The 121150-nt window shown below is 48.1% G+C and overlaps 2 protein-coding genes across 2 annotated transcripts in view; both read left to right on the top strand.

The window, feature by feature from the left end:
* The first annotated feature begins 5009 nt into the window (after positions 1-5009).
* POC1A (POC1 centriolar protein A) lies at positions 5010-67188 on the top strand. Its single transcript, XM_062610306.1, has 11 exons — positions 5010-5137; positions 7226-7310; positions 10224-10395; positions 12051-12230; positions 12995-13102; positions 14454-14569; positions 21264-21397; positions 30382-30450; positions 35075-35185; positions 54500-54640; positions 66910-67188. Exons 1-11 carry the CDS (start codon positions 5120-5122, stop codon positions 67006-67008), a joined length of 1233 nt encoding a protein of 410 aa, XP_062466290.1. The 5' UTR covers positions 5010-5119; the 3' UTR covers positions 67009-67188.
* Positions 67189-114029: 46841 nt separating this feature from the next.
* DUSP7 (dual specificity phosphatase 7) overlaps positions 114030-121150 on the top strand; it is an 8157-nt gene continuing 1036 nt past the window's right edge. The window contains exons 1-3 of the mRNA XM_062610303.1: positions 114030-114685; positions 116941-117369; positions 119777-121150. The exon at positions 119777-121150 is cut by the window's right edge and continues 1036 nt beyond it. Coding sequence (XP_062466287.1) covers positions 114274-114685; positions 116941-117369; positions 119777-120084 — 1149 coding nt within the window. The 5' untranslated portion in view covers positions 114030-114273 and the 3' untranslated portion in view covers positions 120085-121150. The remainder of the gene's footprint in view (positions 114686-116940; positions 117370-119776) is intronic.

Genomic DNA, 121150 nt, shown 5'->3' with positions numbered 1-121150 from the left:
ACTTTGCAGATGCCCAGAAAGCTGCTGGTGGGATTCTGGCTGGATTTAGCTTGCCAGGACTTCTCACTACTGGATTGTTCTCCTCTTTTAGGAAACTGTAGGCATGTATGAGCTCCCTTCCCTCCACTTCTCTTGGATGGCTGAAGAACTGTATGGTTTCACACAGGCTGTGTATTCCTCTGGTGTTCCAGGATATGTACCAGTGTCATTATGTCTGTCCCCTTGTCACCCTTCCCCTCACCGCTTCAGCTATACGGATGATCAGTGAAACCAGTACAAACACCTGCAAAGCCAAGGCAGCAAATAAAACATGGCATTGCAATGACCAGGGCTCTTTCTGGCTCAGTGCCTAGGAAATGCTTCAGATCTGACAAACAGATTTTCTCTTTGTGGCCCCAGCAGCTCCAGTGCCGGGGTTCTGCCAACCCTTTGCTTTCCCCCAGCCCCGTCAGCTTTTTCCAGTCGTTGCTATTATCAGCTGATGTCACCTTCCTCCCTTTTTCAAGGCTCTGATAATGAACATCTAGGACAGCCAGGTGACCTTTGACTGAGCTTCCTTTTTAAACTCATGTGGCTTTTGCTCCATTGCCTAGTTGTTACCCAGCAGTTAAGATCTGTTCTGATAGCAGCAGAGTCTGCTCCCCTTTCCTTTCCCCTCTTACTCACACAGGATCAAAGCTCTCTCTCTCTGAATTTGCTTGAACAAATTTCCATTTAGGTCAGTGACAGATTTACTTGACGAAAAGATTTTTTCCCTATCTTTTTCTTATCTCTGTAAGAAAGGATAACAAGCACAAAGGCAGGCGGGAGAAAAAAACTTGTGTACTATAAATAAAAGAGTTTGGCACAGATGGGAAGACAAAGTCATTAGTAAGAGACAAAATCACTGTGGCAGCAAACTACATCTTCAGCTGATGTAAAGCAGCATCTCCCCATGGAAGTCATGGGACCGCGTAGCTGCCATCAGCTGAGCTCCTTGGTGGACCTGGTGCCCTCTGCAGTGCCTAAACTGCAGCTACCTCCTTCCACAGCAGCAACGAGGACAATGTAGTCCAGAGACGTGCTCTGGTCTATGTTGATCTTCACCTGCAACTTCTGGCTTCTTGCAGCTGTCTGTGTAGGCTTTCTAATCCCTGCTGTGTTCTCTGGATGCAAAGTGGCAATAACAGGGTGGCTGTCCCATTCCAGCCATTTGGGGTGATTATGCCAAAGTATTGCAGGGCTGGTTGCTCAAGGCCTCTGCCTCCCTCTCTAGGGCGTACTGGGATGGTACACAAAATAGCTGTAGAACACCCATGCTGGGATCATGGTGGTCATGGAGACAGGGTGACCTTCTTCAGAGAGTGCTGCTAGTGATGGGAGACCTGGGTGCAGTTGCTGGCTCCGTCTTAGTTTGTGCGCATTGCCTTGAGCAAGCCCACATCTCTTGCTGCTTCCTCTGTAGATGACAAATACTTCGTCCTACCACTGGTTTTGCTGAGCACCTCGGCTTTTTCTGGAACACAGCCTTACTGTGGCTTTCTGAAGCCTGGTACCTCGTGCCCCTGGTGGTATTTCTTAAAACTGCAGAATTCTGGACAGAAACCCGTGTGCTCAGCAGTTTAAAGATTAACAACACATGTGAGAACTGGGGTTTGCGATACACAAGTGGGAAACACTCAGTTTACTTGCTAGATCACTCTAGCAAGAAGCTCAGGGCTTTCTGAATTGGGCCTGAAGTCAAAGGTTAGCTGTAATTTCACGCAAGGACAACCCACCTGAATTGTGGGTGGGTCTAATGCTGTGCACTAGCTTTGGTGCTGCTCAGCATGACTGAGTGCTGCCTTGCAGTGCAGGAACTGCAGGGCTGGCAATGCAAGGCTCTGTTATTATAACAGAGGTGGCAGGTGCTGGAGCTTTTTGGCCTCTTCCTGATTCACGGTCAAACAAATGACCCCAGGGGAGGAGTTGCTGAGAATTACTATATAATGTCCAGGAGTTGTAGAATCATGGAATACCAGGTCAGAAGGGATCAAAAGGATCATCTGGGCCAACCTGCCTTAGCAAAGCATGACCTAGGCTAGGCATCCCAGCGGCCTGTCCAGCCAGATCTTAAGAGTGTCCATTTCTGGAGAGTTCACCACTTCCCCGGGGAGATTATCCCAATGACTGATTGTTCTCATTGTGAAGAGCTTTTCCTCTAGTGTCCAAGTGGAGTACTTGTGCTCATCACACCACGTCTTTTCCATGTGACTCCTTGTAAAAAGGGAGCCTCTATTTTCTTCGTGGCCACTCTTTAAAATACTGGGACATGGTGGCAACGTCTCCCCTGACCTTTCTTTTCTCAAGGCTGAACAAACTCAGCTCTCTCAGCCTCTCCTCAGCAGGCTTCCCAGTCCTTGGATCATCTCTGTGGCCCTTCTCTGGACCCTCTCCAGCCTGTTCACATCTTGTGCAGTGGGGACAAAACTGAACACCATATTCCAGGTGTGACCCGACAAGCACCGAGTGGGATGATGACTTCATCTCTGCTGGTGATGCCCTCGTTTAATGTAACTCAGCACCCTGCTGGGTTGCTTTGCCACAGCAGCACACCGCTCACTCACACTGAGCAGCCCGGTTTGGCACGATTCATCTTTAATGAGATCATGCTGTGTTTGATCGATTCTCCTGCTCATTTCCGTATCTTCAGAGCACTGAAGGCTGGAGGAGGCCTCAGCCTGCCCCCAGGTGGTCATCCGAAGGAAAGCAGGAGCCACGCTCCCGGCGCGGCTGGCTCTGCCATGCTGCCTGCGGCACAGTGCCAACACGTGCCCCCAGGTCCTCCCCGGCGGGGGCGCTGGGAGGGGGCTGGCTTACCAGGAGGGATGGGAAAATCCCGTCCTGGCCAAACCCGGCCAGGCAATGCCATAAAGCCATTCGGATGCTGGGACGGAGCCTGGCCTGCGCTGCCCCGGCGGAACTGGGCTCTCTCAGGACCCCGTCCTCTCCAGCCGAGGACCTGATGTGTGCCTGTTGCTCCTGAGGGCCCCTCTTCCTCCAAAGAACTTGGCGTGAAAGTTCTTCTAATTCTGTTGGCCTTTGCTCGGGCCTGCTGCAGGTGTGAACGTCCTGCCCGCGGGCTGCTGGTGTTAGGCAGTGGCACCCCCAGGCTGAGGACTTGGCAAGGGAAGCAGCCACCCGTGGCTGCTGCTGGTGCATCACCTGGAAGGTGGGCTGGGGGCTTTTTTGGGTGGTGGAATCCTTTGATAAAAACAAATGTTCCCATTTCCTGCTTTAATAAGTGCGATCGCCACCACAACAGCTTTCTGTCTTTGTGTTTCTCTAAAATGGGTTGTAACCTGGCTTCTGCAGCATCTCGGGCATGTTTAGCGTCTTCTTTGTGTTCTGGTTTATTTCTGTGCAGAGGAATTAAAAATACCAAAACTAACTGTCAAATGCCAGAGAATTTAATGAGAAACAGTTTGGGCAATGCTGAAAACTGCTTCAGATGTAGATCCAAGATCCGTAGCTATGTGGGCAGAAAGGCCATGTCTGAGGGAGGAACATGGCTTTTCATACCCAGAACTCAAAGGGCAGGAGGTAATGGACAGCTGCTTATGCATGTGTGAGGTGCCCCAGCCAAATCATTGCACCCCAGATTTGCCTTTACATTGGGATCTTACACCTTTCAGGTGTTCAGGTACAACACGATTTCGCTGATCACCGTACCACAGGAAGACTTGGCAAAGCAACTCTTATTTCTGCAGCGTCCCTTCTGCTTGTTTATTGATCCAACCGCCCCTGGAGTTTGTCTGGCTGGAGTGCTTTGCACATGATGCTGGGAGGGTTTCAATGGTGTATCAGAGGCACCTCAACACTGCTGTTCTCTTTGGGGTGCCCTTCATCCCTCACAGACCACGCTAAGCTTCTGCTGTCCTTTGTTTTACTCAAGTACAAACAAGATGGAAGTTTCTCATAACATTTCATCTCCTCTTTACTTACATTCATAGAATCATAGAACAGTCAGGGTTGGAAAGGACCTTAAGATCATCCAGTTCCAACCCCCCTGCCTTGGGCAGGGACACCTCACACTAAACCATCTCACCCAAGGCTCTGTCCAACCTGGCCTTGAACACTGCCAGGGATGGAGCATTCACAACCTCCCTGGGCAACCCATTCCAGTGCCTCACCACCCTCACAGGAAAGAATTTCCTCCTTAGATCCAATCTAAACTTCCCCTGTTTAAGTTTGAACCCGTTACCCCTTGTCCTGTCACTACAGTCCCTAATGAAGAGTCCCTCCCCAGCATCCCTATAGGCCCCCTTCAGATACTGGAAGCTGCTATGAGGTCTCCACGCAGCCTTCTCTTCTCCAGGCTGAACAGCTCCAACTTTCTCAGCCTGTCTCCATACAGGAGGTGCTCCAGCCCCTGATCATCCTCGTGGCCTCCTCTGGACTTGTTCCAACAGTTCCATGTCCTTTTTATGTTGAGGACACCAGAACTGCACACAATGCTCCAGGTGAGGTCTCACAGGAGCAGAGCAGAGGGGCAGGATCACCTCCTTCGCCCTGCTGGTCACGCTCCTTTTGATGCAGCCCAGGATACGGTTGCTTTCTGGGCTGCGAGCTCACACTGAAGCCGGCTCATGTTCATTTTCTCATCAACCAACACCCCCAAGTCCTTCTCCTTGGGCTGCTCTGAATCTCTTCTCTGCCCAACCTGTAGCTGTGCCTGGGATTGCTCCCACCCAGGTGTAGGACCTTGCACTTGGCATGGTTAAACCTCATGAGGTTGGCATCAGCCCACCTCACAAGCGTATAACGTTAACTAATACACATTAACAAAGCCAAAGCACTGTAAGGACTGCTGTAACAGCGAAGAGACTCCCGTAACAGCACTGGGCACCCTCAGACAAGGCCGGATGTGTTCAGAGGACCCGACTCTCCCGGCCGTTCCTGTCAGGCCTGTTTCGACCCGGCCCGCTGTGTGTTGGCACGCTGCGGCTGCTGCCCCTGCGGGACCGGGGAGCCGGACCCCTAACGGCGCCGCCCCGGCCGGAAGTGCCGCAGCTCTCCTCTTCCGGCTCCTGCGAGGGCGGAACCGTTGCTGCGGGCCGCGGGAGGCGCGGGAACTGAAGTGCGGCGCGCGGGAGCTGCCATGGCCGCCGGCTGCGGGGTGAGGGATGAGTGCTGCGGGGGGGAGCGGGGCTCCGGCCTCTGGGGACGGGTGGTGCGGGGGGGTCCTGGCGCTGGGGACGGGTGGTGCGGGGGGTCCTGGCTCTGGGGACGGGTGGTGCGGGGGGTCCTGGCTCTGGGGCCGGGTGGTGCGGGGGGCTCCGGCCTCTGGGGACGGGTGGTGCGGGGGGTCGTGGCTCTGGGGACGGGTGGTGCGGGGGGGTCCTGGCGCTGGGGACGGGTGGTGCGGGGGGCGCTGGGCTCTGGGGACGGGTGGTGCGGGGGGTCCTGGCTCTGGGGATGGGTGGTGCGGGGGGAGCTGGGCTCTGGGGACGGGTGGTGCGGGGGGTCCTGGCTCTGGGGACGGGTGGTGCGGGGGGGAGCGGGGCTCCGGCCTCTGGGGACGGGTGGTGCGGGGGGTCCTGGCTCTGGGGACGGGTGGTGCGGGGGGTCCTGGCTCTGGGGCCGGGTGGTGCGGGGGGCGCTGGGCTCTGGGGACGGGTGGTGCGGGGGGTCGTGGCTCTGGGGACGGGTGGTGCGGGGGGGTCCTGGCGCTGGGGACGGGTGGTGCGGGGGGTCCTGGCTCTGGGGACGGGTGGTGCGGGGGGTCCTGGCTCTGGGGACGGGTGGTGCGGGGGGTCCTGGCGGGTGGTGCGGGGGGTCCTGGCTCTGGGGCCGGGTGGTGCGGGGGGTCCTGGCTCTGGGGACGGGTGGTGCGGGGGGTCGTGGCTCTGGGGACGGGTGGTGCGGGGGGGTCCTGGCGCTGGGGACGGGTGGTGCGGGGGGGTCCTGGCGCTGGGGACGGGTGGTGCGGGGGGTCCTGGCGCTGGGGACGGGTGGTGCGGGGGGGTCCTGGCTCTGGGGACGGGTGGTGCGGGGGGCGCTGGGCTCCGGGGTGGAGCTTTGGGTGAGGGAGAAGGCGGGCGTGGTGCTGGTGGTGCCGGCCCGTGCGGGGGAAGGCCTGGGGGAGCTCCGGGACTGGGGGTAGCGGGAAGCAGTGGTAGGTTTAGGGGAGGCTTTAGTGCTGCAGGCTCCGCAGTGCTGGAGCTGGGGGAGCTTAATGCTGCTGGGGCTTGGGGTGCTGCTGCAGCAGGATGGGTCTGTGTTTGGGGGGGGGGGATAGTGCGGGGGCTCCGGATGTGGGGAGGGCTGGTGGTGGGTGTTGTGGGAGGGTGTCAGCCCCCTTCTTCTGGAGCTGGGTGTGATGCAGAGGGTTGACCAATGTACAGGGGGGTTGTACAAGGGGGTTAGAGGAATTTACTGGCTACTTTACAACTTTTAACGAGTCGTGGAGTTTATCCGCGCATCAGGTGCTTGTTTGACGAGGCTGGAGTTGCAGTCAGCTCCTGGGGGGAGCAGGCTGTGGTGGGGACTGCCAGGGAAGCAGAGGCTGTGTGCATGAGAGCGGGGATTGAAGGCTGATGAGCCCATTCTGAAGTCTGGACAGTGTTCAGGTGTTACAGGCTGCTGTGGTGGTTCTCTGTGTGCTCTGTTTGGTTCGTTTGGTTTATTTTTTTCCCTTCTCCTTTTTTTTTTCTCTTCTCCCCTGACTTCAGGCTTTGTTTGGCCTTTGCAGCCAGGTGCTGGGTAGGGAAATGCTGTGTTTCCCAGCCCTAGGGAAGGGGTAGGGGCTCAGTCTGTTTTGCTGCAGTTCTGCTTCTACGTGTCTGTTTCAACAGGTGTGTTAAGTCTTGCAAATGTGTCCCTTCTGTGCTAACAGTGGCCTCCTGGCTACACCTGGGCTGAGATGAGCAGCTCTCAGTGAAGCTGAGCTTGACTGCTTGTTCAGGTGGTCACTGACACACAGCTGATCTGTTCCAAAGTCAGCTTTGGGATCTCTGTTCCAGCGGCATGTTGCTAAAATGCACGGATCGCTCATGCAAGTCACCGAAGGTCCAGGGGGGTTATCAGCTTGGACCATTTGCCTCTTCAAGTTTGTTGATACATGTGATGTGCATTTTGTGTTGCACAGTGTTCTTGTCTCTACCTGATGAGTATGTGGCCTGGCTCACTTGTCATAGAAGTAAAATAGTGTTATTGTGCAGAAGTGATTATTAATCTATAGTGCTTGAACATTATTGTCTTCTAGGAAGATCCGTCCCTGGAGAGACACTTCAAAGGCCACAGAGATGCTGTCACTAGCGTGGACTTCAGTCTCAATAAGAAACAATTGGGTAAATTGTCTCTGTGTTTTGATGGCCAGATGGTAAAGAGGTTCTCTCTTTTAGTTAAACAGAGGGAGCAGTGGAGGTACTGAGCTTTACAAGAGGAAAGAACTTGTTTTCATGACGAAGAGATTTTGGAGATTTTCAGGATGAACCTCTCTCTGTGTGCTTTGAAAATGAACCCTGTTGTTGAACCATAGGGTGGCAGATAGTGTGCATCCTGCTAGAGCTTTAGGGACATCTACCGTAACTTATCGTTTCCCATACCTGGCCTTACCATGCAGTAGGGCAGCTTAAGGCAAAATCTTACTTTTTCTTCTCCATCTTTCATTTCTCCCCATTAGACAGCTGTCTGTGGTCATGCCAAGGCCTGTGTCCTAGTTACTGTTCAGTAACCCACTGTGTGTGCATTGAGGTAGGAACCAGGAGGGGTTTTAGCTCTTGGTGAAGTTGCTGTGTGGCATGGTGGACTCACAGAGAAGATAAGGCAGAAATGATAGTTTTGAGGCATTGGGCACAGCAGGCATGAGTACATGGAAATGCAGCTGTCTGGTGGGTAATAATCCTGTTTTGGATCTTGCAACCTACACAATGCTCTGGAAGCTATAAGGAAGTGAAAAGGAATCAAACTTGTCTTGGATCCTTCCTCCCTGTTGCTGTTTTTACTGTCTGCTCTCTTTTCCTTTCCACTTCCTGTGTTTTTGAGTGCAGAGCAGGATCTGGCTCTGCTCTGCGTCCGTGATTCTGTTTGTGTACCCCTAAATCTTTATCCAGTCAGTGCAGATCTTTGTTTAGCAAGGGTGCTTTGAATGTAATTTAGTGTTACTTTTGAATGGCCTTCCAGAAGTAGTAAAGGGGCTTTTGTTGCCTCCATCTGGGTGGTGAAATAGATGTTCTTAATATTTTTGATAAATTACATCGGGTAAGAAAGGGAGCAAATTCTGAGGATTTTTATTTTTTAGGTACTGCTGGGTCAGACTTAGGAGATTTTGAAGTTGTTTTTCCCTGTTCCTGCCCTGCGAAATAAAACAACCAAACCTAGAGGACTTGGTCTTTGTTCCATTAGAGTGCTTGCCCAGCCCAGTAATTGTTATTGCAAACAAGTCGCATAGAAGCAGCATGATACTGAAGTGCTTTATTGAGATGTCAGAGCATTCTTTTCCTTGAATTTTTTAACATCAGTCTGGGGGAAGCTGTCCTCCTGCAACTTAGGATCCTTGCGAGACAATGACTTAGTGTAGTTGTGACTAACATTCAAACCTCTTGACACTGAACTGCAGCTCAATCTACTTTTACACAGTTGTCACCCCTTAAATTTCAATATTTGTAAGGAAACGTATAAAATACAAACCCAAACAGAAACAACTGAACTGACAAGTAAGGACTTTTTTCTCTTGGGGAACATGCCCATTCCAAAGAGGTTCATTCATTATGCATATATGAATCCCAAATCAATAACAGGAAGAGGGATGACAATTATTTTTTTGTGTTGAAATAACTGAAGTAGGACATTTCCAGCAAAATCTGTTTGGTGTTTTGCCATATCACCAATGAAGTGAAATATTCTTGTAATTATGGCCCTGCTATGTCAAAACCTACCATCAAACTGCTCTTTTTTTTTCTAGGAACATCATAAGCTTTCCCTGAAGATGTGCCCCACTTGGCACTTGGGTAGAGAAGTACAGAAGCAGCTTGGGTTTGTTGGCAGGCTAGGATGCATATATTCTGTGTTTGCCTGTGGAAAAATCTACAAAGTGTTCTGTTATTTAGGCATTAGAATTGATTTGAAGGAGTATTTGTTTGAGACTTTAAGTTACCGCAGGCATATGTTTACTCTTTTTCCAGTCACTAGGGTGATTTTTACTGCTCTGAGTTGGTGATGGGACCTGGGCAGGGGAGTTTTAGACTGAAGTGGAATTTACTCTTGTGTTTAGGAATCCTGTTGCCTGGTATTCTTGGCAGGGACTGATACAGCTCCTGTCAGATAGAGAGGGGGATGTAGCTTAAGTGACCCTTTGCTCTTGCTGCTGAGGGTGATCTTGAAAAAGCAGCATCTGTCTTGAGGATTGGCCACTTTCCTGTAAGTAAAGTGTTTGCCCTCTGGGGTCTCCCTCCAGCCCTTTCTCTTCCTTCCTGTCTTTGGAGCATGCCTTTGCCCTCTTGCACTCCGTTCTCAGAAGCCCGAGAGTAAAGGCAAGTTGTGGTTGTTGTTGTTCGGTTGTTTGTTTTTTCATTCCCACAAGTGAGTACAGAAGTAGGCATGAGTCAAAGAGTCAGTGTGAAGAGATGGAGGGACCGCATCTCCATCTGTAGTTCCTTAAAGCCATCAAGTCCTGCAGACCTTTCCTGGTAATAGCGAACTGAACACTGCTCTAGTTGTGTTGCAAGCTTGTGTTTTTCATATATATAAGAACTGCTGAGCTGAATGTGATCAACCTTTTGCAGTAAAGGAGCTGGATGGGAGGGTGATGTGGCTGAGTTGCCTTTCAGTCACCAACTTGCAGCACTTCTCTGCTTAATCTGTAGTATGTTACGTGATATTGAATCTGTTGCAGCTGATAGCTGTCCTTGCTTCCCAATTTAAAAAGTGATATGAACACCTTCGTTCACGACTTCCTCTGTGTTTCCTTAGTGTGTGTTTATGTGGAAGGAGTTTTGCAACTTGTGTGGCTTTTGCTTCTGCAGCTGTTGCATGACCTGACTCTTGGAAGTTGTCAGTCCAAGCCAATGCACGACTGACTTTGTTTGAATTAACAGTGAAATATACAATATGCAATACTTTGGTGAAGCTTTGAGGACAAGGTGCTTGAGATTCTAGAAGCTGTGATGGTGAACTGAGTATGAAATGTAGTTTCAGTGTAAGTGGAGGGGAATTAATGCAAGTTTGGTTTTGTGTGGCTTTGGTTTTACTTTGTATTTCAGCAAGTGGCTCAATGGATTCGTGCCTGATGATCTGGAATATGAGACCTCAGATGAGAGCCTATCGCTTTGTGGGCCACAAAGATGCAGTGATGTGTGTTCAGTTTTCACCTTCTGGTCACCTTGTGGCTTCAGGCTCTAGAGACAAAACAGTCCGTTTATGGGTTCCCAATGTGTAAGTATTTATTCTCTTCAATGTCTCTTGTGGTGTTTTAACTGTGGGTTGGGATTCCTCCTTGCTTCTTGATAGCAGTTCTCCAGCTATGGGACTGGGATCTGTTTGAGGGACAGAAAAAAACATTTTATGTGACAGCTGTTATAAAGGAGAGGTGCTTTGGTTTTGAAATTGCACTGGAAACAAAACTAAAATCCTTTGCAAAGCTTAGTATTAACTTCCTGTGCTGATTAAGAGGTCGCTCACGTAACTCATCAGTGGTGAACTGCTGGATTTTTCTCTTCCCTTTTCTCCCAGTTTATCTTTCCTCCTAGCAAATCCATCCTTTGCTTCTCTGGCAGTGTTAAGCAAGATGCTGAAACATAAATATAACAACAAAAAGTCCTCTTTGATCAACATCAGGTTTGAGACCTTCAGCTTACCAGTGTTGCACTTTCAGTAAAAGGGGAGGGAGAAGCAGCCCCATGGTCTATGGGTGAAGACACTGCTTCCAAAGAATCTGAAAACTTGTGGTGCCTTTCAAGGGTGTTATGTTACTGAAGGAGTTAACACCTTCCTGGCATGCGATTTCTGTCTTTGGGATTTGTTTATTTTGAGCCCTGCTGACAGAACTTTGTTGTTTTCTTCATGAGTGTTTGTCAGATTTGGGGATGTTCTGTGGTTTTGGACAGAAGGGAAACTTTTCTGAGAGGTAACCTTTACTGTTCCTTGCCTTCTGGCAGATAAAGGATTAAATTAAGCTAGGCAGCTGTGACCTTTTCTGAGGAGGGAGGGAATATTGCTGAAGGTATGTAGTATTTTGATTTCCTGGCCTTTACAGTTTTAATAGTCTCAGTATAAAGCCTGTTAAATCCTAAAGGAGAAGAGAGCAAACCACCATGTCTTTCTCTTGTTCTCTTCTGTCTGTGAATATGGAGCTCCTGGTAGTACAGTACATGCTGGAGACATATTTTAGACCAAGAATCCCATACAAAGAGACCTGTTGGATCTCTAAGCATGCCTTGCATTTATTTGTCAGAGGAATGCCTCTTGCATTCATTTGGAAATTATGGGTAAAAAGGAATAACTGTACGTTGTCTTTTGTCTTGCCTGGCTGGGTGAATGGTGGCTTGCTCAGAGTTGTACAACATCAGGCATGCTGAATTCAGTTGAGTTATTTCTTGTGTGGTGCTGCATCAAAAGTGCTGAGCTGGAGTATGGGCCAGTACAGGGACAGTTGTGAGGCAGTTGCCCACTTGGCTTCGTCTAGATGAACTCTGAAAACACTTACCTCCCTCTCACCTGCCTGCAGCAAAGAACCTGGTAACAGTACAGAATCTCAGCATCTTCTGTATTGGTATTTCCATAAATACTGTTTTAAATGGTTGAACAAATAAGCAATAGCTTTTTTTTTCCCTTTATAGGAAACATCGGGTTCCTGTTGGATTGGGCTCTGGTTTCTGGTTGAACTAGAACAGCTGGTTTTACTTATGTATCCTGTATAGCTCACAAAGCATCAGTTTGTTTGGGGTTGATCAGTGTTTAATTCCTAATGTAAGCACATGCAGTTCTTATAGAAGTGGTGGTTAATACAAACAGAAGCTTTGTGTTTTCAGGTACATAATATCTTTGCTCCCCTTCTGTGTGGTTTTAAAGTGTTCTTTCCTTCGCTGTAGCAAAGGAGAATCTACTGTGTTCAAGGCTCATACAGCAACTGTAAGAAGTGTTAATTTCTCCAGTGATGGCCAGTCCTTAGTTACAGCTTCCGATGACAAAACAGTCAAAGTGTGGACAGTTCACAGGCAGAAGTTTCTGTTCTCACTCAGTCAACACATAAACTGGGTTCGCTGTGCCAGGTGAGTACAGCTTTCTGACAGATGGGGATTTATTCCTCAAAGCAGAGACTGACTATAAACGTCTTCTCAACACATTTGTATTCAGGATGATTCAAGTGTCTCGTGAGTTTTTATGTATATATGCATCTAGGACAAACCCACAGCTTCTCTGTAGGGGAGAAGTTCATTATACTTCTTGAATGTAGCAGTGGCAGGTAGTACTATAGATGTCCGCAGCAGAGCAGAAAGCATGTTTTTCTGGTGTGGATGATGATGATCTCGAGTTAGGTACTTGAGTCCTGTTCCAGTAAAATGTATACCTCTGAAGACATACTGATCTGTCTTGTACAGGAAATACTGAGATAGGAGCTTAATACAGTCTTCTAAGGCACTTGAATGCTGAAGCTTCTCCTGCTGTAGCTGTTATCTTGAGAGTAATTGTATTGCTCTGAATGCTTGTGGCAAAGGTGGCAATTGTTTTGAATTAGGGTAGAGAAACAATTTGAGGTACACTTAAATTGAAACAAGTAGGACAGGAGAACTTAAATTGGACTCAAGACATTCCTGAGAGTTATTTTATGTGCTTGTGGCATTAGGGCTATATGAGGACTTATGGCCTGCTCTTTTCTTTTTTTCTTTCCTCAATTTACAGTGACTGGATTTTTAATCTTATTAATGCCAGTGTGACTTCATGGAGAGTGAGGTGTGTTTACCAGCATACCTTCACAGCTGACCAAATCCAGTTGACCACATGCATTTCTTAATCTCTGTAACTCTTATCTTAGATTCTCTCCTGATGGACGGTTGATAGTGTCAGCCAGCGATGATAAAACTGTCAAACTGTGGGACAAAACCAGCAGAGAATGTATACACTCCTTCTGTGAGCATGGGGGGTGAGTACCTGGCGATGCACGAGGACCAGCCTTCTGTGATCTCTGAAATGGGGCTGCCTGGTGAATGTACAGCTGGTTTGGTGACTGCAGTCAGAGCCCCTTGCCCTGGCAGACATTTCTGCCACTTAAAAAATATCATTAGCACCTACTACAGAAACAGCCAGTAGAGGATGAGATTCAAAAAGAGCTTCCAGGGTTGTTTTGACCCTTTAATGATTTCTCCAGATTAGAACCTTGAAGGTTATATTTCAGTAGCTGTTCAACATGTCAAGCCTTAGTTTCTTTATGGTTACTTATTTGTGGAGATCTTAACTTCTTTATTTCTTCTTCCAGCTATGTTGAGGTCTTTTATTTTGCTCTGAGTTGAAGTAACTTAAAAGAGCAAAAGTGTACTGAGCGATGTTACTTGAATGCTCGCATTTTTGAATAACAGGGTTATTCCAAAACCCACTTTGTATTCAGAAAAGCAGCTGTTGAATTGGAATTTGTTTTGGTTTTGTTTTTTTTTCCCCATGGAGAATATTGATCTCTGACAGAAGTTAATTCGTCCAGAATCACAAAACAAGCTCTTAGAGATCTGACACTGGAATCTTCCTAATTTCTTGCTGCACTGATTTTTGTTAAGTACAAAGTTGTGTTCTTTCCAGATGATATACAATGATGGTAAGACAAATTCAGACATTATTTTTCTAGTGCTCTTAAGAATCTGTTGAAATATCTCAACTTCCTCAGTGTTTGTTCTAAGAACACTCAAAGGAGAATTAATTCTATGCCATTCCTTGTGTGGATTGGGTGAGATGCTCTTCACTGAAGGTTCTGAAGGTTTTAGCGTACTTGTGTGTCCGAAATAAAAATGGATAGCATACAGGTCCAGAAAGGAATTTGATCTCAGCCTCGCTACCTTCCAAGTGATAAATTTATGTTTTTAGGCACACAGTCAGTAAGTTCCAGCTTAAAATCAGTTAAGCAAAGAAAACACGTGTTCAGTCTTGTACACACCGCTCTAGAAATCCTGTTAATTTAATAGAAAACATAATTTTTGCAAGCATTAAATGTACACTTGAAAATGTTGTTGTGACAGTTGGATCCAACAGATTTCAGGAGGCTTGTAGCTCCAGCTCCTACACCTATCATGCAAAACCTTGAAGATGGTCTGCTTAGATTTAATCCTGCAGTCTATTTTGAGTTATAAGGAAGGTCTTAAGTGAAATTCAGCAATATGAGTTTTCAGGTTATCTCCTCATTCCTGTAATGTTCAATGCATTATGATGTAGCTTCGCTTCTTAAAAAGACCTTTTTGAGCTTCAGCAAGAGTTGAATGTAAACAGCTGGATTTAACTGCAATTTACAGGTTTGTGAATCATGTGGATTTTCATCCCAGTGGTACCTGCATTGCTGCGGCTGGTACAGACAACACAGTGAAGGTGTGGGATGTTAGGATGAACAGACTTCTCCAACATTACCAAGGCAAGTTAAGATCACAGAGAAATTGGACCTTTCCACGTGTTGATGTGGATTGTTCTCAAGTCCAGGGACTGTTTCTCTATCACTTGCTGCCTTGCCAGAAAGGGACTGGGTTAGGTCTGCCAGTGGGACCTTTTTTACTCCCAAAATCGTGCTTTGCTTTGTGTTAGCTCCAAGACTGATTCTCACACATAGGTGAGAAACGCTTCTCTTCTGATTTCTCCTCCTCTGCCCGCCTTCAAAAAGCAGAAAGGTCAGATGCTGAAACTGTCCCCTGTTGCAGATGAGCACAGCTGTTATCTGCAATGTCTCTTGGCTTGTATTCACTGCTCTTGAGATGTGCAATAAAAAGGATGTGGCCTTTGTTTCTGAATAAGCCTATAGGAGGAGTCAGATGCATTCCAGCAAGCCAAAAGGATAAGGTCTTAATGAGAAAACTAGGAAAATTTAACAAAAGAGGAAAATCTGAATCAACCAGTTGCAATTCTTTACCATCATCCTGGTTTTTCCTCTAGTATCTGCTCTGTTTTCAGCTTCCAGAATTAGCTTTGACTTTGGCGTGACTTGCCCAGATGGGCTTGTTCTTGGAGTAGATTTTATATTTAGGAGTATAAACCTTTTCTTATTCTTTTTTCCTCCTTAGCTTCCAAATGTCATGTCCTCCCATTACCTGTTCTTGTCAAAGTGATCAGTGCGGCTCGTTGGTAGAACTGGATAGGAAAAGGTGCTTTCTCATCCATGCAAGCTTCTTTGAGTTTGGTAGTCCTGTTTTGTGCATATTAGTTTCTTGAGCCTAAACATGGCTTTTCTTTCCCTTACTGGTAAGAATTTTTGGGGCGGCTGTAGTATTTTAGAAATTTATACATTCTCAAGCGCTGTTTCCAGTATAGATAGCTTATTAAACTGAATTTTGCTAGCTTTTCATGAAGACCACTTCCTGCGGGCTAGTAAAGCAGATCAGAGGTACTGGGCTGGAGCTTTGTATATTGTTCTTTCTGCCCACTGCAGCAGATGCTGTCTGTTCCAGCTGAATGCCAGGCAGAAAAGGCAGAGTAGTAAGAGCTTGCAGTTAATTCCTGCAAACTTTGCAAGTTAAGACACAAATATTGAGTTCTAAATGAAAGCTGTTGGTCCTGCTGCCTTTATGTAACTAAAATTATTTTTTAAGGTGCTTTTGACTGTGTACCCCTTTATTCACAAGGCATTAAAAGAATTTGCAGGATCTCAATACAAGTTTCTGGTTTATCTTGATAAAGAAGAGCAGAGGAAAGGCAGTGATGTTTAAGGAGCAGAGTTCTTAGGTTTGTCTTCCTTCACAGCAACCTCCTATGAAAGACTAGAACCTCCTCTGGCAGGTAAGGGCAGTGGGGGTAACTCATCTCAAAGCAAATGCAGATTGTCTGCAGAGAAGCTATTAAGATTATGAAAAGCCCTTGGGTTCCATAAGAAAAGTAAATAAAAGCTCCCCAAAAAGGGGCTACCGTGGAGTAGAAACAGTCTGCAAACTTCAGAATGCTTTCATAGTTCTGCTGTTCTTTTGATCTTTGCATGTAGGTGGCATTACTGTTGTGATCATCTGATCTGACTATTAAGCACTGATGGTGACACTACTATGATTGGAACAGGCTTTTCTTTATTTCTAGCTTCAGCTTCCTGCTCCTGCAGTGTGTTTTATTCCTGGCTTGTGCGGTGATCCTCAAGTGTATTCTCGCTGTGTAGCCAAGTCGAGCACTCTCTGAACTCTTTATCTAATGTAATTTATGTTTCTTTAATTCCTTCAATTATTTTCATGGACTCAAAATCACTCCTAGTTCTCTGAGAGCCAACAAAATCTAATGGGAATCAGATCTTTTGGTGACTGTTGTTCCAATTCATCAGTATTGAACTGATACAATTAGTGATGAATACTGAATTGTCATTCTTTATGTAGTAAATACTGTGAACTTCTGACCCATATCAAAACTTGGGAATGCCTTCCTGAAGTCTTGTTGCTAAAATACGAGGTATGTTTAAATACTTAAACAGTGTCAGATTCTCTTTATCAGCTTTTCGCCAGTGGCATGATCTGCAGTGTGTGTTTCCAGCCGCAGTATAACTTGGCTCAAAAATCTCTCTTCCTGCTTTCCACTTACTGCTATTAAATTGTCAGAACCTAATGTGGTTTAGGTTTGACTGCCAGGCTTCTATTTTGCGTTTGGGAATTATATTTCCTCTGTATCCCACCCTCACTGAATGACATTTTAGTCCAACAGCCTTGCTATTGAAGAGATCTTTTCCTGTTACAAGTGTTATTTTTAAGAGCTCCTGTGTAAATCCTAATTCTGTGTTAAATTTTGGCTTTTATTACTATTTCTAGTTCAAAGAAACCTAAAATTGCAGTGGTAGCTGTATGCAGTCACTTTATGCACCTGTGGCTGCAAACTCATGTGTTTGTAACATTCTGTGGATGGGAGAAAAATCCTGCTCTTCTGAGGGTTTATGCACGTGCCTGTTGGCTAAACCAGGTTGAGTTTTGTGCTCTCGCAAGTGAAACTCCCATATCATTCCCACTAGAGGGCATCCCGTCCTTCAGTATGTGCTTATGCTGCCTGGTTTCAAGGGAATCCATTTTAAGGATTGAGTGGCATTGAGGAATTAAGAGCTAAGTAGTCCTGCCACAGGCTCTTGCGTGTTTCAAGTTGGGTTGTTTTCCAAAACTGATTAGTCTTTTAGAAGTGTTGCTCTTGCTGCCAGGACTTGTTCCCACTGTGACTTTCATAAATGAAAGTTGGAAATGGCAAACTGCAAAACTTTCTGGATCATGTGGGTGTTTTTTAGCAGAGTAAAGTATGCTCTGGTCATGGTAACTGTACAGGAGAAGAGGCAGATGTTTTTTTCAGTCCTCTACTTGGTGCTTTCTTGTACAGCGCATCATATAAAAAGGACATGGAACTGTTGGAACAAGTCCAGAGGAGGCCACAAGGATGATCAGGGGCTGGAGCACCTCCTGTATGAAGACAGGCTGAGGAAGTTGGGGCTGTTCAGCCTGGAGAAGAGAAGGCTGCGTGGAGACCTCATAGCAGCCTTCCAGTATCTGAAGGGGGCCTATAGGGATGCTGGGGAGGGACTCTTCATTAGGGACTGTAGTGACAGGACAAGGAGTAACGGGTTCAAACTGAACCAGGGGAAGTTTAGATTGGATCTAAGGAGGAAATTCTTTCCTGTGAGGGTGGTGAGGCACTGGAATGGGTTGCCCAGGGAGGTTGTGAATGCTCCATCCCTGGCAGTGTTCAAGGCCAGGTTGGACAGAGCCTTGGGTGAGATGGTTTAGTGTGAGGTGTCCCTGCCCATGGCAGGGGGGTTGGCACTGGATGATCTTAAGATCATTTCCAACCCTGACTATTCTATGATTCCCCTGCAAAAATGGCCAGTGTTTATTGCCTGGCATTTATTCCCTGTGCAAAGCTGGGGAGGGAGCACCTCTTGCAGGTCTATGGAAACAGCTCTAACCTTTTATTAATTGCTGTTTAAAAAGAAAAATTGGTGCTTTCCTGCAGTTCAGATGGGGCTTCGATGTCATTATCTGTTCACTAGGAACTGTGGCTGTGTCAAGTCCATCCTAACTTATCTTCTCACTGGTGGTTACTGTGTTGTTGCATTCAAAGTAGTGTTGTCAGACTTGAGACAGTTATGTTCAGTCCGTTTACAGGCTGGCATAACTCAGTTTTAGTCATTAACCCCCCAGTATAAGTCTCTTAACTGGCTGTTATATTTCTAGAGCTTGGCTGGCAGAAGGGTAGACTTGTAGCAGCAAGTCAGTGGGAGATGCCACCTTGTGCTGCACTGCATTTACTGTTTACAACATGAATCAAGTGAGGTTGCAGGATGTGTTGGCAAGTTTTTGGAGAGGTGTGTGAATGGTCATTTAGGAGGTTATGAGCTGGTTTGGCAGAAGAGAGATGAAGAAATGGCTTCCAACAGCCAAGAACTCCTTGGGCACAGAAGCTTCTACTGATTACATAGCTAGATGCTATGGCATTTCTTTTCATTATGAAAAGGTTTTTTTTTGGTAAAGCTGAAAATAGTTTATTCACTATCTGGAAGTTGGTTAGTTTTGTCTGTTTCTGATGTGATTCCTTTCAGGATTTGTCTTAGTTAACAACATATGTTTATATTTATCTGAATTTAGACACTAATGGAGTGAGGAATATTAAAAATCACTCAGAATACAATTTTCAAAGGACAAATGTAGTTAACATTCTTTCAAGAAGAAAAACTCCACATAGGCTTTTTCCCTTTCAATACATAGTGTAACACAGGGCTGGGGGTAGAGGAAGATCTAGCACCAACAAGAATAACTGTTCAGAAGTTACCTTTGTGAGTTAAGGCTTTCTTCTGTTTTCTTAATAGTCCAAGTCAAGAGTTACATTCTCAGAACCTGAGCTGAGGTATCTGATGCTCCTGAGAGTTTCAAAGGTTGATGCATTCTGGTTTACAGTTGAACTATTGAGGCTGTTTCACATCTCTGCTTCAAATCCACACCTGCAAAACAAATGTTTGGTTCTAGTATCCTTTAAAATTGTATTTTGAGGTCTTTTATGTGTCACAGAATGGATTGGATTTGAAAGGACCTTTAAGATCATCTAGTTCCAACCCATCTGACATGGGCAAAAACACCTTCCACTAGACCAGGTTTCTCAAAGCCCCATCCAGCCTGGCCTTGAACTTCCAGGGATGAGCAGCCACAACTTCTAAGGGCAACCTGTTCCAGCATCTCACCAGCTTCATAGTGAAGTATTTCTTCCTAATATCTAATCTAAATCCCTCTGGATGGCATTCCTTCCCTCCAGCTATCAACTGAACCACACAGCTTGGTGCCATCGGCAAACTTGCTGAGGGCGCACTCAATCCCACTGTCCATGTCAGCGACGAAGATGTTGAACAAGACCGGTCCCAACACTGATCCCTGAGGGACCCCACTCATTACTGGTCTCCAGCCGAACATGGAGCCATTGACCACAACTCTTTGTGTGCGGCCAGCTAGCCAGTTCTTTATCCACCAAGTGGTCCATCCATCAAATTAATGTCTCTCCGGTTTAGAGACAAGGAGTCATCCCACCATGTTTCTGCGATGCCTATTGTATCATACCCCCATAAATGTGCACACATCTCTAACTCCTCTTGTTTGTTCCCCATGCTACGGGCATTTGCATAGAGGCATCTGAGCCGAGCTCCAGCTGAAGCCGGCTCATTGGCTGGTGCGGCTGGGATATCTCTGCATTGCTCCAAGCATTTATTATAGGTGCTGGCAACTGACTGGGTGTGTTGGGATGGAGTGATGCCCCCCTCCCCCAACACATCTAGTTTAAAGCCTCCTTGACCAGTCTGGCAAGCCTCCTACCAAGACCTGGCCTACAAACTTGGGTGCCATGTTCAAGACGCCCAAACCCCTGACTACAGCACCATCGTTCTAACCTGGCCAGTCCTCCTAGCCTTTTTAAGGTCCTCCCCTGTATCCTGGAGAATTGATGAAAAGGCAATCTGAGCTCCAGAGCCCCTAACCACATCTCCCAGGGCTCTGTAGTCCTTCTTTATGTTCTCGAGGCTACTGCTGTCTATTAACATCTATTAATATCTAATTAACAACCATTAATATATATTAACATTTTAACATACGGTTTGGTTTTGAAGTGTACATTAGACACTTAAAGGAATATAATTCAGTTGGGGGGGGTGGGGTGGGGTGTATTAGGAGTAGTAGATTCAAGATACCAGAACATTTTGAGGGCATACAGTAGAACTGTAAGAATAATTGGATTGTTAAAACTCTTCAGGCGTGATCTTAATGTCACATAGGCTCAGAAAGCTCTACGTATGTAAAGTGCTACGTGTTTTTCATAAAACAAGCTACTGAACAGATTTATTTCAGTTTGGGGAGGGGAAAAAAAGAAAAGCCCTACAAGTAAATGTTTAATGTTACAGTGAGCTTAGGGGTAGTTTGACTCTCTTCATAGAGTATTTTCTTTAGCTCTTTTCAAAATAACTCTTGGGCTTCATCTTCACACAGAAAGGATTGCTTTAGACAATCAAGAGTGTGAACTTCCGGTTTTCATACTAGTTTTAAGTTTTTGGTGAGACAAATTGGATGTCTGAAGAAATAATGCTTATACTGGCCCATTCTCAAGTTGCAGGTTCTTTTTCCTGCTTTCTCTTAAATCCAGTCTTGGTTCAAGTTGAGTAGTAAGCCAAAAGAACCTGTGCAATGCCAACTTTGAGTATGCCTTTCGCTGTAATTTGTCTTCTCTGTAATGTACTACCATATAGATTTTATTCTAGGATGACGTGGGAGTGAAAACAGCAGCTCCACAGTAGTAAACCATGTCAATGCCCAGCTCTCTCACAGAATCATATAGCTCACTTGGGTATAGAGTTACATTTGGGGACTATGCTGGAAGCTTTTGTAGCCTTAAATCTCCCCGAATAATTGGCAAAGCTTCCTTTTTCCTTTCAATAAACTAATTCCTATTTTTACAAGAATTGAGTGCTGCCCTTGTTCTCTGGTGCTTTGAAGAGTTTCTGTGGAATGTTTCCCCCATGATAATTTTCCTGTTAAACTTTATAACAGAAAATTGAAATGTGGTTGTACTTTTATTTTTTTTTCCTTGGGCTTATGTAAACCAGTCTCAGTGACTATTATATATGTTTTTTCCACCCTCAGTGCACAGTGCTGTGGTAAACAGTCTTTCCTTTCACCCCTCTGGAAACTATCTGGTTACTGCTTCCAATGATTCAACCCTTAAAATTCTGGACTTGCTAGAAGGAAGACTTCTGTATACTCTTCATGGTCACCAGGTGAGGCAAAGCCTTGTATATAGTAATGTATGAACCCATCACAAACTGGGCAGAACTCTGTTTCAGCCTTTCATTCTTCATGGCCTTTCAGAATCTTTGGAAAACCTCCTTGCATAAAATTACGATGACTGTACTCCTGATAATCTTTGAGATCATCGCTGTTTTGAAAGGAAGGCCTGTGGGAAGGGAAGGAGGGAAGGCAGGAATGGAGGGAATGAGAAACAATAAAGGGAGCTCCAGTGTTGAGGATGCAAGTCTAAGACCTAAGGAGCATAGTCAGAGCTGTGCCTTAGACCCCAGACTTCGGGTCTGTCACGTGCTCTCTGTACTGCAGCTCTGACTGCTTCTCTAAAGTGGAGCAAATAACACTTGGCCTCTGACATGTTGTGAGGATAAATGCTATTCACCTCACAGGGGACTTAAGGACAGTAGTGGTAAAATGGAGGAAACCTTTTTTGGGATCGGATTTGGGAACATGTTTCTATTTTGTTAATGGACTGAATTAAATAACTGAAGCGTAAAAATGGTGCTGGTTGGTTAATTGTAACTGATTGGTCTATTAGTATTATGCTGCTGGATGTGTTACTTGTAAGGTTAATTATATGACTGCTTTGAGCTCTCTTTTTAAATGTTAAATGAAAATAAATAGACTAATTTCATTGTCAATAGTCAGTGGGGCTCAAGGGTGTGAAAAAGCAGACATGGTTTAAAGCTTCCCTTTCCAAAGGGAATGGAAATTAACCTGCTTGTCTATGTGAAAATGGGGACTGAATCTTAAGGCATCAAAACTACCTGGGGAAAATTGCAGCCTGAAGCTGTTGTGGGTGGTGGGGATGGTTCTGGGCAATAATGATAGTTGCGTAAGCTGCAAGCCTGATAATTCTGCCTTGTGGCTTTGTTTAGTGACTGCTTTGATGTCTAAAAAGCTGAGTTTGTTCTGTAGCGTCCCTTTTGCTGTGTATTGTTAAGCATTTCTTCTTTTTTGCAATATTAATGGAAAAATAGGACAACCTCATACTTACAGCTCTGCTTCATTGAAAGATGTGATTAATGCTGAAAAGTATAGGATCAAGATAACAAATGCTAATTATCCTAACACATAAACCTTGACTGCATAATGCTTGCTTACTTTGAAAACGGGACTAAGTGGATACTCAATCAGATGGGGACTGTAAAGCTTTTAACTTTGTCTTAATCTTGTTTTCCTCTGTCTTTTGTGTCAATTTGCCAAGGGAGTTCTTGGGGAAGTAAGAAAAGGGTAAGTGTGGAGGAGCAGGGATCTGTACACCTTTCACCCTTACATCGAGACGGGATGTGCCTTGTTATTGTTCAGCAGGAGCCTGAACTTGCTTTCTATTTTCCTTTCTTCTGAGCTGTAGGCTACACCTCACCGAGTGCAGTGGCATATAAAAAGGAGTTTAGCTTCAAATGAGAGTTCAAAACTGATTATGGTGATGGAGCTCTTCAGAATTAGACAGTGGAAAGTCCCTTTAGGCTGATGCAGTACTTCGGGCTTCTATAAAACAGTGGTTTATGTTCAGAAGCAGAGTTCAAGCTCCACATTTCCCCACCACCACTCTTTCAGATCAGTAAGATAAGGACTGCCACTCTCTCCTAGGCATCTAACTGGCACTGGGAGTGCTTTGTCAGTGGCACAGCTGTAGGGTAGTTGCCATTATGTGATTACACCTCCTTCAGTTTGGAAACATGTAGAAGCATAGAAGTGGCTGGTAGTGTTTTCTGCTTGTTTTTAAGTATTGCACCAAGATGGCAGTGGAACCAGTCCCAGCACAAGCCTGACTGGCATTCCCTCCGCTGCCATGTGCCGTACTGTTGTGGATTAGTTCTTTTAATGCCTGATTTAACAAATACCTTACTCTTCCACTAAAAGTGTATGATAACCTGTGCTTTGTTTGCAGTAAGCAGCTGGTAGTGACAATAGACCTTGCTTCCATCAGAAGCTGCTGGGATGGATTCTGGCACTGGCTGCTTCTGTAGCCTGCTCTGCTCATGGGCAAACCCAGGCTACTTAATGCTGAGGGCTTTTTTTCCCCCCTCTGTTCTCACTGTGATGGCTGCCAGTATCTCCAAGTGGCTAAAAATGAAGTGGGTGTGGATTTTTTTGGTCATGAAGATCTGCCTTTCTAAGTGAGAGGTACAGGTTAGTCACTAAGTGAACAGCCTGTTCTGAAGACATTCTTAAGTTGTGACTGTGTGGGTGAATATTCTGGTTGAGACTTTGTTCCTCCTCTGGCAGCTGACTGCTGTTATGTTGTTCTGGGAAGGCTACGAGTGGACACTTGAAGGAAAAAGACTTAAGGTCCTTTAGGCATACATTGACGCAACTGCTGGAGTGCCAGGAATTTGTTAGCAGCTGATTAGCTGTAGTTTATGTAAGGAGGATAGCCAAGTTTACATTGCTGTCTTTAATTGTAATGTAGCTGGCCCCCTTGTAGCAGAAGGACTGTTAGAGACAGGAGTTTGCAGCTTGGAGCTGACATTTTGCAGCTGCAAAGTATCATTCTGTATTGTGCTGCATATTTTAGTTCTGGAGTGCTTCAAGCTGTGAAGTACTCTTGCCTAATTCCATACAGATGAGACACAGGGTTGCTATGTAGGTCCACCTCTGTTACTGAATCATCATTGAGGAACAGAATGTTTTGGGACCTGTAAGTCACCTCTGAAGGGTTCCTAGAGGCAAGCAGGTACATACACAGGGCTCATCTGCCCTTTGGGTGGTTTGATGAGGGTGTTTCCAGAGTGATTCCTTGGTGGAATGGAAGTTCTCAGTAAATATTTAGAACACATCTGCATTGTTATGTTTATAAATAGGAAGACACAAAATGCTAAGTTACATTCCCCAAGCAACCTTGACTTGCACTGTGAAGTAACTGTACTCTACCTACCCGGGTGGCATAAGCGCACTCTGCTTTGCTGGCTGACTAAAGAGCAAGATCTGGGCAGGTGCACAGGAAGCAAATGTGCTCCTTTACACTCTGCTGCCAGCACTGCCTGGGTGGCATTAAACATCCCTGCAGGCCTAGTCCTCTTTGAAGGGTGTTGAGGACATCTCAGGGCTGCACAGAACTGGACCAACAAAGGCAGAGAATGGTGTATTGCAAGCAACAAGTAATTGACTTGAGAAGAGCATTTCTGAGTGTTCAAAGAAATGACTGCTCTCTTCTTTCCTTGTGTTTTTCTTTAACTGAAGCTGTCAGCAGTTTAAAAGCTACTGAAGATTCATTTATAAGGTGCCAAGGTAAATTTTCCCTGTTAGCTGCAGTCTTTACTCCGTGGTGAAGGAAGGTGCAGGTGTGACAGTCTTGCTCTGCATTTGACAGGATTTGTCAAAGTTCAGTGGACTGAGAATCCTTGTGATCTCCTTGTCAGAGGTTTTCTGCATGAAAACATCTCGTTGCCATCTCAGTCCCCTGTGGTTTTTTTCTCCTTGGTTCCTTTTCTCTCCTTTGTGTTATCACCCTCATTGTGCAGTTCCTAGGAATTTGACTGATTTAGCTAAACATTTTTCTTGTACTTGCTGTTGGAGATGTAGATTCTTTCCACAGTCCCTGTAGCTTTCCGCTCCATCCGTCCTTCAGGACAATACTCAGTTCTGTCCTGCACCTTTTGATGTGCAGTGCCTGTGCTGACACCTTTATCCTCATCTCCACATTGCCTTTAGGGTATTTGTGTTTAGTTCAACTATTTGTATCCTCCAGATATGCCTTGTTCCAGCTCTTGGTACTTCCCTCACTCTCTTACCTAGTTCTTCTCTCATATGTATTCATTTCTCCTAGGACTTAAAAAGTAGATAAAATCTACTTGATCCCACTTGTCTCTCCAGCTCCCTTCCTCTCTGCCTCTCCTTTCATTGTGCAGGCTGTGCGTCATTAAATACTCTCCTCTGGTTTATACCTGGACCCTCTCCAGCCTGGCACTTATTTCTTCTGTTGTGCTGAAGCCAGCATTAGCTCTGTTCCTAGCTGAAGCTTGTGAGGCTGGCCTCTCTTGACTTGAATTGACTGTTGGTGTTGGCCCTGCTGTCCTTGAAATTGTGTGTCTTCTGTGCTCCAGCAGTCCTCTGGGGGAGGAAACGGTGTTCAGGAGGGCTGTGATTGTCAGCTTATTACTTATAGCTGGTACGCATTCAGCTGCTACCTGCATGCAGGTATGCCTGCCTGCTCCAGGCATAGTTCCGTTTCTCCAAACTAAACTCTTGGCCTTTCTCTTAAGTGTTTATTTCAGAGATACCTATTTTTATCTCCGCCTTTGAAAGCTTTGTGTTCAGGGGTGCTATTCCTGCTGTCTCTTGTCATCTGTGTGTCAACTGTTAACTGATGCTGTTAGCATCCTGCCAGTCACACATTCAGTGTAGGAATCTGTGTCCTGGCTTGAGATCCCATCTCTCTGTAGGTGTTGAATGCGTTTGAGCCATTCAGAACAGTTCTGAATATCTTTTTTTTAAGGCCACACTTAATATTTGGTGTGAGTTGATCAACCTGTGAATTGCTAGGGCACTAAAAGCCTTGTGATCACTAGCCTCCTTCTGAAGGAAGTGGGAAAGCAAGAAGGTGTAAGTGCTATCTTAGGGTGTAAGTGCTATGCTTATCTATCTTAAGGAAGAAGTTCTTTACTGTACGGGTGGTGAGGCACTGGAATGGGTTGCCCAAGGAGGTTGTGAATGCTCCATTGCTGGTGGTGTTCGAGGCCAGGTTGGACAGAGCCTTGGGTGACATGGTTTAGTGTGAGGTGTTCCTGCCCGTGGCAGGGGGGTGGCACTGGATGATCTTAAGGTCCTTTCCAACACTGACTATTCTATGATTCTATCTCTGGGGGGTAGTCTGCACATAAATTAGATCGTGTAGCATCCTGTGCCCTCACCCTTCTTACCTATATATGCAGCTACAAGTGGGATGTTGCCTGGTGTTTCAGTTACCGTGGCATGGTGATCTGACCTTGTCCAAATCTTGTTCATTGGGAACACTGCTGCAAAGGACTACATTTGAGTTTGTTATTGTTCCTTCTGTCTGGTTTCCTCTTTGTTTCCAGTTTCTTTGCTGTATCCAGTGTGCAGGCAGTTTGTTCTTTCAGGGCTTCCTGGGTAATCTTCAGCTGGCCTGGTTCTCCTCTTTCACTAGAGGAGGTAAGTTGAATATTGATGAGTGGCAATATTCTTCACTCAGTTCTTCCAGAGGATAACTTTTTGCTCTTTTCTGTACTTCCTTCAAACCTTCTGCAGCTTTCTCCCATTATCACCAAATGATTATAATTTCAAACTCTATTTGAAAGGCACAAAAGCTCAACAGTCCTCATGTTGTTGGCCTGCTGAAGACTAAATAAGAAAGTTCCTGACTGCTGACGTAGTGTATCTCATTGTCCAGTCCCTTCTTTCTGCAGCTTGCTGTTTAATCTAAGGCAAGCAATTTAGGGATTGGTGCTATCAGTTTGTGTGCGGCACAGTGAGGATGCAGAACTGGAACTTCTGAACCCCCAGGGAACACTGATAGAAGAGCATTTGTATCCTGCCTCAGAAAAAGGAATAAGGTGATGCTTTAGAAGGTTGCTGGATACTATATGTCCTAGTTGCATGGAAAATAAGCAAAGAATTCTCCCTACAACTTGTATAGAAGAATATGCAACTGCTGCTTTTTGACCTTTGTAACGCAAACGGTAAGCTTAAAGGGAGGGAAAAACCTGAAGGAAGACTTGGATTCCTTTGTCTCCAAACATGTACTTCTGGTCCAGGACTGCGTCAAGAATCCGTTGGATGTCTGCTGTGCTTACCTGGAATAAACGGGAGTTAGGTTGTGTCTAATCACTGACAAGTGTAGCTCTGTTTTTGTTTTGTGTGTTTATATGAAGCTTGAGAGTATTTGGCAAACTGTGGTTTGTATGTTGCTATAGCAGACCTGTTACATCCGGGCAGAGTGCTGCGAGTGGATGTAGCAAAAATACTTTTCACTTAATTTATGTCAACAAATCTGTAGAGGATGTTGTGTCTGCAGACTTGTTTGTTCCCCTTCTTTCAATTTATAAAGGCACATTCAGCCTTTGATATAATTTTCTGTTTGGGAAAGAATGTGTTCTGTTGAGTTCCCCCCCCCATCTTCAGAATGCCAGGACTTTGGCGTTGGTTCATTGCCTGTTTTGACATGATTTGTACTGTGTTAAATTTTGTCTAAATATGCTGAAATATTTAGCCTGAAACAAAGAATCTGGTGAAACATTGCTCCCCTCCAGTATTCCTCACTTGTGCTTGTTCCTGAACACTTTGTCTTAATGTCTTGAAGGTTTGTTTCAGTTTTTTCTGCCCTCCCAACTCTGGCAGGTTTATTACAGAGTGCAGCTTCTGGATCCTCAGCTCTGACACCTTTAATATTCAGCACCATGCAGTTTCCTGTTTTAAGGAAGCTAAAACTCTTCACGCTGGCAGTGACCACATCAGGACTCTTGTTTTGCTGGCACAAGGTTCACGCCAGGCTGTGGGACACAGGTTGCAGTGAGAGCTGGGTGCTCATCCCGAATGCAGCCTTTGAGTATTTGTCTACCTTCAGGATTTATGCCCCTGAGCTCACTCTTACAGAGGAGGAAGGGACACCAAAAACAAACTGGATGTGAGATTTCCATGCTGTGCCCATTGGGAAGATGTGAGCTCCTAATAGAATAGTCTGTCCTTGCAACTTGATTCAGGGTGATGGGAAGCTTCCTGCTTACCTTTTGAGATATGTGATCTTACTTGAAATAGGATAACTGCTTATGTCAGGAGGGATATACCTGTGGGGGGGAGTTTCCTGGTGGTGGTGGTTATGGTGTGTGTTGTTTTCTGTTGTGGGGTTTTTTGTTTGTTGTGTGGGTTTTTTTTGCCTCACCCCTACCCCATCAGCCTGTGATTACTTCAGCTTGCTTTTCCCAGTTCACTTGGCCATAGGTATCTTCTGGAAATGCGCATTCCTCCCTCTGGCCATTTCAGCTTGGGCAAAGCTCGGACTTAGAGTCTGCAGGGTAGTGTGTTCAGTAGCTGACATAAAGCTCCACTATCTGGGTTCTCAGGTTTTTATTCTAAGCAGAACCGTTTGTCTCTTGTGCCTGTGCTTGAACACACGTAACAGTTTGCCAGGTCTGTTCAACTGCATCTCAGTGCCAGCCTCATCCTTCCCATGTGTGCCCTGCTGTCTGCTTTCTGAAAGGTTGGAAGCGTGTTAAAATAGATGCATGGTGTGAAATGCATTCTTTTACACTGCAGTGCTTTAGCAGTCAGCACCACGTAAAGTCTCCCAGAACTGACTTATTTTAAGACAGAGGCTTCTCCAAAATGTGAGCACCTGTGCTGCATGAACATGATCCTGGATGCACTGACTCAGACAGCTCTCCTGTAAAACAAGTAAGAGAAAAGCAGTTTAAGCCAGCCCTCTCTTCTTCAGTTAAAACCTTGTCCGCTAACACTGACCATTAGGCTGTAACTTCAGCATGGCAAATGATAGTATTGTAAGGAGTACCTGCCTGCTGCTTGTGATCTCCTGTGTTGCTGTGGGTCCCTGTTTGGTTTGAAGCCGCTGTCATTGCCTGGCCACATGCTCCACACATGAGGGGATGTGAAGCAGTGATTCTGTTTTGTTTCTGAAGCCTTTGGATGCTCCCCTGCATTGACTTTGTCCTGCTAGTTGGTATCCAAAGAGCATAGCTGCTTCCTGCAAAACTCTAGTAGAGAATACAGTAAATAGAAATTAATGTACAAAAGCTGCTCTGTCTGCCATTCAGTGACCTCTTCTTTTTTTACCAGTGCCCTTCAGGTAGCCTTGGCTTTTTCTTCTTCCTGTGCTGAAAACTCTGTGGGCTTCTTGACTGCCAAGTTTCAAATAAAATAAGTAATTGGGTTCTGCTTCGAATACTGAATCTTCTGCATTTGGTTATCCCGCTTGTACAGATTTCTTGACTTAAAATGCTTCTAACTTTGATCAAACTGATTGCTTTGGTTGATAGCTGTCCAGGCATGTTTCCAAGTTATATTGTGATAGAGTAAGCAGGAGCTTTAAGCCTTGGGTCTTCTGTAGTGGATACCCTAGAAATATGTATAAGAGAGCATGTGCTGACTGTAAATAAAACCTAAACAAAACCAAACATGTATTTTCAAACAAAGGCTGTTGGGAAAGCATGTGGAAAGAAGATGCTATTTTCCATGGTGAATCTGGTGCACATGGTGGTCTTGTGGTATCAGTTGCTTGGAGATCCTGGGTAATGTTTGAAGTTCTGGTCCCTGGAGTTTCATGATTATGGGAAAGTTTTGGCTTAGTGCATTTTCCTTTCATGGTTCTAATATTCATGGTGTGAGGAGGTGCTTGGGAAATGTGGATTCTGAAGGCTTGGCAATTGAAGCCTGAAAGGTGGATTCATCACTCCCCAAAACTTGTTTTAAAAGATGCTATGTTTTTATGGGGCATGGTTTATGACTGTGAATGCTTCAAATTGTCAATAGTTGGGGGTGTTTTACCTCTGACAGTCTTTCTCAGTATGCCTTTTGATGCTGCTCTGGGTGTATCTGTGTGTTTAAACCCCCTTTTCTGCTATAAGCCTTTCTGGCAGGTGGGTAACTGAAGATGCATTAAACACAATACATCAGTTTTTTACTACTTTTAATAAATGAACAGAAGTTTTAGGGATTTCTAATTCTAAAGGGAAGAGAGAATGATGGTGAGGGAATAAGGAAAAATATGGAGCTTTAAAACTTGGTTTGTTTCTATCTCAGTGCCATGGGTATTGGAAAGTGGGTGTCTTAAACTGGGGGCAAAAATGTGGGAAATAAGTAAGGGCCAGTGAGCTTAGCAGGTTAATTTTGGGCCTCTTACCTGACAGATAAGAGCTCTTTTAATTTTGCCTTTAGATTGCTGATGTCAAATGAGAAATACCTTGTAAAGCTGTAATCAATGGAGCTTTGTAACAGTTTTCTTTCACTTGTTTTTAAACCAGTCTTTTGAATCTGTTTGCAGGGGCCAGCTACCTGTGTTGCATTTTCAAGAACTGGAGACTTACTTGCCTCTGGAGGTTCTGATGAACAGGTACGTGACTAGTTTAATTTGATAGCTTTGTGCCTTGTTGTTTCTGTTTTCTTGGCATCTTACTGCTTTCAAAGAGAAGACAAATATTTAAAACTTAAAACTAGACTTCTCTTATTCAGGAAGCACTTCAGCTGGGTTATCTGGGAATGTGTATGTGCAACAGGAAATATTACCCTATGTATGGCCTGTGTTCTGTGCCTTTGAGGTGTCTGGTGCTGGGGAGTAAGATGGGTGTACAAATGGGTGTGCTGAGGTATGTTGAATATTGTGGGCTGTGCTGATGGAGTGTTGCCTGATCTGCCGCTGGCTAGTGCTGAGACACCAGTGTAAGGACAGGGTGGGGGGGTGCTTCCCCTGAATGCTCTTTCAGGCTCCACTGGTCTAAAGTGCTTTCTATTTTATATTCCTTACTGCTCTCCTTTTCCTGCAGATCTCTACTCTCAGTCTTATGTGAGACGCTGTGGCTAAGCCATCTCCAGTGACTGAGACCAGATGTTTTTTGACTGGACATGAGTACAGGCTGTAGGCCTCTTTAGTAATGGGGGCCTGGTGCAAAGTTGTGCTAATGCCACAGCTGCACAGCTTTTTGGGTTAAAATTGGACTTCTCTCTGCTAACCTTGATATGTAGACTGGGATTGAGAGCCTGTGTGTCTTGTACTGCTGCTAAAGGGGTTTGTGGATGAAGATTGGGGCAGAAAGGGAGATCTGTTCCTTTTAACTTCTGGTTCTAATTCAGATTTACACTTCTTTAAAAGCGGCTGGCTTTTGCTTTGTCAGTGGAGGAAAGCAAAACTGTACTAAAGTCCGGATCATGCTCAGATGACTTGCTGGTTCTCTATGCGGTGTATGTGCTCAGTTGTATTCTGTGGAGGAGGGTCCTAGGGTTGTAGCTCATGACTGTTTCATGAGCTGCTGCATTTTAACTCTGTTTTGTGGATTTGCTGAGATGAGTGGCATAGCTTGCTGTCCTTTCTCTTTAAGATCACTTTTTAATTGAGGATTTAGATTGAGATTCATCCAGGTTTTTGCCTTATAAAATTATATTAGGGTCACTAGAATAAGGTTTGCTCTTGAAATGCTTCTCTAACGCAAGAAATGAATATGCCTTTTTGCTGTTTGTTTCTTCCTTAAAAGCCCTCACGTAGCTGGGAGTTCCAGTTACATAGCAGTTCAGCATTACTTATTTCCAATAGAAAACTTCAGATATTTTGTCTTCAATTTCTAGGCACAGCTAAGGAGCTGACTTTTTAGTAGCTTCATTTTATAGCCTAACAGGATGTATTTATCTGCTCTTCTCCATTATGTAGATTCCTTCAAAAGGCTTTTGTTTTATCAGCTCCCCCTTCTTTCCTGTGGTTGGGTTTTCTTCAACCAAAGTATTGCTCATTAAAAGTATCACATGGCATTGTTAAACTGAAAGACTTGAATGACAGTACTTTCCCAGAAAGGTGCTTTGTAAAGATACATTTGTGGCATGGAGTCCTAATAGGCTTCCTTGGCAGCCCTTTCCATTGTAGCTTCAGGTTGTGTGTTTCTGAATACATGCACTGGGAAGGGCAGCTGTTGGCTTTCTTGTTCTTAGCTCCCATGAAGGAACTGCTCTCTCCTCTTAGATTTGTATCCAAAAGTGCAGCCACTCCAACCACAGTGACAGACACTGCAGCCACTCCAACTACAGTGATAGACATTGCAGCTGAATGAACGGACCAGTCTGTGCTAGTATCAGTTGCCCCTATAAGCAAGGGGAAAAACAAACGAGAGCCATGAAGGTCCACTTGTGCAGTGAAGAAAGATAAAGACCCAATGCACATACTACAGGGGATGGCATCTGAACAGGAGTTATTACTACAGGAATCGGAGGAAGAGGTAACTTCTCGATCCTGGACCTCAACCAAGCAGCAGAATATACAGAAAGATTTCAGCAGTCATCCAGGGGAGCACATCATCACCTGATTGCTCCAGTGCTGGGACTGTGGAACCAATGGTCATGAACTAGAAGGTAGGAGAGCCAAGCAGCTGGGATCACTTGCTAGGGAAGAGGGAAATGACAAAGAGATTGCAAAAGAGAAATGGTCCCTCAGCCTTTGGGGGTGGCTGTTGGCAGCTGTGAAGGAAAGGTTTCCCTACAAGGACAATGTTATGTGTCGCTCAGCCAAGTGGACCACGGTAGAGAGAGGCATCCAGTACCTGAGGGAATCAGCCATTGTAGAGATGATCTATAATAGGCCGGATGCCAGGAATGCACCTGTAGATCCAGGTGAAGTTGAATGTACACAACCTATGTGGTGGAAACTTACACAGTGTGCCATCATCATATGCCCACTCATTGGTGCCAGTGCCCTGGAGTGAGGCAGCAGCCCTGACTTCCCTCCAGTTGTCATCCTAATAAAGAATGATGAAACCGGATGAGCTCAGCAGTGACCAGACGAGTTCAGAGGTGTCGTCAGCAGGCAGCAGTCCAGCACTGCACACCGTCTCTCCTACCCTGAAAGACTGTTACAGGAGATGGAGCCTGACATCATGGGCTGAATGAATTCAGCAACTTTTAGGGATTGGTCCATGGAATAAGGAATGATATCTCTCTTTTTGTGTGGGGATGTGTATACATATATATATATATATATAGACAAAAAGTAATGTTATATTGAAAAAATGGGGCCTGAGCATGATGTGCATGGTACGGAATAAGGAGTGGATACTGCCCTAGGTTCAGCTGTAAAAGTTATTTTTCTCTTTCTTAGTAGCAGGTGCAGTGCTGCATTTTTGACTTTAGTCTGAGAGCAGCACTGATAACACTCCAATGTTTTTAGTTGTTGCTAAGTGATGCTTACTTCTGATCAAGGACTTTTCAGTCTTGTGCTCTGCCAGTGAGGAGGGGCACAGGAAGCTGGAAGGAAGGAGAGACGGGACACCTGACCCAAACTAGCTAAAGGGGTATTCCATACCACAGCACATCATGCCTGGTATAGAAACTGGGGGGAGTTACCCAGAAGGCCCAGATTGCTGCTCGGGTCAGGCTTGGGTATCAGTTGGCGAGTGGTGAGCAGTTGTATTGTGCATCACTTGCGTTTTATTGTTTTCCTTTTCCCCTTTCGGTTGTATATTCTCTCCTCTTGTTACTTCCCTTATCATCATTATTATCACTGGTGGTAGCAGTAGTAGTTTTGTGTTATACCTTAGTTACTGGACTGTTCTTATCTCAGCCCGTGGGATTTGCATTCTTTCGATACTCCTCCCCATCCCTCCTGGAGCAGGGTGGGAAGAAGGAGGAGAGTAAGTGAGCAGCTGTGTGGTTTTGAGTTACCAGCTGGGCTTAAACCATGACAGTGGAGAAAGAACTTTAACATACAATATATGCACGTGCTAAAACCAGCATTAGTCTTCACTTGCTAGTTTTTCAGTGGAAGGGACTTCGCTAAATACTAACTTACTGAATCCAAAAGAAATACAAGGCATAATAAAGAACATCTCTACAGGTCAAAAAGGATCTTTTTTTATGTGGTAACTTAGATATGTAGCCTGTCTAAAAACCCTTACTGAATTGCAGACAGGCCTGTTATATGAGCCTATTGGAATTGGGACAATTTTTTTTGCCATTTGCACCCTGCTGCAAATATGTGCTGGTTTTAACACTGTGTGAGCTGCCCCAATGAAGATATGGACAGACTTCAACCCAAAGTAGTGATCTGAATAAGTATCCATTTTTTGCCATCAGTCTTCACTGAGTTGTGTTGTATTGCTCTTAATCTCCAGGTTAGACTATCCTGGTGTCAGTACCCATCTTTTTTAATAGTACCTTTGCTAGCTGTGAAGAGACAACCTATTCTATAAAAGAGCATCACTTTTTTTCTCTTACACAATGGTGTGGTCACATTGGTTAACTGCAACAAAGCCTTCATTTCACACAAAGTAGGGATGAAACCCTGTAAGTGAAGAATAAACACATATTTCTGATAGCCAGGATAGGCTGCCAGGTTCATAGGTGGCTTTCAGGCTTCTGAAATACTTCATTGATTACTCTTAAACTTTCTAGACTTGGAGTCACTGATAAGGATTTTATTCCACACGTTTGCTGTTGATATGCTGAAGTGGTTTATGTTAGAGGCCTCTCTTCTCCTCTGAAATACATACTGCATTATGGAGAGAATATGTCTGTAAGTGGAACTTAAGTTTGGTGTTCAGCTGGAAAACTAGCTCGAGATCTGTAACACTCGTCTCAGAGTCTCAAACTCTGCTTTTCCTGTAAATGAATCTCATGATAAACGACTGACTAGTTGTTTGGGGTGTGGCTGATAACTGTTGTAATGCTAAGCATGGTATTTTAATGTATTTGTGGTTTTAATGGTGTTATTCTGCATGTTGCTTTGAAGTTCTTTAGGTTGCTCTAGTTTCACGATGTTCCTGACCCTAAGAATGTCGGAAGAGGCACTTATACGTTGAGAACACTGTTACGCCATGTCTGTATTCAGTAGCATATTTAAAAATAACATCTTTAATTTGATCAGTGGCAGTGCTTTCTTAGATAAACTTTGTGTGCATCTGCTGACTCCCATGTGTTGACAGAATTGACCTTTAAGCAAACATAGATGGAAAATTTTAATAGACATCAGCTTTCTCCTGCAGGTGATGGTCTGGAAGACTAACTTTGATGCGGCAGATTGTGGTGATGTACTGAAAACCCAGAAGCCTGGCACGAGTTCCGTCATCCCAGAAGATGGAACCCATCAAACTCTGGTAGGTCAGCATACAGAAATTGTGCAGAGTTCCTTCCTGCAGCTAGGAAGCCTGTGACTCAGCTAGAAAGACGAACTATAGAGCCATCTTTCTTTGGTATTTACTTGAGCTGCAAGATGTGTTTTTAACCAACTTGATGTTGTTTGTGTAGTTTAACTGTACTTGCTTCAGGAAAAGAAACACAAGATATTTAAAAGGGAAATAAATTTAGTGTATGTATGTATGTATTTTTTTATTTCAGTCTCTGTTAATGAATTGTGTGCTAGGCTTGGATGACAGTCCACAAAAAGAGCAGAGATGTGAGTAACAGCTGAAGTCAGTTTTTCTAGCTGATGTGAATCCTTTAGGCTGGTGTCAGTCTGAAAATGGATACTGTTCGCTATAGCTTTTCACTGATGGTCAGCAAAGACAAATCTCTGTGCATAGACATCACGCATGAGAAATAGGTGATGTATTGTATTGGAACTTCTTTCCCAAATGTGTGGAGGTATTAGTTCATATCCGTTCCCTGAACCATGTATTAAAAGACATCTGAGTTCTCATTGTACCGAATGGCTAAATCCACCAAGTGAGTAATTCAGTATGATGCACTGATCAAAGTGTAGTACTGATGTTGGATGTCATGGCTAGGACAAGAGTAAGCCTTTCAAGTTACTGCTCATATAATTTTTGCCCATGGTGACGCTTCACTTCAACAAGACAAAATACAGAAGTCTTTCTTTGGATATTTTTGATACATTTGGATACCTAGAGGATTCATGACAGTGGCTGCTTTTTGGTACATCGTGTTCAACATAACAAACTGCGTTTCAGTTTACAGTTTAACCAGGGGTTTATGCACATGTGGCATGGCCTCAGTTAAAAGGTAAGCTTCTAGCCAACATCTCTTGCTCTGTGGCAGTGTCTTTAATCTTATCAACTTAGGTCTTTATTGGGATAAACTCATGTTCTATCTTAAGCATGGTAGTGTTTTTATTTAACATGATTTCAGTCCATTGCTGGAGGGCTGGAATAGTTGTAGTATTTTGTGACAGGATTTGAGTCTGCAGCTCTAAAGCTGAGGCTTTATTACGTGGAGTGCTCTGTAAAGAAAGCAAACAAAATCAGAGGATGCTAGTGCTAGGTGGGTGGGAGAGGATGGTAAGAAGCAATCACAGAAGGAACGAGGAGGTGGAAGTCTTTATTGATCCTTGGCTAGTTTTTGCTAAACCTGACTTCTTCGTTTTCCTTCTCTCCTATGTTCTAACTCTAAAGTTATGCAGGCTATGAAGCTAGCAGTCCAACGACCTCTTTATTAGCCTGTTGAACTGGAGTAACTCTTAACTCTATCTGCTTTAATATAAGATATGTGTAATATAATTCTGCGCTGAAATAAGCGGACACAAGGAAAGCCTTTATGGGAAGAAATACTTTCTGTTTGTAACATTCCAAGGAATGGCTTAAACAGTGTAGACAAGGTGTCCACTAATGGGAGATAATGGTAAGTTTACCCCACCTATACTGCTGTTATTACCAAAGCATGTTATCCAGTGGTAATTTAAGGAAAGGAAAAGTGTCAGAGCTCTTCTAAAACTTAGTTCTTTGTCATAGAACCTCTTAAGATGTGCATTGAAAGTAGTTGCTGATCAGAACTCTTGAACAGTGACCAACCAACCTGAGTGTTTGTCACTCCAACAAAACTGTTCCCCTGCGGAAGAGGGTTTACCTGGCAAAACCTCTAATAGATGCTGCTGGGACCAACTGTTTGTGTGCTGCTGACAGGCAAATCTGTGTCGTGTGGTATTGGTTGACAAGGGATTGCTCCACTCATGCTCTGAGCCTGTGGGAAACAGGGCACTATATTCTTTGAGGTAATATACTGGTTTGACCATGTGCTGTGTTTTGGCAGAGGGCAAAGTGAATCCATGCTGAGTCATGTGGAAGAGACATACTTGGGTTTGGGGACCTGTATTACTTCAAAGGAGTGAGTATTTTGAACTGCCAACCTAATGCAGCTGTTGGCTTGGGTGTGCAGCACAGGAGCTGCTATCCCGGCAGTACTACCTGAATATAAAAAGTGTTGGGAAGTTCCCGTGTTACGTGCAACTTACAGAAGATCAAACTGAGTGGTAGTGAGTGGGCTTCTTCCTTCCTGTTTACTTCTTGGGCAAACATGGTGTTCTCTTTTGGCCTGAATAGCACAAATGATGCTTCCACTAGATCTGCCGAATTAGCTGTGAGCATAAATAGACACTTGTAAATTAAACATTTGCCTGCCTTCAAGGGTAAAATTATTCCTAGTTAAGAAGCAGGGCTGGAGGTGCTTGCAGTGGTGAGCTTGGATGCTAGCTGGCAAAACTAAGACCAATGTCTTAGTCAACTAAGTCTGATGCAGTTCTACAGTGTGGTCTTTTATGCAGCTAAGAGCATTGTTTTGCCTTGAAAGTGTGATGCAGCTCTGTCCTGCAGTAAAGGAGTGGAATTTCATTTCTTTTTTTTGGTCTCATATCACAGTCTGATTGGTGCTGCCAAAGCCAATATAGTCTATTTTTTTGGGGTGGTATCAGCTGTACTGTGGCTGCCTGTTACAAGAACAATCGTGTGGAGCTTATATGTGGGCTTTGCTAAGAGTACAGTGCACTTCATAAGGATGGAAATGTAAAATATGACTGTCCTGGGTTCAGCAGTAGCAGTCATTTTTCCCCTTCTTGGTAGCTGGTGCAGTGCAATGTTTTGACTTTCAGCTCGGGGACAGAGCTGATAACAAGCGATGTTTTGGTTTGGCCAAGGACTTTGTGAGCCTCATGCTCTGCCAGGGAGGAGGGGAAGCCAGGAGGAAGCAGAGACAGGACACCTGACCCAAACTGACCAAAGAGGTATTCCATACCACAGCACGTCATGCCCAGGATGTAACTGGGAGTTAGCCGGAAGGGCCGGGGACTGCAGGGTTGGAGGAGGTATCGGTCCGAGCTTGGTCGGGCTGGGGGGGGCGAGTTATCGGTCGGCTGAGATGATGTATTCTCTTCCCTTGTTATTTCCTTTATCATTATTATCATTGGTGGTAGCAGTAGTGATTTGTGTTATACCTTAGTTACTAAACTGTTCTTATCTCAACCCGTGGGAGTTGCATTCTTTTCGATTCTCCTCTCCGTCCCTCCGAGAGCAGGGGGAGGGCAAGAAAGGGGGGGAAGTGAGCGAACGAATTACCTGACTGGGTTTAAACCATGACAGTTCTTTTTGGCGCCCAACGTGGGGCATCGAGGGGTTGAGATAACGACAGATCTGACTGGATTAATAGTCACTCGTCACAATGCTGATTTATTGGCTCTCAGAGTTGTTCTTGTTGATCTCACAGCTTCAGAATGTTGTAACTTACGTAGAGCCGGTATTTGCTGTGATAGTGTTTATCAAGTATGGGGCCTGGGCTAAGGTTCTTGTCTCACTGTGCTTTATGGCAATGGCTTGTAATACGGGCGGGCTCCAGCAGCAGGGCGGGACGGACGTGGCCGTGGACTTGTACCTGGCCGTCCGGCTGCTCTTCACCGTCCTGGCCCTCACCCTACTCTCCATCTTCGTGAGGCTGCGGGGAGCCGAGGGGGAGCGGCCCCGGGAGCCGGCGGCAGCCGAAGCGGCCCAGGAGAGCGGCCCCGGGGACCAAGCGGCGGCGGGAGCGGGGCCGGAGGCCGCGAGGGGACGGCTGCCGGTGGAGGAGGTCGGGGCGGTCGAGGAGAGGAAGGAAGGGGCTGCCGAGCAGCGGGAGAAGGCGGCGGAGGAGCCGAGCCCCGCGGAAGAGCCGAGCCCCGCGGAGGAGCCGAGCCCCGCGGCCGAGCCCAGCCCCGCGACGGCCGAGAGCGTTTCCCGGCAGCCGCCCGCCGAGCCCCAGGAGGATGCAGGAGACCACGCAGCATTTCCCAGCAAGGCAGAGGAGGAAGATCTGGACTCAGGAAAAGAGAAGCTGGCGGTGGGAGAGCCGGCAAGCACAGCAGCTACACCAGCCCCAGTGACAAGTACAGCAGCATCGTGTGAGAGTTCTGAAGGTTTTGAATGGCCTTTGGGCATCCTTGGGACCTGCCTGCTGATTGTGATGGGGATCAGCATGTTGGCACACACACAGACTGTGTGCTACCCACAACCATTTTGTCTGATCTCAAAAGTTAAGCAGAGTCAGGTTTGGGTCTTGTCTGGGGTTAGACGAGGATATAGGGGGACCAAGAGGTTTTCCCCAAGGCTGGACAGTCATGAGTGGCAGGGTGTGTGGGACAGTATGGGCAAGTATCTAGTCCACTGGGCCCCTCCAGTGCTTTGGAAGCATTGGAGATGGAAGGCAGCTGTATGGAGTCCCCAGCAGCAAGCTGCAGAAAGTGCTTAAGGGGACAGTGAATTATTTTGAGCCTGGTGGGCCCAATGCACTTCAGGCCATCAGAGCAGAGATGCAACACAGAGATGGACTCATGATCGAGGGGTGGACTTAGCAATGGACACTATTGCCCAGGTTATTCACGAGTGTGAACACTGCACACAGTCTCTCCTGCTCTGAAAGACTGTTACAAGAGATGGAGCCTGGCATCATGGACCAGATGGACGCAGCAGCTTTATAGGGACTGGTCCATGCACTTAGATAAGAGTGATGGTATATTGAAAAATGTGGGATCTGAGCATGACGTGAATGGTATGGAATAAGGGGTGGATAATGTCCTGGGTTCAGCAGTAGCAGTCATTTTTCCCCTTCTTGGTAGCTGGTGCAGTGCAATGTTTTGACTTTCAGCTCGGGAACAGAGCTGATAACAAGCGATGTTTTGGTTTGGCCAAGGACTTTGTGAGCCTCATGCTCTGCCAGGGAGGAGGGGAAGCCAGGAGGAAGCAGAGACAGGACACCTGACCCAAACTGACCAAAGAGGTATTCCATACCACAGCACGTCATGCCCAGGATGTAACTGGGAGTTAGCCGGAAGGGCCGGGGACTGCAGGGTTGGAGGAGGTATCGGTCAGAGCTTGGTCGGGCTGGGGGGGCGAGTTATCGGTCGGCTGGTGGTGAGATGATGTATTCTCTTCCCTTGTTATTTCCTTTATCATTATTATCATTGGTGGTAGCAGTAGTGATTTGTGTTATACCTTAGTTACTAAACTGTTCTTATCTCAACCCGTGGGAGTTGCATTCTTTTCGATTCTCCTCTCCGTCCCTCCGAGAGCAGGGGGAGGGCAAGAAAAAGGGGGGGAAGTGAGCGAATGAATTACCTGACTGGGTTTAAACCATGACAATGACTAATACTCAATACCCTTGTGTATTAGCTTTAGGAATGCAGTGCTTTAATATAAAGGCAGTTATAATTGCTGAAGTTAGAAGGGGAAGAACAAACTGTGTAGTCTGAGAGTATTCTTGTTTTGAATACCATAGGTTAAGTTTAGAATTGATACGAAATGTTCTTTGTTGCTAACAAGAACAGGTATCTCTGAAGAAGGCTTGATTTGTTATTTCAAGTATATCCTGAGAGAAGTCTTGGCCCTATGGTAACTATTCTATGATGTCCATTTGTAAAATCAGAATAGTTTGCATTGGAAAGGGCCTTCAAAGGTTACCTAGTCCAGTCCTCCTCCAGTGAGCAGGGACGTGTTCAACTCGAGCAGGTTGCTCAGAACCACATACAGCCTGGCCTTGAATGTCTCCAGGGATGGTGCATCCACCATCTCTCTGGGCAGCAGCAGTACTCTCTTTCTTTCAAATTAATTTCATTACTTTTGCCTTTTAGAAATGTGTTAATGCTGGGCTTTTTAAGAGTACTGTCACTGCTACAGCTTACTGCAAGACTTAAATTTCACTGTATCTTCAGTTCCTTCTTTTGAGCAAAATGTTTGCTTTTTAATAATGAAATACTTACTTGGTGGATTTTGTGTAGTTGACGTCAGTCTTTTCCCATCAAAATCAGACTTGAAACTGCCACCTGTATAGCTCTTGACTTCATGCCAAGGTGACCTTTCTCTGCAATGAAAAATGAAGCTGCTTCATCTTTCTCTGCCGCTGTGTTAGTGTGCCACAATTCTGCTTCTGGAATAATACTCAGGTTTTGCAAAAGTTTGGAGATGTAACTGCATTTAAAACTAGCACAGAGGTTATTTGGTTTTGGTACCCCGAAAATACATGAATGCTTTTCTTGACACATCTTTAGCCTGTTTCACCCTTTACGTAAGTCAGGGAGACTATTTTTCCAAGGAGAGTTTGTGCTCCTTTGTGTAGTTTTTCTCTTAATCCTTGTGAAAGTACAATACTAACCAAAAGAGGGGCTGTCTAAAATCACGTGGTTCAGTATCTGGTTTCTCATGGGGACAGTCAGACTCACATGCAGGAATAACTGAACACAGACATCAAAACCAGTTTGTCATCAAAATGAATGGTAGAAAAAAGAATCCAAAATAACCTGTGGGAAACAAGAGGCATGAAACATCATCAAGGTTGGTGAACTTGTAAACAAACTTGCTCTAAACCAATTTTCACTTCCGTAGGCAGAGGCAGACTGGAGCCTTCAGTAGAGGCTGGTTTCTCAGGCAGTTGGTTAAAGTTCATTATGAATCAGGGTTTTGGGCTTGTTTGCAGCAATAGACATGAACTTCAAAGGTCTCTGCCCACCTGCTTGTGTTTTCTGTAAATAAAAGGCTTAGGAGTTGCAGCTTGCTTTAAAAGTAAAACTCCTTCGTGCAAGGACTGATGGAAACAAAAGAGAAGCTCATGATGAGCAGGAACTGAAGTCATGACTATGGTGTAAAAGCACAGACAGGAAAGTGTGATAAACACTAAAGCTGTCAGAAGTGAATTGCCACTGTTAGTGTAAATGTGAGGCTTTAAATGTTAGATCGGAATTATGGTAGCTTTCAAATAGTTGCTTACTCTTACATTGCAAGCTAACAATTGTTGCTACTAGATGTTGCATAATTGCGTTGAAAACTGCAGTTGAGGCAAGAGCTCGTGCTGCATGCTGTGTGGAGCTGATGGAAAGAAATGAAGTCTTACAGTGCTGTATGCTGATCCTGTAAGATTCTGGATTGAAGCAAATACAAGTGCTATGTGGTAAGAGTAAATTCGTGCTTTAAGCTGCAGTCTGGAATGGTTAGGGCCTAAAAGAAAGTCAGAATAGGAGGTAGGGATTTTGTATGTGACTTTGTAAATATGGTCTTTTATGCTTGTCCTGGAATCAGTAGGCTGTAAGCATAAAGGTCTATCTGTATAAAGAGTTGCGTACGATCAGCTCAAAAGACATGTTCACAGATCTGATATGTTGTAAAAACATTCATCATACAATTTGTTCTCTCCAGAAAGGGCACAGAATGTGTTTTATTTTGAGGGTTTGGTGGTGGTGTTTTTCCCAAATACAAGGCAGGCTTCGTACATGCGGTGCAGCTGATGTGAGGATACAGGAACATTTGTTGAGTTATGTGACAGATCTGCTGCTGTTGTTGACTAATTCCAAGAAGACTGTGTATGGTCGAGTGTTAGGAGCAGATGCTGAGCAGTTGATGTCACGTGGACAGTTAGAAAATGCTTGGGTGTTTATCTAAACTTGTGCACTGAAAATTATGAATAAAACCACTGTAGTTAAGCTAAGCTGGTAAACAGCTTTTCATGCACTACTATGGGAAGTAGTTCACTGATACAGGGATTCTTCACTCGAGTTTATACATGAACCTTCTTCAGGCATGTTGTAACTCCTTGTGAAAATACCACTTTGCAAAGGAGGCGGCTGATGAGGAGACTTCGGTCTAAGACTGCATATAGCTTTCTGAAGGAAAATACTGTAAAACTTACTTGTGTTGCGGTACCCCAGAGACAAAGCTGTCTTTAACAGGGGGAGTGGGAGCTTCCGATGTCCAGAAGGCTGTAAAATGCGTGGTCAGCAAGGGATACATGTAGATTGCTCACCTCAGACTGAGGGTATCCTGGCAAGAGAGGTAATAGATGCAGCATAACTTAAGCTTGCAGGTGATGGGGAAGAGTTTCTCTTGCCACTTCTGTTGTGAATTCTGCAACCATATAACTTAAATATAAGCAGCTTAGTTGTCAGCTCCTGGTAGGACTCTGAGAGACCTGCTTATATGAGTGGAAGTGCAGACAGACTCAAAACTGGGTAATCCCTTGTTTGGGCAATTTAGGAGACATGGGCAGAGGTGCAGAGTTGTCCTCTGTCACCCTCTTGCCAAGAATTATTTCTGCTCTTTTGAAATTCAAGAGTACAAATGTTTTAGGTATCTTCAGCTCCTTTGAAGTTAAATAGTACTCAATTGTGGAGCTACCAAATTTGAAAGTTAATGGCATAGCAGACTTCACAGAGTGAAGCTTGGGAAGAGCAGTGCTTCAGTAGACTATTAAACAAGTAAGTGGCCTGTGACTTTCAGATGTGTCTTTTGGTTGAGACAGGCATTTAGGTCTCTTCCTAAGCTGCGGGGTTTAACATTTTCTCCTGGCATTGGACTGTTTATTTCCTCCATGACAATTTTCCCCAAAGAGTCCTGTTGAATAGGATTAGAGACTAATTCCAAAACCCATGATCTGATCATAAAGTTGTCTGAAGCCTATAACTGCATGTCCAAAGCTGACTCCACCTCTCCCTTTGCTGGTTCTGTTTCATCTTTGGTGACCTTGGGTGCCTCCTGCTCTCAGCCTGAGGTCTCTGTGCTGACTGCAGCAGTTCATTCTGTCAGCCACTAGTTCCTTGTGCAAATAAATTCCTCCTGAATTACTCATAGGCCAGATGTGCCTTTTCCTTTTCTGACCTTTTGGCTTCCAAATGGTAACTCTCTGTAATTTTGGCATCCATTACCATGGACAAATTCTTTTGTACACTTTTACTTACTGTGAAATCCCCTCCTGGGAAGCACTTTCAAGGCACAGAGCTGTAGTTCTTTGCAATTGGACGTGAATGTGTGTTGTCGTTTGCACCTCCTTCATCCCCTTCTATTTATTTATCTTGAAGTGTTGTAAGGGAGGAATCCTGTATTCACAGCAGGGGCTCTAACCTTCATCCTTCAGGATAAAGGTGGTCTGCAAAGTGATGATTTTTCCTGATCTATTTGTCACCTTGTTTCTCTGAGGATGTGTTCCCACTCCAGGAGGCTTTAGTTTGGTAAATGACTGTCTTTCCTTTGGAATGGGTAGGTAGATTATTTACTTAAAAGATCAACATTGTGATGAATGCTTAAGATGCTCTCTACTCTGCTTGGCTGTCTGAGCAGAAGCTTCAGAGGGCCCTGCAAGACTCTTACTACAACTGACCAAAGGATGCTCAGGAGCTCTTCCACATGTTCTTCACAAGAGGATGCTCAGGAGCTCTTCCACATGTTCTTCACAAGCAGTGTAGTTGCGGATGGTTACCCCAGCTGCCTGGCCTTTATTACTCTTTTGCTGAAGGAAGCTCATTCACCTAAGCCTGTTGCAGCGTGTGAGTGTAATTTTTTGCAAGGAGACAGTTTCAACAGGAGCAATGTACACCTTCAGAGGCTGAACATGTGCCTCCTTTGTGGTGTGGACAAAGACGAGTCTCTGCTTTGGCCTGTGCCTGAAGAGGCTGTGTTTGTAAATCTTGTGAGAGCCAGAAGGATGTAATTTTCTTTCATCACTCACATTCTTCTCTGAGCAAGAGCAGCTAGTAGCTCTTTCTGTGCAAGAAGTGTGCCCCTGTGGTGTCTTCCACTCATCTTCCTGGAAACCAGAGATTTAGAGTGGGATGAGCTCTAACATCCAAGAAGTTCCAGACACTTCGTTGACTAAGGGAGCTGTCAGGGTGAGTAAGGCTGGCTAGCTGAGAATGTTTGCTTGATCTCTTCCTGCCTATTGCAGCATCCCTAGAATCTGGGGAACATGATCATTCTTCCCGTTATGGTAGTATGGTTAGTAGGAACTCTGGCTAACATGGGCCAGAAAGAGCACACTGCCCATTCACTTATAAACACATGTTCTTGCTAAAAAAGAGAGAGAAACTTGGTCTTATGCTGTGCGTTTACAGGCCTATCTGAACTCCTTCACCCTGGTACAGATAATCTGGTTCCAGCCCAGAACATTGGGCAGGAAGGCATCAGTGTTGCATCTTCCCTTTTGTGGGTAGCCCCCAAGGGCGTAACTGCTGGGTTTCATCATTGGAAAGGCTGTATCCAACTGAGCTCTAGAGTCCAGCTCTAATTCACTGGAGGCTAAAGCCTGGTAACAGTGCCAGGTTTCTTCCTATCAGGAAGCCCAAGTTCATCTGAGCGGAACTGAACAGCTCTATCAGTTGGCTGTGCTGCTTGTGGAGCCTCACTGTAGATCCTGCCAGTTTTCCTGCATCTTAATTTGACTGTGAGGCTGCATCAGGGCAAAATAAATGGTTTTCTCTCACTCAACTAAATGAGTGTCTGCCTCGCAAGCAGTTAACAGCAGAGCTCCTTTCTGGAAGATGTGCCAGGAAGCCTCTGCTAATGGCTAGCACTCTGTTACTCTATTTCAGCTTTTTTCTTGTTGCTGTGTGAAAATGAAGTATTCACAAGCTAATGGGTTTTGCCTCTATGATGTTGCTCTTTATCCTGAAACTTTTGGGTTTGTTTTCCTCTTGGTCTGGTCACTGTAAGGAAAAAAAGGTGAACATGTCAAACAAGTGAAAGCTTATGTCTTCTCTGATTTTGTGCCTCAATATTTTTACATGTTGCAGTCTGTTTCAGAGTTTTCTGATCTTGATAACAGACCTAAGAGAGAAAAGGCAGGGTATAGGCAGCCTCAGCTTGGCTTTCCAAGAGGCTCAGAATGACTGCACTGACCCGCAACAGATTTGCCTTTCAGTGGATGGGAGCAGCTGTGCTGCTACAACTGCTTTGCTGTGTTCTGGCTTGACAAGACTTTCTGTAGAAATAGGAGGATCAGCTTTTAATTTCTGTCACCTTGCAGCAAATAGATTTGTTCTTTCAGGCTCTGGAACAATAAGGCAAGTCCTGACAAGTCATTATTGGTCAGAATAGGAATTGCCTTTTAAGTTCAGCATCTCAGGCTAATTAATGTAAATTCACCCACTTAGGTTGCTGCTGTGTGTGGCTTGTTCTGGTGCTTGAGTCGTAATTCAAAGAGAAGGGACGGAGGGAAGATTTATGTTTTTTTGCTTTTCCAAGCTGCTGTTCTGTCAGCTCTGAGATGAAGATGGCTCCAGCTTGAAGAGCTTCTAAGAGCTCAGGCTTTTCTGCTAAAATGCAGGCTTGAAGCAGAAGCCGTAACAAATGGGCATGTTCTGTGCAGACACACACGTGCTGTGTTTACATGTGTGTATGTATACATATAACGTTTGTTTTTTTATTGTTTGTATTTTTACTGTGAGGGTGGTGAGGCATCCCTGCCCACAGCATTGGGGATGGACCTTGATGATCTTAAGGTCCTTTTCGATCCTAACTAGTCTATGATTCTGTAAGTGATCCACATGAATATGTGATATGTATGTTACACAGCATATACATACCTATTTCATTAGAACGAGGCAAATGAGTCTGATGAAAAAAATGAGCTGGAAGCTGTTGTTCCCACTTAAGGAGATCTGTGTCTGTTTTGCTTCTTGCCTTGAAGACTGTTGGTGTCGACGAACCTGTAGCTGGCTAACCCAAGGCTGAGGATAAACACTTTGCTTCAGTGTTTGGCTTCTTTCTCTTGGGAGCCTTTGCCAAGAGCAATCTTAAATAGGGCCAGAGAACAGTAGTTCAATTTTTGGTGAAATTTCTTACCAGTGGGTCTCATGTTTATCTTTTTGTTCCTGTAGTGGCTTGTTTCCACCAAAACTGTTCCTTTGAGATTTTTTGGTGCTGTTCTGGTCCAGGAGCAGTGTTTAAAATGGCCAGTTAAGTACCACCTGTACAACAAAGCCTAATTACTCCATATTAAATTTGAGAAGACCTCTTCATATCTCCCAAGACAACACTAAGGCTGATGGGAAGGGAGAATTGGTTAAGGGAGGTAAAATGTCTAAGCAAAGTAAAACAAGACAAATCTAACATGCTGAAGGCCACACTCAGCTTTACCTTCTCAAGGAACACAGACCTGCTGTATTTTTTTCAACAGCTGGTAGTTATGAACTCTTACCTGTCTGTGCACTCTTTCACTGGGCTTTCAATGTCTGGCAGTCTTAATTCCCATTATAACTTGTCATAGGAAAGCCACTTGTGCTTATGTAATAAATGCAGAACTTTCCCATTCTTCTTGGAGGTTTGTAGAGGCTTTTTAGCTATTGAAAGTGTAACTCAAATTGGAACGGAGCTGACTACTGAAACTTACTTCCCATATTTTATCATTTTCCCTTAGTAAGACCAAATTAATGTAGTATTGCATTAATAACTAGTAATTTGGAAGCCATAGCTTTTTTTAGAGTTATGTTCCTTTCTGAATTGAGGTTGTGGTGATCTGCATTGCCAGGGTTTATGAGGATCTGAGTCTTCTATCCCTCCCAGTGCCAGCTGCACTTCTCTTTGGAAACAGTGCAGGAATTTACTTTCTTTCGTCTTTCTATGTAAAACAGAGATCACATAGCACAAAAACTCATGATCTCGGCTGGCAAACAACCGGTTGATGCCATGGTATATATAGTGGTGCCCAGTATAAGCCAGCTGAAAAGCACAGGCAGCACGTAGCTTGGGTGCATTTAGCTGTGTGCATAGATGCTTGTTACTTGGGGGTACCTGGAAAACCACGATACTAATGTCTGTCTTGGTTTAAAAGTGATATAGAGGGTACAGTTAAGTGGACGAAGAGACAGTGAACCACCACATAGGATGGGAACAGCTTTTCCCTTCTGGCAGGCAGGAGCAGGGTGAGGACCTGCTTTGGCAGGAGACTGCCAAACAGTGGCACTTGCAGAGATAGGATGCCAGTATTTCAGTCCGAGTGCAGCCTTCTGTGTATGGACAGGTTGTTTTCATGCATGTTTGAGTACTGGAGCTGGCCATTAGCTGGTAGCCTTGTCTCTTTTCTTTCTGGCAGCTTGCATTGCTGGATGGTGTGATACTTCTTCACTTAAAGTACACAAACCTAATGCCATTCGCGTGCCTCTGCCAGTGGTTCACTTAGGCTTTGGCGCAAGAGTGCCTTGGGATTTAAAGGGGTTTGAGGTGTACCTGTTAACTATACTACTTCTTAGGGTTATCACAGATTTAATATTTATTTGCCTACAGCAAAACATGGCCATTACTGTATAGGTGCCAAGTTTTAATATTTTAACTTGGTATTTTTAGTAACACCAACAAGGAGGAGGGTTCTGTCTAAATAATTTCTGGCCTGTGGCATATCTAACCCAACTTTTGGTGTGAAGCAAAAATAAAAGGGGATTAATGTTCTTTTCATGTCCCTTCTCTTTTTCTCCTCCCTCCCTCCCAAATCACCTTCCATTATTGCAACTTGAGTCCTGAAATAAGAAGTGAGGAGGGATGAATAGTCCTATAAATTGTTTCACAAGGTTAAATTAACCTGTATGCTGTTTCTGGTTGTTACCCTAGGCTGCTCTGAACAGTTAATGTGGAGTAACACAAGGCTTGAAGAATGTGATTGCTCCAGAAATTTTGGTGGTGCCTTAAAGAGGGGGTGCTTTTCCAGGCTAGAGAAACGTGCTTGTGCTTGAAGAGCTGTGTTTAGTCAGTGGTATTTTGTATGTAGGAGAGAGAAGTGAGGTTACCTCTCAGTTTTTCGCAGGTCCTCCAGTCTGGCACGGTATGCTCCAGCTGACCTTCTTGTGGAGCTTACCTTGAAGCTGATAGGCTTCCACTGGATGTCACTGTTGCTCTCTGGGAACACATTGAAAATATCACTTTACCTGTGGTGAAAATGACTTCTCAAAATAGAAGACTTTTAATGGTATTTCTCTCTCATTTCGATGAAGTAGAATTGCGATCTGAATAAACAGTGTGCACCACCTTTGGGAGTTTTCTGCTCCTCTGGTGTTTCATGAGGAATTCTTTCCGGCTAAAATAGTGAATGTAATTGCACTTAGCGAGTTTTAATCCATCGGATGTCCGTATTGAATTGAATACATTGGATGTGTGTGTTGCTTAAAGGGAATGAATCCTTCTAGGTACTTGAAAATTAATCCTTTATAATATCTTACTCTCTTTAAAGAAGAAACAAAACCCTTTAGAATAGTAGATACACAGTGGAAATTGATTTAAAGGGACTTAAAGGTAGAGCTGCACCATTCACTTCTCATCACTCAGTTGCTCCCTTCCAGTGGAGAGAGGTGAAAAGATGGAAAAATAAGGCCTTCCTCTGGATTTAATTTTAAGAATGTAGTTATCTGAGGTCCATCTCAAATAATACTACTTTTTATTAGTAGGTGTAAAATTCAGGTAGGTGCTTATCCTCTCAACATATCTTCTAAATATCGCCATTTAGAAAGCAAAATGGCTTTTTTTTTTTCCAGTTGTTCCTTGCAGTTTTACTATGGATGTACACGTGTTGTGTAGTTAATGCTTTCCCCCCACCCTGCTATCAGTGCTATAATAGCTGGCCAGAATGCTCTTTAGCCAGAACAATTTTCGTAAGAGGCTCAGTAAGAGACCTCTGGAATGAAGGATGATTAATTTTCCCCTTCCCCCAAGTAGTTGCACTGTGCTGTCTTTAAGTGGTTGCTATAAATAAATCACTTCTGTTTTCCCTTTGTCACTGAGAGCTGCATTGTATTCTGAAACGGCTCATCTATTCTTCCTTTAATGTTCAGCTGCTTCTTGCTGTACCCCTAGAGCTTAATACGCAGATGTTGTAATAAGATATTTAATGGCAAATACATTGATCTGGTTGTGCCGAGTAAATTGTGCACTTGAACTCTGACTAAAATAAATGAAACCTCTGCACCAGTGTTATTGTTTCTGGTGCCTGTCCTCAGGATTCAGCAGCACTTTACATTGCAGGTGAGTCAGATGGGAGCACAGTTGTCTCTGTAATGGTGATGCTCATCAGTGCTGAGACTGTCACAGTGCCAGGGCATATTTCTATGTTGTTTGCAGTGTTATAAAAAATCTGTTAGAATTTAAATGACTAGTGCTGGCTCACAACATGATACAGATTGCTATTAGGAGAAGGGTGGCTGTAGTTTGGTCTGTGAGGGTTTTCTTACTCATTCTTATGGACAGTAGCGGGGGTTGATTTAACCCTCTCTTACAACATCTGAGGTGGTAGTGTTAGGGCAGTTCAGTTTTCCCCACCTGGGTGCACGTTTCCTTTCAGATGTACTGCCTGCCCATTAAGGTAGTGGTAAGTACAAGTTGTAGTCTGGCTGGTAAGGGAAAGTTTCCAAACGCTTCCCTCATTTGTTAATTGCAGAGGGCAAAGCTTTCCCTGAATAACCCCACAACGATGCTTACCACTGTCACATTTGGAAGTTCTGCTAACCATTCACTAGAGGCAGCCTTGTTGCCTTTATAATGCAGCTTCAACTGGTGTCACTGCTGTATTTGAACTATAGCTGAAGTCTAGGTGGTGCTTGTGGCAGAAGACCTGTCCTTCTGAGCACTGCAGTCTCTTTCCAGTTCTTTAATAAAGAATGTGTTTGAGCTCATCAGAATGTTTGGCACCTTCCTAAAATTAATGTCAAACAAAATTCTGGGTGTCTGTTCCAATTTAAGGTACTTGTAAAATCTTCCAGCATCTGCCCTGTGAAGCCCTGGCTGTGTTTTTCTTAGCAGGCAAAGCTTTCCTTGACTAAAACATGGAGATTTTGGCATGAAAAACCTGAAAGAAGTGAAAACCCCCACAAACGTTTTTCTCCTTGATGCCATGAAATCGCTGTTCCCCTTTGTTCACAAAGCTTCTGTTAGCTGGTAGCAGAGGGAAGTGCTTTGGGTAGTGTCAATACAAATATACCTACTTGGGCTCCTCAGCCTCTTCAGAAAAAGTGGGTTGAAATTAGCCTAGTGAATTTGATTCAGATGGATGCTTTAACCTCTGAAAAGGAAGGTGCTGGGCCTTTGTGTAGTGCAGCAGTGTGTATGTCCATCTGGGCCAGGTTGACTGTCAGCCTGTCCTTTGCTGTTGTCCTGTTCTTCTGTACTTCCTGGGCTGCATTTACAGCTTGTCGTTTTCATGGGTGTCTAGATGAGAGTTTGCAGCATTCTCGGTAATCTCTGCCTTGTGTTGGACCTGCCTATGTTGGGCAAAACCAGGCTTAACCCTTAATCCAGTCTCTTGGATGCTGTATATAGGGCCACCCTTTGAGAAGCTTACTTGGATGGGTCCCATGCTTCGGGTTGCAGCCTGGTGCCGTCAGAGCGGGTGGGATGAGTAAGAAGCTATAGAGCAAACTGACTTCAGTTTCTCTGCCTGCCTGTTTATGGGCAGCAGTTCAAAGTGCTGTCTGTGGGTGTGGGTGTTGGATACTTGGTTTTTGCACCTGCAGTGCCAGGGTAGGTTAGATAGGATGTGCTTGTTCCTTGAACTGAATATTCAAATACCATGGTCAATTAAAAGCCTCCCTTTTGAAAGGTACACTCCATGACACATTGGCATAGCTTTTATTTAATGGCTGGATATGTCCCTAGTTTAGATAGATGAATTCAGTACTTCACTGCTGAAGGCTCTAGCTGCAGGTTGTCTTCTGGATGATGATGGGCTATAAGGAACCTTTCTGGCAGCTGTTGTGTTTGAAATGGGACATTATGCCATATTATCATGCTTCTATTTTAAGTGTAGATACACTTCTGTTCCTGGGGGTGTTGCCACCATGCAGAGTGCCTTCTGGAGCCTGCTTGGGCTCTGTGGAGGTGGCTTGCTTGGCTTTTCATGGGGGTGGTAGACAGCCTGGGAGCTGATCAGCAGAATTTAGCATCTGTGACAAGAGGCTGCTGCTGCTCCTGGCTTTAACTTGACATGATGAAGGACCACCTGATTCATAAAGCATCAGCTGTGGGAGCATCTCTGCAGTATTGACCTTCCAAATGTGACAGGCTCTTAAACTTTGTGGACTGTAGCAAAGAGAATATCAACTCTGAGTTCAACCCAGAAGCTTTTTATGAAAAGCTGTCTGACAAATGCTATAAAGATAGAGGGAGAAAATATGTTAGTACAGTCATTTTTCTGCTTCTGTGAGTCAGCTTGTTCTAATGGTTTTGAAGTAGAGAGCTCATCATCGTTTGGGGTTTTTAAGTGCAGGTTGTATGCCGTGTTAGCTCACTTAAATTTCTGCTGTGCCATGGTTGACTGACCTAAAGTTACATCAGAATAGGATAGTTAGCCTTAAAATAACAAGAAAACATGCTTTTTAGTGCTGATTACCCATTGAAAAAGTGTTTTGTGGGGGGATTTTTTGTTGTTGATTTTTACTTTTAAATTCAAACAGCAAATAGCAGCTTTGTAAGGCTGGTTTTATCTCATCTCTGCAAGAACATATTTTGATTGATTCAATCAATGCATCAAGCAGCAACATGTGGCTCTTGGGCTACCTGCAGCCCAGGAGTAGTTTGAGTGTGGCTCCCATGCCAAGGCTGTGCAGCGTGACCCAGATTGTGGGCTGTGTTGGCCTAGGGCCTGTGGATAATCCAAATTATCCAAGCAAGTGGGAGGAAGCAAATTAGCAGAGGCTGGTGTGGCTGGCACCACCTGATACCCAGCTGCATCCCAAGCCTGCGGTGTAGCACAGTGATCCCTGTGGAACAGTTGTTAGATGTATCCTTTGAACCTTTCCCTTCATCTCCTTATACAAAAGTGGTCTGTATGGTTGGCTGTAGGAGGGTAGTTTGGGTGACAGGGACTGGAAGGCTGGTCAGCCCTTACTAGCAGTTAGTGGTCAGCAGCAAGGCATTCTCCTGTCAAAGCTTACTGTTCTGTGCCCTCTTTCCCCTTCCCCTCTCAGTCTCCAGTTTCCCTATGTAGTCACATTTCTCTTTGCACTGCTTGTTGCTTATTTTGCCCACCCGTTGGGCTAGACCTCAGCCTTGGGAGCCTTTCTGTGGCCGAAACCTGTGACTCACAGCAGCAAAAGTGTTTTAATGTATATTTCTTCCTTAAAAAATGTATATGTATGTATGTGTGTGTGTGTACACACGTGTATCTTCATAACGCACTAAACATTTGGGGGTTTAAAGTTACATGAGCTAGTGTAAGGTCTTACTGCAGCTTAGTTGCACATCTGCACACACCTGGCATCAAATACAGAGATGAGCAGGTAAATCGCTGCAGCACTGCTGAGAAATGCTTTTGTGGTAGCGTGTGTGTAAGAGAAGAGATGGAAGCAACTCTTGCCTTCTTGCTTAGAAAAAGTACGTGTGGGAGAACTTTTAGAGACCATTTTCCAATCTGTCAGAAGTCTGTGCTGCTTGTGGATTTGCAGCCTTTAGTCATACGTGTGAGTAACAAGTTCATGGGATGCAGCAGCACCAGGTGTCAGGCCATGGAGTTTTGAGCGCTGTGATCTTGGCTTTAGATTCAAATGTTGTCTGTTGGTGTGAATTGAGAAACTTAAGTCTGCAATTGCTTAACCAGTTGGCTACCTTGTTAGATAAACTTCTCTGCACTACTCCTATTGATGGTAGTGCAGATAAATAATGCAAATAGTGTTTGTCTAGAAGAAAGATGCCATTTTGAAAGAAAAGGAAAGAAGAATGAGTTCTCTAGTAGAGATCTGTTTGTGCTTTTACAATTTAATTTATTCTGAATGAAATATTCAGGCTTGCATAACTAAACCAGTTGAAATTGAAACTTCAAAGTAAACTTGTTCTTAACCTCATTGAGGAGGGAAAACCAGTTCAAGATACAAACAAAATTAAAATTTCTAAATCCAAACTGCCTGTTTTAATTCATATTGAAACAGTTTGCTCCTGGTGAACTGTGGTACAGCATCCCTGCATTCTTACAACTACCAAACATGGGGAGAGGCTTTTACTTTACTGCTGGCGTGAGATAATTGTGCTCCTCTCAGGGTGGCTTACTTAATTCTTATAATTTGGATGTAGTGCTTCCATGTGGCACCAGTAAGTCTTCGTTTTCCTGTGCAGTCTGTGCCTGTGTACTGCATGAGCATGCCAAAGCGCTTTGCACGTACAGACAAAACTTGAGCCTTGCAGTATTGCTTCAGGATTGTTATCCAAAGGTTGCCTTTCCTGATGAAGGTTTAAAAACAAAGACACACAAAAACACCCAACAAAACAGAAAACGACAAAGCACTCCTTCCACCTGGGGAAGGCAGACAAGTCTGCAGCAGCTTTTCCTTTTCCAGCTGTGGCAAGAACAATTCCTTTTCTCCCTTGCCTGTTTTTAATAGCACAGACTGCCCCAGCATAAGCTGTGCTTTACTGTGTCCTTGCCATGAAACAGAAATCCTTCCCCAGTTGTTTGCATCGCAATAGCAGATTGTCTCTTTCTTTTTCTAGCCATCAGAAATGGACTGTGGTATTCATCTTAAGAAAACAAAAACTCAGGATTCTGGTGGGAACCATGAGCAGCAGGAGGAGGAGACCAGTCTTGCAAATACCTTGGAGCATATTATGGGACAGCTGGATGTTCTGACTCAGGTATGGTTTGCTCTTTTATTTTATAGTGAAAAGAATACCTCTGGCTGGAACAACTTGGAATATTTTGCAGTAGTTTTATAGAATAAAAGTGTGGCTCATTTAAAACCTTGCTATTTAGTAGCTTTTCGATAAATCTGTCTTTGTCTGCTTGTCAGCTTATCCCTTATCGGTTCCTTCTCATCTTCCTGAGTTCCAGCTTAGGCCCAGCCCTTCCCCTAACTCCTTTATGCTGCAGTGTTGCAGAGCACTCCTTGAGCCAGCTCTGGTTCCCTGTGCTATTAGCCATGGTTCGTCTAAGGTAATGCCTGAAGGAGCTGTTGGCAGTGGGACTCTGTTTTGGTGTATAATCTGTCTCTCTTCCCTCCCCCATTATACTGCAGTCTATAGGCAAACTCTGTTCAGATCCCACTCCTTTTCCCCACCCAACATTCACCTACACAATCCAATTTCTGCAGTATTCTCCTCCCATCAACAAGTCTGGGCCCTTCTGTGTCTCATCTCTGAAACATGCTTTTCACCCACAGCCAGCAAACAACTAATCCCTTGCTAAAGCATTAACATACAGCTCTTCCTCAGTCACTAAGCAGTGCTTGAGCGGTACCAGCCGTTAATGGTGATCATCACAGTGTGCATTTACTTAATACAAATGTGGGGATAGAGCTGCTTTGTGTTTAGATAGCTGCTCATTGCTCCTGTGAAGAAATACCATTTCTGACTGTTGTCTGGGGCTGAAGTTCATTGTGTGTTTTTGGGGTACCTGAGAGGCAAGGGGATAGTAAACACTGGTGATCTCCTGTAGTTGAGACCGTTGTCATGGAATGGAAAAATCTGCTTTTTCTGTGAGTTCGGGTGTTGTTTCTGAGGAAGAAGCAGGTCTTGGACACTTGGTATTGAACATACTGATTATTAGTCCAAGTTAGCTCTTTGCTGTTAAGAAGTACTTGTCAAAAGGTGTAAAATGATGGGTTGGGGGGCCTATCAGGGGGTTGAAGTAGAGCCGCTTTAGGGATTAAAAATCATTCTGGGACTACAGACAGCCTAAAATAGAGTAGGGTGAAAACCAAAAGGTACTTAAATTAATTTGGCAGAAGTGCAAGAGAGCATTTTTCCTCTGATCTCTAAAACACTGAACACCGGAGGGTGGGTGGGGGGAATCTTACGTGTTACATTGGGCCCTCGTGCTTGTGAGTAAAATGCAACCCTGTGTGTACACGAAATATTATTGCTGTTTTTATGTCTCCTTAGTAAGTTTGGAATGTGATTGTTATCTTTCATTGCATAAATCGGATCCACGCTTCTGATGATGGATGTGTAATGGCTCGTTTTCAACTTCATAGGTGTTTAGAGGAGGCAAATATTGCAGTAAACAGTATGTGTATGATTTAAACTAGATATCAGCAATGCAAACATCTCTCTCAAAGATATTGTGTAACTGTAGAAAATTCCAAATGTTGTTTTAAACATAGCAGAAATTGAGATCAGTGGGGGAGGAATAAATTAGTAGGTTATAGGATAAAATTGGAAATAGGCCTGAAATAGTAAAAATCCAAAAAGCTGCCTTGAGTAGCTGCATTCAGCAGCCTTTTACCTTTTTTGTAGCTGTTCTGCCTCTATTTTGTTGTCCTTGAAGTACTTTATTTCCCATTGGTTATAATTTTTGTATGTTGTGTTTTGTATTAACACCATTTAAACGCATCTGTATTGATGTTCCTGACACACTGTTGAAATGGTTTCATAATTCTTCATTTTCGTGCCATGGTTTTGATATTTAGCAGTGAAACAAACCAATACCAAGCGAACTTAAGCAAATGAGCCTGGAAGAAGTCCTCATTTCTAGACTAAGGAGGAGGGATGCAAGCAGGTAGCAATGCAGAGACATGGAAGGTAACTCTGGAGGGTGGTTAGGCCCTGGCATAGATTGCCCAAAGAAATGGTGAATGCTCCATCCCTGGCAGTGTTCAAGGCCAAGCTGGACAGAGCCTTGGGCAACATGGTTTAGTGTGAGGTGTCCCTGCCCATGGCAGGGGGGTTGGAACTGGAGGATCTTAAGGTCCTTTCCAACCCTCACTATTCTATGAGTCTGTGATTTGTTTTTTCCAATGCTGATGTTCCATAACAGAGAAGGGAGTGCTGCTCCAGCAGAGCCACTCTTACCCCTCTTTCATGCAGTTAGATGTTGACTGGGAAGGAGCCATGGCACACAGAGATCCAAGCAAAATGGAAGCAATGGCTGCTGGTGCTGGATTGGTTTTCTTTCCTAGCTATTTCTGCCAAAGCACAATAGGACACTGCTCCCTGTGCGTGGCAGACTCAAACCAACATTGTGTGTTTTCTGGGCCTGCTGATTCCTATGGAAGGACAACATCACTGCTGCTTCAAAATGGAACAAATATGTTTCATAAATAACACGTAACAAGTGTTAGGGTTGTTTTTCTTGGAGAAGGGCTGAGGACACTCCTGGTCCTCTTATAAATCATTGCTTTGTAATTCCTGAGTATTGGTTGTTTAAAGAGACTGCTAATTTCATAAGCAGGGCCATTCAGTTGAAGGGAAGAGAGAGAGCCCAGAAACCCTTTATTGAGATAGCCATCTAGGGTTTTTCAGGAATTTATAATTTGTTAGCTTTGTGGGAGACTGGGAATACTTTTGATGTGGAACCATGTACCAGTGGGGGAAACTTAAAGTTGTGATAAACTACTTTTGGAAATCAGAAAAATATAAGTTTAATTTATTTTCCTAACTTTTTCCCATAGCTGTCATTTCAAGGTTTATCATGCTAAACCTGGTGTCATGTGGAAGTGGGAAGGAGAGCAAATACTTTCAATTTCTGCCGAAAGAGGTACTAGTAAGACATCAGCTGAAGGCTGTCATCTCTTGCCAGTGCAGAGCTTTGTTCTGAGCTGTACGCTTGAACCGCATTGTCTGCTGCTCACCAATTATCAGTACTTCCCGCAGTACAGTGACAATAGATTGACAATAGATTTCCAGATGAAGTGGGGTGCCATGTACTTAGAGACAGCGGGATTGTTTTTATTCCATTAAGAGGTCTCTTCCTGCTAGACACCAATTGCAAGTAGAAGCGCTGAGGCTGTGGATGCATCATGCCCTGCACAGCAGGATACACTTGAACAGGCTTGCTCCTTCAGTTAGGTACTTCAGTTCTTACTAGAGAAAGCGTGATCAGAAGAAACCAGTAGCTCTTGTATACCACATCTAGCAGTAACCGCTACAGTGAACAGATGTGACCCCCTTGGATTTAGAGAGCTTCATTTGTATGTTGCTGACTTTGTGCTGTGATTTTATTCCTTAAGATCTTGGCATCTTTCTTTAAACTGGTTTGTGATTGAACGCAACTTTCCTCTCTTCCTCCTCCCAGAACTCTCTCAGGACATCTTTTGTTTTACTTGTAACAAAGTGCTCTAATGTGACCTGACAGGGCCTTCGTGTGTTTTTCTAAATGTGGTTTGTGTTTGGCCATACTTCACATGCAGATGAAGAAGTTAATGCTTCACTGCATTTTCAGCAGGGTAGCGCGTGTTTGACAGTTCCGCTGCCGGGAAGAGTGGAGTGAGTGGAGTGAGGCTGAGACCCAGACATAAGCAGGTTGTTTCCAGTAGTTTAGATTACTTAAAGATACCCTGGTGCCCCTTTGTAGGAAAGTAGGCAATTCAAATCAAGCAAAGGAATGAGGAAGAGGAGTAATAAATGTATGTTATAGATGCTTTGCTTGCTTCTCCCTTTTCTGCAGTTTAGTACCTTGTCAGTGTCCCAGTGTTTGAAATTCCTGCTCTTCACTGGCATTTCAGAAACGTGAAAAGGAGGAAGGCACAAAATGTTTATTTTTTTGGTTTTTTCTTTATCAAAGGCTGGATCTCAGTTTCTCTGTGCCTATGTAAAGAGATGGGCTGAGAATTAGAGCTTAAAGGAGAGGGGAGGAAAGGTGATTTTCTCTCTTGGATAACTTTTTGGAACAGAAAAGTATGTTTTGGCCGAAGCAGAAATGGAGCAGATACTGAGTTTGCTTGGTTCAGATGCATTTTCTGCACTTGCAGCTGAACTGCACTTCTGAAAGACCATCTGTGAGTAACCATCTTGGCTGCAGTGGAAAACTTGTATTTGCAAGGATCACCTTCAAAGAGTCTGTATATATACTCTTGCTCTCACTACAGACGCCTGCAGCTGCAAGGTTCACTTTGTTAATCTGCAGCACTGGTGGGCAGCGGGCACTGAGGCAAAAGCTTCTGGTTTCATGTGGGAAGGAAGATGCCTGCTCCAAACAAAGAGTTCAAAATCAGGTTAACATAAAAATTCATAAATAGCTAAGATAATCCACCCACAGGAAACAGCTTTATATACTTCCCCAAAGTAATCTTCCGTTGAAGCTGGGAGAAAACAATGCAATGAAATGGAGAAGACTTGGTAAATCTGTAAAATAATCCAAGCCTGAATTGAAGGACAATGCAGCTCGTGTGAGATTAAAGGATTATTTCAGTCGAGAAAAGATTGCAGAGGGAGGGAAGATAAGATTTTTTTTTTTTTAATTAATTTCTTTAGCATAAAAAAAGGACTTGGACATAAAAGGGTCCTTTTTTAATTAAAACTGAGGATGTTTGTGTGTGCAGTGCTTATAATGGAAACGAGTAAAGTGAAATCTGTTACTCCTTTGAGACACGGTCTCCAAAGTGTGTGTTGCTGGGGAATGAGCATGGCCCCTCTCTTCTGAGAAGTATTGAATGTACATTAAGTAACTGCTTTAGTAAAACAAATGCTTTTATGACTTCAAGTATGAGGGGGTGGAGAGGGTGGGTTATCGGTGCTACTACCTCTGTCTTGTGCAGATGTCTTGGTTTCTGTGTTGCTCTCAAGACTCAAACACCCACTGGCTACAGGTGGACCCAACACATAGAAAAATTGCAGTGGTTTTTATTCTGAAAGACATGGATTGAAAGCCAAAACAATAAAAAAGTTCCCATCTGAAAAATGTGTGAAACACCAGCTGAGCTTGGGGCTTAAATCTTAATTTTAAGGGACAAAGAGGCTACTTCTCTGGAGTTAAACCCATCTCTTGGAGGTGCAGTAGCTTTGATCTCTCACTCATAACAAATGAAATATCCTGGGTTTTGCCAGTCCTCTGTATATCATCGGAGCTACTCTGTTTTTCTGCAGTGATATATAATATACTTGTTACAAAATCTCCAGAGTTTCAATGCGAATACATTATTCTTCTGTCTAAGACCACCTAAATTAAATGTGCTCCTAGGGATATTGCTATATTAGCAGGCTACTCTAAAGTGTAAAGTCTTGGCTTCTTAAAAGCACTGATGTCTCCCTGGAGGCCCACAGGACCCTCACCTTCCATTATCCTTCAACAGGGAGAAATACCACTTCCCACAGTTTGGTTTCACAAGCAGACCTTGGCAATTAATAGCAATTGTTATTCAGCCATCGGTATCAGCAGCTGTGTTAATTTAGCTGAGGATTTGCATGCTTTCAGAGGTAGATTGGGCAGCAGGGAGGGAGATGGGAAGTCTTTGTGGCTGGGGGAGACCTCTAGTCATTTGGGGTTCTAACCACTATCCTGTGCAGCTGCTCACATGGTAGATGCTTGGGTGGTTTGTTGTAGCTCATCATAACTTGCTGTGTGGTGAAACTTGAAGTCTGGGTTGGTCCAGCCCCAGAGGCTTAGGACCTGTGTACCGAGGAAGCTGTCAGTACCTGTGCCGCAGATTGAAGCCATTCCCTTCCAGAAACTTGCAGGATCTGATGCAGGTGCCAGCAGTTTAGCTTAGGCTCATCAGCTGTCAAGACTGAAGCAACAGCAGCGTGTGATGAAATGTGTTTAGTAAGAGGGCTGTAAATGGAAAGGCTCAGTTAGAGATGGCTTGTGTGCCTTGTGTCTCCACACCGTGCAGAAGAAACTGGCAGAGCTTGTGCCTTATCTTTGTGATTAGGATTGATTTAATAGAACATCCTTCTCTGTCCTTCAGAGTCCCTTTGGTCACTGTGATACTGGTGCTGAGCATGCTGGTTAGCCTGGCAAAGTGGCTGATACTGGTTTTTTCAGGTACTCTTGTATGGTTTTCCTACCTATAAAAAACACAATGAGCACCGCAAGTGATCACTGTGTTACTGCTGTGCTGTGTCTGCAGCATGAGTAGGCTCATGCAGTACACACCAGAGCCCCATCCAACTGGCCTTGGACACTTCCAGGGAGGGGGCACCCACAACTTCTCTGGGCAGCTTGTTCTAATGTCTCACCACCCTCACAGTAATCATGAGGAAGAGTTAGCTGAGCAATGCTGGTTTTGGATTTTACAGCAGCCCACCTCCTTCTTGTAGTGCTTTGGTCTGCTCAATGTAAGTAATGCTTTACCTGTCAAGTATTGAACAGCACACTTCTGTCTGCTGGCTGGAGGCAGCTGGGGGGGTTATGATCTCTTGTGGAAGAACTGACAAAGAGGTTGTTTAGCCTCAAGACTTCCTGAGCAGATCTGAGCTCTGCGTAGGGATCCTGATAAAGCCAGGTTAGTGCTGGCAGTTGCACTTCTGCAGGCTTTGCCATGTATTCCGAACCCACATGGCCCAGCAGTGACATTGGGTGAATGTGCAAAACTGTGTTGAGAAGGCTCGTGGGACTTCCTAACCCGCAGTGCTGCACTGACTAATACATTCCTGTCTAGCCACACTGGAGCTGAGTGTTTTCTAGTAACAAATACAAAAGTCTGTGGAATTTGAAGCATGTTATGAAGTAAACCCAGGAAAACTCTCCCATTAAAGAGAGACTGAGGGGAAGACTAAAGCAGTGCATGAGCTTTCTTCATTCTGATCAATACACTGTCCGTAGCCTGGTGTGAAATACTCTGTGCAGATGGGCTTTGGGAATTTGCCTTAAAGTCTGCATTCAGAGCAGCTGAGCTGGTGCGGAGCTACAGAACTTACTTAAAACAGCTCTGGGGAGCAGGTCCTGGTTTAGTCTGAGCAGAAAATGAAAACATAACAACAAAACACAAACCCCAACCACAAAACAAAAATAAAACCCACCTTAATTGCGCATTTGATCTCTGAGATTAAGGCTTTGACCACTAGAGTATAGCTGGTGGCAGCGTGCAAAGAGCCTTGCATGCATTCATTTGCTACGTGAAGTGTTGATAACTGTGGAGGTTTCATACCTAGTTCACTCTCAGATAAGGGGCTGACTTCCTTGATCAGTCTAAACTGCCAGCTTTGGCTGGAGATGTGTCAGAGCATGCAGAGTGGTGGTAGCAGCTTTGGGTCCCATCTCAAAACTGTGTTGTATAGCTTGCACATGCAGAGGGCAGCCTGCCTTTCTTTAAGCTTAGTGATAGCAGGGGGCTGCTTTGAGTGCCACCGGATGCAGCTGCTGAGATTGAAGGGGCAAGTCCCGGCAAAGCTTATATGATAGGAGGCAAGGCTGCTTCTTACTATACAGGTTCACACTTGAACCTCAAAGTGACTTCTGCTTCACAAGCTCTCCCATGAGCCTTTCAGTCTTGCAGCTGAAGTTTGGTATATGAACTACTGTTGGTGGAAGGAGTTAATTACTTTTTTTGTCTGTAAAAGGTAGGCAGGGCTACCCTGGTGCAGGGCCTTCCTGTGGCAGTTTATTACGTTTGTGTTAGTTTAGAGAACAGGCTCCCAAGCTCAGTTTACCTGGATATTTGATAATTCCTGTCTCCACATAGGACTGCGTATATGCTTGGGACTGTATTTAGTGGGTGTTGGAGGTATCATTTTAGTGATCAGCGTACAATAACTGGGGCCACTTGTCAGTATTACTGGCTTTAGTGCATGCATTTGAAGGTTGGCAGCTGTACTTCTTTCTTGAAAGACTGTTTTTACTTTCCAGTATGGTGCCAACAGGCTTCCTCAATGCTGTGCAGCAGTCTGTGGTCCAGGTGTCACAGCTTTGTGCCCCAGAGGTATATAGGTACCTCTGAACTCACTCATTCTTTCTTCCCAAAGAGGGACCACTAGATGCTCAGGCAGCACTTTCATGATGCAGTGTACTTGCTGTACTTCTTGGCCATGTTTGTGACTAAGATTGGCTCTGAAATGGCCATTTTGGGGGAAAAACATGAGAAGTTATAGCAGGGCATCTAGATCCTTGAAAACAAACCAGTGTTGGCCTTGCGCATTGCAGAGGGCAGAGCTCTTAACCCCCGCAAGTGTCATTCTGCAGGTCCATGGGCTGCTTCATTGCACCTCATAAAAGGCATCCCTAAGTCTCTCCTTGTACCAGCACAATGGAGTGAGGAAACAGTGCAGATAAACTTACAAACTTTTGCATTTTCTGGTAAGTTGAAGAGAAATTGATGCTTTTGTAAATTAACATGTCAAACAGAAAAGAGAAATCTGAAGAGGCAGAAGTAATGTGTTTTCCTTGGGCTCTTTGATATGTTAGTGCTCTGCAAAAACCTCTTTTAGCATACTCTTAGAAAAACTGGCAGAGCAAACTTTTAAGAATCTTTTTATTGAAGTAAAGCTGGGAACTGCTTCCACCTCCACGATCAATGGAGAGAGGGATTTTCTGTTATGAAATGATGACAGGAATAGAAATGCAAGTGTAATACTTTGGAGCACATTTGCAGTCAATGTGTGGGATCGTATTCCTTGTAGGATCAGCCAAGCTGTTGTTAACCTCCTCTGAGTAACTGTTGTATCAATATGTGGGGATTTTTTGGGGTCCCACAATTACTGGTGATGCACTGGAGCAGTGTTATGACCCCCATGCTATTCTGTGTGTTAACTCAATCAAACCAGTGTGAGTGGCACACTGAAAAACCCATGCGCTGCTGGCAGGGCAGGGGCTGCACCTTGCTGCTTGCAGAGCAGCCATCCAAAGCATGCCTGCTGTGCCCCAACCACCAGGTCAAGTACTGCTGAAGTTAAATAATGAGCAGCCATCTGTCCAGGTGGAGATCTCTCTCCTGGCAGGGACTCCTGCCACTGCTCCAGATGGTTGCTGATAGCCTCTGCTTACTTGTTCTGGTCTCTGCTCTTCAAGTTTCCTTTAGCAGTGCTAGAACTGGTTCCCCTTATCTGTAGTCCTCAAAAGAAGCAGGACTGATTGTCCCTGCAGGGCTGCTGCAGAAGCCTTGGCCCTGGGGCTGGTGGTGCTTAAACTGTCTCTACTACAGGGAAATGTTTAATAGGGTTTAAGGAGTAACATACTGGTGAAAGCATCTTGAAACAGCATCGCAAGTCATTATGATTTGGTTTGTGGGAGTTAAAATAACATGGAGGAATAGGGTAGGGGGCTTGTCATCGTGTAAGCAAGTGTGAGTACTGGCTACTTCGGGTGTCCTGGGGGAGGGTGGAGCTGAAAATTCCCCAGAACTTAAAAAGTACATAGGAAGCAACTTGTTTTCTACATCGTTTTTTGATAGCGTTTCCAGAAAGAAAAGCAGTTTGTTTCTAGGGTAGGTCTGCAGAGGTGAATGAAGACCAGTGTTGCAGGGAGAGCTCGTAGGAGTGATTTGAATAAGTTTTCTTAGTGTGAAAAGTCATGTTTTGTGTTCTGGTGTCCATAGTAATGCTCAGTGTGTTAGTGTAGTGTCAGAAATACTCCCAAATGATACAAAAAAGGTTGATCTTTCTTCTTGTTTAAGCCTGAGCTGTTATCCTGCTGCCAGTTTGAGCCAGGGCTTTAATAAATTATCTAGCATTTACTCCCTGGTGCGTAATGGAGACATGTACTGTGCTTCTGACACAGGAAGCCCAAGTCCTGCTGCAGAGAAGCGGCTCGAGCACGAGGCTGGCTCCAGTGAATCCTCACTGAACCTGGTTAACAGTGTTTTCCTCCCTGGTGCAGTTGTTGGTTTGTCGTCTTCTGAAAAGCAAAAACATGCAGGAGTTGAATGGGTGCAGTTTAATTTGCCTGCCCACAAGGGCTTGCTTTGTAAGCAGCAGCATGGAAATACTGTAAAACTGTCAGCTGCTAATAAAGAAGCTTGTCTTTTAAGTTACAGTATGGCGCTAATAGCAGCTGGGCAGTATTTGTGCTTTCCCTTACCTTCGTAGGGTGTCAGATGCCCTTTGTATTTGGGCATCATATATTCAAGTCTGAATGGGCTGTAGTCACTGGTTCCTACTTTGGACTTCCTGGATTTCGTTTCTGACTGCTACTTTTCCACTTTTAGTTTCCAAAAACTACTCACTACAAGTTTTTTGCATATACTTACATGCAATTTCCATTCCAATAAACATTTTCCTTGCAGCTTTTTCACAAATCCAGCACTTCGAGATCCGCTTCACTTGCGTTTAGTCTCATGGTGCTGCATGTAACAGCTCTTAACTCGTATCGACAGGATTGTGATGGCTGTAAATCATGAGATATAGGAACCACAAGTAATCTGGGGCTTTGCTTCTATCAGGGCAGTGTGACCCGGACATTAATTCAGTTGATTATCTTTCTAAAGGATATCTGATGCAGTGTTTCACCCCCACCCCATTTTAGTGTTGAGTTACTAGTTCTTTTGTTAAATGGAGAAGCCAGGATTCCTACTGCTTCTCGTTCTGTGTGTGGTTGCTTGCAGGATAAGATCTTTGCTGTAAACCCCTGGTAGGCATCCAGCCTGCTGTGTTCTGCCCTGAGTAGCTTTGCTCTTGACTTCTGTAAGACAGCCGCCAAGCAGTAGTGTTGCTGAGTATGAAAAGGATGAAATCCTCTCTCCTTTGAGTAGACGGGAGGAATCCTGCTGGCTTTGGGGCACCTGGGGTGTTACTTCCTTGCTCCAGCACTTTTCTTCTGGTTCTCTATGTACTGCAGCTCTTGTGCCTCAAAGGGGTGTCGATAGAGGAAAAAACTTTTAATTAAGCTACTGCTGTAGCCCATGGGGATATTTAAGCCATGCAAGGGTTTTCTTTCAGGTGAAGGTTTCTGCAACTGCAGCAATGCAGCATTAGGCAGCAGGCGTTAGCCATTCTGCCTTGTCACAGGTCAGCAGGATGTATGTGGCAGGCATAAGCTTTGAACTATGGTTGGGGGGAAAGCCAAGGGTGCATTATGGTAAATGCTGTGATGCCCAGCCCTGTCTGGCTTTGTTGATATGCAGTCTTGCGAGATGGCTTTGCCATAGCACTTCATGTTGGTTTTACTACATCTGTTCTCTCTTCCCCCCCCATTCATCTCATTCCCCAAATCATTTACAGGAGACTTTTCCTAGTCTCAAGTGGCCTTAGCCAAGCTATTTCCTCTCTTTGTGCTTTCGTTTCCCCAGCTGTAAAATGGGGATAATGAGACCTGCTTTCTTTTTTCAGGCACTTAGAGATGTGCTTACGAAATGCGCTATTAAAAGGCTTACTATGTATAACTTCTATACAAACAGCAGTTGTCCAAGTTTATTTGAATTACTTTATAAAAGTCCAAGGTTCTGAACATCCTTTGTTTTTAACAGAGGATGTTATGCACTAAAAATGCTCAAAATGTGAAGCTATTGATTGTTGCTGATAAGTTTATGGATAATAAAGCATTAAATCATCACCGCCTATTATCAGGCTTTCTTGTGTCTTTGGAAGCTGAAAGCGGTTTTGCATAAGCAGGTCCCTTGTCTGAGATTGATCAATAAAAGGTTTTCAGCAGAAGCTTTTATTGCCACGTGGTTAAAATGTTCTTCCTGTGCATCCTGTACACGATGACTTCAGCGCAGAGAAAGATATAACAATCCTTTGTAGGGTAATTGGATTACACAGAAGTATTTTGGCTCTATATTGCGGTGGATATTGCCACTTTGGGTTTCAGTTCACTCCCACTACGTGTTGCACTGCCTTATGCTTGGCTGGGAGGGTTATCTTGCTTTTCATTGTGCTTGTCCAGCAAGTCTTGCATGTTTTAATTGCAGCAAACCAATGGCATGCAGGGAAGGGAGGAAAAATTGGAAGCAGGGAGGGAAAATCAAAGCTGAAACTGGACATAGCTGTTGAAAACCCTGTGTCTCTCATTAGCAGAAGTGTGTCTGGTGGCTCATGAACCTGTTCATGAGAGCAATTGCAGAGCTTGGTTTGAAAGCAGCAAATGCTGTGATGGGTGCTGGTGGTGTGTGCTGCAGAGCTTCATGCCCACCAGCCTCTATTGCTCCTCTCAAGTTGTTTGGGGCTCTGCCCTGCTAAAATGCTGATACTGGAGTTACAGGAGTATTTTGAGGGGGTATTTCAGGAGTGTGAGTTCAGCATTTTGCTATGCACTGAGAGTACAGTACGTAGCTTGGCTTTGTGAGCAGGTCAACAGCAGTTTTCATGTTGTTTTGCAGACTGTTTCCATCCTGGAGCAGAGGCTGACACTCACTGAAGACAAGCTGAAGGAATGTCTTGAGAATCAGCAGAAAATCATTCAGAACAAAACGAGCTGATTTCCTGAGAGAAGACAGGAGCTGGAGGCATTGGGAGGTTTGAGGTTGCTTGTTTCCTGACAGACTGTGTGTGACTTGCTTTAAGGACTTGGAGCGCGATCTATTTTTCAATTGGAATGTACAGTGATTGTAAATAAGCTTTGTTACTTTACTAAAATAAAAGCAATATTTTATTCATAAGCGTGGATAACAGTTGTCATCTCCTGTGCTTTCCAGAGATGCAGCAGCCAGCGTGTGGTCTGAGTACTAACTAGGAAGGTTGCATGTCTCCTGCCTTTGGTGCTGCTGAGGTAGTTTTGACACGTTTAAGCATCTTGGAGTTGCTAGATGTCTGGCACAGGCTGTATTAAGCCGGTTGCTGAGGTGTGTGTTGGCCATAGGTGACAGGCAAAGAGCTCCCAGGATATTTTGGGCAGTGGGAATTCTCTATTCTCAGAACATAGAGAGCAGGTGAGGTCCCAGTGCAACCAGCACTGGGAGAAGGGTCTGTCTCACCTGAGTCCCGGGAGATGCCTGCAAAATCTGGCAAGGAGCAGCCCCTGGATGGTATTTGTGCAGAGGCAATTAAATCCAGTGGTGGGATTTAACCTGCTCTCTTGTGCAACGTGTGAAAACCAATTGCTTGAGGCTGGCAGAGAGTCCCTGGTGGGTCAGGTGCAGGGTGGACGTCAAGCAGATTTTGCTTTGTCTTCATGTCTTCATCTGCTTCTTACATTAAGGGCAGGGGAGAGGGAGAGAGAAGGCAACCAAATAGCAGAACATTTGCTCCACTGTGGAACTTCCCTTTTCTCGCACTGGACTGACTGCCTTTAATTTTTAGTCCTTTTGCAGATGTTTTCACAGTTGGATAGCTCATCACTCACACCTACGCTCTCGCCCTGCTCCCCTCATCACTCCCCTGGCTTTTTCAGGGCTTTAGCAGGTGTTCAGTATGTAGCTGCACAAGAATTTGGAGAGATCTTGTTCTCCAGCACCTCTTCTGTCAGCGCACACTGGAGGTCTCCTTTCTTGCAATAAACTATTACCCACATTCCTGGAGAAACAAGCAGTGGGAACCTGAGCACCTCAGGGTTAATGAAACCCTCCTCACCACTGTCTGTCTGACCTGTTCAAACAGGGGCTGCCTCAAGCCCTACCCTCGGTGGTCCCTTGTGTCACAACCATCTGCCAGCATTTCAGGGCTCCCAGGGCCCCCCTCTCCAGATGTGCTGTGGGCATTCTGGGTATTTGCCTGGAAACTGGCTCCTATCCTTATTTCACATGGGGCTTAGCAGATCTTAAAGCCCGGCCATGTGTTTGTTTCTGGTTTGGGGTTTTGTGCACCTGTTTCTGTTTCAGGCTGTGTCTGCTGGTACAGTGTCATGATAATGTTAATACTCCTCATCCCATCTGGGTGAAGCAGTTTCATCACCAGGAAGTTTCTGGTAGCCTTCCCTCCTGGTACTTTCTACATCTCTAATAACCCCTTGTTGGCATTATCACAATATTTCACTCTTTCATTTGTGGAAGGCTGAGAGCTTTCTCATTTCCATGCTTAGTGGGTTGATTATAAATCTGAGTTTCTCTCTGCTCTGCCACAGACTGTTTGTTTTCTGTTTCCAAGCTCCGAGTCTGCTAAATCATTATTTTCTCTCAGATTACACTAATGGAATCAATTCAGTGATGTTCTTCCGTGCTCTTGCTATAAGCTTTCAGTGGCTTTCAGCTGAGAGACTGACATCATTTTCATTGAAATGAGCTTATGTAGTAATGTGGATGGGTGGGGAGGAGGGGACTCAAAGGTACGTGCAGCCAATTTGCTGCTAGGAGAGGCCTGCTCCTGCCCTGATCTGCTGCTGCTGAGGCAGTTGCAAAAGTGAGTTGCAGGAGCCTAATTGACCAACTTGATCCTCGATGTTGTGTACTGGTCTTTGGGCTGGGGCGTGAGGAGGAGAAGAAACTGTAAGCTATTGCAGCATTCATCAGTATTGAAGCTTTAAAAATAGTGTTTGCTTCCTTTAAATGTGTAGTTTCTAATGTCGTGGAGATCACAGAAGGAGGTTATATATAGTGTTTTAGGGAGAATGGCAATACAAATCACTTGGGCACATTCAATGTAGGTAATGTTTCTTTTCAGGTGTTCTGACTGAATCCATTTGAAAGATTCAGTTGTGTTTCTAAACCAGATGAGACACTCAGGTGCTGAAGCACAAGCCAGTGGGATGTAGGGTGTTGTGGTTTAGCCCCAGCTCAGCCCCACACAGCCACTCACTCAACACCCCTGGTGGGATGGGGGAGACAAGCAGAGGGGTAAAAGTGAGAAAACTCGTGGGTTGAGATGAAGACAGTTTAGTAGGTAAAGCAGAAGATGCAGCACAAACAAAACAATTCACCCCTTTCCATCTAACAACCTCTATATGATTTAAGTGGCAGGAAAGGTAATCTAAAGGGAATTTCTTGCAACAGTACTCTCCAGCTCAATCGTTTCCTTGGCTCAAATCTCAGCAACTTGCTCTCTTCGTTTCCCCTCTTTACAACCTCCTACCTGGTGTATGATATCAGGTCTTAAAATGCACCAGCACTTCTAAAGGGTGTCTGATGGTTGAGAGGCAGGCAAGGTGTTGGAATGAATACATTTAACTTATAATCCTGCTTAAACATTGAGCACTAACCTCAAAAAACATCTGAGAAGCCCAAATCCGATTGCGTGTCTTGTCCCTAGGCTCCATGCTTAACTCTGTCCCCTAAGCACTGGGGGTTTTGAGCGCTGAGGGCAGAGTAGCCTCCGGAGTGAATTAAATCCACTTTTATTTCTACACTCATGATCTTTGTTTTTGACTCGAGCATCTGCAGCAGCTGATTTGTGAAGCTGTTAACTCGGGGAGCAGTGGCACAGCCAAGCAAGGAGGAGCACGTTGTCTGCGCTTGGGCTGATGTGACTTCTCTGCAGTGTGAGGATACACACCCTACCTTGAAAGCTGCTTGCGGTGAGTGCACAGGGAGGCTGCAAAGAGTTAAGGATTTTGTTTTGGATCTCAGAGGCAGCTTGAAGCCAGGTTCTTAAAAAAGGAGTTCAATTTGTTGCCATTACATTTGCCAGACCTATGACCTCACTCAACTTTTAGCAACGGTTCTTTGTGCCCAGATTGGCCCCTGGGGAGCCCGCCACTGCTGCAAATGGCTTTTTGGCTGCTATAAGCATGGAACATGTTAAACATAACCGTGATCTGTGAAAAAGTAAGAATCTTCAAGCACTGCCCACTTTCCTTCCTGTCTGGGAGCTGGAATTGGACAGATACCATAGAGGAGTTCATAACTGAGCAGACAAAAACACTGGAGTGCTGTGCTATTGCCTCTTCCAGCTGGGAAGCGACATGGCCGGGAGCATCCTCTGCCAGCAGAGTCATCACTGGACATGAGTCTGCCAGCTAGCTACAAAATAAACCCCAGCTATGATCTAAGTAGCTGGGCTAAAACTAGCCAGCCTCGTGGTACACACTTCTTATATAACCTCCTTACAGAGCTGCTCTTGAGCAAAATGTTTGCTGAAACCCGAGTGAGTAGAAGGGGAGGGAAGCGAATCGCTTTGCAAGGGTTTGTCACTTGTGACGTGAGCAGGGCTGCGTTTCTTCCCTTGCTTTTAGAAATGCTTGGTCTCCAAGTGCTTCGCAAATGGTGTGACCTGATCAGCTGTAGTTTTGGGAAGGGAATGTGATGGGGAAGGAGATTCTCTTATTGATGCTCATCTGCATGCTTAACCTGGGTTTAGCGTGCTGTAGGAAGTTTCATGTGTGTCTCTGGGAAAGCTGAGGATCTCTTTCTAGCTGTGCAACAGAACTGCCATTGCAAGCGAACATCAATCCCCTGTTCTCCTTATCAGGGGAGATGTGTATAAACTACATCCTCTATCGAGGTACAGGTTCTGTGGGCAAAGATCTCGTTGGAGATTTGAATGTATTGTCAGGAAGAGCGAGGTGGGCTCCCTTCCTGAGCACAGGTCTCTAGCATCCTTTACATCCTCCTTATCTCCTTGTAGCACAGCAGCTGGTGCTGCTGGGGGATGTGAGCTGAGCAGCGCCTTTCTCCTACACAGCGTGAGTGGTGGCTGTTATCTAGGGCTTCAGTGGAGCCTGAAGTTAGCTGGTGTCACTTCTGAGCAGAGTGGGGGTACATCCTTCTTGCGAGAGGTTGCTGTGGAGTGGTTTCTGGGGAGGAATGAACAGTGTGAACAACCGGGGTGTTCTAGCCAAGGGTAACTCATTGTCTGCTTGCCTGCAGCTGAGACAGGCCAGGTGACCACTGCTTAAGGCCATGAATTTGCCATCTGCAAGGAAGTGTTTCCCCAGTGGCCACCCTTAGATTTCTTTATACTCGCTCCAGCCCAGCACTTCCTCCCTGATAACACAATACAGCTGGAAATGCACCATTTTGTTGTCACAAAGCAGTTAGACTGCATCAGTACTGTGACCCAGTGCCAAAAACCTGTCATATCTGTTCTCCTTTGCTGTTCCAGCTCCCTGCAGGCATCTTCTATGCAGCTAATAACTCACTGCTGCCTTCCAGACTCCAGTCAAGCTGAGGATACAGTGGTGCTTGGTGTGGCACAATGATTTTTCTGCAAGTGTCTGGTGAGGAGTGCTATAAAAGCTCATCCTTTGTAGCACAAGCTTACTCCAAGAGCTTGTGGCTTCGTGGAGCATGTGCTGATGGTGGTAGCTGTTCTTTCAGCTGGTGATGGAAAGGGTTAAGTTAACTAGCTGCCTGGTTGGAGCTCCTGCATGGCCTCTCTTGTCTCTGGGGCAGCTGCTCTTGGCAATGTGTCCATCCTCAAGTTTGCACAGCCCTGCTGAAGGCTGGAGCTGCGCTTTGGTGTGTAAGTAATCCCAGTTGGAGAAAGAACACCACTGCTCAGCTTGTGGGCTCTCCCAGCTTGGGAGTGTGCTGGGCACCATGACATCCTCCCAGGAGGAGAACCTCCTCACAGCTTGAGATGAGCTGGAGGGGATGTTAGTGCTCTTCTCCTTCTGTGAATGTACTCTGCCCCGTGTAGATGCTGTAACAGCAAGAAAGGCTCTGCCTGCCTGCTGCTACGCTTGGCCCATGTGGAGCCGCGCGCACCTTGTGCCACCCAGAGTTAACCACAGTGGTTCTCATCCTGTGAAAGCCTGGGAATATCCTTTTTTCCTTCTCTTCTACCTCCAGTTGCTCAGCTTCTCCAGAAGGCTGTGGTTGCTTCGGAGGTTGTTGTTCCTTTTGAGCCGGGGGCAGTAGATGTTTCTTTCTATGTCAGTGTCTTCTGATACAGGCTTGTGGCTGGAGAAACTTCTCATTGCATGTTGGGTTTGATAGACAAGAGCTTTCTCCAGGAGCTAGGGATGAAGATTTTGGCTTTTGGCAGTTGCCCCTTGTGAGCATCAGTCAGTATAACCAAGACAGAGGTAGCTGTGCTGTTGCAGAAGCTGCCCAGTGCTCCATTTCCTGTACTAAATGTGTGACATGTCTCTGCTGAGACCTGGTGGCCCATGAGCCAGTATGCTTGAAAGTTTCATCTGACTTCATAGCAGATCCTTGAGGAGAGTCTGGGAGTGGGAGGGTGGGCTCTGGTTTTGCAGCTTTGCCTATGCAGCATTTCATCCCATTCTGTGTCCGTCTGTGCTGCTGATAGAGTTTAAGAAACCCTTCCCCAAAGCAGCTTCAAACTCAGTCAGTGCTGCAAGGTCAAGAGCATGTTCGGGTTCTGCTTTTGAGGTCAGAGAGGAAAGGGCACTTAATGTGGAGAAGCTTTGCAAAGCAATGCTCTAAAAAGCTCCTCTTCCACTTGCTGTTTCTTCATTTCTGCCATGGGATTGCAGGTGAAGTCCCCGTTCATAGGTTGGTCTTTCTTACATGGAAGTGGAGTGAGGCAAAGGGCTGGAGTGGAGTGTTCAGCTAGGCAGTGATTTACTGCAGGCTTCGGGTCCCAGGGCGCACGTGAGGACCGGTGGGACCTGACTGTTGTCAGTGCTGATGCTACCCAGGAAAGGTGCCCTTAGAGCCTCCTGCTCACTGGGCATCTCCTCTGTCGTACCCTGCAGCAGCAATGGCACAGCTGGAAAGCAGCTGGCTAAAACAATACTGTTTTAGCTAGCTGGGCTAAGGACGGGGGTGATGTACAGGGGCAAGAGCTCTTGAGATGATGGCCCAGCAGCAGAGAGTAAAATCCCACATGCATGATAGAGAGGAGTGATTTAGGAGAGGTGCAGCTGCCTTGTGAGGGAGCTGTTCTCTTGTGCAAGGGCTTGGGTTTCGGTGTGATGTGACAAAATACTACCGGTGCTTCTACAGCTTCAGGAGTGAGAAAGGCAGGCTTCAAGCCTGCAGGTTTGTGGAGCAGGACCCCTCAAGGTGACCCGTTTGAACACGGCTGTGCCTACGTGCTGTTAAGTTGATAACAAATGCCTTTAATGCCACTTGAAGATCAATGCGTGCCTGCTGGGTTGGGTTTTTTTTGCTGCTCCTGTTTGTTTCCTAAGGGAGAGGTCGTTTGACCTGTGTATTTGTGTGATGTGCTTCTTTCCTTTGCTCTATTATTGATGAAATCAATAGATCTTAAAAAGGAACATTCGCTGCAAAACGTCTGGAGCAAGGTGTGCTGGAGGAGAACGCAAAACCCCGCTTGCTCGCGTGGCCCTCCCCATCAGCCAAGTGTCTTTGCTGGGAAGGGGGAGAGGGGCTCACCTCAGGCCAAAGGGGTGGTTTGTCCATGGAAATGCCCTGACAATGCCCAGGTGTTGGGGGAGAAGCAGGAATCCCTGCCTGTGTACCTGCCGGTCACACAGGGCAGCAGGGGCAGGGGTAAGGGTGGGCCATGGGATTGCTCTTCCACATCTGGCAGCCCAGGTGGGAGAGGGGAGGTGTGACCCAGGCTACGTGAGAATTCTTTAGATACCTTTAGCTGGGGCTGTGCTGGTGTTGAGCAGGCTGGGTTTGCTCTGGAGACTGCAGCAGTTCATGGGGCTGCTTTAGCACAGCTTTAGAGCTCTGCTGCTCCTGCACAGGATGCTACAAAGATCGCCCTTGTCCACGTCAAGGCTGTCCACACTTACTCGCTAATACACCTACCAAAGCCCAGCTATTTGCCTAGCAAGGTGCCATGTGTTCCTTTGCTCCTAGGGCCCCCCAGCCCGAACTGACCTGCTGCCTTCCGAGCTGTGGCCTTGCCAGCCTCCCCGTGCAGACAGGGAAGTCAGTTCTGAGTCAGGAGGCAGCAGCAAGCAGTCTCAGCCGTGTTTTGTATGAAATGCCACTAATGGGCAATGCACAGCCCTGGTTTTGCCTTCCCCATCCGCACCTCTGTGAGCTGGGGAAGCGACCTCAACCTTCAGCCTGGCTCAGGTACGGTCAGGAGCTGGTGTGCACAAAGAGCCAGCTATTGCCCGTGCTCTGCTGGCTCCAGGCATTAGTACCCCAGCACTGACGTAGCCTTCTTAGAGGAACCAAGGCCACCAGAAGACGCAGCTTCTGAACCAGCTGATGTAGCACTTGCCCTCAGTGTCAGCTTGGGATGTGGGCAGAGACATCTGCAAACAGTGGAGCTGAGCAGGAGAAAGTTCTTACTCCCCCTTCACTGCTTGTGTGTCTTTCCTGTTGCAAATGAGCGTCTGCTCCCTTCGAGTCAAGGGGCAGCTGCTAGTCCGGGTCTGACAGGGTGGAACGCAGGTGCCTGCAGATTCAATCCTTGGAGGGTGCCCCAGAGCTGGAGCAGGGACTGGGGGACTGCAGGGGTGACCTTGGGAGGGCAGAAGAACTGTGGGAAAAGCAGGCAGGGTGAGTTTGGGTTAAAGTGCCCCTTGCTGCTGCCAGGCAATGAATGAGGTAACCTGAAATAACAGGCAGTAAGCCACAGTCTGTTCATGTGAGGGGAGGGAGCGGGCGTGGGATGGGGAGCACAGCTCATGGGGTAGGGCGCAGGGGCTGCTTTGCATACATGGGGCCAGCTCCCCAAGGACAGGGTGCTCTCCCTTGCTGCTGTACCTGCTTGTGGGCCCAGAAGCAAGCACCTGGGTGAAGCCATGGCCCCTTGCTGCTCCCCTCTGTGGGATCTCTCTGTGATAGCATCCCTGGATAGAGAGTAGGACCTGTGCCAACAGCCCCTCTGGTACCTGCACCCCAGCAGTGATTCCTGCTTGGAGTCACCTCCATTGCCTCTCTCATGCTGTAAAAGGCAGTAGGTTGCAGGGAAGCTCTGTGCTGTCTAGCTCAGCAGTGGGTTTGCTGTTCCCAGGCTGTGGGTGAGGGCATGCCCACAGCCTGCAGCCTGCCCACGGTGATTTTGTCACCTCTGGCAATCTGCTTTGCCTGCGCTGAGCCAGCCTTGCTGCGTGCTTACAGCGTGACATTCTAACGTAGTGAGACTCGCTGCAGTGAGATCTAGAGCCTGGGACTGGTGCCGAGTCGTCTCCTGCACTGGGAATCGGTTGCTTGCTTTGCTTCAAGAAACCAAATTGACCAAGTCTCCATCTCTGCTCCCTTTCCCTTTCCCCACCCCTCCGATGCGATGGCCCTGTTCACTTCCCTGCCCTCCTGCCCTGCGGCTCGGCGGCCGTTTCAGAGGTTACGTTCTTTGCTGCGATTGCCCCCCTCTCCTGACCCTCCTTACTGGGAGCTGCCTTTGCTGCCAGCTCTCGGAGGAGAAGCAGAGATGAGCGAGAGCAGAGACGATTGTATTTAACAGCAGTGAAAACCGGTGTGGTGACTGGGGCTGTTTTCCTTCCCTCTCTCCCACCTGTTGAAGCTGGGAGGCAGCTTTGAAACTGCACGTGGTCACCTTGCCAGGACTGCGCTGGGCTCCACTGTGGCCCTGGAGGAGAGGGGAAAGCCAAGGGGAAGTTGATGTTCCCACTTCCCTCATCGTTGCTTTATGTCCATGTTGTCCGGGTTTTCCAGCCTCGCCTCGGTTGTTAGGAAAGTACCTTTTTACTCCCCTGCTTCAAATGAAAGCTTCTTTGCCCCATTCTGTAGGTACAAGCTGCCCTGGCCCGAGCGCATTGGCTTGCCTGCCTTTGAGAGGTAAATACCTTGCTCATTTACCGTGATGGGAAAGGAGCAGCAGAACGCTGACTGAAGGCCAGCTGAAGTCATCTTTCCTTAATCCACCCCAGCATTTCACAGGCTTGCTGCGAGTGCTGCGGGGTCGGCTGCCCTCATCCTGCAACAAGCTGCTCTGCCCCATCGCGCTGTCCCAGGCACCCCAACATTGCTGCTGCTGAAGTTGGACTGAGGGAGGGTCTCTGGAGGTGAAAGGTGCCCAAATGCCCATCAGTAGATCCCTGACAGACACTGCAGAAGCTTCTCCCTGTCTTGAAGGCGGATGTGAAATGGACCCTGTGACATATGAGGTGTCTGGAGAGCTTGACAGCTGGCTGACAAAGGGGCTGTGACTGTGGTATCACCAGCAGAGCCAGCGTGCTTGCCTGTTTTCAGTGCAGTGAGAGGCAAGGCTCAGGGGTAAGTGCATACTGGGGCATGGCAGGAACCTCTTTAAAAGCATGAATGTGGGGTTTAGCCCAGTATTTATTTCATGTCCCCTCCTCAAGCGAGGGTGTGATTTACCCATGGGGTCAACTATTAGACTCAGTCCCTTTCTTTTCCTTCACCCATTGTTGGCCTCCCTTTCCCCTTGCCAGGCCAGACCCTCCACCAGCAAGGAGTGGATGGAGCTCAGGTGTGAGCTTGAGAGCTACATCACTGCTGCAGGATCCCTGACAGGCAGGAAACTGGGACAGCCCATGGCAAGGCACTTGTTGACCAATAGACTTCCATCATCAAGGTTTCCCAGGTGGCTGCTAACAAAGCTTCAGGCCAGAGAGATGGGAGGCTTTTCCTTCCCTAGGGGATTCATGCATTGAGCAGCACAGAAATGTCTGACATTTCCTGGGTGGTTTGTGGTGGGATGGAAGGAGACAAGAACCCAGGGCATGGGTAGGAGAGCCGGTTTGTCACTGCTGTGTGCCAGCTGTGGTAATGGGTTATACTTGCTATGAAGCTCATCCTCACCTTTGTGCTAGGGGCTGTACTAATGGAGATGGAAGTTGCCAGGTACCCAGAGGTAACCATCTGCCCTGGGACAGGAGACGAACAGATTTGCCCAGCAGGCAGGGGCGATGGCAGTGGGTGACCCTGCAACATGGGCTGACCCTTGGGGAGCAGCAGGTCTGTTGTCCCCAAGGTGAAGAGAGTGGTGGCTTGCTTACAGCGTGCTTTCTACTGCACTGCTCACTGCAATCCCAGAGAGCAGGATTGGCAGGGAAGCAGCTTTACCCCTGCTGTGGGGCAGATTTACCTCTCTGCTGTGGCTACCCTTAACCTGCCTCCATCCTCCTGAAACCCTGCACAGGGCACTGAGACTTCCTGCTGGACAGGGAGGTGCTGGATGCAGGCTCCCCAGGGATCTCTGCTTACCCCAAGGCATGAACGCCCCCGGGGGTTTTGGTGACCTGTAGGTTTTGGATGATGGAGAGCTGTAGCCTGTGTAGGACGCTCCTGTCCTTAGGAACCCTTTGCCTTTTTCCCACTAAACAATCTTTGTTTTCATTCTGTAAGAAATTAAGCATGATTTAACTGTTCAGTGAGGGTTTTTTTCCCTCTTCTTGTTCTTGCTCACTCTCAGCCTGCATGGAAATGGTTCCTAAAAAGGTTTATATCAATTTACCTGAAGTCGATTCCTTGGCAGTCTGAGCAAGACTGCTATAATCCATCCACATCTATCTGCACCACTTTAACTAATAACTCCAGTGAAATCCCTGAGATTAGTTAAAACTAGCCCCTGCCTCTAAATGTAAAGGGAGTTTGCAATGGATTTAACCCTTTGCCTTCCCTTCCCAGTTGCACAGAGCAAGCAGTGAAGTCCCAGCTGGTCCCCCCGAGTTTTCCCTCACTGGAGGGGAGACCTGGTGCCTACAAGGACATTGTGCAGTGCTGGGGTTGGAGGCAGATGTCCTGGGAGGACCCTTTCAAGGTTATCTGCTCCGATGACATGTCCACACGTGCAGAAAGACAGCAGTGAAATTGCTTTTGACTGAACGCAGCGTATCTGCAACCATCTACAGGACTGTGGTGCTGAGAGACTTTAATGCCTCCTTTCCTCAACCCATAACACTGGTTTTCCTTATTCCTGAGCCTTTTCATTCCTTGAATTTACATCCTGGCTGGACATAAAGCTGCTTTTTTGTGCCCTTGCAGGATAAGCTGCACGTTGTTCTTGAAGCTGAAGGTGTTCAAATGGGTCTTGGTGCATCCAAGCAACAGATGGGCTGCTGGTGGAACTGCGCAAAGTGTGGGAGATGGTGTTCCCAGGAGGCTTTCTATGGGGTCACGTTGAATTCTGTGCTCCTTGTTCTCATGCTGTGCAGGGATGGAGCCCATCAGGTGGCTGCTGTGACTGAGTGATGGTGCGCACTTGGAAACCTCTCATCACCCTCTAGTGTGACAACCAGGTAAAGCCACAGAAACGATGTCAGGAGCCCTAAGGAACACAAGAGATGGGAAACCTCAACAAACGTGCTCACAGCCCACCACAGCCCTGCTCAGCAGGGTCCGAGGGGCCAGCTCTGGTCTGTGTTTGCTCCTCCTTACCTGCAGCCCCTGTTAAGAAGCCTGGCCCAGCTGAACTGTGTTACCAGAGCTGTGTGTGCTGTGTTTCTCATCACACCCTGGCATCGGTGGGCTTCTGCAGGCCCCACGGCTGAGGTCCTGCCTGGAAGATGAAGCCTGGTTGACAGGTTCAGGGTGGTCAGTGTGTACAGGAAGGGGACCAGTTCCAGTGACACGTGGGAGCCCTCTTTCCAGATCCTCTCACTAGCATCGGGTCACCTGCAGGGACAAAGGGTGGATCTCTCTTCCTGCACTTTCCTCTGCTGATAGACCACGACTTCTTATCCTTTCTAGGTGCGTTTTGCCTGCTAGGGTTCCCTCATGAAGGAAGAGGCTGTTCATGGGCTGGGTATAGAGAGGCTTTCGCAAAGCCCCCTTGCAAAAGGCTTTCAGGGCCAGTCCTGTGAGCTAGACCTGGCAATGCAGGGCTGGAGGGAAACCACGCACTGCTTTAGTGTGCTGGTATTATTCTGGGGCATCATATTCAACATTCAGGTGTGGGGCTCGCCCGTGAGTCAGCCGTACAGTGCCTGAAACAGTCCTTTTCTCCAGCACAGAATCCTTCACGGAGCCCCACCACATCCCTGCTGGTAGGCTTCCCAGTGCTCCTGTGTGATGAAAACCATCACGGAGATGGCATGTCACATAATCGCAGCGTTGTGCAAGCAGCCTTGAGATCCTCGCTGGAGCCCTGCGGGACAGGAGAGGTCCTGCTCATTTGAGCATCCCTCATGGACAGGGATCCTGACTCACTGCAAGGTGGAGTGACTTGCTTAAGACTGGGTAACTTGTCCACACATGGTCATGCTGCAATGCCCAGCTTGGACATGGAGAAGCAGGGCTGGGTTAAGCTGGCTGGGATGCTGCTGGCAGTGGAAGCACAGCGCGGCCGGGCCAGCCGGCTGTTTTGCTACTGTCTCAGCTGATGTTTGCAGCCTGTGTGGAGCTCAGCTCCTGCAGCTGTGGTGTCTGAGCCGGCAAGAGGCTGATCCAAGAGCAGCACCTGTGTTCATGTTTCTTTTGACCAGGCCATCCCATAGGACACTTCTGGTTTTGCCTGCTGGAAAGTGCCCCAGTGTTTGGGCACCGGATGGGGACACAGCGCTGTGGGGGAGAGTTTGGTTTGGCTCTGGACTCCCTGTCCTGAGCTGGAGCTGGTGAGCTGTGCCCTGAAAACGTAGGCCTTTTTCTCACATAGATTGGGATAATATCTCTATTAACAAGGTGGTGTGAAAGTCAAAGCCAAGTGAGCAAAGACCCTGCTGAAAGGCCTGCAGGTGTTGGAAAGCTACAGCAAGTCCACACTGTGGTGATGTTCTCCTTTCTGATACAGCCCAGGAGGCAGAAATGCTGGTCAAAACAGATGTTGCTGAGGGTGAGCCAGTCTCTTTGAAGGCTGCAGAACAGCATCCGACAGACAGATCCTCACAGTTGCCTGCATCCCTCACCAGTGTCTGTGCTTGGCTGCGGAAACGGCTCGTGCCCATGTTGAAATGCATTTGGTTGGTCACAGCCCAGGCGTGGAGCTGTGGCTCAGTGACTTGGCTTGACTGGTGGAAGAGAAATAGCATCTCCCATTGCCCAACAAGAGCTGCCGTGTGGTATGTTCCTGATACTGGGCAGTGGGAAATCACCTCTCAAACCTGACCCATGGAGCTTGTGCTGATGAGATAATTGTGTGCCGATGGACCTGCCCTGGTTGGCCATGTTACACCCCTGTTACGCCAAGTGGGTTGTTCAGGTGGTGTTGCTTCCCTCTTTAATACATTGGGGTGACACCCACACTTTCACCATTCCCAGGCTGGCTCAGGACACAAGGAGAGGCCAGCGCAATAGGCAGGAGAAGGAGCCAGGAGGTGAGGCTCCCACTGCTTAGGCTGCTGTGGAGCAGGAGCATTTCAGAGGTGCTGTTAATGGGGAGTCCACAGAACTTGGACATGCTCAGCGCCTTCCCTGATGTGAGCTTGACCTGCAACAGGCCAGCCAGCAGCTCAGCTCCCCCTGAGCCCTGTCACTGTGTGGGGCTGCGCAGCTGGGGGGAAACCCTGTAGTTGGCACAGGGAAGAACTCATGGAATCCCAGCCTGGTTTGGGTTGGAAAGGGCCTTAAAGCCCATCCAGTTCCAGCCCTGCCACGGGCAGGGACCTCTTCCACTAGAGCAGCTTGCTCCAAGCCCCTGTGTCCAACCTGGCCTTGAACACTGCCAGGGATGGGGCAGCCGTGGCTTCTGTCACTTGCAACCTGTGCCAGCGCCTCAGCACCCTCCCAGGGAAGGATTTTATTCCTAATGTCTAATCTCAGTCTCCCCTCTGTCAGGTTAAAGCCGTTCCTCCTCATCCTGTCGCTACATGCCCTTGTAAAAAGTCCCTCTCCAGCTTTCTTGCAGGCCCCTTTAGGTACTGGAAGGCTTCTCTAAGGATTATAGAGTTCTCAACTACAAACTGCTTTGGTTCCTGCCTCCAGCAGGGAGCCTGGGGGTCTGTGGGGCATCCAGTGTGGAGGGTGAACAGTGCTCTGGTGGTATCTGTGGTCAGGCCAGCATGCAGATTGTGGGGGCAGATTAGGCTGCATGGGAGGCATAGCTGGGAGATGATCATATCTTATCTTTAATGTCTCTTATCTAAATGCCCTCAATTGTGTCTTCTGCAACAAAAGCTTCCAGGTTCGAGATGAAATGAGTTTACCAGGTGGCCGCTGTGGTGCGGAAGGGTGAGCAGCAGATGCCTGGCTGCAAAGAGAAGCCTGCAGTGACTTGTCTTTGGTGCGTGATGCTTGTGAAAAGCCCTGGGCTGGCTGGTTTATACCATGTGGTTTCCCTGGGCCCCATGCCTTAGGGCTCTGTGCTGCCCTGGAGCATGCGGTGTCACCCTGGGAAGCAGAAACTGGCAGTGGGAATGTGGTGAATGGAAGGCAAGGAGCGTGGGCTTCCAGCTTTACTCGGGTTGTGTGGAAGAGATCCTCTGCAGCGTCAGGAAACCCTCAGCTGGTCCAAGCTCTTGGTGCAGGATACCAGTTCCACTGCAGCAAGCACGTCCCCTCCAGCTGCCTTGGTCCAGGGCAGATGGCTGCTGTGCTCAAAGCCCACCCCATGTTTCTGTGTAAGCCCATTTTGGGTGCGATGTTTCAGAGCTCTGGCGGTTTCTGTTGCTGGGTATTATGACCCAGATCAATAAAAGTGGTTCTTGGCTCGCACACCGAAGGAGCTGGTGTCACTGGAAGCAGTGCTGAGCGTGCCGTGGTCACGTACGCTCCATCAGGAACCGAGCTGGGTCGACAGGGAACGCTGACTGATGGGTGCTTGAGAAACAGGTAGAGCTGAGAGCCCTTGGAGATGTGTCATACCCACTGCAGGTGCTAAGGAAGCGTTCAGATTTCGGGATACACGCAGAGCTCTCCTGCCCTGCACCCAGGCGGGTTGTGAGCAGTGCTGGGCACGCAGCCCGCTGGGCAAGGAAGAGCAAGTTCCTGGGTGGAAGTAGTTACCCTGCTGCATTCCCTGGTTAGTTGTCTTTCCTAATTCCCCCCAGGCTTCGGCACGTGTGCACAGAAGAGCTCTGTGAAGCTTTTACCATAAAAAGTGCCTTTTTTCCAGCTGACCTGAGATCAGATAGAAAGGTTTTGGGGTGGGAAGGACTCAGTCACCCTTAGCACAAACTCACTTTGAAACGCAAGCAGAAGGTGTAATATGCACAATGGATGCCAGAAGCTTTGAGCCTTAGTGCTCTTTTAGAGGTAATTCTGATCTCCCTTCCTCATGTTACATAAATGTTATGTATGTTTTCATTTACCCGGGGAGTTGTATTGCAGAAGGATGCACTCAGCAGCAGTTTTCTGTGTCTCATTCACCATTTAGAGACCTCTGGGAGAAAAAGCAGTGAATATTGTTTTATGACAGAGGGGAAAATGTGTTGGGTTCTTTTGAAACTGCTTGTTTCTTACTGCTGAGTTGTTCTTAGCCCTCCAAAAGGCCAGATGGGGTTATTTTTGTTGTTGTTGAAATCTAATAGAAGACTTCCCATTGGATAGCGTTGGGGAAAGCTCTGTTTTCCAAAGGTGGAAATGTTGGGAGTCTATTAGGTGCATCAGTGGGAGTCATTCTGCAACATCATCAGGGTGGCACCTGCTGCCCGCCAGCACCTATTGACTTGCTCTGAGTGAAGCTGGCTGAAAGACTTCGGTGAGCAGGTTTGCAGACAAACGTCCCTTCTGTACCCTGAAGCAGTCTCAGACTCAGCCTGGCTTTGCGCTGGGCTTGCTGCTGCTCCCCTGTGCTCACAGCACTCCCTTGGCGTTGCCTCCTGGTGCCTCTCCCTCCTGCTTCTGGCAGGATTTGAATCCATTTGCCCAGTTCCTAAATCCTACTCATCCTTGCTCTTTTTCCCAGCATGGTTTCATGCAGGTGGGAAGCTGCTCGCTTTGTCCACTGTTGAAGCTCATGGAGATGGGGGAAGAGAAACTCTTGGGTGATCAAGGTGTTAGACATGAGAGCTGATTTCCAAAACGTCAGGAAGGAAAAGGATCTCTAAACCATGCTCCTGGCTTGGCAAAGCCGTTGCTGCGGCGGTACCTGCTTGGGTAACATCATGTGTGCTTCCCCTCTGGGTTTGGATGGTAAAATGACTTGATGTTAGCGGTGTCCCCGTCCGAGTGATGTGGCTCTTCAGCACAAGTCATGGAAGGCTGCTGTGACCCTGGGTTGGTGAGGGGAAATCAAAGGGAATTCAGACAGGAAAATCCTTGCAAATTCTTGGCCTGGGCTGAAGAGCAAGGAAAAGTGACCAAATAAATCAGAACTCTTCCCTTCGCTCACACACAGACCTGTTAGACTCTCCAGGGAGCAGACTGGAATCTAATCCCAGGGATGTGGGCTGAGGGACCTGCACTGGGACGAGCGCAGCGAGGATGTCGTCTCACCTCCTGGGTGTTGAGATGTGACAGTGTGCCCTCGTGTCGCTGTGAAACGTCAGCAGTGAGCGTTTACTGACAGCATTTTGGACCATCTGTTTCTCGCTGCTGAAATGTCTCTTGCCTTTCCTGCTGTCTGCCTCAGCCTGGTTCTTCTCTTTCCATTCATAGTCCCTGCTGCAGGTGCTGCTCTCTCCCTCTCCCCAGTTTCCCATCCTGACTGTGCTCTGTCACCTCCTGCCTACCAACGTACCGGTATCTTGGGCTTGGGGTTGGGTTTTTTCATGGTGGATTTGTACCCCTCTTGCAAACTCCTTTTTCTTCGTTCAAGTGGCTCTTGATGTTTCTCCATCTCCTTTGTGTGGAGGAAACACACTCAGCCTTGGCCCCGACTTCCACTTGCTTCAAGCCCCAAGGACCGGAAAGCTTGTCCTGATGTGATCACGTAAGGCATGGAGCATACCCCTAATGCAGGTGTTTGTCACCAAAGTAACCGGGGAAATGGAAGGTCCCTGACTGTCGCTGGGGTGGCTCTCCTCAGGGGGAAAATTCCCCTGGTCTGTTTTTCTCCCCTGGTCACAGCTGGCTCTTGCTCTGTGCTTCCTCCTCTCTGGGCAGGTGAGAATTAGAGGAGAGCATTTCCCAGGAATTCTTTTCTGGATAAGCCCCGACAGTGCCGTCTTTATTTCGCAGCATTGACGCGTCGCACACGTTTCTCCCTGGCTGATTGAAGCAAGCGCGCATGATAACACTGCTTTTACCTGCGCGGGTCCGGGCCGTGCCCAAAGCCTCCTCCTGATGTGGCTCACTCCTGGGCAAGCCCTGGAGAAAGCAGATGGGGTAAAATCCAGCTGCGGCTCGCGGCCCTGCGGTCAGCCGGCCGTCGGACCCGCTGTGGCAGCTGACGGAGGAGCGAGGTCCTGCACGCAGGAGCCTTGCGTCAGCCAAGCACCGCTCCTGCCCCGCTCCAGCCCTCCCGGAGGGATCCCCCTGGTCTGAGGGGGCTCATTCCCACTCTGATCTCTGCCAGCCGTGTCGGTTCGGTTCTGCTGGAGGTGTTGGTGTACACGAGGTTCTCGGTCCTTCGAGTAGTTCACAAACAATAGGCATCATCCCTTTTGTTGGTGTCCTCTCCTCTGCAGGCTTCCGTGAGGGTGAGCTTTGTTAGCAGGAAAATCTGTTGTTTTTACAAAACCATGGGGTTTTTTCTCTTGTTTTCCCTTTCTGTGTCTGTTTTAATCCTTCAGTAAAAGCTCAACATAAAGAAAAATCCATATTTTAGGAGAAAGACCCACATAAAGCTGAAGGGGGAAGGTGGAATCCAATTTGATGAACAATAAATAATCTTGGGCTCAGAAAAGCCTCAGCTATTTTTCCCAAAGCAGCCGGTGCCCCACCAGCTTGCATTGCTGCTATAAATACTGGCCAGGTTCTTTCAACTCTTGTGAAAGTAAATGAGAAGCCGTTGCCAGGTTTGCTTGGTATTGCAAGTCTGGGATGATGAAAGGGCCGGGGAGCCTGAAGATGTGTAATTGCGAGTGGGGTGCTCAGCCATGCGGTCTGGGAGCTCAAGTGCCAAGGTGCAGCAGGGAGGAATGTGCTTGATGTGGGATCTCCCTTCGCCACGGTTCCTACCTGCCAAACACCAGCCTGGAAGATAACTGGCGCTGGCTCCAGGATGGGAGGATGCTGAAAACGTTCTTGCCCAGGTGAAGAGCTGAACCTGGTTGATGTGGTGCCGGGTGCACCGCCAGGTATTTGCATCACTGCTCAAGGCTAACACTGCCCATGCATCCCGTGGTGATGGAGCAGTTGGACATCAGTGGGCAGGTTGGTGCTGTGATGTCTTTCCTTCCTTCCTTGTGCCTTAGAGGAGCAGTTCTGCTTCCTCAAGCCCCACACATGGCAGCAGAAGCTTTGTTCTCTCTCTGTTTTCAGTGAATCAAATTCTTATTCTGCTTTCCTTCACAATCTGCTTCAAATGTAGTAGAGCCCCTTCTGCTTGACACCCTCAGAACTCTTAAACTCACAGGATTTGCCTGTCTTTGCTTCTCTCCATGCTTACAAAGCCCTCGCTGCTGTCCAGCTCCAGGGCTGCCATCCTCCTTCCAGGGCTGGTTGGTGTAGGACTGTGTGTGGTCCCTTTTGGCACAGCCAGAGCCTTGGATTTGGGCTTTTCCCCAGCCCTGTCCAGCACAGGGGTTAAGCACAGGCTTGAAGGAGGAGTGCAGCCTTTATCAGTCCAACTGGAAGCATCTCTTGTTTCCAACAGCAACTGTGAGTGATGCCATGGGGTTAAAAGAAGAACTGGGGGCATGCATAGACCCGTCCTTCCTTGGCAGGCAGCCCATGGCCAGCCATGGTTTAAGCTCTGGTTCCCCAGCATAGGTGGTTTCCAATCCATCGTGCTTAAGAGAGGATGGCTTCTTCTCCTTTTTCTATGGCAATTTAAGCTTGTCCTCCAAGCTCTCTTGAAATGCCCCAGTCACCAAAGCTGCTGTTACTTTCCTGAGGGATTATTCTACACCCTGTGGTTTGGGATCCAGGCATTGCCCACTCTGCCAGGAGGAGGAGGACAGTGAGACCTTTCAATTGCTTCCTGCTCTTTCACCTTCCAGGTTCAAGACTGAGGAGGATGTGTCAGGCTGGGAGATGCCTTGCTCTTCACTGCATCTTTCTCTGTTTCCTATGGTGGCTGATAACGCACCCTCGCAGGGCTGACTTGACTGGCCAAACTGTTGAAGAGACCAAGTCCTTGAGAACAGTTATCTGAAGAACAAGAACCATTTGGGGATGTTTGTCCCTTGGCTACCAAAGGATCATTAATGACTTTTCGATGGAGCCAGTTAAGTAGGTGCATTGATAACGGCATCACAACCAAGATAAGCATCAAGTGGTCTTCCACTGGGTGCTACCTTAAGGGCTTGAGCAGCCCTGAAGCCCCCTTGTCCGCAGTGTGAGCGGTTTTCCTGCTGCTGCTTGGTTGTTCTGGTTTGGTTTTCAGCAGCTTGGCCAAAGGGGGTTCTCCAGCAGCTCTGCCGCGGGGAGCCTGGCTGCGGTCCTGCCTCTGCGGCCACCAGCCCTGGTAGCATCACAGCCGTTTCCGTGGCAACGTCACGCGGGGCCATACCAAAGTGGGATTGCAGCCGCGTCCCTGTGCGTGCAGGCAGGAGAGGAGTTTTCTGAGGTAAGAGCCCAGATGACTTGCTGAGGGGCGTTTTGGCTGGGGAGAGGCAGTTTGTGCACTGTGAGAAACGCAGAGAGTGAGTTTGCTGGGATGTGCTGTTGCTCTGCCAAGTGGATTTCAGGCACGCTTGTGGTGGGAGCTAGATTTAAAGGGAGATGGCTATGGAGCAGGTCTCTGAAGTCTCTGCCTGTCCCACAGGGCCATAACATGGGCTGTGTGTTTTCTTAGAAGTGGCTTTAAAGGTTGCTGTGGGATCCAGTCTCAGCTTGGTGCCTGCTCGTCATGGGCCAAACGCTGACAGCCAGGCTGTGGGGAGAGCCCACGCACAGCCCCCGAGTTTGATCTCCTAAGAGCAAGAGCCAGGCAGGGCTGTGTTTTGCCTTGGCTAGTGATGAAGACGAGACCATGTTTGCTCTCTTGCCATGGCCAGCCTGGAGGACAGAGCTGCTCTGTTAGCAGGGTTACCAGCATCCTTCGAGCTGGTGGGGGTGGAAATTGAGAGGTTTGTTTGTTCTGCAGACCCTGGTGCATGCTCTTCTCCTTCCATCATCCTTCTGTCTCCTCTCTGCTGGGGTAATCAGGGCACCACCCCTCTCATGGTAGGTGTCCCAAGGATCCTTGGGCCAAAGGATTTGTGTAGTCCCTGTTCCTGAGCATTGTCTGCCCTGGCGCACGTGGTGTAAGCCAGCAGTGTCCCTTTGGTACCTGTGGATGCGTTTTGCACATGAGGCCATGGTGGGGCTGCTGGTGGTGGTTGGTGAGGGCACTGTTGCTCGGTTGCTCTCCAGCCCTGTCAGCACAGTCCTTTGACCCCAGAGTGGCAGTTCCAGCACTTCGGTTTAAAGCAGGAACCTTTTTAATGTGGTCAAACCTGGCTTTCCCTGTCCAGTTCCATTACAAGTGGTAAAGCGAGGTTTCCGGAGGGCTGTGGGAGCACGGTTTCTATTTGAATATCTAAACTGTGCACACGACCAATGGGATTTAGGTGCTGGGTGGGGTTTGGAGGACAGGGCATCTGAGCTGCGCTGCAATGGGAATGGGGAGGACACCGAGGTAATTTGCTGCTTTCTGAGAACACCAGATGCATCTCAGTGGGGTTTCTTTGGTCTCTCCCTGCTCGGTTTCGTGGGGTAACATCAAAGGAGGCTGCCAGTGGAAACAAATGGAGGCCGAGGTAACACCTCATCTCAGGAGAGCCTCAGGAGCCCTGGCCAAGGGAAACCCGCCTTCCCGGCTCCGATGGGGCTGGCAAAGCCTGCTCTTCCCAGCAGAAAATGTGTGGCTGTGCTAACCTTTTCCTGGGCCGTGTAATTGCTGCGTGTGGATGGGTCTGTTGGCCACTGCCCAGGGCAGCTGCTTATGGCAGAAATGAGGGCAAGTGCCAGCGGGATATTGCAGCCCAGAAGGTTTTAGGGAAGGACCTGGGTGTGGGTTAAAATGGTCAGTCCCCAGGAACTGGCAAATGTCTCAGAGGCTCAGGACCACAAACACCCTGTGGCTCACTGCATTTCCCCTGTCCCATCCCTGCCGCCTCTCCTGTGTCCCCTGTGATGTGGCCGTGAGGTGTCACCTGCGTGGCACCCACCAGCCCACCCGGGGGTGGGAAAACTGGGCTCTGACTGTAGCACCAGCCCTGCCAGGGGGATCTCAGGAGTTTCAAAGCATCCTCTCTGCTGAGCTTGGCTTGCCTCCAGCAGTCCCTCGCTCCAGCACCCAATTCCTCCTGGGGAAGTGTAATATACATGAAGGAGACACGTTCATTAGCAAGCCGTCTGCTCCCTGCTTTGGCATGTGAGCAGGTGGTGTTACCTCTGGAACCAGGTTGGAATCCGTTGGTACTTAGGTGCATTTGATTTGCAAGAGCTCGGAGGTCCCTTGAAGAGCTCCCCTAAAGGCTGTTGAGCTGCACACAACCTTCATGTTACGTGTTTGCTCTCCGTAGGTCTGGGGCACGCACGGAGAGCTCATTTCCAAGCAGGCGTCCCCCAGCCGTGTGAATGAACTGCAGGGAGCTGACTGCTGTTGATCAGAATGGATCCTGTCGTTCATGGACACATCCCTCCTTGCATCCGCAAACAGATCCATGATTTTCTCAGACTTTGCCATGGGAATTGCTCAGGGGAAGCCGATTCTCACGTTGCACTTTGTCTTTGGTTAGAAGCTTAACAAATTCCAGTTATGCAGCTTTGCTGCCGTCCCCAGCCTCCAGGAATATCACTGCCTCTGTCAGAGTTATAAGCCCAAGGGTTGTGTTTCAGCCTGTTACTGAGCCATGGCAGCATGGAAGTGAACACAGAAAGATACAAACACCGTCAAACCCACTTAATTTCAAATCAGTTCTTGGCTATTTCTACCACCAGCACGGTTCCAGTGCCAGTAGATGCTCCTCAGATATCAGTAAGTTTTGGCAACTTCTCTTCAGCAAAAGGAGACAGGATCTCTGGAATCCAGCTTTTCTTTTTCACCCAGATCTTTTCAAGAAGTCTCCCCCTTCTGCTCATTCTAGGATTAAGAAGGTAGGGAGTGAAGGTGCTAAAAAAGGGCTACAAATATTGCTTGCGTTGTAGTTGAGAAATTAAAGTTTCTTCCCTTTTGTAAATGATTTCCAATGGTTTCAACGTCATCTTTTTTGTCTTTTGTTTATGTCACAGAAAAAAAGTGAAAGGGAAAAAAGAGGCAGAAATAATGAAAAGGCCAAAATGTTTCATGTTCTGGTTCATCTCTTAAGAACTTGAGAGAGTAAAGCAGTGGCTCATGGTGACTTCTGGGAAGAGAAATTCCATTTTCTCCATGTGATTTTTTTTCTTTTATTTTTTCCCCTACCCACTTGAAATAATTCATCCTGCCTTTAATGCAAAGGTTTGATCTGGGACCTGGGGCAGAATGTGAGTGTTTGTGGGTGTGTTGGCAGGGCCATCCATAGTGGTACAAAGGTTTTGGAAGGGCAGCATGAAGCCCTGGCACTGCAGGACGGGCTATACTGGGATTCTCACTGGGTGAAACCACAACGGGTGCTGCTGGGCTGGACAAGGAGGTGAAGATGCCAGCCCAGAAAACCTTTAAATACCTCCAGCACAGGAGCTCGGTCCCACTCCTGTTGATGTGGGAGCTCCCAGCTGCTCACCTGGGGATGCCCTTTCCAAGGGTCAGCAGCCTGGGCACCCAGCATCCTCCAGGACAGCTCCTTGCCCTCCCTGCCCTGGGTATTTTGCTGGGCATCAGAGGGATCAGAGTTAAAACCCAGCTGCAATGTGGGCTGTGTGTCCTCCCTTCCCTCGGAGCCCCTCTGGAAGAGGTTCATCACTAACGCCATGTTTCTCGTATTTAAAAGAAGGTTTCTGCATCCATGTGCATCCCCACTGGGTGTCCACTGCAGGACCTTGACCTCGGGGTAAACAGAGGCTTTACTGAGCCTGTGAACTCCTGGTTACCCACAGCATGAGGGTGCTTCCAGGCCGGGTTCAGCGAGAGGGACTGAGTTGGGTGAGTTGTTTCCTTCCTGCCTTTGCTGAGCCTTTTCCCACCGGTGTTGCCCAGCTCATCAAGCATCAGCCCTGTGGGGCTGCTTCTCCACGGCACCTTACTCGGAGCAGAGGTGTTGGGTGCACCCAGCTGCTCCCTGCAGTGCCAGCCAGCTCTCTGGGAGCAGAGAGCCATCGTTTGCTGGTGCCTTCAGAAGCACTGACCGCTGTTGTGCCTGCTTTCCCCAGCTGATGGTGTTGGGAAGCAGAAGGCTTGCTGGGAGAGGATGACTTCACAGAGCTGCTCTGGGAATTGGTCACCCTCTCCTCACAGCAAGGGCTGCTGGAAGGGAGCCCAGCGGAGCACTGCCAACGATGTCTTCATCCTCATACCCCGTTACAGGCAGGGTTTGCAAACACTGGGACGATGCTGTTCACTGAGGAGCCAGCCAGCTCGGACAGTGATGCTGGGGAGGGACTCTTCATTAGGGACTGCAGTGACAGGACAAGGGGTAACGGGTTAAAACTGAAACAGGGGAAGTTTAGATTGGATATAAGGAAGAAATTCTTTCCTGTGAGGGTGGTGAGGCACTGGAATGGGTTGCCTCCATAGGGAGGCTGTGAATGCTCCATCCCTGGCAGTGTTCAAGGCCAGGTTGGACAGAGCCTTGGGTGAGATGGTTTAGTGTGAGGTGTCCCTGCCCATGGCAGGGGGGTTGGAACTGGATGATCTTAAGGTCCTTTCCAACCCTAACTATTCTGTGATTCTATGAGTAATGTGGCTTTTGGTGGCTCTGCTCAAAGCCCTGAGAGCCTCAAGGTGTGTTTTGGCTGATGGGGTTGGATGGCTCCATGGGAGTGGATAAATGAAAGGAGGAAGCTGGCTGTTTGGCTGCTTTTCTGAAAGTAAGTCAGCTTTGCCTGACTGATGAACCCACTATGGCTGTTTCTGGACCCCCCAGCTCTGCAAGATGAGGATTTCCCCACTTACAGATGTAATGATGGTCTCCAGCTGCACCTGAAGCACAAGACAGGAATCTCCTAATGCAGCTCAGCAACCTTGGGCTCAATTGATCACTGGTAAAACAAACCCAGGCCTCAGCACTCTCTTAAGATATCCCTGCAACCCACAGTCACAACAGAAGAGTGTGCAGAAACACTCCAGTCCTGGTACAAGGGCTGCACATGGCCCATCCGCTGTGTGTTGTACAGGGAGAGCTCCTGTCTTGTCCCATACCCCACACTGGGCTGCTTTTGCAAGAGTGAGAAGCAGGTTCATCAAAGGCATCTCTGCTGGAGAGCCCAAGATGCTTTAAAATTACCTGTTTTCCATTGGGAAGGGGAAGAAATGCAGAATAAATGGTTCTTGTAAGCTGTCTCACATGGAACACCGAAGGATGGAGGCAAGTGATTAATGAATCTCTCTATAACCCTGTTGGAAGGGTGCTGGCCACAGCGCTGAGAAGCAGCTGTGGAAGGCAGCTGCCTTCCTTGCTTTGATCCAAACCAATGTGAGCACCCATGCCGGCCATCCAGAGACACAGGCTCATGCTGGGATCCTGCAGTGCCAGAACCTGAGGTGAGAGACGCTTCTCTTTGAGTCGGGATCAGTAATCTCTGGATATAACTAGAAACAAATAGGCATCCCCCATGCTCCCCCACGGAGAAGATGTGGCAAAACCTTCCCTGGGTTCTGGTTAGTGCTCTAAGAAGAACAGGGGATGTTTCTAGCAACCTGTCTTCCAGGCATTGAACCAATTTCAGTGCTGTGGTTTATTATATTAAATCATTATGGGATTCAGCTCATTTACCCTGTGCTTTTTCACACCCTAGGTGACCACGTGGTGACAAGTACAAGACGAAGCAATGGGAGGTGGACTCCATGCCCAGCTCCACCACTGCCACGAGGCACGACCGTGCCTCCAGCCCTCTACCCGGTGATGGTGAGCCCAGAGGTGTTGAGGTTTACACTGGCCGTGCACTGGGCATCCCTAGCAGGGGATAATGTGGGACAGCGTCCGGAGCACTCTGGGAGCCCTGGGAAGCTGCGGTGCGCAGGGAGCCGGGAGCTGTTGCATCTTGCTGTGTAATGAAACACTACCACACCTGTGCAGATTTCCCCATAGCCTGGGGCTAGGGTGGAAATGTGTTGGATCATTAAGTCAAGCTCCTTAAGAGCTACTTGAAGATGGAAGATGTGAAATCAGGCATATGAAATGGAGATCGTGTCTAGACGATCCCCTGAGCATCTGCCCGCCTCGAGCAGAGCTGCTGTTTGCAGTAACTCTGGTTCTTGGCTTGTGCCCCTGGAGGGACAGGCAGAGCTTGCTCATGCAGAAAGCCCAGCTATGCTTCTGCTCCGCTCTTCCAGAGCAGTTGGGGCTTGCCTGGAAAGGCCAGGATGTCACCTTGCATTGAGGAGCCAGCCAGCGGGCTCAGGTTTGTCGTGCCTGTTAGGACAGGAGCTAAGGGGCATCCATCTAGGCAGAGGCATGCGGAGCTGGATGCAGACTCCAGGTGCTGGTCTTGAGGCAGCGTCAGTCCTGCTTTGTGGAAGCATGCATCCCCAGGGTTTGTGTGTTGCTCCTTCGCCTTCTCTTCCCAGGGAGTGAGCTAACTCCTGGAGCCAGGACTGTGCTCTGGGGTCTGATAATGCAGTATCTTTCCCTTTGGTAGTCAAGACTGCAGGGTAGCAAGCTAATTGCAGGGGATATTTCACACCACATGTTCATCCTGCAGCTCCTCAGCGCAGAATGAAATCTTACCCCTGGGTGAGGGGGTGGATCAGATCACGGGAGCCAGTTTTCCCTTGGAGACTTGTGCAGAGCTGAAGCAGCTCCAAGCACAGCTCCCAGGCTCGGTGCCAGCCCCATGCCAGGCTGTGCTGGTGCAGGGGCTGGTGGAGCATCCAGGTTTTGGCTGGCAGAGGAATCCAGCCAGGCTGCTGGTGCTACAAAGGCTGCAGGATCCTGCTGCACGACCAGCTCAGCTGCTTCTTGCAGAAGAGCTGTCTGCTCTGGTGCAGAGCAGGGCCAGGCACTATTTACTGGTAAGGAAGAGGAGAACGGGCTCAAACCTAGATTTTTGGGAGTGGCTTTTGCTTGGAGTTTCTGCCTGTGGTGGCTGTGGGGGACCGTCCATAGTATCTTGATGGGTCAAGCATCCCCAGCCCATGATGAGCATGTTTTGTAAGGCTGCTCTCTTTGGTGCTGCCTGCTCTCTCCATGCAGCTTGTTACTAATGAATCTCTGCATCCTCCCTAGGAGACAGCTGATGCTGGTGTGGCATGAGCTGGGCTATGGGTGCTACCCAGGGTGCCCAGTGGAAGGGCTGTCACGTTGCATCTGAAACCCAAACAGGATGAACCTGGTGTCTGCTAAGCTGCAAGGACCAGGCACAGGCTGCTCCACTGCCTGCAGAAGGCACCTGCAGCAGCCAGTAATTGGCTGCTTCTTACTGCTGAAGCATCACTGATACTTTTCACCAGCAGCTCCTTCTTTCTGTAACCACGGCTCTGAGGCACTCACTGAGCTGGGGCCGAGGGAGTGGGTGCAGAAGGTGAGGCTGGTGGAGGAGCAGCAGGCTTTCAATGCAAATACACGAGACACGGGCAACTTGTTTTCCTCCTGCTTTGCCCACGTAGCGAGATGCCAGGCTGGGATCTTCCCCTTGTGTCTGCGTGGCACCGGGCTGGTCTGTAAATCCCTGTCCCTTGCATGGGGACAAGTGCAAACCCACTGCCTCTTCAGGTGATGTTCAGCACACACTCCTTGCGCTCCTGCCGCCTCCCTGCAGTCATAGCTCAGAAGCTCAAGCTGTAGCATCTGCTATCTTTAGTTGTACAGCTCCAAAAGGCGTATTGGCTTCATCACATGTTTAGCACTGTGGGATGTGCCCAAATATTAAGTAACTTCCCAAGCTGGGTCTAGCTCAGATTAATGGGATCTAGAACTGGTTTCTTTCCACTTGGGTCACAGAGAGCATTTGGCTAGATAATTAGAAGAGATGCTGCCCTCCCCAGCTTGCTGGTGGGAGAGGCAATAGTCAGCAGCGAATTGGGTTGAGGGTTCACTGGAAGAAAAATAAAGTGCAAGTCTCCTAGAGATGTTTCACTGGGCCTGAAGATACCTGAAGCAGTTTGGAGAGGATCAGAACTGATGCTAGATGGTTGCCCATCACCGTCAGAGGGGATATTTGGAAGCAAAAGCCCAACTCCAGAGCTTGATTCTGGGTTCCTTTTTCTTAGGAAGGGGGCTCAGCATTTGGGACCTGCTGCTCCCTGGGCAGCCCAAGAGGGTGAACAACACAATGGCTGCCCCCCCTCTCCCCAGAGCAGCCTCGGGCAGCTCCCATTAGATCATTTTAAAACCAGCCCTGCTTGGCCTCTGTGTCCAATTTAATCAGCATGACCGAATAGTTGCCGACGGGGAAGCCTTGTTTGATTGTGGAGGTAATAAGAGGATTCGAACACAAGAGCTGATAGTTTCAAGTAAGTGAAACTTAACCTCGCCGTATAAAGCGTTATTGTCCTGCCACAGAAATCCTCTGTCCCGGAGAGCGCAGCTGTGGGGAAATAAATGCTGCTCTTCTTTTTAATTCCTTTCTTTCTCTTTTTGCTGTTTGTTTGTTTCAGACGCGGGGACCTCGGGTTGGTTTGCTCCCGTTGGCTGTGATGGAGCACTTGGTGGGACGTGGGCACTAAGCGCTGCCCAGGGAGCTGGAGCTCCCCAGGGGACTGGCGGGCAAATTCCCCTTAGTCCAGGGAATTAAATCCCAAGCAAAGCCATTGATGGTTGTGAATTCAGTTGAGATCCAGGCCAAATCCTTTCCCCATTGAAGTTAAGCGTGAGCTTTAGCTGCTGGTTTCAGAGGGGTCAGGGCTGCGACCTGCAGCTGTGCTGCTTTTCAAGCAGTTCAGGCAGGCTTTATGAAGGAAAAGGGGCTTTTACTTCTTTTGCTCAGTTTTATTTGTTTAAAACCTCCTGTTTTCTGGAATTCCTCACCCCCGCACATCAGGGCGGACAGGCAGGGTCTCAGCCCAGCTGGGTTTGGCCACTCTCAGGAATCCCCATGGGGATTTCCTTTCTGGCAGAGCTGGGATGCTCTCTTCCCGCTCAGAGATGACATAAAAACATTTCTTCCGACTAAGTTGCACTTATTTATTTGTCCAAACAGAGCAACCCAAGCCTCTGTTTGTGTGTGCTCAGAAAGCCACTCCTCCCACCCCTGCAAAGTACGTGAGGGGCGATAGAAGGATGAGAAATGTCTGGCCAACGGGAAGGCTTTGGGGTGAATGAACGGGAGTTGTGAATGGGAATGGCTCTGTGTGAGCCGCGCTGCAGCACTGGTGACTTCACGTAAGGCCAAAATAAGCAAGGCGATGCCCTTGTGTCCCCGGGCAGAGGCAAAGACCCTGAGCTCCCCGCTCGGGAAAGCCCTCGCTCAAGCAAGATGCTTCGTCCAAGGTTTTGTGCTGGCATGGCTCGAGGTCTGGATTAGCACTTGACGGCTCACGCTGAAATCCGTGCTCAGCTCAACACCGTCTCGCAAAGAGGAAGCAGCGATTCGCAAGGTGCTGTGGGAATCGGCTGTCCTGCTCATCAAAGCTCGCAGCTTGCTCACAGCACCTCTGTTGAAGGTGTCGGAAGAAGTTTACTGCTGGGGACTGGCGTAATGTCACTTTGTCATTAATCACCAGGGAAAGCCTCAGAGACTCCGTCTGTACCAAGCAGGAGCTCACGTGCTGGTAAAACCCTGCTGCTGTAAGCGTGTTTTGGGACAAATGTGAGTTTTTGTCTTTGCTCTTGGGAGCTGCCAAAGCTTTATTGTCTTTCATTCTTGCTCAGGCAGCACCTCCAGGAGCTCCTCGCGCTTCTCCAAGGGAACCTTTTTGCCGTTTCCAAGTAGGTGCTTTTTTAAAAGGATTAGAAAAATGAAATGAAACCCAGGAACAGTCAAATCACCCGGTTCTGGATGGATTGTAAACCAGCCCTTCCTGGAGAAGTCTGTTAGAAACATGGGCTCTTCTGACTCTGAACCCACAAATCATTTGTGACCTGGGTGAGAAACACATGCAGCTTTGGTGGGGGCTGAATTTCCATCAGCGGGGACATCCTGAAAGGTGAGGGGTTTTCCTTTCAGCCCAAAGTCGGGCTCTGGGCAGGGATCATCCCCGCTCGGTATCCCTGCTGCTTTTGCACTATGTGCTGGTCATGCGCAGGATCCCCTTCTCTCCAAATGATTTTCCATGGGGACTTTGGCTTTCCCAGTTAGCATCCCCAGCTCTGACAAAGGCATTTCCGATAGTGAGATGTGTGAGGTGATGGGGTTGCTGAGGTGCTGTACCTCCCAGTGCACACCAGCCAGTGGTGGAAGCAGGAGGAGACATCAGGTCCTGAGCCCAGCGCTCATTTTCTCCTCTTCTCCAGGTGATACCAGGGCAGAGGCTGCCTCTCCTCCCATGAGCACATGAGACCCAACCCCATGAGTTGCTTTGCATCCCCTCAGTTATTTTCTCTGGTTTACGGGCATCTTCCTCAGTCTTTGTTTCTGAATGCTTTGGGGTTTGCTTAAAAACACTGCAGCAGCAGGAGATGTTTTTGACAGAAGATCCAGTCCTTTTCCTTGCGTGTCCTCAGCACAGAGGCAGCAACTGTGAGCAGAAAACCCCAGGTATTTTCCAGGTGACGTGTTTCCCATCTGCCACTGTTGTGGGCACAGGGAGATGAGATGCAAGCGCACTTGCCCAGAGCCGCTGTAAACTTTGCCTTGCTGGCTGCACCCAGCATCTGCCACGTGCTCCCCTTTCCCAGGGCTGCAGAACCGAGTCCCCAAGCTCACACAAGTTTCATGATCCAGCTTTTCCGGCCCACGCCTGCCATGACCCACGCCACAAGCAGCCCAGCTTGGCTCCGCACCCTTGGAGGGGCTTGTGATGGGGGCTCCATGGACCTGGACCTCGCATCTCTCCCAGCCCCATCTGCAGCACATTTGCAGTCCCCTCAGGGCTTGCTGGTGTCCCAGGACCCCAGCACTCCTCAGCCTGAACCTCTAGCCCTTCTGTGCTTCCTTTCTGCTCTCTGCTGCCCATAATGAGGGGCAGATCTCAGACACCGGACCCACGTAGCAATGGGAACAGCAGTCGATGTGGTTTGGGCTGGCTAAGAAGGAACTCGGTAATGGGTAAGCCCAGGATGGGTGTGATCTCCCTAAAGGCCTCCCGGAGTCCTTGTCTTCTCAACTCAGGGTCCTTCAGCAGGTACCAGACTCAGATCCCAAGAAGCTCCCAGTCATGTTTCACTTCTGCAGAGCCTTGGCCTGCCCATGTCAAGCCAGAGGTGGCTGATGAAGCTCCTGTTGTCTTCCACAGGGATCCGGAGCAGGGGCCCTGGCTCTGCTTGCATTTCCCCAGGCAGAGGTAGGTTCAACTGCCAGCGTAACATCACTTGTCTCCAGCAGAGATGCAACAAGCAGAACAGCTAGGCTAAAACAGGGGAACTGGGCCAAACCAGGGGGGGTTATCTGCCTTGTCTCTCTTGAAATCTATTTTTCTTTCTGTGTTTGGTGACCTGTGCCTTAGCCCAGCTGGAGAAGAGAGCTGTTTTACAATGCATGGCTGGAAAAGAGAGGCTGAATCACAGAGTTTTGGCAGTGTTTGGCTGAAGGTGGGGTTTGAGCACAGTACCAGTGACAGGAGATGCAAAGGCTCAAGCAGCCCCCCCAGCAGCCTCCCCAGCAGCTCCCAACCCATCTGCACCTCTCCTAGAGGCAACCCAGCACTGGAATAGGGATTTCTCTGTGTGTGCTTTGATGGGAGAAGGGGAGGGTTGCATGGAAATAGCCTGATGTGGGAATCTGCTCATTTTACCAAAAGGGTTAAAGTCTGCTCCCTCCTTTTAGACTGACCATGGAAAATACTGGTCATGCCAGGGACTAAATGCAGGACAGAAACTAGGGCTCCTAGGATACTGTAATACAAATAATACAGCTTGTTCCATGAGCTGTGGAAAGCAGCAATGCCTGGTTTCCAGTGGGGTTGTGTCGCAGGGTAAAGGGTGCACATGGGCTCTTGCTGGCTGGTAGGAGACAAACACATGCTCGTCATCTTCCCATCAGCCACCAAGCTTCACAAAACTGCATTTGTACAATAACTGGGAGCCCCTGTACAGTGTGGCTGGAAGCATCCACCAAGAAGGAGAGGCAGAGGGGAGGGTTGTGTGGATGGCATGCCTGCGTAAACCCTGTTTCCATGGAACGTGAGGCTGCAAAATAAAGAATGCAGACAGAGCATCCTCTGGGGAAGTTTAATGACATTTCCACCAGTTTCTGCCCCAAACTATGCATCTGCTTTGTGATGATGCTCATTTTGCTGGAGGCAAAGGCACCTTGAAAGGCAGAGCGAGGGGCTGAGGTACTTTGGGTTCACAGGTGAGTGGAGGCATTGTGGAGCCTCTGGTGTCCCCTCTAAGCACCCACTGGTGGGGAGAAGCCCTGGCAGTAATCTGCGTCTAAGAGTGAGTGGGAGAGATGAGAGAACCCTGTTCTTGTCCTCACTCACCTGGGTAGGAAGCAGCTCGGTCCGTACCCCTCTCCCCGGTCTCCTAAGCCAGCCGGGGGAGTCGTGGCTCTGGTTGGCAGGTTGTCCCTTGGTTTGAGGGGTGAGCATAAACGCTGTCCCAGCTAGCGGGGTGGGCAGGGGGCTCTCTGCATTGCTGAGCAGGGCAGCCTGCAGGAGGCCGGCGCAGTGCTCGCTGTGAGCGCGCCAGGCATTACCGGGGTGCTCCGTAAGATTAACGGGAAGGGAGGAGAGGGTCCTAGGGTAAACAGAGCAAAGCTGGCAGATGACTGCACCATGGACGCGCAGCCTCGTCTAAGCCTATTTATATCAACCATGTGAAAGCCAGATTGAAGTTTCACCCATCTGCTGTGCTGTGAGTCGCTCCTCACTGGCACAGCAAGCCGGGAAATGTTCTGAACTCCGGCAGATCTGCCTCAAGCGTGAGAAAGATTCCTATGCAAACCCCAGAGCTGGTGGGAGGGCTGAGATGATGCGTGCTGCAGCGTCCTGCAAGGCTGCAGGACACGCTGTCACCAGACCCTCCACAGACAGCAGTAATGACACCGGGGCCGAGCCAGGAAGAGATGTGGATGTTCAGTGAGGAGCCTCCAATGCTCCCCACTGTGTGCGGCAGGACAAGGGCTCATCTCTGCCTTGTGCATGGGTGAAAGTGTTGGGCAAGACCATCTCTGCTTGACTCCTGGACCCGAAGCCAGTGCCCAAACACTGCAGTGAATCTATGGCTTAGCAAAGTGAAGAAGGCAGGGAAATGTCCTCTGACCTTTCCTGCGTTTCCTGTTTGTGACAAACCTGGACTGTTCAGCCTCTCCCTCCGGGAGGCTGTTAGCCATGCGCTTCACAGATGCTCAGCGCTCTGCTCGGGGCAGCTCCTTGGGGGAGTTACAGCAGGGGCAAGCGTGACCACAGGCCTTTGCCTCCCTTCATGTGTGCTCACTAAAGCTGCCGCTTATCTGGGAGCGTGCTCCCTGCAGGAGCATCCATGGGCTGCTGCACAGACACTGCCCCAGCAGCAGGCGCGGGGCTGGAGCAGAGGGGCTGCTAGGGAGCACATCTGCCTGCACACACAGGAGCTCCCTTCCCTGGCGAAGACGGTGACTCACCCATCGTCTTTTGACCTCTCTACCCAGCGATGCTGTGATCCGGGCTTTTGGCATTGAGGACTTTTCCTGTCCTTAAAAATAAAATCCTCCTTTTTTTTTTCCCTATTCCCTCGCGAATTGAGGATTTCGTGAACAGTTTGGGGGTAAACAAGCGACGATGACACTGTGGAGGAACAGTTGGTCAAGTTTGCAAGAGATGGAGCCAGATCTAAATATGGCACAGCCTCGCTGGTGCAGAGCAGAAGGAAGGCAGCATATGTGTCTGAGCAGTTGGATAGCTGCACACTCTGTTAGATTTCCTTAACATCAAGTGCGTCTCTTCCCTTTTCCTTTCTTTTTTAGCCATAAAAAAAGGAGCGGAAGCTCACCAAAAATGTCTTTGGCGGAAATAAGGATGGGCTCCAAGGAGGTGACGGACCCTCCATGTCCCCACTGGTTCAGCTGCAGGCAAATGAGTCTGGATGAGATGCTCTTCTGCAAGGATGAAACCAGGAGGCAATGGCCATCTTCAGCTCATCTCCAGCACCAAAACGTGGCCTGGCAAAAGGCTTATTTCCTGTGTGACCTCCATGCTGCTGCTAAGTGTGTGGAAGTGATGGAGGGGCTGCTCCAGGCCATGTGTCACACAGAGTCCAAGACCTGCAAGAGGGAGAAGGCCACTAGTGCTCATCTGGAGATGCTGCACAGCATCAGCCTTCCAACTGGACCTCTGCACACCGGGAGCAAGATGTCTTTCGCAGGTGCCCTGGACCATGTACTCAGAGTGTCTCCTCCAAAGTCCCAGGCCACTTCTGTCGACACAGAAAAGCAGCTTGTCAGTGTGTTATGCAGATCATGAGCTCCACTAAAAAGCCAGTATTTGCCAACAAATAACATAGGGTTTTTTCTCTTGGTTTAATTGCCCCAGAGACAGTCTCCTAATCTGCATTTTAGTTCAGAGACCCCAAAATCCTCAGCACAGGAGAAAGAGCTACAGAGAAGGAATGAAACAAAGACAGATTCCAGAGCACTGGTTATGCTGTCTGGTGTGCTACAGCGATGCCAGCTGCCTTGGAGTAGCACCCCAATTTGCTTTCAGCTATTCCTTCTGCCCTTTGAAGACCTGTGTGGAAATGACTAAGAAGCAAAGTGCTCAGCCTGCTGCTGGATGAGTAAAAGGCTGTTGGTGGAAGCTGCTTGAATGAAGAGGCTTAGGATGATCCCTGACTTTCTGCATTCACATCCTGGGAAAGCAGGAGGAAAATGGTCCTGGTTTGGTTGTCCACTGCTCAGCTACTTCTTAATGTCAAATATGGGAGTAAAAAGAAGTTTAAGAGCTTTAATCACATAAAATGGAAGTGCTCGAAGTGTTTGTGTTAAGGAGATGTTTCACATGCCCTTTAGCGAGTGCTGAGATACATCTTGTTTCAAGGGGTAGAAGCAGAGGAGTATAAAAGCAGAATCTTCTGTGATGCAAAACTGCTGCTTGTTTCCTGGTTTTGCTTAATTCATTTTTACAAATAGGCTTTTAATTCAGCTTAACTCAGTCTCTTTTCTCCCCCTGCTTCCCCTATGCAAGGCAAGCCCGTTTGTGTCTAGGTTACTGGCAACCCGTATATCAAGCTCCCGCCAAGCATGTATTAAAATAAAGCTGCAATCTGCTGAAAAACAGGTTTTAAGATGGAAACAAATAATTAGAAACATACAAATTAGTGTATGTCTGACAACAGGTTGAGCTCTGCACAGATTTAAACAAAGCTGTAATGGCAGGATGTGAGCGGTTCAAACCGGAGGCTGTGGATGAGTGTTGACTTTAGGGGGTCAACCGAGCAAACCTGGGTGGGTTTGTCTAGGGCTGAGCACCCGGAACCGTGAGACAAAATAGCAGCACTTGGGGGCTTTGCGTAACTCGTGGCTGAGGACCAAAGCCTTGGATGAAGCACGAGCTTTTAGCTGATGGTACGAGTGCTGCTGCTGGAGCACCTTGCCTCCCGCGCTGCTCCTTCTCGCCTGCTGCCTGCTTGCCCTGGTGCCTGTTCCCTGGGCAGTGGTGGCACACCAGAGAGCTGCTTGGCTGGGAGGCGTGGAAGCGCTTCCTATGGGTTTGCACCTCTGCTGTGGGGTGATTGATGCCTACAGGCTCCAGCGGCCAGGCAGCGAGCCGGGGCCAGGCAGGCGTCCTGCGGAGCCCGGCCCTTGCCCCTCGGCCGGGCGCTGCTCAGCAGGTCCCTGGGGAGCGGCTATTGGGAGCACGCTGCTTGAACCTCTCTTTCTCTCACCCACGGGGGCACTGCTGAAACCGCAGCGTGCCCGCTCCCGGCGCGCGTGTAGGGCCCCGGCAGCACGGGCTGCTCCGCGCACACCGTTACGGACATCGCCTCGGAGCCGCTCCAATGTACGACTGGGGAAGCGTGAGTGAGCTGCGCGGCACCAAAACCGCTCCGAGGGGAGGAAAACCGCCCGCGGGGCCCCCAGCACGGCCCCTTCCTCCGCGGCACGGCGGAGCCCTGCCGGCTCTCTTGCAGCGATGGGGCTCAGGGGTTTCTTTGCCTGGTAAGGCAGGGAGAAGGAGCCTCTGGAGGAGAAGCCCCTCCAGCGGCAGTCTCCAAGGAAACCCTTGGTGCTGCGTGGCTCAGCCTCTGCCGCACGCCCTGAGTTTGGGCAGTGGCTCACGTGTCCCCGGCTTGTGCCCGAATCCGTACTGCATCTGGCAGAGGCACTTCAGTACTGCAAACGGCCCCAGTTTAGGGAAAATGTGGGGATTTCCTACCCCTAGGTGCACACTTTACCTCGGAGATGGTCACGGTTGCGCTGGTGTGCAGGACAAGTGATGCTCTCCCATGAGCTCCAGAGAAACTAGCCCTATCTCTGTTTCGAATGCACATTCCTCACTGCTGAGTCTGAAAGGAGAAGCCTTTAATGCTCCCACACCTCCAAGCTTCTCAAGAGCATGCCTGGGAGCTGTGGTGGTTACCGGGAAGCTTGGCCAGCAGATCTGCTTCCATCAGCCTGGTAGCAGTGCCCGAGCCAGGGCGAGTCACCCCAGCTGTGGGGAAAGAGGGGCTGCCTCTGCCCGCAGCAAGGCACGAGGGGCAGAGGAGAGCAAGCAAGTCGCTACCTTAGAGGTTTCCAAAGCACCCTGGCCAGCAGCACAGGCGGTTTCACTGCTCACCCCCATTCGTACTGGAATGCCCAGACTTCATCTCAGTTTTGACCAAAAAAACGGAGCTCTTTTCACCTCGATTAATTACAAACACAGGCAAGGTTTGCTTCTTTCAGGCTTTGCCTGTGCTCAGCATCACTGCCTGCTGCGGCGCAGGACCGCACCTCCAGCCTGTGCCCAGGAGCTTCCTGCAGCCTCAGCTGATGAAAGGGAAAAGCACGGGTTCAGTGACCTTTGTTTGCATAACTGCTGCCCACAGCCCCTGCTTGACACTCAAGGAGCTGAGGAAGTGCTGAGGAAGGTGCCTGGTGATGGGGGTGATGGGGAAAACCAATGAACCTCAGTTGTTGTTGGCTGAGTATCAGGGTGAGCCATGGCCTGTCCTTTCTCTCTCTGGAAGTCCCAGTAGACTTGCATGGTGGTGTCTCACGAGGAACCAAGGACAAGAAACCTCCCTCCAGCTCCTCCCTGGCCTGGCAGAGAGTTTGGCCATAGTCTGTATATTCCCAAGCCCATTTTGTTGCCCACAGCAGCAATGGAGTTGGAGCAGAGTGGGGTGCTTGGCTGTCTGGGATGGTGTGTTGATCACTGCTGGTGTCATGGGATGGGGCGAGAGCTGGGAAGGGACCTTGTCATCAAAACAGGGATGCTGGGAGTCACAAGGTGGTGGCTTGGTAATTGGTGGAAGGGTAATTCTTTGTGGTATATTCTGAGCCATTTAAGCTTATTTTACCTCCCTTGCTAGTTTATCTACTGCACTTGCAATGGTTGGAAGTGTCCTTTTATTTTGTTTTCTTTGCTTTTAATATGGAAACTGAGCTTTTGGGGTTAGGTAGCAGAAGCTTGGCCACAGAAACTGACAGCCCTGGGCTGTGCCTGACCATGAAAGTCAGATGCCTTCTCTGGACATCTGGCTGCTTTAGCAACAGATAGCAGTGAAGGGCACTTTAATATTTATCCTGAGCTAAAAAAACAAGTAGAACAGAGAAAAATACACAAAGTAGGCCATGAAAACAGGGTTTGTGAACATCTGAGATCCGCTCCTAATTAATAGCAGTTCCCATCCCAGAAATCATGCCATTCAGCAAAACTTAATCATCTTTGCTCATACATACAATGCACTTCAAGAGAGAATGAGTCACCCTCATTGAAATGTCTGATGTTATGAAATCCAGTGTGACTGATGTAACAGACCCGGCTCAGCTCTCCAAATTGGCCGGGAGCACCAACAGCGAAGCACAGCCCGTGTGTAACTTGACTTCAGTGAGTTCTGCTTGTTCATACCCGGGCTGGATTCCACCCTTAGTTACCAAAACAGCCTCACAGCGGAGGGCAGGGCAGCTGAGTGGGGCAGGAGGGGCTGGTGTCACCAGGCCCCGGTGGTCCTCACTGGGGAGCAGCCCATGGAGCCCATCCCCACCTCTGGGAGGAGCCCATGGAGCAGCACTGCACAGAGGCCCTGATGCTGCCAGGGTCTGAGCACACGTGTAATTCCCAGCTCCGGGACTTCAATCACAGACAGTGCTCTGTGTGTTTAACCATCCGCAGGCCCCGGATTTACTCTTCGTTCCTTGGTTCAGAGAGGAACGCAGGTTGAATTCAGCATGGAGATTCTGCCCTGGTATCGGCTGTTCCCTCTTAAATGACATACAGTTACCTGCAACCACTTCCTTTTAGCACTGGAGCCATTCACCTGGTGTTACTTTGGTTAAATGTCGCCATATGTATTACTGAAAGTAATTTAAATATTTAAAGACATATACTGCGAGCCTAATTTTATTTGCAACTCCCGAGCCAGCCTCGCAGCTGATGCAGCAGATAACAGCTTGGTCCCGCACCCCTGGGCCCTCTCCCAGCTCTTTAAATGCATCATTTACATTTCCAACGCCTTTCACCCAAAGAGTCTGGGCTCTGAGATATTCCTTTTCTACTGTCACATTTTCTTCTATCTTTGAGGCCTTACAGCCCTTCTACGGTGGGTGCGAGTCCCTTGGCGGGTTCCTATCCCATCCATCCATCCATCCATCCTTGGCTGCCCTGCTGGGACATCTGCCCCATAGGGCAAACCCCGGGAGATCTAACATCAGAAATGCCAGGTCCCCAGCAGAATAGACAGCAGCACGCTCACATTTCATGTTTTCCAAGTAGAGAAGATCCCCCTCCCCAGACAACCTTTTCCTTTCTCGTTATCTTTATGAACAGCTAAAAAAGAAGTATCATTTCTGGCACATTGGCCATGCTGCTGAAAAGCTGTTCTTCTTCCACCTCCTCCTTCACCCACTCAGATGAAAAGCTACAGGTAATGTTGGGGAGTAAATGAAAGGCTTTCCATGGGGAAATCAGCTAAAATAGTAAACAAAAGGCTAATTCTTAAAAGCAAAACAGCTGAAGATGTTACCAGGAAATCACGGTGATGAAACACTCCTGGTCCTCGGAAATTACCTTATATGCTCTTGGAAATTACCTCCTGACTCAACTGGCTTAATGTGTCTGACGCCACTTTGCTAGTAGCTTTTACTTGGCCTGAACACCCATGGTTTACAAGGAAATAATGCTTCCCATGAGAAATGCCACCACCCTGACCCAGGCTCCCCTAGTTTTCCTAAGAAAGGCTTGGGTTAGGTGTGTGCTGTGATTTCTCCAGCTCCTGGGAGCAGCCTACCCCAATGAGCTGTGCTCCCACCACTGTGTCCTCATGGGCAGCTGGGTTGCAGGGCCAGGGCTGACTCACTGCGTGCTGAGCTGTGTGGGTTCAAAGCCGGCCACCCCTCTGCCTGCCATCTCAAATGGTTCCCCTAATGCAAGGGCCCAGTTGCCTTTTAATCCTGCTGCAGGCATGTCCCCAGAGCACTCATCTTGCAGGATGCCCTGCCTGCCCCTCTCCTCTGGAGATGAGCCTGGCTCCTTACGCAAAGCCGGTGACTCACTCCCCAGGATGTGCTTGCTTCAAAGCTGCCTGGTCACCTCTCCACAATCACTGCTTCCACTTTCAAATCGGGAGCAAAGAACTGGTGACACACAGGCACAATGCATGTGTATGCTCAAATAGCACAAGCTGCTTGCAGGATCCCCCTTTCCTTCTGCCCTGTGTGTCCCCAGGCCATATCCTCCTCCCACATTGTGGTCAGTGGTCGCGCATCCTTTTCTCCTTTTCTCCCTGCTCCAATACTTGAGCTATTGGATGATGTGACCTCTCCCTGTCCCTACCAGCTTTGTACATGTCCTGGGGCCATCACAGCTATAGCAGCTGCCTGTAAAAGCAGTTATTACAGCTAGGAAGGCTTCCCCCAGGTCCCCTTTGGCCACCAAAGCTGGCCCCTCCAAGCCACTTTCGAGCAAGCTCTGGACCCTCAAGAACCCATCAGAGATGGTGCTGTCAGCAGACATGGCAAAACACGTGCTGTCTCAGGCAGGATCCAGCAAGTGCCTTCGATCATGATCACTTGTGCATTACTTCTTCATGCCAATACCACCTAGTGTCTTCTTTGCTGGGGTTAGACTGGGCTGAAGGCCCCGCAGAGCTTCCAGGGCAGGCTGACCATAAGCCAGCAACATTTTGGGCTGCAATAGGAAGAGCACTGACAGCAGGCCAAGGGAGAAGGAAGAAGGTTTTGATTCCTCCTTTGTCACCAAGCACTGCTGCTGCTGTTGGGAACTGGATCTGCACCTTGGGGGTGTTTCAGGTGTTTCTTGCCAGCTTTTAGGTCCAGGAAAATGCTGCATGAAGGGACTTTAACCCCATCTCAAGGGCTGGGAAGCAGGACACAGAGAGAGAGGGAAGGGACCTGCTCAGCATCACACAATTAAGTTGGTGGTGAGTTGGGAAGGGACCGGTCTCTCCCCTGACACCTGGTCCAGCTCCCTGTGTGCTGGATCATGTTCTTGCAGGTCACAGATGTGTACCCAAAAGCTGTGAGTGTACCCAAGAGTGTGAGATGGGCTGGACCGGGGACTGGCAGGGATTGCTGAATGAGCTCATAGAAAATTGGAGCTTTGTTAAATACATTACATTTTTTAAAAGAAAGCAAGTGAAAAAGAGACTGTTCTAAGAGCCACTTCGTGTACAAAATAACCTCTGTTTCCTGGAAACTAAATTTTTGGGGGGCAAAAAAGTGGGGTTCAGCTGAACGTTACTAACACTGGGAGGAAAACAGAAGTTGGTTTACAATGCTCTGAAAAGGGAACCAGCCCCTTGCTCCCAAAACACTTCACAGAAATGGCTTCTTGGGGTTTCTTTTATGTTTCATTTTAATTTCAATGAGGGTTGAAAAGCCAGGGGACTTGGGCAAGAAAAAAACCTCCAGGAACTGGAGCATCTTCATGGATGACTGACAAAACTTCTCAATGTAAACCAATGTTGCCACACCATGAGTGGTGAGACCTTAAAGTGGGGCAGGAGCCTGGGTTGCTCATCCTTAAAGTGGGGCAGGAGCCTGGGTTGCTCATCCATTCATAGCCACCAAACCCATCCAAACCAGAACAACATGTGTATGACAAGCAGCGTGGTGGGGGGACATGCACTGGCTGGGAGACCTTCCTCCTCGTTGGAATTAACAGATATGAACTATAATTGGCTTCAAAGCCACCCATGGTGAGAAGCAGCAGCACGGGGCAACCCTGGTGTCCCCTCATCGGCTCAGGGCTAAACGGGAGCAGGTTGCACTCGCTGGTAGCAGAGATGTGGTGCACTGCTGTGTCCCTGCGTCTGCTGCTGATCTTGTGGCGCAAACCCCAGCGGCGCTGCTGCAGCCGCCAGGGCTGCCTCAGGTCCAGCACAGCAGAGCCGGGCTGCCCCAGCCTTCCAGCGCCGGGGAGAGCTCCTGGCAGGGTTTGCACTTTGGGGAACCCGGAGACCCGGGCTGAGGAGCAGTGACCGCCCAGCTCAGGTGCGGGGGAGAGGAGCCTGACCTCGTGTTTGGGGGCCAGACCCAGCAACACGGGGAGGAGGGAGCGCGCAAAGGCTGCGGAGACGAAGCCTGGCAAAGTCACCGTGTCTTCTCTCAGCTTCCCTCACCGCAGGGACAGGCTGGCTGCTGGAGGGGCCACGTGGCAGCTTCCCGGGAGGCTCCGCACTGCTCGCACCCATCCCAGGCTTTCCACATCCGTCTGCTTCCCCTGTGCCAAGCCTGCACCCCAGCAGCAGCTTGGGAGAGATGGGGCACACATCTCACCCCCGGGCATGGATGGGTGGGGAGCTGGGTTGGGGATGCAGAGCTGGGTGCAGCCTGTGCCCACCGTGCTCATTCACAGCCCTTCCTGGTGGGTGGTGACGCTGCTTTCACAACTGTTTCCTGTGCAAAACCCACACGAGAAAGCTGGCCACTGTGATCCTTAGGAAAGAACTGGTGCTCTGCAGGAAACTGCTGCTTGAAAGCAGCCTCGGAGAAGCTGCCGAGGAGCTGACGTGTGCAGGGCAGGCAGCCCAGGGTGCTGGAACTGCAGAGCGGGGGAAGCGATGGAGACAGGATCAGAGGGGAGATGCTCAGATGGCACCAACAGGTCCTGCACTCACTGTCTTGGGGCATTCCTCGCTTGTCTGGCTGTTTTCTGAGGGGGAGAGGTTTTTTGGTGCACAGAATGAGGAATGGTTGTAAATGGGGTATGTAGGTATATATTCAACTATACACTGTGCAGTCTATATCCACTACATGCATGAGACAGGCCTGAGAGTAGATGTTGGCTTTTCAAGTCCACGTCTGCTCCATCACTGCAGTAACAGCCTGCAGAGGGTCTAATGCCAAAGGGAGCACTGGGGCTGCCCCCTCCTCTAATCCTCTGCAGGGAAGACATTGTAAGCATGGTAGCACACTGCTTCTGTACCTGCTCATTTAAAGCCCGTTGCTAAAAGGATAAATAATCTTAAACATTCTCAAGGTCTCCCTCTGGAAGGAGCCTGGAGCCCAGGAAGCAGAGGCAGGGAAGAAGGGAAGCCGTCATTGCTCAATGATGTTTTCCCACATTAGTTAGATTGGAGCTGCTGGTGGAGCCCACAGGGGCCTTTGGCTACTGATTAATTATGAGCCCCCTTTTCTCTCCTTGGTTTCCTGGAAGTCATGGGGACCTCCTGAGTTTTTGTGTAACTGGCTATTCCAGCAGGGGGGAGATGCTTGCTAGGGCTCAGCGTCCTCACAGGGATGGAGCCCACCAGAGACTTTGCCCTGAAGAGGGGCTGTGTTAGGAAGAGTGAATCTGTTCCCATCCCTGAGTTAGATGCCTGCTGGTGCTCCACGGGGCCTCTTGCTGCAGAACGGAGAACGCTGCGCTTGGATCCTCCCTCTGAGTGTTTGTGGGTGAAGGATTCACCAGGCCAAAGTCATCTGACACTTCTCTTGGGGGCGGGTGAAGCTAATGAATCCAGATTAGGCTGCGCGGAGGCCGGAGAGCGAGGTTTCTGCTGAATATATATGAAGATAAATGTAAATTCTAAACTTTCTAGGGAGTATTTTTACCCTGGCTCAGTGCTAACGTTGATAAAAATAGTCACAAATTAGTGCAGGAGTAGAAAGCAAATTTGTGCCTTTCTCTTTTTTTTTCCTTTCTGTTAAAACCATGCATCTATTTCTTCTACCAGGAGTTAACCTCTTATGTACATTAAGGAAATATGGGATAAACCATCAACAAGTGCCCTTCCCTGACAAAACAACTCCTACCTCAATTAAGTCATTAGGAAGGAAAGCTGAAGTCAAAGAAAAAGTGTGTTAGGTTGTTTTTTTTTCTTTTAGATAGAAAAATAGTCATTCAATCCAAGGAATTCAGCACTGCAAGGGGATGTTAACATCACACCAGCCCCCTGCTTGGTTCTCTAGCAACCAAATGCTTGCAAAGGTGATGGGGAGGCACCAGCCGCATTCTACAGATGTGAAGGGAGCAGTACAGGAAACTGATTTCACTCAGCATCACAGAGCAAACCAGAACTACCCCGGGAGCCCGGGTCGTCCGAGCAAGTTCCCAGCTGAAATATGGCTCGCAGAACATTGCCTCCAGCTGCCAGTCCATCCATCATCAAGCTGCCAGGAAGGAGCATCCTCTCTTGGTACTGATGGATATTTGACCACAGGCACCTGAGACAGGTGAAGACAGCTGCTAGACGGAGCTTAATAGCTTTATGGATTGTATCTGGGCCATGAATCATACCCGGTGCTTGTTATTAGATGTTGCAAACAGCTGACTGAGCAATGTGAAGTTAAGTCCTAGGAAGGTTTATCTGCTACAGCTCGGAGTTGTTGGGGGAAGGGCTGCTTTGGCAGCTGAGACTGGAAGGAAAATCTTTTTGGGGCTCAATGTTGTTGAGAAAGTGCCTGTTAAAAATGAAAACAAAAAGCAGACATGTTTTTCAGAGGTTTGTTTTGAAGAAGAAAATGTGGTTTAACTTCTGACCAGGTTCTGATTGCAAAGTCTTTTGCTTGACTCTTCAAATCCCTGGGAACCCTAGCCCCCACCTAAGCCGTACTCAGACTCTGGTTGCTCTCTGGCACAAAGCAGTGTCTGTCACATCCTTGGGAGTGATGCCACTGAGGTCCTAAGTCAGGACCTGGACTGAGTTTTGAGTAAACATCTGCTAAGGATGCATTTACCTTGTGTTCTGCCATGATTCATGGGCTTTGTTTCTACAACACAAGACAAAGACCCAGGTGGAAAAGAGACATCAAAATATAGCCTGAGGGCTTGGCATTTGGAGAACCTGGGAAAAGAGTGGTGGTGGCAATGGAAATGAGGAACCTGAGACAGCAGCTGCATTGGCATCACGGGAGACCAGAATGGATGAGCACAGAAGCAATCTGAAGCCAAGCTGACAAGATGTGGCTGTGGGCACGGGGAAGTTACTGATCGCCATGCTGGCCATCGAGTAGAAAGACTGTTGGAGGAGTCTTTCCACAGCAGAACAACCACCAGAAAGACACACACAACCCTGTGCATTGGAAACCTGACGCCAGCTGCGGTCGTACAACACAGAGATGATGGCAGCCCATCTGTAGAGCAGTTATTGCTTTGTGCTGTCCTTGTCACAAGCACTTGGGACTCTGGAGTTGAGCTAAAGCTGCTCATTTCCGGACACATGCTGATCTTCTGGCTCTCAGCTCAGCCACGTACATGGTGAGGCAAACACCTCCAAGACCCCTGAGCTTCTGCCAGCCCTGCTGTGCTGAAGGAGGTGCTGGCACACAGCATCCTGGCTGCAGCCGGCACGCTGCCCGTCAGCCGTGTTTCGGGAAACCTCAGGTGCACGAGATGCTTTCTCCTTGGGCGGGGACCTGCGGGGGATGCACACAACGCCCTGCAGAGCAGAGCGTTCTCTTTCACGGAAGAAATCCCCCTGGATGGCAGCCCCGGCTGCTGCGGGGAGGGAGCGAACGGGGCTGGCAGAGGGATGCTGGTGACTCGGCGGAGGTGCATTTTGGAGCGGCTGACTCCAGAGGGCAGCACGCCGACAGGCTGGCACCCACCGGAGCCTGCCCTGCCTGTACCGCGGCCCGTGCCTGTGCCTGCAGGGTGAACCGTGATCCTGCGGGCCCGGAGGTGGGAGGAGGATCTCCCCCGTGTCCCTCAGCTCCTGGCTGGGCAGCAGATGATGCCGCACCAGCGCTCACTGACATTATTTTACTTTCGCCCTCAGCAGGGTGAAATCTGGTCTTGTCTCTGCAGCTGACGTTCCCGGAGCCGGTCCTGAAACTGGTGTGGTTGCTAATGCGACCGCAAAACGGAGGTGAAACATTTCATCCTGGTTTCAGAGCACGGCATGCCGCGGTCACACCCGCCTCCTTCGCTGGGGTCGCTATGAGATATCTGGGCAGTGTTTTCAGTCCACCAAGGGCTTTTGACCGAGAGTAAGTTCTTTGTAGTCAACCTCTGTTCCCTTTATGAATTGAAGGTGCTTTGATAAGCATACTGAAAAGTCAGCTATTTTCACTGTGACTGTGGCTTGCATAAGAACCTCAACGTCCTCTGCTGCAAGAGCAGCGTTAGTAACTTCCTACTGCAACACTGAATCACAATAGCTTCCCACAGCAACCAGCAGTAAAAATAAACTGGGCAAGGGGAAGTGGACAGCTTCTGCTGTTCCGCTTTCTTGGGCACACTTGAGTCACAAAAAAAGCTATGTCGAACACGGCGCTTGTTTTGCTGACGCTGATGAAATCCACAAATGGTTCGGAGCATTCGAGCTCAGAGCGTTTTGCAATAGGGTGCTCATCCTGCTCACAGGGCAGTGTTGTGTCTGTATTTTCATGAGGATCCAGACTTACGAATTAGACTAAAAGGAAGCAGGGACCTCAGAGTATACGAGTGCTGCTTTGGTACTAAAGACAGAGTAAAGAGAAAGAGACAGAGAAAAACGTCCTCTTTGGGATATTCTGTGTGTCAAGGGTATACAAAAGACCACTGGGGAGAGAGTGGCTCTGTTGCGGTGTCAGTAGTAGATCTTGGCTTTTTGGAAAAGCAGATCCTGACTGGCTGAAAAGTATCTTGAAATACAATCCAATTTGTACTTTTTGTCTGAGGCGTCATTTGGTCAGCACAGTTTTAAGCTGTATTACAACTAAGACTCTGTGTGTGTGCACGTGTTTGTTTGCGTATTGGGGGGTGTTTTAAAGAACAACATCTTTCCTGTTACACAAGATACAGCCCAGGTCTTGAAACGTAGCCAGCTGGGAAAAAGCCCTGTCAAGAGGGTCGGGCCAAGGTTTCAAGGCAAGGCTGGGCAGAACCTTGAGTGACATGGTCTAGGGTGAGGTGTTCCTGCCCATGGCAGGTGGTTGGAGCTAGATGATCTTAAGGTCCTTTCCAACCATTCTATGATTCTATGAGACATAGTCAGGTTGCCAAGGCTGGGAATCAGCTGGTGAGGCAGATCCTGGCTCTTCCCTTTGTAACAGTATTTGCTGAGAAAGTTTATAGTGAGACACTAAAGAGAACTGAAGTTAGGGCTAAAAAAGAGAATGGCTCGTTTGTCCCAGAATGGGGAAGGGGGTGCTGTTCCCTCTCTTACTCATGCCCATGGATATTTGGAGAACAAGGGCTTGTAGGATAACCCAGGTGAGAAAGGACCACAGGAGGGCTCTAGTCAAACCTCCTGCTTAGAGCCAGGTCAGCCCTGAGGTCAGACCAGGTTACTCAGCGCTGTTCTGAGTGGGGTCTTGAAAACCAACAGGGGGGGAAATTGCACAACTCTCTGAGCAACCCATCAATGTTTGACTGCCTGCATGGTGAAAATAGACTGCCGTAGAAGCAGTTCACAGAAAACCACATTTTTAATGTCATCCTCCTCATTAAAAAGGGAAAGATCAAATCTATTTTGTAACAGGAACAGTTTGTGTGAGGCATGGAAAACTTCTGGAACCAGGGGACTGATTCACATAAAAACGCATGTAAAAGATGGAAGGAAACCAGAAGGATGCCTCCAATTACATTCCTGCCTTGAAATTTCAGTATTGCGGCACAAAAGGTTTGTATTTTTAGTAGTGGATAGCAATGGGGAACATACTCTAAAAATAAACGAGAACGCACAGATAAAATAATCTATTTTGAAGCTCATTCTGAGAACGAAAGTGAATCCGGAGGCTCATGAGTGGCAGTCAATTTTATTTCGGAACTGTGCGTTGCTGTCAAAGCCCGAGGCAGGGCTGGGCATGACCCCCTCAAAACCCACGCAGGCTCCGCACCACCCGCGTCGCTTCACTCCCACTCCTTTTTCTTGCACTTTTGGCTGAAAGCAGGCGGAAGGCGGCGGGAAACCCGGCCAGACCCGACCCGCCGCGCCAGCACCGAGTTCGCGCCCCCCGCACGCCGTCCCGCGCTCTGCCCCCGCCACGGGCGTGGCGCGGGCCCCACCCCCTGCCCATATTGGGCTAACTCGCTTTCCGCCGCCGCGCCTCATTGGCTCTGGGGGCGGAGCGGGAGGCGGTGACGCGCGGCTGGGGGCGGAGCCTCCGCTGGGGGCCGAGCCGAGGCGCTCCCCGGCGCGGCGGGCGGGGCTTGCTGCCGCTCGGCCGGCCCCGCTGACCGCCCCGCCTCCCGAGGCATGACACGCCGCGCCGCCGGCGAAGCCCAGCTTTAATTGAGGCCGCCGGGATGGGGCGCACCGCGTAAGGCAGAGCGGGGGCCGCCGCGCTCCGGGCCGCAAGGCAGCGCGTACCCACGGCCGTGCGGAGCGGCGCCGCGTCCTGCGCAGCGCTAAGCCCACCCCGGGCCGGAGCCGGGAGGAAGCAGCGGAGCCGGAGCCGCGTCCGGCCGCCGCGTGGGTGGCCGGTGGGGCCGAGCGCTAGCGGCCGCCGCTGCCGAGCCCCATGAAAACGCAGGTCTGGGGGAGCTCCCCGCGGGCGCCCATGGCTGCGGCGATGCCGTGCAAGAGCGCGGAGTGGCTGCAGGAGGAGCTGGAGTCGGGCGGCGGCCGCTCGCTGCTGCTGCTCGACTGCCGCCCCCACGAGCTTTTCGAGAGCTCGCACATCGAGACGGCCATCAACCTGGCCATCCCTGGGCTCATGCTCCGCCGCCTGAAGAAGGGCAACCTGCCCATCCGCTCCATCATCCCCAACCACGAGGACAAGGAGCGCTTCGTCAAGCGCTGCAAGGCCGACACCGTGCTGCTCTACGACGAAGCTACCGCCGACTGGCAGGACGGCGGTGCCGCCACCTCCGTCCTGGGGCTCCTGCTCCAGAAGCTGCGCGATGACGGCTGTAAAGCCTATTACCTGAAAGGTGAGGTGCCCCCAGCCCTTTCTGCAGCCCTTGTCCGGCCGTCCCCGTTATGCCCCCCGCAGCTCCCGGACGGCCCCTGCATCGCCATCCCTTGCGCGGCCGGGGGTGGCTGGGTTGTTTTTTCCCTCCGCCTGATTTGTTTTGATTGTTAGGTACGTATTGCGCGCACACACACGCTGCATCCCGCTTTAATCCCCCGCACAAAATGGTCGCAGGCTGGAGGCGCCGGGAGCGCTCCGCTCCTTCCTGCCTCCCCTCCCCGGCAGCAGCAGCAGCAGGGAGCCCCCAGCCCCGCCGCTGGGGCGGCCCCTCCGCTGCCCTGTCCCGAGCCGACCCCGGCCGGGCGCCCCCGCCTCCGGTCCCGGAGAGCCTTCCGAGGGCTCCCGGCGCTAGGCTCCTCCAGCCCTCCGGAAGCGATGGTCAGTTTATTTTTCGAGGTGGGGAGGGGCCCTCCCTGATTTTATTTTGTGCCCCCATCTCCGGAGAGAGAGCGCTTGGGGTTTTATCCCCCCCGATGCTGGCGGGGCTGGGAGAGGGCAGCCCGGCTGCTCCCCCGGGGCGGACGATGAAGGAGCGGGGAGCCCAGGCCCGCATCCCCTAACGTGAGGGCGTTTTGTTTTTCTTAATGTTTTCATGTATATATGCCCATATATATACGTATGTAGATATATTTGTATATTTGGGGTTTTTTGGTCATCTGGAAAGATCTCAGCGGGCCCCCGCAGCGAGCTGAGCAGAGCTCACAGCTGGTCTGCTGGGACCCTTCCCATCCTCCCAGTCCGGTCGCTGGGTGGCGGGTTTGAGGCAGGAATAACAGAAGAGCGGAGGCGTGTGTGTGGGGAGAGTGGCGAAGAAAGTTGCCACTTGCAGCTCTTTAAAAAGCATTGCTGCTTCTTCACAGTCCCCTTTTGCGCAGCCGGGGGAGCCCCTGCGGCGACAGGGAGACAGGCAGGAATTTGGGGACCAGCCTTCAGGGCTGTGCTGACAGCACAAGTCTCCTTAAAAAAAGGTGACATGGGGGATGTGCATACATAAGCAAGCATGGAGGTTGATCCCGTTTCCCCCCATCCCTCCATTCCTTGCCTGTGCCAGTGGGTGAGTCCCCATCCTATCCCGGTTTGGGGTTTCCCAGTGGGCTCTGTGGCTCCTTTGCTTTGTTTTCCCATTTCTCTCCCCAGTCCTCCTCATCCCTGGGAGGAAGGAGCAGCTTTGAAGTTACTCCTAAGCTCTCCCCGTGGGCAGGGGAGGAGCTGAGCCCCTTTCTCTGCCTTTTTCCAGGAGCCTCGGTGGGAAATGTTTCCAATTAAAATTCCAAAATGGCTCCTCGGCGCTGTCTGGCAGTGCGGGGGGAGGAGGAGGAGGATGAGGACGAGCCTTTTTCATGAATGGATGTGGCAGGAGCTGTCTGTCCTGCCCAGTGACCCGCCACAACCACCGAACCCACTGACAAAGTTTCCAGGAGACCTTTCTAATTAAACCATTTGTCAGTGTCAGAACCGATGGCTGAGCGCTGGTTTAATATTGCCTGGAAAGGAGGTAGATCTGTGGGGTTTTTGCTTCCGTGCCTCTGCCTTCCTTCCCAAGCTATTGAGGCGAGAAGCTGAAGAAAAGAGCTTGGGAGCAGACCTGAAGGGCCCCATCCCTCCTCAAGCCTGCTGTGGCTTGAGTGAAGAACCAACCTGTGACACTGCTCTGTCACAAAATGGGTTAGTAGTGTGCAGGTTACTCTTTGGCAAAACTTAAGACCTTTATTCCTGCTTGAAGGAGAATGCTTTTATTGGGTTTTACTGCCTGGGCTGGGTACGTGGTGGTGGTTCTTACTTTATCTTTTTAGATGCAGATACTTTTACATTTTTCTGCCTAAGTGGCATAATAGCTCTTGCCTAAACTGCCCCAGACCCATGCTGTTGAGAAGCAGAACAAGGCAAGATTGTCTCTTGCCATCGATTTTATTTTTGGACTTTTGTTTCTTTTGTGATTGAGATTTGGACCTTATTTATCACAAGCAATATCAAACTTTGTAAGAAACACTCTGGTTTCTTGGGACCTGTTTAGTCAATAGCAGTCTGCCCAGGGAAGATGAGAGAACAGGGAGATGCCTTTCTTGGTGTGAAGTTGAAGGTGTACCAACTTTTTTGCTGGCAAAGACTCGCTAAGTAACATGTATATATGTCCACATAGAAGGACTTCCCATTCTGAACAATAAAACATCTTTTTCTCTCTGCCTCCCTCCTCTCTCCTTTCCCTCTTCCCAGGTGGCTTTAACAAGTTTCAGACTGAGTATTCAGAGCACTGTGAGACAAACCTTGACAGCTCCTCACCCAGCAACTCTCCCCCAGCATCTGTCCTTGGCCTGGGAGGGCTGCGGATAAGCTCCGACTGCTCAGATGGCGAATCCGACAGGGAACCCAGCAGTGCCACGGAGTCGGATGGGAGCCCCATCCCTAACAATCAGCCTGCCTTTCCGGTCCAGATCCTACCTTACCTGTACCTGGGTTGTGCCAAAGATTCGACCAACTTGGACGTCCTGGGCAAATACGGCATTAAATACATCCTGAATGTAACTCCCAACCTGCCAAACATGTTTGAGCATGACGGAGAGTTCAAGTACAAGCAGATCCCCATCTCAGATCACTGGAGCCAGAACCTCTCGCAGTTCTTTCCCGAGGCCATTGCTTTCATTGGTAGGTAGTTGGCAGAACATCTCTTTTTGTACTCACTGCTTGGGAATGTGGCAAGCTGCTTCCCAGGGCTGTTGTTCATCTCTGGCCTCACCTCTCTGGGGCACAGCATCAGCTCATGCTGCTAAGGTGGCACTTCTGGTGTGTGTCACCTGGCTGGGTTCAGGGAAGCCTCCCCTTCCAAAATTCAGCCCTCTTACAGCACCTCAAGTTACCTGCAGGTGTGAGACCACCCCCTCTGTCTCTTGCTCTCATATGGTATTTTCATTTGTGTGGAATGGCTGAAATGAGGCGGTGGGGAGCTCCTTTGCCTGCTTGCTTGGAGGAATGAGTGATGATGGGAACTGCATTAACATGGCTGGTGCCAACAATTCCATAGCCCCAAGTGTGGTTAAAGTCTGGGAGGGGGGAAGAATATTCTTTTCCTGAGGGGATTTGCTAGTCTAGTTGCGATCCTGCTGTAAGTCTCCCTAGCATAACTAACTCCTTGTATGGATGCTTCTCCTAAGGTAAGTGTCGTCACAATGAGTTAGTGATTATAATTACACTGCAGAGCTCAGCTGGAAAAACTGCTGTGCAGACAGCCCCTGAGAGGCCTTTGGCTGGTCGTGGGGGAAGGCTGCAGGGAGGCAGATCTCTTTTCCCAGACTAGCACTGACTTTAAAAATTGCTTCTTACTCTGTGAGAAGTGTCTGTTGGGCTGAATAGGGATGTACACGTCCAGCATGACCTGTGCTGTCTGCTCATGGTGGTCATTAGCTTAATCAGTTCTGATTTATGGGGGCAAATGGCACAGGTAGTCGTTGCCACCATTAAAAACCCTATGGCTCAATATCTGATTAAAGACATTGGTACTGGTAAAGGAGCGGGGGACCTTTTCCTTCAGGCTGAAACCTGTGCAGCCTGTTTTGATGCTGCTTTGTTGACCCTGCTGTATAAGGCCTGAAATGGGGCAGGGCAGTGGCAGGTCCTTGGCTGCTCTTCAGCCACCCTAAACCCCTGGTATCCATGTGCTCTCCGTTGCCCCCAGCTTCTGTCCTCCTGTAACACGATTGTGGTCAGAAGCAGCTTCAGTGTGGCAGCAGGGGACCCATCTGATGTCCTGTCTGCACTTCCCTCATGGATTGTGGTCAGGGGTGAGGTGCTGGCATGAGGCATTTGGGATCTGTCAGCTCCAGTCAGCCGATGTCTCTGTGAACACTGCGCTTGTGCTTTCCAGTTAATGACAGGAAATGGAGGATTACCTCACTCTAAAGCCAAACACCAAGAAATGTGGCGCAGGTCAGATGAAAAGCAGAAATGTCTCAGAAAAATGTTGAATGGGGAGGGCTGGGTACATGGGGGGGTGATTCCCCGCTGTACTGGAAATTCTTGCCTGGTTTTGGAGGCTGGGGCAGAAAACCTGTTGTGGCTCTGGTCAGGATTTTGTTTTGTCTCTGTCTTCTTTGCCCTTCCCTGTGCTTGTGATGCCAGAGTGTCTCTTACCTCTGTCTTTGCCTGAGGATCCTCTTTCTTCTGCCACCCTCTCCCTCCCTGACAAGCTCTCAGTCAAATGACTGACTTCAAATAGGGCTGCCCAGAAGTAAGCAGTGCTGGGTACTTGCATGCATTCAGTGCTCTCAGCAGCATGTCCCTCTTTCAGCACTAAGATGTCGATTCATAAAGGGATCACGCTGTTCCGGCTGTGCGAGAGACAATGAGTGTGTGTGTGCTTTTCAATCGGTGGCAAGGGAGGGGAAATCTCGTCGCTGTTCTCTCGCCATTTTTTGGTCCAGCCTGCATTCCTGCTCCCTGCTACCATTCATCCTAAGAGGCTCCTCCAGCACAAGCGTTTGTTTGTAGTGAAGTGCATTTCTGTTGATCCTAAAGAACAATTTCACAATAAGGGAAGTTCCTGCACTTCAGACTCTGCTTAAATTGCCTTTGACTACACTCATGTAACTTTCTAGTGGAAGGAGGACAAGAACAGCAGAAGAGAACAGCCTCTGTGGTGCTGGGCTGCAGCCCCACATCGAGTGCCTAGCCTTCCCCAGTTAGTTGGTGTTGAGGTGGGTGTGCTGTGCCTGACCACCAGCATCTCCCTGGAGCTGTTGTCTCCAGCTCCGCCTGCCTTCTGTGGGATTTTCCATCTCTCTGTTTGAGTAGAGGGTACTGATGCTCCTGAGGCAAGGGATGTGATGCTAGGCTTGATTAATAACACTCAAACACGTGAGATGGTTGGTCTTGCTGCGCGGTACAGGGATGTGCATCTTCACTGTGCAGTGGGAGCATCTCAGAAGCCCTCTGGGGAGAGATGTGGGATCCAGTTCTGGCAGTCCTGGGAGCTTGCAGCTGCCACCTGGCCCTGCTCCAAAGCCATGCATTTTTGGTGCAGAATAATAGACTCCCCCTTCCCCTTGTCTTGTTTCAGATGAGGCCCGTTCCAAGAAGTGTGGGATCCTTGTTCACTGCCTCGCTGGCATCAGCCGGTCCGTAACAGTCACTGTCGCCTACTTGATGCAAAAACTCAACTTGTCCCTGAATGATGCCTATGACTTTGTGAAAAGGAAAAAGTCCAACATTTCCCCAAACTTTAACTTCATGGGCCAGCTCCTGGACTTTGAGAGGACTCTGGGACTCAACAGCCCTTGTGACAACCGCTCGCCCAGCGAACAGCTCTACTTCACCACCCCTACCAACCACAACCTGTTTCAGCTGAACACTCTGGAGTCCACATGAAGGGGATGCTGCCTGGTTGGGAACTCGAGCATCGAATCGCTTCTCTTGAGCATTTCAACTCTTACAAAAGTATCTGTCTTGCCAGGCAGCTCTGAAACAGCTGGCTTCTCTGGGCAGAGGTGCCTGATCGCTGCTTTACGAAGGCTAATGCCGTTCATTAGTATCCTGATCAAAGTGGTTTGAAGAGGTAGTCTTTTTACAGGGGGTTATTTAATATGGGCGATGTTACAGCGTTTTGAACGCAGCTGTCACCGGCAATAACCGCTTTCCTGGGTGCATTGGGACTGTCAGAACACGCACATGTGCGAAGAGCTACCAGGGGTTAGCTTGCTGTGGAAAGTGAGGAGATTTATGCACTTGGAAACCTTGAACAAAAGGTGTTGGGCCAAGACTGTTTTAAAACCCAAGTTTACTTTTATTTTTTTTTTTTTTTTGATTTTAAAGAAAAGGTAGATCTTACTCGAGCTTTGGGTTCAAACTCTTTTTAAATATGTAAGTTCCTGACTGTTTGTACAGACGAGGTTGCAAAACCAGTATTTTATTCTGTTTCTTGGTTGATCATTTATTATTTTTTTTAATCAAATGTTTATATTGACCAAATGCATTTTGCACACTTTGTGAAGCCTTGGTATGTCCTGGCATATTACTGGGTACTCCAGAGAGAGATACATGCTGCTGCTGTTGTTGTTAGCATCTGGTAGGAAGCTTTGTTATGTGTGAAGGCCAGTTGGGCTTAAACGCAACCCCTTCACCACTCCTGCACTCACAATCACAAACTCTGCACTGATTCAGCCAAGGTGACTAAGCCGCAAGCTTTTTTTAATGTCACCTCTGCCAAAAACAGTTTGCTGTTGACAGAGGTAAAACTCTTGCAGCCTCCAGAGTTGGTAGAAGCATGTCTGAGCCCAGCTTCATTCTCTGCTGCCTGTTGACTGACTTAACGTCATCCAGCTGGCCTGAAACCATTCCAGCTTCCCGAGTACAGAAGGTAGTTGTGATGCTGGTGTTTCTTGTGCACACTCGATCTTTTCCCATGTGTGCAGGGCAGAGGGGGGAACGCAGCGAG

This window comes from Pezoporus occidentalis, unplaced genomic scaffold (assembly GCF_034315485.1).
Source record: "Pezoporus occidentalis ecotype Australia unplaced genomic scaffold, CSIRO_AGI_Poc_V1 ctg145, whole genome shotgun sequence".
Taxonomy (NCBI): Eukaryota; Metazoa; Chordata; class Aves; order Psittaciformes; family Psittacidae; genus Pezoporus; species Pezoporus occidentalis.
The sequence above is the reverse complement of the archived record's forward strand: the minus strand, read 5'-3'. Positions and strand labels throughout refer to the sequence as shown.

What these genes read in the sequence shown, in the direction of transcription:
- POC1A (XM_062610306.1), top strand. An exon ending in AACTGGGTTCGCTGTGCCAG is followed by an intron (nt 12,231 to 12,994) that starts GTGAGTACAGCT and finishes CTCTTATCTTAG; the next exon opens with ATTCTCTCCTGATGGACGGT. An exon ending in CTGGAGGTTCTGATGAACAG is followed by an intron (nt 30,451 to 35,074) that starts GTACGTGACTAG and finishes TTTCTCCTGCAG; the next exon opens with GTGATGGTCTGGAAGACTAA.